We start from the raw sequence: 144,179 nt of genomic DNA, 5'->3' as shown, positions 1-144,179 counted from the left end.
AATCCACAATCCCAATGTGAATCCCCTCAGTCCTCAATCCCAATGTGAATCCCCTCTGTCCCCAATCCCAATGTGAATCCCCTCAATCACCAATCCCAATTGGAATCCTCCACATCCCCGATTCTCAATGTGAATCCCCTCAGTCGCCAATCCTAATGTGAATCCACTCAGTCCCCAATCCCAATGTGAATCCCCTCAGTCCCCAATCCCAATGTGAAACCCATCAGTCCGCAATCCCAATGTGAATACCCTCAGTCCCCAATCCCAATGTGACCCCTCCCAGTCCCCAACCCCAATGTGAATCCCCTCAGTCCCCAATCCCAATGTGATTCCCCTAATATCCAATCCATGTGAATCCCATGAATCCCCATTCGCAAAGTGAATCCCCTCAGTTCCCAATCCCAATGTGAATCCCCTCAGTCCCCAATCCCAATGTGAATCCCCTCAATCCAGAATCCCAATGTGAATCCCCTCAGTCCCCAATCCCAATGCGAATCCCCTCAGTCCCCAATCCCAATGTGAATCCCCTCAATCCACAATCCCAATGTCAATCCCCTCAGTCCCCAATCCCAATGTGAATCCCCTCAATCCCCAATCCCAATGTGAATCCCCTCAGTCCCCAATCCCAATGTGAATCCCCTCTGTCCCAATCCCAATGTGAATCCCCTCAGTCCCCAATCCCAATGTGAAACCCATCAGTCCGCAATCCCAATGTGAATACCCTCAGTCCCAAATCCCAATGTGACCCTTCCCAGTCCCCAATCCCAATGTGAATCCCCTCAGTCCCCAATCCCAATGCGAATCCCCTAATACCTAATCCATGTGAATCCCCTGAATCCCCATTCCCAATGTGAATCCCCTCAGTCCCCAATCCCAATGTGAATCCCCTCATTCCCCAATCCCAATGTGAATCCCCTCAAACCACAATCCCAATGTGAATCCCCTCAGCCCCCAATCCCAATGTGAATTCCCAAATCCCCAATCCATGTGAATCCCCTGAAACCCCATTCCCAATGTGAATCCCCTCAGTTCCCAATCCCAATGTGAATCCCCTCAGTCCCCAATCCCAATGTGAATCCCCTCAATCCAGAATCCCAATGTGAATCCCCTCAGTCCCCAATCCCAATGTGAATCCCCTCAGTCCCCAATCCCAATGTGACTCTCCTCAGTCCCCGATCCCAATGTGAATCCCCGCAATCCCCAATCCTAATATGAACCCCCTGAATCCACAATCCCAATGTGAATCCCCTGAATCCCCAATCCCAATGTGAATCCCCGCAATCCCCAATCCCAATGTGAATCCCCCGCCACAAGTCCCAAATCCCCATGTGAATCGCCTCAATATCCAATCCCAATATGAATTCCCTCAGTCCCCAATCCCAATGTGAATCGCCTCAATCCCCAATCACAATGTGAATCGCATCAATCCCCAATCACAATATGAATCCCCTCAGTCCCCATTCCCAATGTGAATCCCCTCAATCCCCAATCCCAATGTGAATCCCCCGCCTAAATCCCCAATCACAATGTGAATCCCCTCAGTCTTCAATCCCAATGTGAATACCCTCTGTCCCCAATCCCAATGTGAATCCCCTCAGTCCCCAATCCCAATGTGAATCCCCTAATTCCCAATCCCTGTGAATCCCCCGAATCCCCATTCTCAATGTGAATCCCCTCAGTCTTCAATCCCAATTTGAATCCCCTCAATCCGCAATCTCAATGTGAAGCCCCTCAATCCACAATCCCAATGTGAATCCCCTCAGTCCTCAATCCCAATGTGAATCCCCTCTGTCCCCAATCCCAATGTGAATCCCCTCAATCACCAATCCCAATTGGAATCCTCCACATCCCCGATTCTCAATGTGAATCCCCTCAGTCGCCAATCCTAATGTGAATCCACTCAGTCCCCAATCCCAATGTGAATCCCCTCAGTCCCCAATCCCAATGTGAAACCCATCAGTCCGCAATCCCAATGTGAATACCCTCAGTCCCCAATCCCAATGTGACCCCTCCCAGTCCCCAACCCCAATGTGAATCCCCTCAGTCCCCAATCCCAATGTGATTCCCCTAATACCCAATCCATGTGAATCCCATGAATCCCCATTCGCAAAGTGAATCCCCTCAGTTCCCAATCCCAATGTGAATCCCCTCAGTCCCCAATCCCAATGTGAATCCCCTCAATCCAGAATCCCAATGTGAATCCCCTCAGTCCCCAATCCCAATGCGAATCCCCTCAGTCCCCAATCCCAATGTGAATCTCCTCAGTCCCCGATCCCAATGTGAATCCCCGCAATCCCCAATCCTAATGTGAATCCCCTGAATCCACAATCCCAATGTGATTCCCCTGAATCCCCAATCCCAATGTGAATCCCCTCAATCCCCAATCCCAATGTGAATCCCCCGTCTGAAGTCCCAAATCCCCATGTGAATCGCCTCAATCCCTAATCCCAATATGAATCCCCTCACTCCCCAATCCCAATGTGAATCGCCTCAATCCCCAATCCCGATGTGAATCCCCTCAGTCCCCATTCCCAATGTGAATCCCCTCAATCCCCAATCCCAGTGTGAATTCCCCGCCTCAATCCCCAATCCCAATGTGAATCCCCTCAGTCCCCAATCCCAATGTGAATCCCCTCAATCCCCAATCCCAATGTGAATCCCCTCAGTCCCCAATCCCAATGTGAATCCCCTCTGTCCCAATCCCAATGTGAATCCCCTCAGTCCCCAATCCCAATGTGAAACCCATCAGTCCGCAATCCCAATGTGAATACCCTCAGTCCCAAATCCCAATGTGACCCTTCCCAGTCCCCAATCCCAATGTGAATCCCCTCAGTCCCCAATCCCAATGCGAATCCCCTAATACCCAATCCATGTGAATCCCCTGAATCCCCATTCCCAATGTGAATCCCCTCAGTCCCCAATCCCAATGTGAATCCCCTCATTCCCCAATCCCAATGTGAATCCCCTCAAACCACAATCCCAATGTGAATCCCCTCAGCCCCCAATCCCAATGTGAATTCCCAAATCCCCAATCCATGTGAATCCCCTGAAAACCCATTCCCAATGGGAATCCCCTCAGTTCCCAATCCCAATGTGAATCCCCTCAGTCCCCAATCCCAATGTGAATCCCCTCAATCCAGAATCCCAATGTGAATCCCCTCAGTCCCCAATCCCAATGTGAATCCCCTCAGTCCCCAATCCCAATGTGACTCTCCTCAGTCCCCGATCCCAATGTGAATCCCCGCAATCCCCAATCCTAATATGAACCCCCTGAATCCACAATCCCAATGTGAATCCCCTGACTCCCCAATCCCAATGTGAATCCCCGCAATCCCCAATCCCAATGTGAATCCCCCGCCACAAGTCCCAAATCCCCATGTGAATCGCCTCAATATCCAATCCCAATATGAATTTCTTCAGTCCCCAATCCCAATGTGAATCGCCTCAATCCCCAATCACAATGTGAATCGCATCAATCCCCAATCCCAATATGAATCCCCTCAGTCCCCATTCCCAATGTGAATCCCCTCAATCCCCAATCCCAATGTGAATCTCCCGCCTCAATCCCCAATCACAATGTGAATCCCCTCAGTCTTCAATCCCAATTTGAATCCCCTCAGTCCCCAATCTCAATGTGAATCCCCTCAATCCACAATCCCAATGTGAATCCCCTCAATCCACAATCCCAATGTCAATCCCCTCAGTCCCCAATCCCAATGTGAATCCCCTCAATCCTCAATCCCAATGTGAATCTCCTCAGTCCCCAATCCCAATGTGAATCCCCTCTGTCCCAATCCCAATGTGAATCCCCTCAGTCCCCAATCCCAATGTGAAACCCATCAGTCCGCAATCCCAATGTGAATACCCTCAGTCCCAAATCCCAATGTGACCCTTCCCAGTCCCCAATCCCAATGTGAATCCCCTCAGTCCCCAATCCCAATGTGAATCCCATAATACCCAATCCATGTGAATCCCCTGAATCCCCATTCCCAATGTGAATCCCCTCAGTCCCCAATCCCAATGTGAATCCCCTCATTCCCCAATCCCAATGTGAATCCCCTCAAACCACAATCCCAATGTGAATCCCCTCAGCCCCCAATCCCAATGTGAATCCCCTAATCCCCAATCCATGTGAATCCCCTGAAACCCCATTCCCAATGTGAATCCCCTCAGTTCCCAATCCCAATGTGAATCCCCTCAGTCCCCAATCCCAATGTGAATCCCCTCAATCCAGAATCCCAATGTGAATCCCCTCAGTCCCCAATCCCAATGTGAATCCCCTCAGTCCCCAATCCCAATGTGACTCTCCTCAGTCCCCGATCCCAATGTGAATCCCCGCAATCCCCAATCCTAATATGAACCCCCTGAATCCACAATCCCAATGTGAATCCCCTGAATCCCCAATCCCAATGTGAATCCCCTCAATCCCCAATCCCAATGTGAATCCCCCGCCACAAGTCCCAAATCCCCATGTGAATCGCCTCAATATCCAATCCCAATATGAATTCCCTCAGTCCCCAATCCCAATGTGAATCGCCTCAATCCCCAATCACAATGTGAATCGCATCAATCCCCAATCCCAATGTGAATCACCTGCCTCAATCCCCAATCACAATGTGAATCCCCTCAGTCTTCAATCCCAATGTGAATACCCTCTGTCCCCAATCCCAATGTGAATCCCCTCAGTCCCCAATCCCAATGTGAATCCCCTAATCCCCAATCCCTGTGAATCCCCTGAATCCCCATTCTCAATGTGAATCCCCTCAGTCTTCAATCCCAATTTGAATCCCCTCAGTCCCCAATCTCAATGTGAAGCCCCTCAATCCACAATCCCAATGTGAATCCCCTCAGTCCTCAATCCCAATGTGAATCCCCTCTGTCCCCAATCCCAATGTGAATCCCCTCAATCCCCAATCCCGATGTGAATCCCCTCAGTCCCCAATCCCAATGTGAATCCCCTCAATCCCCAATCCCAATGTGAATCCCCCACCTCAATCCCCAATCCCAATGTGAATCCCCTCAGTCCTCAATCCCAATGTGAATCCCCTAAATCCCCAATCCCAATGTGAAACTCATCAGTCCGCAATCCCAATGTGAATACCCTCAATCCCCAATCCCAATGTGAATCCCCCGCCTCAATCCCCAATCCCAATGTGAAACCCATCAGCCCGCCACCCCAATGTGAATACCCTCAGTCCCCAATCCCAATGTGAATCGCCTCAATCCCCAATCCCAATGTGAATCCCCTCAATCTCCAATCATAGAATCATAGAATCATAGAAGTTTACAGCATGGAAACAGGCCCTTCGGCCCAACCAGTCCATGCGGCCCAGTTTTTACCATTAAGCTAGTCCCAGTTGCCCGCACTTGGCCCATAACCCTCTATACCCATCTTACCCATGTAACCATCTAAATGCTTTTTAAAAGACACAATTGTACCCGCCTCTACTACTACCTCTGGCAGCCCATTCCAGACACTCACTACCCTCTGAGTGAAGAAATTGCCCCTCTGGGCCCTTCTGAATCTCTCCCCTCTCACCTTAAACCTATGCCCTCTAGTTTTAGACTCCCCTACCTTTGGGAAAAGATGTTGACTATCTACCTTATCTATGCCCCTCATTATTTTATAGACCTCTATAAGATCACCCCTAAGCCTCCTACGCTCCAGGGAAAAAAGTCCCAGTCTATCCAGCCTCTCCTTATAACTCAAACCATCAAGTCCCGGCAACATCCTAGTAAATCTTTTCTGCACTCTTTCTAGTTTAATAATATCCTTTCTATAATAGGGTGACCAGAACTGCACACAGTATTCCAAGTGTGGCCGTACCAATGTCTTGTACAACTTCAACAAGACGTCCCAACTCCTATATTCAATGTTCTGACCAATGAAACCAAGCATGCCGAATGTCTTCTTCACCACCCTGTCCACCTGCGACTCCACCTTCAAGGAGCTATGAACCTGTACTCCTAGATCTCTTTGTTCTATAACTCTCCCCAACGCCATACCATTAACTGAGTAGATCCTGGCCAGGTTCGATCTGCCAAAATGCATCACCTCACATTTATCTAAATTAAACTCCATCTGCCATTCGTCGGCCCACTGGCCTAATTGATCAAGATCCCGTTGCAATCCTAGATAACCTTCTTCACTATCCACTGTGCCACCAATCTTGGTGTCATCTGCAAACTTACTAACCATGCCTCCTAAATTCTCAGTCCCCAATCCCAAGGTGAATCCCCCTCAGTCCCCAATCTCAATGTGAGTCCCCCTCAGCCCCCAATCCCAATGTGAATCCGCTCAAAACCCAATCCCAATATGAATCTCCTCAAGCCCCATTCCCAATGTGAATTTCTCAGTCCCCAATCCCAATGTGAATCCCCTCAGTCCCCAATCCTAATGTGAATCTCCTCAGTCCCCAATTCCAATGTGAATCCCCCTCAATGACCAATCCCAATTGGAATCCCCACTGTCCCGATTCTCAATGTGAATCCCCTCAGTCCCCAATCCCAATGTGAATCCCCTCTGTCCCCAATTCCAATGTGAATCCCCTCAGTCCCCATTTCCATTGTGAATCCCCTCAATCCCCAATCCCAATGTGAATCCCCCGCCTCAATCCTCAATCCCAATGTGAAACCCATCAGCCCGCCACCCCAATTTGAATACCCTCAGTCCCCAATCCCAATGTGAATCCCCTCAGTCCCCAATCTCAATGTGAATCCCCTCAATCCCCAATCCCAATGTGAATCGCCTCAATCCCCAATCCCAATGTGAATCCCCTCAATCTCCAATCCCAAGGTGAATCCCCCTCAGTCCCCAATCTCAATGTGAGTCCCCCTCAGCCCCCAATCCCAATCTGAATCCGCTCAAACCCCAATCCCAATATGAATCTCCTCAAGCCCCATTCCCAATGTGAATTTCTCAGTCCCCAATCCCAATGTGAATCCCCTCAGTCCCCAATCCTAATGTGAATCTCCTCAGTCCCCAATTCCAATGTGAATCCCCCTCAATGACCAATCCCAATTGGAATCCCCACTGTCCCGATTCTCAATGTGAATCCCCTCAGTCCCCAATCCCAATGTGAATTTCCTCTGTCCCCAATCCCAATGTGAATCCCCTCAGTCCCCATTTCCATTGTGAATCCCCTCAATCCCCAATCCCAATGTGAATCCCCCGCCTCAATCCCCAATCCCAATGTGAAACCCATCAGCCCGCCACCCCAATGTGAATACCCTCAGTCCACAATCCCAATGTGAATCCGCTCAGTCCCCAATCCCAATGTGAATCCCCTAATCCCCAATCCCTGTGAATCCCCTGAATCCCCATTCCCAATGTGAATCCCCTCAGTCTCCAATCCCAATTTGAATCCCCTCAGTCCCCAATCTCAATGTGAAACCCCTCAATCCACAATCCCAATGTGAATCCCCTCAATCCACAATCCCAATGTCAATCCCCTCAGTCCCCAATCCCAATGTGAATCCCCTCAATCCCCAATCCCAATGTGAATCCCCTCAGTCCCCAATCCCAATGTGAATCCCCTCTGTCCCAATGCCAATGTGAATCCCCTCAGTCCCCAATCCCAATGTGAAACCCATCAGTCCGCAATCCCAATGTGAATACCCTCAGTCCCAAATCCCAATGTGACCCTTCCCAGTCCCCAATCCCAATGTGAATCCCCTCAGTCCCCAATCCCAATGCGAATCCCCTAATACCCAATCCATGTGAATCCCCTGAATCCCCATTCCCAATGTGAATCCCCTCAGTCCCCAATCCCAATGTGAATCCCCTCATTCCCCAATCCCAATGTGAATCCCCTCAAACCACAATCCCAATGTGAATCCCCTCAGCCCCCAATCCCAATGTGAATTCCCAAATCCCCAATCCATGTGAATCCCCTGAAAACCCATTCCCAATGGGTATCCCCTCAGTTCCCAATCCCAATGTGAATCCCCTCAGTCCCCAATCCCAATGTGAATCCCCTCAATCCAGAATCCCAATGTGAATCCCCTCAGTCCCCGATCCCAATGTGAATCCCCGCAATCCCCAATCCTAATATGAACCCCCTGAATCCACAATCCCAATGTGAATCCCCTGAATCCCCAATCCCAATGTGAATCCCCGCAATCCCCAATCCCAATGTGAATCCCCCGCCACAAGTCCCAAATCCCCATGTGAATCGCCTCAATATCCAATCCCAATATGAATTTCTTCAGTCCCCAATCCCAATGTGAATCGCCTCAATCCCCAATCACAATGTGAATCGCATCAATCCCCAATCCCAATATGAATCCCCTCAGTCCCCATTCCCAATGTGAATCCCCTCAATCCCCAATCCCAATGTGAATCCCCCGCCTCAATCCCCAATCACAATGTGAATCCCCTCAGTCTTCAATCCCAATGTGAATACCCTCTGTCCCCAATCCCAATGTGAATCCCCTCAGTCCCCAATCCCAATGTGAATCCCCAAATACCCAATCCCTGTGAATCCCCTGAATCCCTATTCTCAATGTGAATCCCCTCAGTCTTCAATCCCAATTTGAATCCCCTCAGTCCGCAATCTCAATGTGAAGCCCCTCAATCCACAATCCCAATGTGAATCCCCTCAGTCCTCAATCCCAATGTGAATCCCCTCTGTCCCCAATCCCAATGTGAATCCCCTCAATCACCAATCCCAATTGGAATCCTCCACATCCCCGATTCTCAATGTGAATCCCCTCAGTCGCCAATCCTAATGTGAATCCACTCAGTCCCCAATCCCAATGTGAATCCCCTCAGTCCCCAATCCCAATATGAAACCCATCAGTCCGCAATCCCAATGTGAATGCCCTCAGTCCCCAATCCCAATGTGACCCCTCCCAGTCCCCAACCCCAATGTGAATCCCCTCAGTCCCCAATCCCAATGTGATTCCCCTAATATCCAATCCATGTGAATCCCATGAATCCCCATTCGCAAAGTGAATCCCCTCAGTTCCCAATCCCAATGTGAATCCCCTCAGTCCCCAATCCCAATGTGAATCCCCTCAATCCAGAATCCCAATGTGAATCCCCTCAGTCCCCAATCCCAATGCGAATCCCCTCAGTCCCCAATCCCAATGTGAAACCCATCAGTCCGCAATCCCAATGTGAATACCCTCAGTCCCAAATCCCAATGTGACCCTTCCCAGTCCCCAATCCCAATGTGAATCCCCTCAGTCCCCAATCCCAATGCGAATCCCCTAATACCCAATCCATGTGAATCCCCTGAATCCCCATTCCCAATGTGAATCCCCTCAGTCCACAATCCCAATGTGAATCCCCTCATTCCCCAATCCCAATGTGAATCCCCTCAAACCACAATCCCAATGTGAATCCCCTCAGCCCCCAATCCCAATGTGAATTCCCAAATCCCCAATCCATGTGAATCCCCTGAAAACCCATTCCCAATGGGAATCCCCTCAGTTCCCAATCCCAATGTGAATCCCCTCAGTCCCCAATCCCAATGTGAATCCCCTCAATCCAGAATCCCAATGTGAATCCCCTCAGTCCCCAATCCCAATGTGAATCCCCTCAGTCCCCAATCCCAATGTGACTCTCCTCAGTCCCCGATCCCAATGTGAATCCCCGCAATCCCCAATCCTAATATGAACCCCCTGAATCCACAATCCCAATGTGAATCCCCTGAATCCCCAATCCCAATGTGAATCCCCGCAATCCCCAATCCCAATGTGAATCTCCCGCCACAAGTCCCAAATCCCCATGTGAATCGCCTCAATATCCAATCCCAATATGAATTTCTTCAGTCCCCGTTCCCAATGTGAATCGCCTCAATCCCCAATCACAATGTGAATCGCATCAATCCCCAATCCCAATATGAATCCCCTCAGTCCCCATTCCCAATGTGAATCCCCTCAATCCCCAATCCCAATGTGAATCCCCCGCCTCAATCCCCAATCACAATGTGAATCCCCTCAGTCTTCAATCCCAATGTGTATACCCTCTGTCCCCAATCCCAATGTGAATCCCCTCAGTCCCCAATCCCAATGTGAATCCCCAAATACCCAATCCCTGTGAATCCCCTGAATCCCTATTCTCAATGTGAATCCCCTCAGTCTTCAATCCCAATTTGAATCCCCTCAGTCCGCAATCTCAATGTGAAGCCCCTCAATCCACAATCCCAATGTGAATCCCCTCAGTCCTCAATCCCAATGTGAATCCCCTCTGTCCCCAATCCCAATGTGAATCCCCTCAATCACCAATCCCAATTGGAATCCTCCACATCCCCGATTCTCAATGTGAATCCCCTCAGTCGCCAATCCTAATGTGAATCCACTCAGTCCCCAATCCCAATGTGAATCCCCTCAGTCCCCAATCCCAATATGAAACCCATCAGTCCGCAATCCCAATGTGAATACCCTCAGTCCCCAATCCCAATGTGACCCCTCCCAGTCCCCAACCCCAATGTGAATCCCCTCAGTCCCCAATCCCAATGTGATTCCCCTAATATCCAATCCATGTGAATCCCATGAATCCCCATTCGCAAAGTGAATCCCCTCAGTTCCCAATCCCAATGTGAATCCCCTCAGTCCCCAATCCCAATGTGAATCCCCTCAATCCAGAATCCCAATGTGAATCCCCTCAGTCCCCAATCCCAATGCGAATCCCCTCAGTCCCCAATCCCAATGTGAATCCCCTCAATCCACAATCCCAATGTCAATCCCCTCAGTCCCCAATCCCAATGTGAATCCCCTCAATCCCCAATCCCAATGTGAATCCCCTCAGTCCCCAATCCCAATGTGAATCCCCTCTGTCCCAATCCCAATGTGAATCCCCTCAGTCCCCAATCCCAATGTGAAACCCATCAGTCCGCAATCCCAATGTGAATACCCTCAGTCCCAAATCCCAATGTGACCCTTCCCAGTCCCCAATCCCAATGTGAATCCCCTCAGTCCCCAATCCCAATGCGAATCCCCTAATACCTAATCCATGTGAATCCCCTGAATCCCCATTCCCAATGTGAATCCCCTCAGTCCCCAATCCCAATGTGAATCCCCTCATTCCCCAATCCCAATGTGAATCCCCTCAAACCACAATCCCAATGTGAATCCCCTCAGCCCCCAATCCCAATGTGAATTCCCAAATCCCCAATCCATGTGAATCCCCTGAAACCCCATTCCCAATGTGAATCCCCTCAGTTCCCAATCCCAATGTGAATCCCCTCAGTCCCCAATCCCAATGTGAATCCCCTCAATCCAGAATCCCAATGTGAATCCCCTCAGTCCCCAATCCCAATGTGAATCCCCTCAGTCCCCAATCCCAATGTGACTCTCCTCAGTCCCCGATCCCAATGTGAATCCCCGCAATCCCCAATCCTAATATGAACCCCCTGAATCCACAATCCCAATGTGAATCCCCTGAATCCCCAATCCCAATGTGAATCCCCGCAATCCCCAATCCCAATGTGAATCCCCCGCCACAAGTCCCAAATCCCCATGTGAATCGCCTCAATATCCAATCCCAATATGAATTCCCTCAGTCCCCAATCCCAATGTGAATCGCCTCAATCCCCAATCACAATGTGAATCGCATCAATCCCCAATCACAATATGAATCCCCTCAGTCCCCATTCCCAATGTGAATCCCCTCAATCCCCAATCCCAATGTGAATCCCCCGCCTAAATCCCCAATCACAATGTGAATCCCCTCAGTCTTCAATCCCAATGTGAATACCCTCTGTCCCCAATCCCAATGTGAATCCCCTCAGTCCCCAATCCCAATGTGAATCCCCTAATTCCCAATCCCTGTGAATCCCCTGAATCCCCATTCTCAATGTGAATCCCCTCAGTCTTCAATCCCAATTTGAATCCCCTCAGTCCGCAATCTCAATGTGAAGCCCCTCAATCCACAATCCCAATGTGAATCCCCTCAGTCCTCAATCCCAATGTGAATCCCCTCTGTCCCCAATCCCAATGTGAATCCCCTCAATCACCAATCCCAATTGGAATCCTCCACATCCCCGATTCTCAATGTGAATCCCCTCAGTCGCCAATCCTAATGTGAATCCACTCAGTCCCCAATCCCAATGTGAATCCCCTCAGTCCCCAATCCCAATATGAAACCCATCAGTACGCAATCCCAATGTGAATACCCTCAGTCCCCAATCCCAATGTGACCCCTCCCAGTCCCCAACCCCAATGTGAATCCCCTCAGTCCCCAATCCCAATGTGATTCCCCTAATATCCAATCCATGTGAATCCCATGAATCCCCATTCGCAAAGTGAATCCCCTCAGTTCCCAATCCCAATGTGAATCCCCTCAGTCCCCAATCCCAATGTGAATCCCCTCAATCCAGAATCCCAATGTGAATCCCCTCAGTCCCCAATCCCAATGCGAATCCCCTCAGTCCCCAATCCCAATGTGAAACCCATCAGTCCGCAATCCCAATGTGAATACCCTCAGTCCCAAATCCCAATGTGACCCTTCCCAGTCCCCAATCCCAATGTGAATCCCCTCAGTCCCCAATCCCAATGCGAATCCCCTAATACCCAATCCATGTGAATCCCCTGAATCCCCATTCCCAATGTGAATCCCCTCAGTCCACAATCCCAATGTGAATCCCCTCATTCCCCAATCCCAATGTGAATCCCCTCAAACCACAATCCCAATGTGAATCCCCTCAGCCCCCAATCCCAATGTGAATTCCCAAATCCCCAATCCATGTGAATCCCCTGAAAACCCATTCCCAATGGGAATCCCCTCAGTTCCCAATCCCAATGTGAATCCCCTCAGTCCCCAATCCCAATGTGAATCCCCTCAATCCAGAATCCCAATGTGAATCCCCTCAGTCCCCAATCCCAATGTGAATCCCCTCAGTCCCCAATCCCAATGTGACTCTCCTCAGTCCCCGATCCCAATGTGAATCCCCGCAATCCCCAATCCTAATATGAACCCCCTGAATCCACAATCCCAATGTGAATCCCCTGAATCCCCAATCCCAATGTGAATCCCCGCAATCCCCAATCCCAATGTGAATCCCCCGCCACAAGTCCCAAATCCCCATGTGAATCGCCTCAATATCCAATCCCAATATGAATTTCTTCAGTCCCCAATCCCAATGTGAATCGCCTCAATCCCCAATCACAATGTGAATCGCATCAATCCCCAATCCCAATATGAATCCCCTCAGTCCCCATTCCCAATGTGAATCCCCTCAATCCCCAATCCCAATGTGAATCCCCCGCCTCAATCCCCAATCACAATGTGAATCCCCTCAGTCTTCAATCCCAATGTGAATACCCTCTGTCCCCAATCCCAATGTGAATCCCCTCAGTCCCCAATCCCAATGTGAATCCCCAAATACCCAATCCCTGTGAATCCCCTGAATCCCTATTCTCAATGTGAATCCCCTCAGTCTTCAATCCCAATTTGAATCCCCTCAGTCCGCAATCTCAATGTGAAGCCCCTCAATCCACAATCCCAATGTGAATCCCCTCAGTCCTCAATCCCAATGTGAATCCCCTCTGTCCCCAATCCCAATGTGAATCCCCTCAATCACCAATCCCAATTGGAATCCTCCACATCCCCGATTCTCAATGTGAATCCCCTCAGTCGCCAATCCTAATGTGAATCCACTCAGTCCCCAATCCCAATGTGAATCCCCTCAGTCCCCAATCCCAATATGAAACCCATCAGTCCGCAATCCCAATGTGAATACCCTCAGTCCCCAATCCCAATGTGACCCCTCCCAGTCCCCAACCCCAATGTGAATCCCCTCAGTCCCCAATCCCAATGTGATTCCCCTAATATCCAATCCATGTGAATCCCATGAATCCCCATTCGCAAAGTGAATCCCCTCAGTTCCCAATCCCAATGTGAATCCCCTCAGTCCCCAATCCCAATGTGAATCCCCTCAATCCAGAATCCCAATCTGAATCCCCTCAGTCCCCAATCCCAATGCGAATCCCCTCAGTCCCCAATCCCAATGTGAATCCCCTCAATCCACAATCCCAATGTCAATCCCCTCAGTCCCCAATCCCAATGTGAATCCCCTCAATCCCCAATCCCAATGTGAATCCCCTCAGTCCCCAATCCCAATGTGAATCCCCTCTGTCCCAATCCCAATGTGAATCCCCTCAGTCCCCAATCCCAATGTGAAACCCATCAGTCCGCAATCCCAATGTGAATACCCTCAGTCCCAAATCCCAATGTGACCCTTCCCAGTCCCCAATCCCAATGTGAATCCCCTCAGTCCCCAATCCCAATGCGAATCCCCTAATACCTAATCCATGTGAATCCCCTGAATCCCCATTCCCAATGTGAATCCCCTCAGTCCCCAATCCCAATGTGAATCCCCTCATTCCCCAATCCCAATGTGAATCCCCTCAAACCACAATCCCAATGTGAATCCCCTCAGCCCCCAATCCCAATGTGAATTCCCAAATCCCCAATCCATGTGAATCCCCTGAAACCCCATTCCCAATGTGAATCCCCTCAGTTCCCAATCCCAATGTGAATCCCCTCAGTCCCCAATCCCAATGTGAATCCCCTCAATCCAGAATCCCAATGTGAATCCCCTCAGTCCCCAATCCCAATGTGAATCCCCTCAGTCCCCAATCCCAATGTGACTCTCCTCAGTCCCCGATCCCAATGTGAATCCCCGCAATCCCCAATCCTAATATGAACCCCCTGAATCCACAATCCCAATGTGAATCCCCTGAATCCCCAATCCCAATGTGAATCCCCGCAATCCCCAATCCCAATGTGAATCCCCCGCCACAAGTCCCAAATCCCCATGTGAATCGCCTCAATATCCAATCCCAATATGAATTCCCTCAGTCCCCAATCCCAATGTGAATCGCCTCAATCCCCAATCACAATGTGAATCGCATCAATCCCCAATCACAATATGAATCCCCTCAGTCCCCATTCCCAATGTGAATCCCCTCAATCCCCAATCCCAATGTGAATCCCCCGCCTAAATCCCCAATCACAATGTGAATCCCCTCAGTCTTCAATCCCAATGTGAATACCTTCTGTCCCCAATCCCAATGTGAATCCCCTCAGTCCCCAATCCCAATGTGAATCCCCTAATTCCCAATCCCTGTGAATCCCCTGAATCCCCATTCTCAATGTGAATCCCCTCAGTCTTCAATCCCAATTTGAATCCCCTCAGTCCGCAATCTCAATGTGAAGCCCCTCAATCCACAATCCCAATGTGAATCCCCTCAGTCCTCAATCCCAATGTGAATCCCCTCTGTCCCCAATCCCAATGTGAATCCCCTCAATCACCAATCCCAATTGGAATCCTCCACATCCCCGATTCTCAATGTGAATCCCCTCAGTCGCCAATCCTAATGTGAATCCACTCAGTCCCCAATCCCAATGTGAATCCCCTCAGTCCCCAATCCCAATGTGAAACCCATCAGTCCGCAATCCCAATGTGAATACCCTCAGTCCCCAATCCCAATGTGACCCCTCCCAGTCCCCAACCCCAATGTGAATCCCCTCAGTCCCCAATCCCAATGTGATTCCCCTAATACCCAATCCATGTGAATCCCATGAATCCCCATTCGCAAAGTGAATCCCCTCAGTTCCCAATCCCAATGTGAATCCCCTCAGTCCCCAATCCCAATGCGAATCCCCTCAGTCCCCAATCCCAATGTGAATCTCCTCAGTCCCCGATCCCAATGTGAATCCCCGCAATCCCCAATCCTAATGTGAATCCCCTGAATCCACAATCCCAATGTGATTCCCCTGAATCCCCAATCCCAATGTGAATCCCCTCAATCCCCAATCCCAATGTGAATCCCCCGTCTGAAGTCCCAAATCCCCATGTGAATCGCCTCAATCCCTAATCCCAATATGAATCCCCTCACTCCCCAATCCCAATGTGAATCGCCTCAATCCCCAATCCCGATGTGAATCCCCTCAGTCCCCATTCCCAATGTGAATCCCCTCAATCCCCAATCCCAGTGTGAATTCCCCGCCTCAATCCCCAATCCCAATGTGAATCCCCTCAGTCCTCAATCCCAATGTGAATCCCCTCAATCCCCAATCCCAATGTGAAACTCACCAGTCCGCAATCCCAATGTGAATACCCTCAGTCCCCAATCCCAATGTGAAACTCATCAGTCCGCAATCCCAATGTGAATACCCTCAGTCCGCAAGCCCAATGTGACCCTTCCCAGTCCCCAATCCCAATGTGAATCCCCTCAGTCCCCAAACCCAATGTGAATCCCCTAATCCCCAATCCCTGTGAATCCCCTGAATCCCCATTCCCAATGTGAATCCCCTCAGTCCCCAATCCCAATGTGAATCCCCTCAGTCCCCAATCTCAATGTGAATCCCCTCAATCCCCAATCCCAATGTGAATTGCCTCAATCCCCGATCCCAATGTGAATCCCCTCAATCTCCAATCCCAAGGTGAATCCCCCTCAGTCCCCAATCTCAATGTGAGTCCCCCTCAGCCCCCAATCCCAATGTGAATCCGCTCAAACCCCAATCCCAATATGAATCTCCTCAAGCCCCATTCCCAATGTGAATTCCTCAGTCCCCAACCCCAATGTGAATCCCCTCAGTCCCCAATCCTAATGTGAATCTCCTCAGTCCCCAATTCCAATGTGAATCCCCCTCAATGACCAATCCCAATTGGAATACCCACTGTCCCAATTCTCAATGTGAATCCCCTCAGTCCCCAATCCCAATGTGAATCCCCTCTGTCCCCAATTCCAATGTGAATCCCCTCAGTCCCCATTTCCATTGTGAATCCCCTCAATCCCCAATCCCAATGTGAATCCCCCGCCTCAATCCCCAATCCCAATGTGAAACCCATCAGCCCGCCACCCCAATGTGAATACCCTCAGTCCCCAATCCCAATGTGTATCCCCTCAGTCCCCAATCCCAATGTGAATCCCCTAATCCCCAATCCCTGTGAATCCCCTGAATCCCCAATCCCAATGTGAATCCCCTCAATCCCCAATCCCAATGTGAATCCCCTCAGTCCCCAATCCCAATGTGAATCCCCTCTGTCCCAATCCCAATGTGCATCCCCTCAGTCCCCAATCCCAATGTGAAACCCATCAGTCCGCAATCCCAATGTGAATACCCTCAGTCCCAAATCCCAATGTGACCCTTCCCAGTCCCCAATCCCAATGTGAATCCCCTCAGTCCCCAATCCCAATGTGATTCCCCTAATACCCAATCCATGTGAATCCCCTGAATCCCCATTCCCAATGTGAATCCCCTCAGTCCCCAATCCCAATATCAATCCCTTCATTCCCCAATCCCAATGTGAATCCCCTCAAACCACAATCCCAATGTGAATCCCCTCAGCCCCCAATCCCAATGTGAATCCCCTAATCCCCAATCCATGTGAATGCCCTGAAACCCCATTCCCAATGTGAATCCCCTCAGTTCCCAATCCCAATGTGAATCCCCTCAGTCCCCAATCCCAATGTGAATCCCCTCAATCCAGAATCCCAATGTGAATCCCCTCAGTCCCCAATCCCAATGTGAATCCCCTCAGTCCCCAATCCCAATGTGTCTCTCTTCAGTCCCCTATCCCAATGTGAATCCCCGCAACCCCCAATCCTTATATGAACCCCCTGAATCCCCAATCCTAATGTGAATCCCCTGAATCCCCAATCCCAATGTGAATCCCCTCAATCCCCAATCCCAATGTGAATCCCCCGCCACAAGTCCCAAATCCCCATGTGAATCGCCTCAATATCCAATCCCAATATGAATTCCCTCAGTCCCCAATCCCAATGTGAATCGCCTCAATCCCCAATCACAAAGTGAATCGCATCAATCCCCAATCCCAATATGAATCCCCTCAGCCCCCATTCCCAATGTGAATCCCCTCAATCCCCAATCCCAATGTGAATCCCCCGCCTCAATCCCCAATCACAATCTGAATCCCCTCAGTCTTCAATCCCAATGTGAATACCCTCAGTCCCCAATCCCAATGTGAATCCCCTAATCCCCAATCCCTGTGAATCCCCTGAATCCCCATTCCCAATCTGAATCCCCTCAGTCTCCAAACCCAATTTGAATCCCCTCAGTCCGCAATCTCAATGTGAAGCCCCTCAATCCACAATCCCAATGTGAATCCCCTCAGTCCTCAATCCCAATGTGAGTCCCCTCTGTCCCCAATCCCAATGTGAATCCCCTCAATCCCCAATCCCAATTGGAATCCTCCAAAGCCCCGATTCTCAATGTGAATCCGCTCAGTCGCCAATCCTAATGTGAATCCACTCAGTCCCCAATCCCAATGTGAATCCCCTCAGACCTCAATCCCAATGTGAATCCCCTCAGTCCCCAATCCCAATGTGAAACCCATCAGTCCGCAATCCCAATGTGAATACCCTCAGTCCCCAATCCCAATGTGACCCCTCCCAGTCCCCAACCCCAATGTGAATCCCCTCAGTCCCCAATCCCAATGTGAATCCCCTAATACCCAATCCATGTGAATCCCATGAATCCCCATTCCCAATGTGAATCCCCTCAGTCCCCAATCCGAATGTGAATCCCCTCAGTCCCCAATCCCAATGTGAATCCCCTAATCCCCAATCCCTGTAAATCCCCTGAATCCCCATTCCCAATGTGAATCCGCTAATCCCCAATACATGCGAATCCCCTGAACCCCCATTCCCAATGTGAATCCCCTCAGTTCCTAATCCCAATGTGAATCCCCTCAGTCCCCAATCCCAATGTGAATCCCCTCAATCCAGAATCCCAATGTGAATCCCCTCAGACCCCAATCCCAATGTGAATCTGCTCAGTCCCCAATCCCAATGTGAATCCCCTCAGTCCCCAATCCCAATGTGAATCCCCTCAATTCACAATCCCAATGTGAATCTACAAAATCCCCAATCCCAATGTGAATCCCCTCAGTCCCAAATCCCAATGTGAATCCCCTAATCCCCAATCCATGTGAATCCCTTGAATCCCCATTCCCAATGTGAATCCCCTCAGTTCCCAATCCCAATGTGAATCCCCTCAGTCCCCAATCCCAATGTGAATCCCCTCAGTCCAGAATCCCAATGTGAATCCCCTCTGTCCCCAATCCCAATGCGAATCCCCTCAGTCCCCAGTCCCAATGTGAATCTCCTCAGTCCCCGATCCCAATGTGAATCCACGCAATCCCCAATCCTAATATGAATCACCTGAATCCACAATCCCAATGTGAATCCCCTGAATCCCCAATCCCAATGTGAGTCCCCTCAATTCCCAATCCCAATGTGAATCCCCCGCCACAAGTCCCAAATCCCCATGTGAATCGCCTCAATCCCCAATCCCAATATGAATCCCCTCAGTCCCTAGTCCCAATGTGAATCGCCTCTATCCCCAATCCCAATGTGAATCGCATCAATCCCCAATCCCAATATGAATCCCCTCAGTCCCCATTCCCAAGGTGAATCCCCTCAATCCCCAATCCCAATGTGAATGCCCCGCCTCAATCCCCAATCACAATGTGAATCGCATCAATCCCCAATCCCAATATGAATCCCCTCAGTCCTCAATCCCAATGTGAATCCCCTCTGTCCCCAATCCCAATGTGAATCTCCTCAGTCCACGATCCCAATGTGAATCCCCGCAATCCTCAAACCCAATGTGAATCCCCCGCCTCAATCCTAAATCCCAATGTGAGTCTCCTCAATCCCCAATCCCAATTTGAATCCCCTCAATCCACAATCCCAATGTGAATCCCCTCAGTCCCCAATCCCAATGTGAACCCCTCAGTCGCCAATCCTAATGTGAATCCCCTCAGTCCCCAATCCCAATGTGAATCCCCTCAGTCCCCAATCCCAATGTGAAACCCATCAGTCCGCAATCCCAATGTGAATACCCTCAGTCCCCAATTCCAATGTGACCCCTTCCAGTCCCCAACCCCAATGTGAATCCCCTCAGTCCCCAATCCCAATGTGAATCCCCTCAGTCCCCAATCCCAATGTGAATCACCTCAATCCACAATCCCAATGTGAATCTACTAAATCCACAATCCTAATGTGAATCCCCTCAGACCCCAATCCCAATGTGAATCCACTAATCCCCAATCCATGTGAATCCCCTGAATCCCCATTCCCAATGTGAATCGCCTCAGTTCCTAATCCCAATGTGAATCCCCTCAGATCCCAATCCCAATGTGAATCCACTCAGTCCCCAATCCCAATGTGAATCCCCTAATCCCCAATCCATGTGAATCCCCTGAATCCCCATTCCCAATGTGAATCCCCTCAGTTCCCAATCCCAATGTGAATCCCCTCAGTCCACAATCCCAATGTGAATCCCCTCAATCCAGAATCCCAATGTGAATCCCCTCAGTCCCCAATCCCAATGTGAATCCCCTGAATCCACAATCCCAATGTGAATCCCCTGAATCCCCAATCCCAATGTGAATCCCCTCATTCCCCAATCCCAATGTGAATCCCCCGCCTCAAGTCCCAAATCCCCATGTGAATCGCCTCAATCCCCAATCCCAATATGAATCCCCTCAGTCCCCAATCCCAATGTGAATCGCCTCAATCCCCAATCCCAATGTGAATCCCCTCAGTCCCCATTCCCAATGTGAATCCCCTCAATCCCCAATCCCAATGTGAATCCCCCGCCTCAATCCCCAATCCCAATGTGAATCCCCTCAGTCCTCAATCCCAATGTGAATCCCCTCAATCCCCAATCCCAATGTGAAACTCATCAGTCCGCAATCCCAATGTGAATACCCTCAGTCCGCAAGCCCAATGTGACCCTTCCCAGTCCCCGATCCCAATGTGAATCGCCTCAGTCCCCAATCCCAATGTGAATCCCCTAATCCCCAATCCCTGTGAATCCCCTGAATCCCCATTCCCAATGTGAATCCCCTCAGTCCCCAATCCCAATGTGAATCCCCTCAGTCCCCAATCTCAATGTGAATCCCCTCAATCCCCAATCCCAATGTGAATCGCCTCAATCCCCAATCCCAATGTGAATCCCCTCAATCCCCAATCACAAGGTGAATCCCCCTCAGTCCCCAATCTCAATGTGAGTCCTCCTCAGCCCCCAATCCCAATGTGAATCCCCTCAAACCCCAATCCCAATATGAATCTCCTCAAGCCCCATTCCCAATGTGAATTTCTGAGTCCCCAATCCCAATGTGAATCCCCTCAGTCCCCAATCCTAATGTGAATCTCCTCAGTCCCCAATTCCAATGTGAATCCCCCTCAATGACCAATCCCAATTGGAATCCCAACAGTCCCGATTCTCAATGTGCATCCCCTCAGTCCCCAATCCCAATGTGAATCCCCTCAATCACCAATCTCAATGTGAATCTCCTCAATCCACAATCCCAATGTGAATCCCATCAGTCCAATCCCAATGTGAATCCCCTCAGTCCCCAATACCAATGTGAATCCCCTAATCCCCAATCCATGTGAATCCCCTGAATCCCAATTTGAATCCTCTCAGTCCCCAATGCCAATGTGAATCCCCTCAGTCCCCAATCCCAATGTGAATCCCCTCTGTCCCCAATCCCAATGTGAATCCCCTCAGTCCCCAACCCAATGGGAGTCCCCAATCCAAATGTGAATCCCCTCAGTCCCCACCCCCAATGTGAATCCTCTCCTTCGCAACCCATGTGAATCTCGTCAATCCCAATACCAATGTGCATCCTAATGTGAATCCCCTCAGTCCTCAATCCCTATGTGAATCCCATCAATCCCCAATCCCAATGTGAAACCCATCAGTCCCCAATCCCAATGTGAATCCCCTAATCCCCAATCCTTGTGAAGCCCTTGTATCCCCATTCCCAATGTGAATCCCCTTAGTCCCCAATCCCAATGAGAATCCCCTAATCCCCAATCCTTGTGAATCCCTTGAATCCCCATTCCCAATGTGAATCCCCTTAGTCCCCAATCCCAATTGGAAACCCCTCAGTCCCCAATCCCAATGTGAATCCCCTAATCCCCAATCCTTGTGAATCCCTTGAATCCCCATTCCCAATGTGAATCCCCTTAGTCCCCAACCCCAATGGGAATCCCCTCAGTCCCCAATCCCAATGTGAATCCCCGTAATCCCCAATCCCAATATAAATCCCCTGAAACCACAATCCCAATGTGAATCCCCTGAATCCCCAATTCCAATGTGAATCCCCTCAATCCCCCATCCCAATGTGAATCCCCCGCCTCAATCCCAAATCCCAATGTGAGTCTCCTCAATCCCCAATCCCAATGTGAATCGCCTCAATCCCCAATCCCAATGTGCATCCACTCAGTCCCCAATCCTAATGTGAATCCCATCAGTCCCCATTTCCAATGATAATCCCCTCAATCCCCAATCCCAGTGTGAATCCCCTCAATCCCCAGTCCCAAGGAGAAACCCCCTCAATCCCCAATCTCAATGTGAATCCCGCTCAGCCCCCAATCCCAATGTGAATCCCCTCAATCCCCAATCCCATTATGAATCTCCTCAATCCCCATTCCCAATGTGAATTCCTCCGTCCCTATCCCAATGTAAATCCCCTCAGTCCCCAAACCCAATGTGAATCCCCTCAGTCATCAATCCTCATGTGAATCACCTCAATCCCCAATCCCAATGTGAAACCCATCAGTCCGCAATCCCAATGTGAATCCCCTAATCCCCAATCCCTGAGAATCCCCTTAATCCCCATTCCCAATGTGAATCCCCTCAGTTCCCAATCCCAATGTGAATCCCCTAATCCCCAATCCATGTGAATCCCCTGAATCCCCAATCCATGTGAATCCCCTGAATCCCCATTCCCAATGTGAATCCCCTCAGTTCCCAATCCCAATGTGTATCCCCTCAGTCCACAATCCCAATGTGAATCCCCTCAATCCAGAATCCCAATGTGAATCCCCTCAGTCCCCAATCCCAATGTGAATCGCCTCAGTTCCTAATCCCAATGTGAATCCCCTCAGTCCCCAATCCCAATGTGAATCCACTCAGTCCCCAATCCCAATGTGAATCCCCTAATCCCCAATCCATGTGAATCCCCTGAATCCCCATTCCCAATGTGAATCCCCTCAGTTCCCAATCCCAATGTGTATCCCCTCAGTCCACAATCCCAATGTGAATCCCCTCAATCCAGAATCCCAATGTGAATCCCCTCAGTCCCCAATCCCAATGTGAATCCCCTGAATCCACAATCCCAATGTGAATCCCCTGAATCCCCAATCCCAATGTGAATCCCCTCAATCCCCAATCCCAATGTGAATCCCCCGCCTCAAGTCCCAAATCCCCATGTGAATCGCCTCAATCCCCAATCCCAATATGAATCCCCTCAGTCCCCAATCCCAATGAGAATCGCCTCAATCCCCAATCCCAATGTGAATCCCCTCAGTCCCCATTCCCAATGTGAATCCCCTCAATCCCCAATCCCAATGTGAATCCCCCGCCTCAATCCCCAATCCCAATGTGAATCCCCTCAGTCCTCAATCCCAATGTGACTCCCCTCAATCCCCAATCCCAATGTGAAACACATCAGTCCGCAATCCCAATGTGAATACCCTCAGTCCGCAAGCCCAATGTGACCCTTCCCAGTCCCCGATCCCAATGTGAATCCCCTCAGTCCCCAATCCCAATGTGAATCCCCTAATCCCCAATCCCTGTGAATCCCCTGAATCCCCATTCCCAATGTGAATCCCCTCAGTCCCCAATCCCAATGTGAAACCCCTCAGTCCCCAATCTCAATGTGAATCCCCTCAATCCCCAATCCCAATGTGAATCGCCTCAATCCCCAATCCCAATGTGAATCCCCTCAATCCCCAATCCCAAGGTGAATCCCCCTCAGTCCCCAATCTCAATGTGAGTCCACCTCAGCGCCCAATCCCAATGTGAATCCCCTCAAACCCCAATCCCAATATGAATCTCCTCAAGCCCCATTCCCAATGTGAATTTCTCAGTCCCCAATCCCAATGTGAATCCCCTCAGTCCCCAATCCTAATGTGAATCTCCTCAGTCCCCAATTCCAATGTGAATCCCCCTCAATGACCAATCCCAATGTGAATCTCCTCAGTCCCCAATACCAAAGTGAATCACCTAATCCCCAATCCATGTGAATCCACTGAATCCCAATTTGAATCCTCTCAGTCCCCAATGCCAATGTGAATCCCCTCAGTCCCCAATCCCAATGTGAATCCCCTCTGTCCCCAATCCCAATGTGAATCCCCTCAGTCCCCAACCCAATGTGAGTCCCCAATCCGAATGTGAATCCCCTCAGTCCCCACCCCCAATGTGAATCCTCTCCTTCGCAACCCATGTGAATCTCGTCAATCCCAATACCAATGTGCATCCTAATGTGAATTCCCTCAGTCCTCAATCCCTATGTGAATCCCATCAATCCCCAATCCCAATGTGAAACCCATCAGTCCCCAATCCCAATGTGAATCCCCTAATCCCCAATCCTTGTGAATCCCTTGAATCCCCATTCCCAATGTGAATCCCCTTAGTCCCCAATCACAATGGGAATCCCCTAATCCCCAATCCTTGTGAATCCCTTGAATCCCCATTCCCAATGTGAATCCCTTTAGTCCCCAATCTCAATGGGAATCCCCTCAGTCCCCAATCCCAATGTGAATCCCCTAATCCCCAATCCTTGTGAATCCCTTGAATCCCCATTCCCAATGTGAATCCCCATAGTCCCCAATCCCAATGGGAATCCCCTCAGTCCCCAATCCCAATGTGAATCCCCGTAATCCCCAATCCCAATATGAATCCCCTGAAACCACAATCCCAATGTGAATCCCCTGAATCCCCAATTCCAATGTGAATCCCCTCAATCCCCCATCCCAATGTGAATCCCCCGCCTCAATCCCAAATCCCAATGTCAGTCTCCTCAATCCCCAATCCCAATGTGAATCGCCTCAATCCCCAATCCCAATGTGCATCCACTCAGTCCCCAATCCTAATGTGAATCCCATCAGTCCCCATTTCCAATGATAATCCCCTCAATCCCCAATCCCAGTGTGAATCCCCTCAATCCCCAGTCCCAAGGAGAAACCCCCTCAATCCCCAATCTCAATGTGAATCCCGCTCAGCCCCCAATCCCAATGTGAATCCCCTCAATCCCCAATCCCATTATGAATCTCCTCAATCCCCATTCCCAATGTGAATTCCTCCGTCCCTATCCCAATGTGAATCCCCTCAGTCCCCAAACCCAATGTGAATCCCCTCAGTCCTCAATCCTAATGTGAATCACCTCAATCCCCAATCCCAATGTGAAACCCATCAGTCCGCAATCCCAATGTAAATCCCCTAATCCCCAATCCCTGAGAATCCCCTTAATCCCCATTCCCAATGTGAATCCCCTCAGTTCCCAATCCCAATGTGAATCCCCTCAGTCCCCAATCTCAATGTGTTTCCCCTCAATCCACAATCAAATGTGAATCCCCTCAGTCCCCAATCCCAATGTGAATCCCCTCTGTCCCCAATCCCAATGTGAATCTCCTCAGTCCCCGATCCCAATGTGAATCCCGGCAATCCCCAATCCCAATGTGAATCCCCTGAATCCACAATCCCAATGTGAATCCCCTGAATCCCCAATCCCAATGTGAAACCCTCAATCCCCAATCCCAATGTGAATCCCCCGCCTCAATCCCAAATCCCAATGTGAGTCTCCTCAATCCCCAATCCCAATGTGAATCTCCTCAATCCCCAAACCCAATGTGAATCCCCTCAGTCCCCAATCCTAATGTGGATCCCATCAGTCTCCTTTCCCAATGATAATCCCCTCAATCCCCAATCAAATGTGAATCCCCTCAATCCCCAATCCCAAGGTGAATCCCCCTCAGTCCCCAATCTCAATGTGAATCTCCCTCAGCCCCCAATCCCAATGTGAATCCCCTCAATCCCCAATCCCAATATGAATCGCCTCAATTCCCATTCCCAATGTGAATCCCCTCAATCCCCAATCCCAATGTGAATCCCCTCAATCCTCATTCCCAAAGTGAATCCCTCGGTCTCCAATCCTAATGTGGATCCCCTCAGTCCCCAATCCTAATGTGAATCCCCTCAGTCCCCAATCCCAATGTGCATCCCCTCAGTCCCCAATCCCAATGTGAATCCCCTCATTCCTCAATCCCAATTGGAATCCCCCACAGTCCCGATTCTCAATGTGAATACCCTCAGTCCCAATTCCGAATGTGAAACCCCTCAGTACCCAATCCCAATGTGAATCCCCTCAGTCCCCAATCCCAATGTCAATCCCCTCAATCTCCAATCCCAATGTGAAACCCATCAGTCCGCAATCCCAATGTGAATACCCTCAGTCCCCAATCCCAAAGTGACCCTTCCCAGTCCCCAATCCCAATGTGATTCCCCTCAGTCCCCAATCCCAATGTGAATCCCCTAATCCCCAATCCATGTGAATCCCCTGAATCCCCATTCCCAATGTGAATCCCCTCAGTTCCCAATCCGAATGTGAATCCCCTCAATTCACAATCCCAATGTGAATCCCCTCAGTCCCCAATCCCAATGTGAATCCCCTCAGTCCCGAATCCCAATGTGAATCTCCTCAGTCCCCGATCCCAATGTGAATCCCCGCAATCCCCAATCCTAATGTGAATCCCCTGAATCCACAATCCCAATGTGAATCCCCTGAATACTCAATCCCAATGTGAATCCCCTCAATCCCCAATCCCAATATGAATCCCCCGCCACAATCCCAAATCCCCATGAGAATCGCCTCAATCCCCAATCCCAATGTGAATCCCCTCAGTCCCCAATCCCAATGTGAATATCCTCAATCCCCAATCCCAATTTGAATCCCATCAGTCCCCATTACCAATGTGAATCCCCTCAATCCCCAATCCCAATGTGAATCCCCCGCCTCAATCCCCTGTTCCAATCTGAATCCCCTCAATCCCCAATCCCAATGTGAATCCCCCGCCACAATCCCAAATCCCCATGAGAATCGCCTCAATCCCCAATCCCAATGTGAATCCCCTCAGTCCCCATTACCAATGTGAATCCCCTCAATCCCCAATCCCAATGTGAATCCCCCGCCTCAATCCCCTGTCCCAATCTGAATCCCCTCAGTCCTCAATCCCAATGTGAATACCCTCAGTCCCCAATCCCAATGTGACCCTTCCCAGTCCCCAATCCCAATGTGAATCCCCTCAGTCCCCAATCCCAATGTGAATCCCCTCAATCCACAATCCCAATGTGAATCCCCTCAATCCACAATCCCAATGTGAATCCCCTTAATCCCCAATCCCAATATGAATCCCCTGAATCCACAATCCCAATGTGAATCCCCAGAATTCCCAATCCCAATGTGAATCCCCTCAATCCCCAATCCCAATGTGAAACACATCAGTCCGCAATCCCAATGTGAATACCCTCAGTCCGCAAGCCCAATGTGACCCTTCCCAGTCCCCGATCCCAATGTGAATCCCCTCAGTCCCCAATCCCAATGTGAATCCCCTAATCCCCAATCCCTGTGAATCCACTGAATCCCCATTCCCAATGTGAATCCCCTCAGTCCCCAATCCCAATGTGAATCCCCTCAGTCCCCAATCTCAATGTGAATCCCCTCAATCCCCAATCCCAATGTGAATCGCCTCAATCCCCAATCCCAATGTGAATCCCCTCAATCCCCAATCCCAAGGTGAATCCCCTCAGTCCCCAATCTCAATGTGAGTCCCCCTCAGCCCCCAATCCCAATGTGAATCCCCTCAAACCCCAATCCCAATATGAATCTCCGCAAGCCCCATTCCCAATGTGAATTTCTCAGTCCCCAATCCCAATGTGAATCCCCTCAGTCCCCAATCCTAATGTGAATCTCCTCAGTCCCCAATTCCAATATGAATCCCCCTCAATGACCAATCCCAATTGGAATCCCAACAGTCCCGATTCTCAATGTGAATCCCCTCAGTCCCCAATCCCAATGTGAATCCCCTCAATCACCAATCTCAATGTGAATCTCCTCAATCCACAATCCCAATGTGAATCCCATCAGTCCAATCCCAATGTGAATCCCCTCAGTCCCCAATACCAATGTGAATCCCCTAATCCCCAATCCATGTGAATCCCCTGAATCCCAATTTGAATCCTCTCAGTCCCCAATGCCAATGTGAATCCCCTCAGTCCCCAATCCCAATGTGAATCCCCTCTGTCCCCAATCCCAATGTGAATCCCCTCAGTCCCCAACCCAATGTGAGTCCCCAATCCGAATGTGAATCCCCTCAGTCCCCACCCCCAATGTGAATCCTCTCCTTCGCAACCCATGTGAATCTCGTCAATCCCAATACCAATGTGCATCCTAATGTGAATCCCCTCAGTCCTCAATCCCTATGTGAATCCCATCAATCCCCAATCCCAATGTGAAACCCATCAGTCCCCAATCCCAATGTGAATCCCCTAATCCCCAATCCTTGTGAATCCCTTGAATCCCCATTCCCAATGTGAATCCCCTTAGTCCCCAATCCCAATGGGAATCCCCTAATCCCCAATCCTTGTGAATCCCTTGAATCCCCATTCCCAATGTGAATCCCCTTAGTCCCCAATCCCAATGGGAATCCCCTCAGTCCCCAATCCCAATGTGAATCCCCTAATCCCCAATCCTTGTGAATCCCTTGAATCCCCATTCCCAATGTGAATCCCCTTAGTCCCCAATCCCAATGGGAATCCCCTCAGTCCCCAATCCCAATGTGAATCCCCGTAATCCCCAATCCCAATATGAATCCCCTGAAACCACAATCCCAATGTGAATCCCCTGAATCCCCAATTCCAATGTGAATCCCCTCAATCCCCCATCCCAATGTGAATCCCCCGCCTCAATCCCAAATCCCAATGTGAGTCTCCTCAATTCCCAATCCCAATGTGAATCGCCTCAATCCCCAATCCCAATGTGCATCCACTCAGTCCCCAATCCTAATGTGAATCCCATCAGTCCCCATTTCCAATGATAATCCCCTCAATCCCCAATCCCAGTGTGAATCCCCTCAATCCCCAGTCCCAAGGAGAAACCCCCTCAATCCCCAATCTCAATGTGAATCCCGCTCAGCCCCCAATCCCAATGTGAATCCCCTCAATCCCCAATCCCATTATGAATCTCCTCAATCCCCATTCCCAATGTGAATTCCTCCGTCCCTATCCCAATGTGAATCCCCTCAGTCCCCAAACCCAATGTGAATCCCCTCAGTCCTCAATCCTAATGTGAATCACCTCAATCCCCAATCCCAATGTGAAACTCATCAGTCCGCAATCCCAATGTAAATCCCCTAATCCCCAATCCCTGAGAATCCCCTTAATCCCCATTCCCAATGTGAATCCCCTCAGTTCCCAATCCCAATGTGAATCCCCTCAGTCCCCAATCTCAATGTGATTCCCCTCAATCCACAATCAAATGTGAATCCCCTCAGTCCCCAATCCCAATGTGAATCCCCTCTGTCCCCAATCCCAATGTGAATCTCCTCAGTCCCCGATCCCAATGTGAATCCCGGCAATCCCCAATCCCAATGTGAATCCCCTGAATCCACAATCCCAATGTGAATCCCCTGAATCCCCAATCCCAATGTGAAACCCTCAATCCCCAATCCCAATGTGAATCCCCCGCCTCAATCCCAAATCCCAATGTGAGTCTCCTCAATCCCCAATCCCAATGTGAATCTCCTCAATCCCCAAACCCAATGTGAATCCCCTCAGTCCCCAATCCTAATGTGTATCCCATCAGTCTCCTTTCCCAATGATAATCCCCTCAATCCCCAATCCCAATGTGAATCCCCTCAATCCCCAATCCCAAGGTGAATCCCCCTCAGTCCCCAATCTCAATGTGAATCTCCCTCAGCCCCCAATCCCAATGTGAATCCCCTCAATCCCCAATCCCAATATGAATCGCCTCAATTCCCATTCCCAATGTGAATCCCCTCAATCCCCAATCCCAATGTGAATCCCCTCAATCCTCATTCCCAAAGTGAATCCCTCAGTCTCCAATCCTAATGTGGATCCCCTCAGTCCCCAAACCTAATGTGAATCCCCTCAGTCCCCAATCCCAATGTGCATCCCCTCTGTCCCCAATCCCAATGTGAATCCCCTCATTCCTCAATCCCAATTGGAATCCCCCACAGTCCCGATTCTCAATGTGAATACCCTCAGTCCCAATTCCGAATGTGAATCCCCTCAGTACCCAATCCCAATGTGAATCCCCTCAGTCCCCAATCCCAATGTGAATCCCCTCAATCTCCAATCCCAATGTGAAACCCATCAGTCCGCAATCCCAATGTGAATACCCTCAGTCCCCAATCCCAATGTGACCCTTCCCAGTTCCCAATCCCAATTTGAATCCCCTCAGTCCCCAATCCCAATGTGAATCCCCTAATCCCCAATCCATGTGAATCCCCTGAATCCCCATTCCCAATGTGAATCCCCTCAGTTCCCAATCCGAATGTGAATCCCCTCAATTCACAATCCCAATGTGAATCCCCTCAGTCCCCAATCCCAATGTGAATCCCCTCAGTCCTGAATCCCAATGTGAATCTCCTCAGTCCCCGATCCCAATGTGAATCCCCGCAATCCCCAATCCTAATGTGAATCCCCTGAATCCACAATCCCAATGTGAATCCCCTGAATACTCAATCCCAATGTGAATCCCCTCAATCCCCAATCCCAATATGAATCCCCCGCCACAATCCCAAATCCCCATGAGAATCGCCTCAATCCCCAATCCCAATGTGAATCCCCTCAGTCCCCAATCCCAATGTGAATATCCTCAATCCCCAATCCCAATGGGAATCCCATCAGTCCCCATTACCAATGTGAATCCCCTCAATCCCCAATCCCAATGTGAATCCCCCGCCTCAATCCCCTGTTCCAATCTGAATCCCCTCAATCCCCAATCCCAATGTGAATCCCCCGCCACAATCCCAATGTGACCCTTCCCAGTCCCCAATCCCAATGTGAATCCCCTCAGTCCCCAATCCCAATGTGAATCCCCTCAATCCACAATCCCAATGTGAATCCCCTCAATCCACAATCCCAATGTGAATCCCCTTAATCCCCAATCCCAATATGAATCCCCTGAATCCACAATCCCAATGTGAATCCCCAGAATTCCCAATCCCAATGTGAATCCCCTCAATCCCCAATCCCAATGTGAATCCCCCGCATCAATCGCAAATCCCAATGTGAGTCTCCTCAATCCCCAATCCCAATGTGAATCCCCTCAATCCCCAATCCCAATGTGAATCCACTCAGTCCCCAATCCTAATGTGAATCCCATCAGTCCCCATTCCCAATGATAATCCCATCAATCCCCAATCCCAGTGTGAATCCCCTCAATCCCCAATCCCAATGTGAATCCCCTCAATCCCAATATGAATCTCCTCAATCCCCATTCCCAATGTGAATTCCTCCGTCCCCAATCCCGATGTGAATCCCCTCAGTCCCCAATCCTCATGTGAATCTCCTCGGTCCCCAATCCCAATGTGATTCCCCTCAATCACAAATCCCATTTGGAATCCCCACAGTCCCGATTCTCAATGTGAATCCCCTCAGTCCCAATCCCAATGTGAATCCCCTCAATCACCAATCCCAATTTGAATCCCCTCAGTCCCCAGTCCCAATGTGAATCCCCTCAGTCCCCAATCCCAATGTGAATCCCCTCAGTCCCCAATCCCAATATGAAACCCACAGCCCCCAATCCCAATGTGAATACCCTCAGTCCCCAATCCCAATGTGACCCCGCCCAGTCCCCAATCCCAATGTGAATCCACTCAGTCCCCAATCCCAATGTGAATCCCCTAATCCCCAATCCATGTGAATCCCCTTAATCCCCATTCCCAATGTGAACACCCTCAGTCCCCAATCCCAATGCTGATCCCGCCCTGTCCCCAATCCTAATGTGAACCCCCTCAGTCCCCAATCCCAATGTGAATTCCCCAATCACCAATCCATGTGAATCCTCTGAATCCCCATTCCCAATGTGAATCCCCTCAATCCCCAATCTCAATGTGAATCTCCTCAATCCACAATCCCAATGTGAATCCCCTCAGTCCCCAATCCCAATGTGAATCCCCTCAGTCGCCATTCCGAATGTGAATCTCCTCAGTCCCCGATCCCAAGGTGAATCCCCGCAATCCCCAATCCAAATGTGAATCCCGTGAATCCCCAATTCCAATGTGAATACCCTCAGTCCCCAATCACAATATGAATCCTCTCAGTCGCAAATCCCAATGTGAATCTCCTCAGTCCCCATTCCCAATGTGAATCGCCTCAATCCCCAATCCCAATGTGAATCCCCTCAGACCCCAATCCTAATGTGAATCCCATCAGTCCCCATTCCCAATGTTAATTCCCTCAATCCCCAATCCCAATTTGAATCCCCTAAATCCCCAATCCAAATGTGAATCCCCCTCAGTCCCCAAACCAATGTGAATCTCCTCAGTCCCTGATCCCAATGTGAATCCCCACAAACCCCAATCCCAATGTGAATCCCCTCAATCCCCAATCACATTGTGAATCCCCAGCCACAATCGCAAATCCCAATGTGAATCCCCACAATCACCAATCCCAATTGGAATCCCCACAGTCCCGATTCTCAATGTGAAACCCCTCAGTCCCAATCCCAATGTGAATCCCCTCAATCCCCAATCCCAATGTGAATCCCCTCAGTCCCCAATCCCAATGTGAATCTCCTCAGTCCCTGATCCCAATGTGAATCCCCGCAAACCCCAATCCCAATGTGAATCCCCTGAATCGACAATCCCAATGTGAATCCCTTGAATCCCCAATCCGAATGTGAATCCCCTCAATCCCCAATCACAATGTGAATCCCCCGCCTCAATCCCAAATCCCAATGTGAATCGCCTCAATACCCAATCCCAATGTGAATCCCCTCAGTCCCCAATCCCAATGTGAATCGCGTCAATCCCCAATCCCAATGTGAATCCCCTCAGTCCCCAATCCCAATGTGAATCCCCTCAATCCCCGTGTGAATCCCCTCAATCCCCAATCCCAATGTGAATCCCCCGCCTCAAACCCCAAACCCAATGTGAATCCCCTCAGTCCTCAATCCCAATTGAATCACCTCAATCCCCAATCCCAATGTGAAACCCATCAGTCCGCAATCCCAATGTGAATACCCTAAGTCCCCAATCCCAATGTGACCCTTCCCAGTCCCCAATCCCAATGTGAATCCCCTAATACCCCATTCCCTGAGAATCCACTGAATCCCTATTCCCAATGTGAATCCCCTCTATCCCCAATCCCAATGTGAATCCCCTCTGTCCCCAATCCCAATGTGAATCTCCTCAGTCCCCGTTACCAATGTGAATCCCCGCAGTCCCCAATCCCAATGTGAATCCCCTGAATCCACAATCCCAATGTGAATTCTCTCTGTCCCCAATCCCAATGTGAATCCCCTCAATCCACAATCCCAATGTGAATCCACTCAGTCCCGAATCCCAATGTGAATCCCCTCTGTCACCAATCCCAATGTGAATCTCCTCAGTCCCCGATCCCAATGTGAATCCCCGTAATCCCCAATCCCAATATGAATTCCCTGAAACCACAATCCCAATGTGAATCCACTGAATCCCCAATTCCAATGTGAATCCCCTCAATCCCCAATCCCAATGTGAATCCCCCGCCTAAATCCCAAATCCCAATGTGAGTCTCCTCAATCCCCAATCCCAATGTGAATCGCCTCAATCCCCAATCGCAATGTGAATCCCCTCAGTCCCCAATCCCAATGTGAAACCCATCAGTCCGCAAACCCAATGTGAATACCCTCAGTCCCCAATCCCAATGTGACCCTTCCCAGTCCCCAATCCCAATGTGAATCCCCTCAGTCCCCAATCACAATGTGAATCCCCTAATCACCAATCCATGTGAATCCCCTGAATCCCCATTCCCAATGTGAATCCCCTCAGTTCCCAATCCCACTGTGAATTCACGCAATCCACAATCCTAATGTGAATCCCCTGAATCCACAATCCCAATGTGAATCCCCAGAATTCCCAATCCCAATGTGAATCCCCTCAATCCCCAATCCCAATGTGAATCCCCCGCATCAATCCCAAATCCCAATGTGAGTCTCCTCAATCCCCAATCCCAATGTGAATCGCCTCAATCCCCAATCCCAATGTGAATCCACCCAGTCCCCAATCCTAATGATAATCCCCTCAATCCCCAATCCCAGTGTGAATCCCCTCAATCCCCAATCCCAATGTGAATCCCCTCAATCCCAATATGAATCTCCTCAATTCCCATTCTCAATGTGAATTCCTCCGTCCCCAATCCCGATGTGAATGCCCTCAGTCCCCAATCCTCATGTGAATCTCCTCGGTCCCCAATCCCAATGTGATTCCCCTCAATCACCAATCCCAATTGGAATCCCCACAGTCCCGATTCTCATTGTGAATCCCCTCAGTCCCAATCCCAATGTGAATCCCGTCAATCACCAATCCCAATTTGAATTCCCTCAGTCCCCAATCCCAATGTGAATCCCCTCAGTCCCCAATCCCAATGTGAATCCCCTCAGTCCCCAATCCCAATGTGAAACCCACAGCCCCCAATCCCAATGTGAATACCCTCAGTCCCCAATCCCAATGTGACCCCGCCCAGTCCCCAATCCCAATGTGAATCCACTCAGTCCCCAATCCCAATGTGAATCCCCTAATCCCAATCCATGTGAATCCCCTGAATCCCCATTCCCAATGTGAACACTCTCAGTCCCCAATTCCAATGCTGACCCCGCCCTGTCCCCAATTCTAATGTGAATCCCCTCAGTCCCCAATCCCAATGTGAATTCCCCAATCCCCAATCCATGTGAATCCTCTAAATCCCCATTCCCAATGTGAATCCCCTCAATCCCCAATCTCAATGTGAATCTCCTCAATCCACAATCCCAATGTGAATCCCCTCAGTCCCCAATCCCAATGTGAATCCCCTCAGTCCCCATTCCGAATGTGAATCTCCTCAGTCCCCGATCCCAAGGTGAATCCCCGCAATCCCCAATCCAAATGTGAATCCCGTGAATCCCCAATTCCAATGTGAATACCCTCAGTCCCCAATCACAATATGAATCCTCTCAGTCGCAAATCCCAATGTGAATCTCCTCAGTCCCCAATCCCAATGTGAATCGCCTCAATCCCCAATCCCAATGTGAATCCCCTCAGTCCCCAATCCTAATGTGAATCCCATCAGTCCCCATTCCCAATGTGAATTCCCTCAATCCCCAATCCCAATGTATAGAACATAGAACATAGAACAATACAGCGCAGTACAGGCCCTTCGGCCCACGATGTTGCACCGAAACAAAAGCCATCTAACCTACACTATGCCATTGTGAGTCCCCTAAATCCCCAATCCAAATGTGAATCGCCCTCAGTCCCCAATCCCAATGTGAATCTCCTCAGTCCCTGATCCCAATGTGAATCCCCGCAAACCCCAATCCCAATGTGAATCCCCTCACTCCCCAATCACATTGTGAATCCCCAGCCACAATCGCAAATCCCAATGTGAATCCCCACAATCACCAATCCCAATTGGAATCCCCACAGTCCCGATTCTCAATGTGAATCCCCTCAGTCCCAATCCCAATGTGAATCCCCTCAATCCCCGATCCCAATGTGAATCCCCTCAGTCCCCAATCCCAATGTGAATCCCCTCAGTCCCTGATCCCAATGTGAATCCCCGCAAACCCCAATCCCAATGTGAATCCCCTGAATCGACAATCCCAATGTGAATCCCTTGAATCCCCAATCCGAATGTGAATCCCCTCAATCACCAATCACAATGTGAATCCCCCGCCTCAATCCCAAATCCCAATGTGAGTCTCCTCAATCCCCAATCCCAATGTGAATCGCCTCAATCCCCAATCCCAATGTTAATCCACTCAGTCCCCAATCCTAATGTGAATCCCATCAGTCCCCATTCCCAATGATAATCCCCTCAATCCCCAATCCCAGTGTGAATGCCCTCAATCCCCAATCCCAATGTGATTCCCCTCAATCCCAATATGAATCTCCTCAATCCCCATTCCCAATGTGAATTCCTCCGTCCCCAATCCCGATGTGAATCCCCTCAGTCCCCAATCCTCATGTGAATCTCCTCAGTCCCCAATCCCAATGTGAATCCCCTCAATCACCAATCCCAATTGGAATCCCCACAGTCCCGATTCTCAATGTGAATCCCCTCAGTCCCAATCCCAATGTGAATCCCCTCAATCCCCAATCCCAATGTGAATCCCCTCAGTCCGCAATCCCAATGTGAATCCCCTCAGTCCCCAATCCCAATGTGAATCCCCTCAGTCCCCAGTCCCAATATGAATCCCCTCAGTCCCCAATCCCAATGTGAAACCCACAGCCCCCAATCCCAATGTGAATACCCTCAGTCCCTAATCCCAATGTGACACCGCCCAGTCCCCAATCCCAATATGAATCCCCTCAGTCCCCAATCCCAATGTGAATCCCCTAATCCCCAATCCATGTGAATCCCCTGAATCCCCATTCCCAATGTGAATACCCTCAGTCCCCAATCCCAATGCTGACCCCGCCCAGTCCCCAATCCTAATGTGAATCCCCTCAGTCCCCAATCCCAATGTGAATCCCCCAATCCCCAATCCATGTGAATCCTCTGAATCCCCATTCCCAATGTGAATCCCCTCAATCCCCAATCTCAATGTGAATCTCCTCAATCCACAATCCCAATGTGAATCCCCTCTGTCCCCAATCCCAATGTGAATCGCCTCAGTCCCCATTCGGAATGTGAATCTCCTCAGTCCCCGATCCCAAGGTGAATCCCCGCAATCCCCAATCCAAATGTGAATCCCCTGTATCCCCAATCCCAATGTGAATCCGCTGAATCTCCAATTCCAATGTGAATACCCTCAGTCCCCAATCACAATTTGAACCCTCTCAGTCGCAATCCCAATGTGAATCTCGTCAATCCCCAATCCCAATGTGAATCCCCTGAATCCCCAATCACATTGTGAATCCCCAGCCACAATCGCAAATCCCAATGTGAATCTCCTCAGTCCCCAATCCCAATGTGAATCGCCCCAATCCCCAATCCCAATGTGAATCCCCTCAGTCCCCAATCCTAATGTGAATCCCATCAGTCCCCATTCCCAATGTGATTTCCCTCAATCCCCAATCCCAATGTAAATCCCCTAAATCCCCAATCCAAATGTGAATCCCCCTCAGTCCCCAATCCCAATGTGAATCTCCTCAGTCCCTGATCCCAATGTGAATCCCCGCAAACCCCAATCCCAATGTGAATCCCCTCACTCCCCAATCACATTGTGAATCCCCAGCCACAATCGCAAATCCCAATGTGAATCCCCACAATCACCAATCCCAATTGGAATCCCCACAGTCCCGATTCTCAATGTGAATCCCCTCAGTCGCAATCCCAATGTGAATCCCCTCAATCCCCGCTCCCAATGTGAATCCCCTCAGTCCCCAATCCCAATGTGAATCTCCTCAGTCCCTGATCCCAATGTGAATCCCCGCAAACCCCAATCCCAATGTGAAGCCCTTGAATCGACAATCCCAAAGTGAATCCCTTGAATCCCCAATCCGAATGTGAATCCGCTCAATCCCCAATCCCAATGTGAATCACCCGCCTCATTCCCAAATCCCAATGTGAATCGCCTCAATCCCCAATCCCAATGTGAATCCCCTCAGTCCCCAATCCCAATGTGAATCGCGTCAATCCCCAATCCCAATGTGAATCCCCTCAGTCCCCAATCCCAATGTGAATCACCCGCCTCAATCCCCAAACCCAATGTGAATCCCCTCAGTCCTCAATCCCAATGTGAATCACCTCAATCCCCAATCCCAATGTGAAACCCATCAGTCCGCAATCCCAATGTGAATACCCTCAGTCCCCAATCGCAATGTGACCCTTCCCAGTCCCCAATCCCAATGTAAATCCCCTCAGTCCCCAACCCCAATGTGAATCCCCTAATTCTCAATCCCTGAGAATCCCCTGAATCCCCATTCCCAATGTGAATCCCCTCAGTCCCCAATCCCAATGTGAATCCCCTCTGTCCCCAATCCCAATGTGAATCTCCTCAGTCCCCGATACCAATGTGAATCCCCGCAGTCCCCAATCCCAATGTGAATCACCTGAATCCACAATCCCAATGTGAATCCCCTGAATCCCCAATCCTAATGTCAATCCCCTCAATCCCCAATCCCAATGTGAATCCCCCGCCTCAATCCCAAATCCCAATGTGAGTCTCCTCCATCCCAAATCCCAATGTGAATCTGCTCAATCGCCAATCCCAATGTGCATCCCCTCAGTCCCCAATCCTAATGTGTATCCCATCAGTCCCCATTCCCAATGATAATCCCCTCAATCCCCAATCCCAATGTGAATCCCCTCAATCCCCAATCCCAAGGTGAATCCCCCTCAGTCCCCAATCTCAATGTGAATCCCCTCAGCCCCCAATCCCAATGTGAATCCCCTCAATCCCCAATCCCAATATGAATCTCCTCAAATCCCAATCCCAATGTGAATCCCCTCAATCCCCAATCCCAATGTGAATCCCCTCAATCCCCATTCCCAAAGTGAATCCCTCGGTCCCCAATCCTAATGTGAATCCCCTCAGTCCCCAATACTAATGTGAATCCCCTCTGTCCCCAATCCCAATGTGAATCGCCTCAGTCCCCATTCGGAATGTGAATCTCCTCAGTCCCCGATCCCAAGGTGAATCCCCGCAATCCCCAATCCAAATGTGAATCCCCTGTATCCCCAATCCCAATGTGAATCCGCTGAAACTCCAATTCCAATTTGAATACCCTCAGTCCCCAATCACAATTTGAACCCTCTCAGTCGGAATCCCAATGTGAATCTCGTCAATCCCCAATCCCAATGTGAATCCCCTGAATCCCCAATCACATTGTGAATCCCCAGCCACAATCGCAAATCCCAATGTGAATCTCCTCAGTCCCCAATCCCAATGTGAATCGCCCCAATCCCCAATCCCAATGTGAATCCCCTCAGTCCCCAATCCTAATGTGAATCCCATCAGTCCCCATTCCCAATGTGATTTCCCTCAATCCCCAATCCCAATGTAAATCCCCTAAATCCCCAATCCAAATGTGAATCCCCCTCAGTCCCCAATCCCAATGTGAATCTCCTCAGTCCCTGATCCCAATGTGAATCCCCGCAAACCCCAATCCCAATGTGAATCCCCTCACTCCCCAATCACATTGTGAATCCCCAGCCACAATCGCAAATCCCAATGTGAATCCCCACAATCACCAATCCCAATTGGAATCCCCACAGTCCCGATTCTCAATGTGAATCCCCTCAGTCGCAATCCCAATGTGAATCCCCTCAATCCCCGCTCCCAATGTGAATCCCCTCAGTCCCCAATCCCAATGTGAATCTCCTCAGTCCCTGATCCCAATGTGAATCCCCGCAAACCCCAATCCCAATGTGAAGCCCTTGAATCGACAATCCCAAAGTGAATCCCTTGAATCCCCAATCCGAATGTGAATCCGCTCAATCCCCAATCCCAATGTGAATCACCCGCCTCATTCCATAATCCCAATGTGAATCGCCTCAATCCCCAATCCCAATGTGAATCCCCTCAGTCCCCAATCCCAATGTGAATCGCGTCAATCCCCAATCCCAATGTGAATCCCCTCAGTCCCCAATCCCAATGTGAATCACCCGCCTCAATCCCCAAACCCAATGTGAATCCCCTCAGTCCTCAATCCCAATGTGAATCACCTCAATCCCCAATCCCAATGTGAAACCCATCAGTCCGCAATCCCAATGTGAACACCCTCAGTCCCCAATCGCAATGTGACCCTTCCCAGTCCCCAATCCCAATGTAAATCCCCTCAGTCCCCAACCCCAATGTGAATCCCCTAATTCTCAATCCCTGAGAATCCCCTGAATCCCCATTCCCAATGTCAATCCCCTCAGTCCCCAATCCCAATGTGAATCTCCTCAGTCCCCGATACCAATGTGAATCCCCGCAGTCCCCAATCCCAATGTGAATCACCTGAATCCACAATCCCAATGTGAATCCCCTGAATCCCCAATCCTAATGTCAATCCCCTCAATCCCCAATCCCAATGTGAATCCCCCGCCTCAATCCCAAATCCCAATGTGAGTCTCCTCCATCCCAAATCCCAATGTGAATCTGCTCAATCGCCAATCCCAATGTGCATCCCCTCAGTCCCCAATCCTAATGTGTAACCCATCAGTCCCCATTCCCAATGATAATCCCCTCAATCCCCAATCCCAATGTGAATCCCCTCAATCCCCAATCCCAAGGTGAATCCCCCTCAGTCCCCAATCTCAATGTGAATCCCCTCAGCCCCCAATCCCAATGTGAATCCCCTCAATCCCCAATCCCAATATGAATCTCCTCAAATCCCAATCCCAATGTGAATCCCCTCAATCCCCAATCCCAATGTGAATCCCCTCAATCCCCATTCCCAAAGTGAATCCCTCAGTCCCCAATCCTAATGTGAATCCCCTCAGTCCCCAATACTAATGTGAATCCCCTCAGTCCCCAATCCCAATGAGAATCCCCTCAATCCCCAATCCCAATTGGAATCCCCCAGAGTCCCGATTCTCAATCTGAATCACCTCAATCCCAAATCCCAATGTGAATCCCGTAAATCCCCAATCCCAAATTGAATCCCCTCTGTCCCCAATCCCAGTGTGAATCCCCTCAGTACACAATCCCAATGTGAATCCCCTCAGTCCCCAATCCCAATGTGAATCCCCTCAATCCCCAATCCCAATGTGAAACCCATCAGTCCGCAATCCCAATGTGAGTACCCTCAGTCCCCAATCCCAATGTGACCCTTCCCAGTCCCCAATCCCAATGTGAATCCCCTCAGTCCCCAATCCCAATGTGAATCCCCTAATCCCCAATCCATGTGAATCCCCTGAATCCCCATTCCCAATGTGAATCCCCTCAGTTCCCAATCCCAATGTGAATCCCCTCAGTCCCCAATCCTAATGTGAATCACCTCAATCCCCAATCCCAATGTGAATCCCCTCTGTCCCCAATCCCAGTGTGAATCCCCTGAATCCCCAATTCCAATGTGAATACCCTCAGTCCCCAATCACAATTTGAACCCTCTCAGTCGCAATCCCAATGTGAATCTCGTCAATCCCCAATCCCAATGTGAATCCCCTGAATCCCCGATCACATTGTGAATCCCCAGCCACATTCGCAAATCCCAATGTGAATCTCCTCAGTCCCCAATCCCAATGTGAATCGCCTCAATCCCCAATACCAATGTGAATCGCCTCAGTCCCCAATCCTAATGTGAATCCCATCAGTCCCCATTCCCAATGTGAATTCCCTCAATCCCCAATCCCAATGTGAATCCCCTAAATCTCCAATCCAAATGTGAATCCCCCTCAGTCCCCAATACCAATGTGAATCTCCTAAGTCCCTGATCCCAATGTGAATCCCCGCAAACCCCAATCCCAATGTGAATCCCCTCAATCCCCAATCACATTGTGAATCCCCAGCCACAATCGCAAATCCCAATGTGAATCCCCACAATCACCAATCCCAATTGGAATCCCCACAGTCCCGATTCTCAATGTGAATCCCCTCAGTCCCAATCCCAATGTGAATCCCCTCAATCCCCGATCCCAATGTGAATCCCCTCAGTCCCCAATCCCAATGTGAATCTCCTCAGTCCCTGATCCCAATGTGAATCACCGCAAACACCAATCCCAATGTGAATCCCCTGAATCGACAATCCCAATGTGAATCCCTTGAATACCCAATCTGAATGTGAATCCGCTGAATCCCCAATCCCAATGTGAATCCTCCGCCTCAATCCCAAATCCCAATGTGAATCGCCTCAATCCCCAATCCCAATGTGAATCCCCTCAGTCCCCAATCACAATGTGAATCGCGTCAATCCCCAATCCCAATGTGAATCCCCTCAGTCCCCAATCCCAATGTGAATCCCCTCAATCCCCAATCCCAATGTGAATCCCCCGCCTCAATCCCCAAACCCAATGTGAATCCCCTCTGTTCTCAATCCCAATGTGAATCACCTCAATCCCCAATCCCAATGTTAAACTAATCAGTCCGCAATCCCAATGTGAATACCCTCAGTCCCCAATCGCAATGTGACCCTTCCCAGTCCCCAATCCCAATGTGAATCCCCTCAGTCCCCAACCCCAATGTGAATCCCCTAATTCCCAATCCCTGAGAATCCCCTGAATCCCCATTCCCAATGTGAATCCCCTCAGTCCCCAATCCCAATGTGAATCCCCTCTGCCCCCAATCCCAATGTGAATCTCCTCAGTCCCCGATACCAATGTGAATCCCCGCAGTCCCCAATCCCAATGTGAATCCCCTGAATCCACAATCCCAATGTGAATCCCCTGAATCCCCATTCCTAATGTCAATCCCCTCAATCCCCAATCCCAATTTGAATCCCCCGCCTCAATCCCAAATCCCAATGTGAGTCTCCTCAATCCCAAATCCCAATGTGAATCTGCTCAATCGCCAATCCCAATGTGCATCCCCTCAGTCCCCAATCCTAATGTGTATCCCATCAGTCCCCATTCCCAATGATAATCCCCTCAATCCCCAATCCAAATGTGAATCCCCTCAATCCCCAATCCCAAGGTGAATCCCCCTCAGTCGCCAATCTCAATGTGAATCCCCTCAGACCCCAATCCCAATGTGAATCCCCTCAATCCCCAATCCCAATATGAATCTCCTCAATTCCCATTCCCAATGTGAATCCCCTCAATCCCCAATCCCAATGTGAATCCCCTCAATCCCCATTCCCAAAGTGAATCCCTCTGTCCCCAATCCCAATGTGAATCCCCTCAATCCCCAATCCCAATTGGAATCCCCCAGAGTCCCGATTCTCAATCTGAATCCCCTCAGTCCCAAATCCCAATGTGAATCCCGTCAATCCCCAATCCCAATGTGAATCCCCTCTGTCCCCAATCCCAGTGTGAATCCCCTCAGCACCCAATCCCAATGTGAATCCCCTCAGTCCCCAATCCCAATGTGAATCCCCTCAATCCCCAATCCCAATGTGAAGCCCATCAGTCCGCAATCCCAATGTGAATACCCTCAGTCCCCAATCCCAATGTGACCCTTCCCAGTCCCCAATCCCAATGTGAATCCCCTCAGCCCCAATCCCAATGTGAATCCCCTAATCCCCAATCCATGTGAATCCCCTGAATCCCCATTCCCAATGTGAATCCCCTCAGTTCCCAATCCCAATGTGAATCCCCTCAGTCCCCAATCCTAATGTGAATCCCCTCAATCCACAATCCCAATGTGAATCCCCTCAGTCCCCAATCCCAATGTGAATCCCCTCAGTCCCCAATCCCAATATGAATCTCCTCAGTACCCAATCCCAATGTGAATCCCCGCAATCCCCAATCCTAATGTGAATCCCCTGAATCCACAATCCCAATGTGAATCCCCTGAATCCCCAATCTCAATGTGAATCCCCCGCCTCAATCCCAAATCCGCATGTGAATCGCCTCTATCGCAATCCCAATGTGAATCCCCTCAGTCCCCAATCCCAATGTGAATCACCTGAATCCCCAATCCCAATGTGAATCCCCTCAGTCCCCATTCCCAATGTGAATCCCCTCAATCCCCAATCCCAATGTGAATCCCCCGCCTCAAACCCCAGTCCCAATGTGAATCCCCTCAGTCCTCAATCCCAATGTGAATCCCCTAAATCCCCAATCCCAATGTGAAACCCACCAGTCCGCAATCCCAATGTGAATCCCCTCTGCCCCCAATCCCAATGTGAATCTCCTCAGTCGCCGATACCAATGTGAATCCCCGCAGTCCCCAATCCCAATGTGAATCCCCTGAATCCACAATCCCAATGTGAATCCCCTGAATCCCCATTCCTAATGTCAATCCCCTCAATCCCCAACCCCAATTTGAATCCCCCGCCTCAATCCCAAATCCCAATGTGAGTCTCCTCCATCCCAAATCCCAATGTGAATCTGCTCAATCGCCAATCTCAATGTGCATCCCCTCAGTCCCCAATCCTAATGTGTATCCCATCAGTCCCCATTCCCAATGATAATCCCCTCAATCCCCAATCCAAATGTGAATCCCCTCAATCCCCAATCCCAAGGTGAATCCCCCTCAGTCCCCAATCTCAATGTGAATCCCCTCAGACCCCAATCCCAATGTGAATCCCCTCAATCCCCAATCCCAATATGAATCTCCTCAATTCCCATTCCCAATGTGAATCCCCTCAATCCCCAATCCCAATGTGAATCCCCTCAATCCCCATTCCCAAAGTGTATCCCTCTGTCCCCAATCCCAATGTGAATCCCCTCAATCCCCAATCCCAATTGGAATCCCCCAGAGTCCCGATTCTCAATCTGAATCCCCTCAGTCCCAAATCCCAATGTGAATCCCGTCAATCCCCAATCCCAATGTGAATCCCCTCTGTCCCCAATCCCAGTGTGAATCCCCTCAGCACCCAATCCCAATGTGAATCCCCTCAGTCCCCAATCCCAATGTGAATCCCCTCAATCCCCAATCCCAATGTGAAGCCCATCAGTCCGCAATCCCAATGTGAATACCCTCAGTCCCCAATCCCAATGTGACCCTTCCCAGTCCCCAATCCCAATGTGAATCCCCTCAGTCCCAAATCCCAATGTGAATCCCCTAATCCCCAATCCATGTGAATCCCCTGAATCCCCATTCCCAATGTGAATCCCCTCAGTTCCCAATCCCAATGTGAATCCCCTCAGTCCCCAATCCAAATGTGAATCCCCTCAATCCACAATCCCAATGTGAATCCCCTCAGTCCCCAATCCCAATGTGAATCCCCTCAGTCCCCAATCCCAATATGAATCTCCTCAGTACCCAATCCCAATGTGAATCCCCGCAATCCCCAATCCTAATGTGAATCCCCTTAATCCACAATCCCAATGAGAATCCCCTGAATCCCCAATCTCAATGTGAATCCCCCGCCTCAATCCCAAATCCCCATGTGAATCGCCTCTATCGCAATCCCAATGTGAATCCCCTCAGTCCCCAATCCCAATGTGAATCACCTGAATCCCCAATCCCAATGTGAATCCCCTCAGTCCCCATTCCCAATGTGAATCCCCTCAATCCCCAATCCCAATGTGAATCCCCCGCCTCAAACCCCAGTCCCAATGTGAATCCCCTCAGTCCTCAATCCCAATGTGAATCCCCTAAATCCCCAATCCCAAAGTGAAACCCACCAGTCCGCAATCCCAATGTGAATACCCTCTGTCCCCAATCCCAATGTGACCCTTCCCAGCCCCCAATCCCAATGTGAATCCCCTCAGTCCCCAATCCCAATGTGAATCCCCTAATCCCCAATCCCTGTGAATCCCTTGAATCCCCGTTCCCAATGTGAATCCCCTTAGTCCCCAATCCCAATGTGAATCCCCTCAGTCCCCAATACCAATGGGAATCCCCTCAATCCAAAATCCCAATGTGAATCCCCTCAGTCCCCAATCCCAATGTGAATCCCTTCTGTCCCCAATCCCAATGTGAATCTCCTCAGTCCCCAATCCCAATGTGAATCCCCGTAATTCCCAATCCCAATATGAATCCCCTGAAAATACAATCCCAATGTGAACCCCCTGAATCCCCAATTCCAATGTGAATCCCCTCAATCCCCAATCCCAATGTGAATCCCCGCCTAAATCCCAAATCTCAATGTGAGTCTCCTCAATCCCCAATCCCAATGTGAATCGCCTCAATCCCCAATCCCAATGTGAATTCACTCAGTCCCCAATCCTAATGATAATCCCCTCAATCCCCAATTCCAGTGTGAATCCCCTCAATCCCCAGTCCCAAGGAGAAACCCCCTCAATCCGCAATCTCAATGTGAATCCCCCTCAGCCCCCAATCCCATTGTGAATCCCCTCAATCCCCAATCCCATTATGAATCTCCTCAATCCCCATTCCCAATGTGAATTCCTCCGTCCCTATCCCAATGTGAATCCCCTCAGTCCCGAATCCTCGTGTGAATCTCCTCAGTCCACAATCCCAATGTGAACCCCCACAATCACCAATCCCAATTGGAATCCCCACAGTTCCATTCTCAATGTGAATCCCCTCAGTCCCAATCCCAATGTGAATCCCCTCAATCCCCGATCCCAATGTGAATCCCCTCAGTCCACAATCTCAATGTGAATCCCTCTCAGCCCCCAATCCCAATGTGAATCCCCTCAATCTCCAATCCAAATATGAATCTCTTCAATTCCCATACCCAATGTGAATCCCCTCAATCCCCAATCCCAATGTGAATCCCATCAATCCCCATTGCCAAAGTGAATCCCTCAGTCCCCAATCCTAATGTGAATCCCCATAGTCCCCCATCCTAATGTGAATCCCCTCAATCCCCAATCCCAATTGGAATCCCCCAGAGTCCCGATTCTCAATCTGAATCCCCTCAGTCCCAAATCCCAATGTGAACCCCGTCAATCCCCAATCCCAATGTGAATCCCCTCTGTCCCCAATCCCAGTGTGAATCCCCTCAGTACCCAATCCCAATGTGAATCCCCTCAGTCCCCAATCCCAATGTGAATCCCCTCAATCCCCAATAACAATGTTAAACCCATCAGTCTGCAATCCCAATGTGAATACCCTCAGTCCCCAATTCCAATGTGACCCTTCCCAGTCCCCAATCCCAATGTGAATCCCCTCAGTCCCCAATCCCAATGTGAATCCCCTAATCCCCAATCCATGTGAATCCCCTGAATCCCCATTCCCAATGTGAATCCCCTCAGTCCCCAATCCTAATGTGAATCCCCTCAATCCACAATCCCAATGTGAATCCCCTCAGTCCCCAATCCCAATGTGAATCCCCTCAGTTCCCAATCCCAATGTGAATCTCCTCAGTACCCAATCCCAATGTGAATGCCCGCAATCCCCAATCCTAATGTGAATCCCCTGAATCCACAATCCCAATGTGAATCCCCTGAATCCTCAATCCCAATGTGAATCCCCTCAATCCCCAATCTCAATGTGAATCCCTCGTCTCAATTCCAAATCGCCATCTGAATCGCCTCTATCCCCAATCCCAATGTGAATCCCCTCAGTCCCCAATCCCAATGTGAATCGCCTGAATCCCCAATCCCAATGTGAATCCCCTCAGTCCCCATTCCCAATGTGAATCCCCTCAATCCCCAATCCCAATGTGAATCCCCCACCTCAATCCCCAGTCCCAATGTGAATCCCCTCAGTCCTCAATCCCAATGTGAATCCCATCAATCCCCAATCCCAATGTGAAACCCATCAGTCCGCAATCCCAATGTGAATACATTCAGTCCCCAATCCCAATGTGACCCTTCCCAGTCCCCAATCCCAATGTGAATCCCCTCAGTCCCCAATCCCAATGTGAATCCCCTAATCCCCAATCCCTGTGAATCCCTTGAATCCCCATTACCAATGTGAATCCCCTTAGTCCCCAATCCCAATGTGAATCCCCTCAGTCCCCAATCCCAATGTGAATCCCCTCAATCCACAATCCCAATGTGAATCCCCTCAGTCCCCAATCCCAATGTGAATCCCCTCTGTCCCCAATCCCAATGTGAATCTCCTCAGTCCCCGATCCCAATGTGAATCCCCGTAATCCCCAATCCCAATATGAATCCCCTGAAACTACAATCCCAATGTGAATCCCCTGAATCCCCAATTCCAATGTGAATCCCCTCAATCCCCAATCCCAATGTGAATCCCCGCCTAAATCCCAAATCCCAATGTGAGTCTCCTCAATCCCCAATCCCAATGTGAATATAAAATGATCAGGGGGTTAGATAGGGTGGACAGTGAGAGCCTTCTCCCGCGGATGGATATGGCTGGCACGAGGGGACATAACTTTAAACTGAGGGGTAATAGATATAGGACAGAGGTCAGAGGTATGTTCTTTACGCAAAGAGTAGTGAGGCCGTGGAATGCCCTACCTGCTACAGTAGTGAACTCGCCAACATTGAGGGCATTTAAAAGTTTATTGAATAAACATATGGATGATAATGGCATAGTGTAGGTTAGATGGCTTTTGTTTCGGTGCAACATCGTGGGCCGAAGGGCCTGACTCCCTGAATCGACAATCCCAATGTGAATCCCTTGAATCCCCAATCCGAATGTGAATCCGCTCAATCCCCAAACCCAATGTGAATCCCCCGCCTCAATCCCAAATCCCAATGTGAATCGCCTGAATCCCCAATCCCAATGTGAATCCCCTCAGTCCCCAATCCCAATGTGAATCGCCTCAATGGCCAATCCCAATGTGAATCCTCTCAATCCCCCATCCCAATGTGAATCCCCTCAATCCCCAATCCCAATGTGAATTCCCCCGCCTCAATCCCCAAACCCAATGTGAATCCCCTCAGTCCTCAATCCCAATGTGAATCACCTCAATCCCCAATCCCAATGTGAAACCCATCAGTCCACAATCCCAATGTGAATCCCCTCAGTCCCCAAGCCCAATGTGAATCCCCTAATTCCCAATCCCTGAGAATCCCCTGAATCCCCATTGCCAATGTGAATCCCCTCAGTCCCGAATCCCAATGTGAATCCCCTCTGTCCCCAATCCCAATGTGAATCCCCTCAGTCCCCAATCACAATGTGAATCCCCTCTGTCCCCAATCCCAATGTGAATCTCCTCAGTCCCCAATCCCAATGTGAATCCCCCTCAGTCCCCAATCCGATTGTGAATCCCCTCAATCCACAATCCCAAGGTGAATCCCCCTCAGTCCCCAATCTCAATGTGAATCCCCCTCAGCCCCCAATCCCAATGTGAATCCCCTCAATCCCCAATCCCAATTGGAATCCCCCAGAGTCCCGATTCTCAATCTGAATCCCCTCAGTCCCAAATCCCAATGTGAATCCCGTCAATCCCCAATCCCAATGTGAATCCCCTCTGTCCCCAATCCCAGTGTGAATCCCCTCAGTACCCAATCCCAATGTGAATCCCCTCAGTCCCCAATCCCAATGTGAATCCCCTCAATCCCCAATCCCAATGTGAAACCCATCAGTCCGCAATCCCAATGTGAATACCCTCAGTCCCCAATCCCAATGTGACCCTTCTCAGTTCCCAATCACAATGTGAATACCCTCAGTCCCCAATCCCTATGTGAATCCCCTAATCCCCAATCCATGTGAAGCCCCTGAATCCCCATTCCCAATGTGAATCCCCTCAGTTCCCAATCCCAATGTGAATCCCCTCAGTCCCCAATCCTAATGTGAATCCCCTCAATCCACAATCCCAATGTGAATCCCCTCAGTCCACAATCCCAATGTGAATCTCCTCAGTCCCCAATCCCAATGTGAATCTCCTCAGTCCCCAATCCCAATGTGAATCCCCGCAATCCCCAATCCTAATGTGAATCCCCTGAATCCACAATCCCAATGTGAATCCCCTGAATCCTCAATCCCAATGTGAATCCCCTCAATCCCCAAACTCAATGTGAATCCCCCGCCTCAATCCCAAATCCCCATGTGAATCGCCTCTATCCCCCATCCCAATGTGAATCCCCTCAGTCCCCAATCCCAATGTGAATCGCCTGAATCCCCAATCCCAATGTGAATCCCCTCAGTCCCCATTCCCAATGTGAATCCCCTCAATCCCCAATCCCAATGTGAATCCCCCACCTCAATCCCCAGTCCCAATGTGAATCCCCTCAGTCCTCAATCCCAATGTGAATCCCATCAATCCCCAATCCCAATGTGAAACCCATCAGTCCGCAATCCCAATGTGAATACATTCAGTCCCCAATCCCAATGTGACCCTTCCCAGTCCCCAATCCCAATGTGAATCCCCTCAGTCCCCAATCCCAATGTGAATCCCCTAATCCCCAATCCCTGTGAATCCCTTGAATCCCCATTACCAATGTGAATCCCCTTAGTCCCCAATCCCAATGTGAATCCCCTCAGTCCCCAATCCCAATGTGAATCCCCTCAATCCACAATCCCAATGTGAATCCCCTCAGTCCCCAATCCCAATGTGAATCCCCTCTGTCATTAATCCCAATGTGAATCTCCTCAGTCCCCGATCCCAATGTGAATCCCCGTAATCCCCAATCCCAATATGAATCCCCTGAAACTACAATCCCAATGTGAATCCCCTGAATCCCCAATTCCAATGTGAATCCCCTCAATCCCCAATCCCAATGTGAATCCCCGCCTAAATCCCAAATCCCAATGTGAGTCTCCTCAATCCCCAATCCCAATGTGAATATAAAATGATCAGGGGGTTAGATAGGGTGGACAGTGAGAGCCTTCTCCCGCGGATGGATATGGCTGGCACGAGGGGACATAACTTTAAACTGAGGGGTAATAGATATAGGACAGAGGTCAGAGGTAGGTTCTTTACGCAAAGAGTGGTGAGGCCGTGGAATGCCCTACCTGCTACAGTAGTGAACTCGCCAACATTGAGGGCATTTAAAAGTTTATTGAATAAACATATGGATGATAATGGCATAGTGTAGGTTAGATGGCTTTTGTTTCGGTGCAACATCGTGGGCCGAAGGGCCTGACTCCCTGAATCGACAATCCCAATGTGAATCCCTTGAATCCCCAATCCGAATGTGAATCCGCTCAATCCCCAAACCCAATGTGAATCCCCCGCCTCAATCCCAAATCCCAATGTGAATCGCCTGAATCCCCAATCCCAATGTGAATCCCCTCAGTCCCCAATCCCAATGTGAATCGCCTCAATGGCCAATCCCAATGTGAATCCTCTCAATCCCCCATCCCAATGTGAATCCCCTCAATCCCCAATCCCAATGTGAATTCCCCCGCCTCAATCCCCAAACCCAATGTGAATCCCCTCAGTCCTCAATCCCAATGTGAATCACCTCAATCCCCAATCCCAATGTGAAACCCATCAGTCCACAATCCCAATGTGAATACCCTCAGTCCCCAATCGCAATGTGACCCTTCCCAGTCCCCAATCCCAATGTGAATCCCCTCAGTCCCCAAGCCCAATGTGAATCCCCTAATTCCCAATCCCTGAGAATCCCCTGAATCCCCATTGCCAATGTGAATCCCCTCAGTCCCGAATCCCAATGTGAATCCCCTCTGTCCCCAATCCCAATGTGAATCCCCTCAGTCCCCAATCACAATGTGAATCCCCTCTGTCCCCAATCCCAATGTGAATCTCCTCAGTCCCCAATCCCAATGTGAATCCCCCTCAGTCCCCAATCCGATTGTGAATCCCCTCAATCCACAATCCCAAGGTGAATCCCCCTCAGTCCACAATCTCAATGTGAATCCCCCTCAGCCCCCAATCCCAATGTGAATCCCCTCAATCCCCAATCCCAATTGGAATCCCCCAGAGTCCCGATTCTCAATCTGAATCCCCTCAGTCCCAAATCCCAATGTGAATCCCGTCAATCCCCAATCCCAATGTGAATCCCCTCTGTCCCCAATCCCAGTGTGAATCCCCTCAGTACCCAATCCCAATGTGAATCCCCTCAGTCCCCAATCCCAATGTGAATCCCCTCAATCCCCAATCCCAATGTGAAACCCATCAGTCCGCAATCCCAATGTGAATACCCTCAGTCCCCAATCCCAATGTGACCCTTCTCAGTTCCCAATCACAATGTGAATACCCTCAGTCCCCAATCCCTATGTGAATCCCCTAATCCCCAATCCATGTGAAGCCCCTGAATCCCCATTCCCAATGTGAATCCCCTCAGTTCCCAATCCCAATGTGAATCCCCTCAGTCCCCAATCCTAATGTGAATCCCCTCAATCCACAATCCCAATGTGAATCCCCTCAGTCCACAATCCCAATGTGAATCTCCTCAGTCCCCAATCCCAATGTGAATCTCCTCAGTCCCCAATCCCAATGTGAATCCCCGCAATCCCCAATCCTAATGTGAATCCCCTGAATCCACAATCCCAATGTGAATCCCCTGAATCCTCAATCCCAATGTGAATCCCCTCAATCCCCAAACTCAATGTGAATCCCCCGCCTCAATCCCAAATCCCCATGTGAATCGCCTCTATCCCCCATCCCAATGTGAATCCCCTCAGTCCCCAATCCCAATGTGAATCGCCTGAATCCCCAATCCCAATGTGAATCCCCTCAGTCCCCATTCCCAATGTGAATCCCCTCAATCCCGAATCCCAATGTGAATCCCCCGCCACAATCCCCAGTCCCAATGTGAATCCCCTCAGTCCTCAATCCCAATGTGAATCCCATCAATCCCCAATCCCAATGTGAATACCCTCAGTCCCCAATCCCAATGTGACCCTTCCCAGTCCCCAATCCCAATGTGAATCCCCTCAATCCCCAATCCCAATGTGAATCCCCTCAATCCCCCATCCCAATGTGAATCCCCTCAATCCCCAATCCCAATGTGAATTCCCCCGCCTCAATCCCCAAACCCAATGTGAATCCCCTCAGTCCTCAATCCCAATGTGAATCACCTCAATCCCCAATCCCAATGTGAAATCCATCAGTCCCCAATCGCAATGTGACCCTTCCCAGTCCCCAATCCCAATGTGAATCCCCTCAGTCCCCAACCCCAATGTGAATCCCCTAATTCCCAATCCCTGAGAATCCCCTGAATCCCCATTCCCAATGTGAATCCGCTCAGTCCCCAATCCCAATGTGAATCCCCTCAGTCCCCAATCCTAATGTGAATCCCCTCAATCCCCAATCCCAATGTGAATCCCCTCTGTCCCCAATCCCAGTGTGAATCCCCTGAATCCCCAATTCCAATGTGAATACCCTCAGTCCCCAATCACAATTTGAACCCTCTCAGTCGCAATCCCAATGTGAATCTCGTCAATCCCCAATCCCAATGTGAATCCCCTGAATCCCCGATCACATTGTGAATCCCCAGCCACAATCGCAAATCCCAATGTGAATCTCCTCAGTCCCCAATCCCAATGTGAATCGCCTCAATCCCCAATACCAATGTGAATCGCCTCAGTCCCCAATCCTAATGTGAATCCCATCAGTCCCCATTCCCAATGTGAATTCCCTCAATCCCCAATCCCAATGTGAATCCCCTAAATCTCCAATCCAAATGTGAATCCCCCTCAGTCCCCAATACCAATGTGAATCTCCTAAGTCCCTGATCCCAATGTGAATCCCCGCAAACCCCAATCCCAATGTGAATCCCCTCAATCCCCAATCACATTGTGAATCCCCAGCCACAATCGCAAATCCCAATGTGAATCCCCACAATCACCAATCCCAATTGGAATCCCCACAGTCCCGATTCTCAATGTGAATCCCCTCAGTCCCAATCCCAATGTGAATCCCCTCAATCCCCGATCCCAATGTGAATCCCCTCAGTCCCCAATCCCAATGTGAATCTCCTCAGTCCCTGATCCCAATGTGAATCACCGCAAACACCAATCCCAATGTGAATCCCCTGAATCGAAAATCCCAATGTGAATCCCTTGAATACCCAATCCGAATGTGAATCCGCTCAATCCCCAATCCCAATGTGAATCCTCCGCCTCAATCCCAAATCCCAATGTGAATCGCCTCAATCCCCAATCCCAATGTGAATCCCCTCAGTCCCCAATCACAATGTGAATCGCGTCAATCCCCAATCCCAATGTGAATCCCCTCAGTCCCCAATCCCAATGTGAATCCCCTCAATCCCCAATCCTAATGTGAATCCCCCGCCTCAATCCCCAAACCCAATGTGAATCCCCTCTGTTCTCAATCCCAATGTGAATCACCTCAATCCCCAATCCCAATGTTAAACTCATCAGTCCGCAATCCCAATGTGAATACCCTCAGTCCCCAATCGCAATGTGACCCTTCCCAGTCCCCAATCCCAATGTGAATCCCCTCAGTCCCCAACCCCAATGTGAATCCCCTCAATCCCCGATCCCAATGTGAATCCCCTCAGTCCCCAATCCCAATGTGAATCTCCTCAGTCCCTGATCCCAATGTGAATCACCGCAAACACCAATCCCAATGTGAATCCCCTGAATCGACAATCCCAATGTGAATCCCTTGAATACCCAATCCGAATGTGAATCCGCTCAATCCCCAATCCCAATGTGAATCCTCCGCCTCAATCCCAAATCCCAATGTGAATCGCCTCAATCCCCATTCCCAATGTGAATCCCCTCAGTCCCCAATCCCAATGTGAATCCCCTCTGCCCCCAATCCCAATGTGAATCTCCTCAGTCCCCGATACCAATGTGAATCCCCGCAGTCCCCAATCCCAATGTGAATCCCCTGAATCCACAATCCCAATGTGAATCCCATGAATCCCCATTCCTAATGTCAATCCCCTCAATCCCCAATCCCAATTTGAATCCCCCGCCTCAATCCCAAATCCCAATGTGAGTCTCCTCAATCCCAAATCCCAATGTGAATCTGCTCAATCGCCAATCCCAATGTGCATCCCCTCAGTCCCCAATCCTAATGTGTATCCCATCAGTCCCCATTCCCAATGATAATCCCCTCAATCCCCAATCCAAATGTGAATCCCCTCAATCCCCAATCCCAAGGTGAATCCCCCTCAGTCGCCAATCTCAATGTGAATCCCCTCAGACCCCAATCCCAATGTGAATCCCCTCAATCCCCAATCCCAATGTGAATCTCCTCAATTCCCATTCCCAATGTGAATCCCCTTAATCCCCAATCCCAATGCGAATCCCCTCAATCCCCATTCCCAAAGTGAATCCCTCTGTCCCCAATCCCAATGTGAATCCCCTCAATCCCCAATCCCAATTGGAATCCCCCAGAGTCCCGATTCTCAATCTGAATCCCCTCAGTCCCAAATCCCAATGTGAATCCCGTCAATCCCCAATCCCAATGTGAATCCCCTCTGTCCCCAATCCCAGTGTGAATCCCCTGAATCCCCATTCCCAATGTGAATCCGCTCAGTCCCCAATCCCAATGTGAATCCCCTAATCCCCAATCCATGTGAATCCCCTGAATCCCCATTCCCAATGTGAATCCCCTCAGTTCCCAATCCCAATGTGAATCCCCTCAGTCCCCAATCCTAATGTGAATCCCCTCAATCCCCAATCCCAATGTGAATCCCCTCTGTCCCCAATCCCAGTGTGAATCCCCTGAATCCCCAATTCCAATGTGAATACCCTCAGTCCCCAATCACAATTTGAACCCTCTCAGTCGCAATCCCAATGTGAATTTCGTCAATCCCCAATCCCAATGTGAATCCCCTGAATCCCCGATCACATTGTGAATCCCCAGCCACAATCGCAAATCCCAATGTGAATCTCCTCAGTCCCCAATCCCAATGTGAATCGCCTCAATCCCCAATACCAATGTGAATCGCCTCAGTCCCCAATCCTAATGTGAATCCCATCAGTCCCCATTCCCAATGTGAATTCCCTCAATCCCCAATCCCAATGTGAATCCCCTAAATCTCCAATCCAAATGTGAATCCCCCTCAGTCCCCAATACCAATGTGAATCTCCTAAGTCCCTGATCCCAATGTGAATCCCCGCAAACCCCAATCCCAATGTGAATCCCCTCAATCCCCAATCACATTGTGAATCCCCAGCCACAATCGCAAATCCCAATGTGAATCCCCACAATCACCAATCCCAATTGGAATCCCCACAGTCCCGATTCTCAATGTGAATCCCCTCAGTCCCAATCCCAATGTGAATCCCCTCAATCCCCGATCCCAATGTGAATCCCCTCAGTCCCCAATCCCAATGTGAATCTCCTCAGTCCCTGATCCCAATGTGAATCACCGCAAACACCAATCCCAATGTGAATCCCCTGAATCGACAATCCCAATGTGAATCCCTTGAATACCCAATCCGAATGTGAATCCGCTCAATCCCCAATCCCAATGTGAATCCTCCGCCTCAATCCCAAATCCCAATGTGAATCGCCTCAATCCCCAATCCCAATGTGAATCCCCTCAGTCCCCAATCACAATGTGAATCGCGTCAATCCCCAATCCCAATGTGAATCCCCTCAGTCCCCAATCCCAATGTGAATCCCCTCAATCCCCAATCCCAATGTGAATCCCCCGCCTCAATCCCCAAACCCAATGTGAATCCCCTCTGTTCTCAATCCCAATGTGAATCACCTCAATCCCCAATCCCAATGTTAAACTCATCAGTCCGCAATCCCAATGTGAATACCCTCAGTCCCCAATCGCAATGTGACCCTTCCCAGTCCCCAATCCCAATGTGAATCCCCTCAGTCCCCAACCCCAATGTGAATCCCCTCAATCCCCGATCCCAATGTGAATCCCCTCAGTCCCCAATCCCAATGTGAATCTCCTCAGTCCCTGATCCCAATGTGAATCACCGCAAACACCAATCCCAATGTGAATCCCCTGAATCGACAATCCCAATGTGAATCCCTTGAATACCCAATCCGAATGTGAATCCGCTCAATCCCCAATCCCAATGTGAATCCTCCGCCTCAATCCCAAATCCCAATGTGAATCGCCTCAATCCCCATTCCCAATGTGAATCCCCTCAGTCCCCAATCCCAATGTGAATCCCCTCTGCCCCCAATCCCAATGTGAATCTCCTCAGTCCCCGATACCAATGTGAATCCCCGCAGTCCCCAATCCCAATGTGAATCCCCTGAATCCACAATCCCAATGTGAATCCCCTGAATCCCCATTCCTAATGTCAATCCCCTCAATCCCCAATCCCAATTTGAATCCCCCGCCTCAATCCCAAATCCCAATGTGAGTCTCCTCAATCCCAAATCCCAATGTGAATCTGCTCAATCGCCAATCCCAATGTGCATCCCCTCAGTCCCCAATCCTAATGTGTATCCCATCAGTCCCCATTCCCAATGATAATCCCCTCAATCCCCAATCCAAATGTGAATCCCCTCAATCCCCAATCCCAAGGTGAATCCCCCTCAGTCGCCAATCTCAATGTGAATCCCCTCAGACCCCAATCCCAATGTGAATCCCCTCAATCCCCAATCCCAATGTGAATCTCCTCAATTCCCATTCCCAATGTGAATCCCCTCAATCCCCAATCCCAATGCGAATCCCCTCAATCCCCATTCCCAAAGTGAATCCCTCTGTCCCCAATCCCAATGTGAATCCCCTCAATCCCCAATCCCAATTGGAATCCCCCAGAGTCCCGATTCTCAATCTGAATCCCCTCAGTCCCAAATCCCAATGTGAATCCCGTCAATCCCCAATCCCAATGTGAATCCCCTCTGTCCCCAATCCCAGTGTGAATCCCCTCAGCACCCAATCCCAATGTGAATCCCCTCAGTCCCCAATCCCAATGTGAATCCCCTCAATCCCCAATCCCAATGTGAAGCCCATCAGTCCGCAATCCCAATGTGAATACCCTCAATCCCCAATCCCAATGTCACCCTTCCCAGTCCCCAATCCCAATGTGAATCCCCTCAGCCCCAATCCCAATGTGAATCCCCTAATCCCCAATCCATGTGAATCCCCTGAATCCCCATTCCCAATGTGAATCCCCTCAGTTCCCAATCCCAATGTGAATCCCCTCAGTCCCCAATCCTAATGTGAATCCCCTCAATCCACAATCCCAATGTGAATCCCCTCAGTCCCCAATCCCAATGTGAATCCCCTCAGTCCCCAATCCCAATATGAATCTCCTCAGTACCCAATCCCAATGTGAATCCCCGCAATCCCCAATCCTAATGTGAATCCCCTGAATCCACAATCCCAATGTGAATCCCCTGAATCCCCAATCTCAATGTGAATCCCCCGCCTCAATCCCAAATCCCCATGTGAATCGCCTCTATCGCAATCCCAATGTGAATCCCCTCAGTCCCCAATCCCAATGTGAATCACCTGAATCCCCAATCCCAATGTGAATCCCCTCAGTCCCCATTCCCAATGTGAATCCCCTCAATCCCCAATCCCAATGTGAATCCCCCGCCTCAAACCCCAGTCCCAATGTGAATCCCCTCAGTCCTCAATCCCAATGTGAATCCCCTAAATCCCCAATCCCAATGTGAAACCCACCAGTCCGCAATCCCAATGTGAATCCCCTCTGCCCCCAATCCCAATGTGAATCTCCTCAGTCCCCGATACCAATGTGAATCCCCGCAGTCCCCAATCCCAATGTGAATCCCCTGAATCCACAATCCCAATGTGAATCCCCTGAATCCCCATTCCTAATGTCAATCCCCTCAATCCCCAATCCCAATTTGAATCCCCCGCCTCAATCCCAAATCCCAATGTGAGTCTCCTCCATCCCAAATCCCAATGTGAATCTGCTCAATCGCCAATCCCAATGTGCATCCCCTCAGTCCCCAATCCTAATGTGTATCCCATCAGTCCCCATTCCCAATGATAATCCCCTCAATCCCCAATCCAAATGTGAATCCCCTCAATCCCCAATCCCAAGGTGAATCCCCCTCAGTCCCCAATCTCAATGTGAATCCCCTCAGACCCCAATCCCAATGTGAATCCCCTCAATCCCCAATCCCAATATGAATCTCCTCAATTCCCATTCCCAATGTGAATCCCCTCAATCCCCAATCCCAATGTGAATCCCCTCAGTCCCCAATCCCAATGTGAATCCCCTCAGTCCCCAAACCCAATGTGAATCCCCTCAATCCCCAATCCCAATGTGAAACCCATCAGCCCCCAATCCCAATGTGAATACCCTCAGTCCCGAATCCCAATGTGACCCGCCCAGTCCCCAATCCTAATGTGAATCCCCTCAGTCCCCAATCCCAATGTGAATCCCCTAATCCCCAATCCATGTGAATCCCCTAAATCCCCATTCCCAATGTGAATACCCGCAGTCCCCAATCCCAATGTGACCCCGCCCAGTCCCCAATCCCAATGTGAATCCCCTCAGTCCCCAATCCCAATGTGAATCCCCCAATCCCCAATCCATGTGAATCCTCTGAATCCACAATCCCAATGTGAGTACCCTCAGTCCCCAATCCCAATGTGAATCCCCTCAATCCACAATCCGTATGTGAATCCCCTGAGTCCCCATTCCCAATGTGAATACCCTCAGTCCCCAATCCCAATGTGACCCCGCCCAGTCCCCAATCCCAATGTGAATCCCCTCAGTCCCCAATCCCAATGTGAACCCCCAATCCCCATTCCATGTGAATCCTCTGAATCCCCATTCCCAATGTGAATCCCCTAAATCCTCAGTCTCAATGTGAATCTCCTCAATCCACAATACCAATGTGAATCCCCTCAGTCCCCAATCCCAATGTGAATCCCCTCAGTACCCAATCCGAATGTGAATCTCCTCAGTCCACGATCCCAATGTGAATCCCCTCAATCCCCAATCCCAATTGGAATCCCCCACAGTCCCGATTCTCAATCTGAATCCGCTCAGTCCCAAATCCCAATGTGAATCCCCTCAATCCCCAATCCCAATGTGAATGCCCTCTGTCCCCAATCCCAATGTGCATCCCCTCAGTACCCAATCCCAATGTGAATCCCCTCAGTCCCCAATCCCAATCTGAAACCCATCAATCCGCAATCCCAATGTGAATACCCTCAATCCCCAATCCCAATGTGACCCTTCCCAGTCCCCAATCCCAATGTGAATCCCCTCAGTCCCCAATCCCAATGTGAATCCCCTAATCCCCAATCTGTGTGAATCCCCTGAATCCCCATTCCCAATGTTAATCCCCTCAGTTCCCAATCCCAATGTGAATCCCCTCATTCCCCAATCCCAATGTGAATCCCCTCAATCCACAATCCCAATGTGAATCCTCTCAGTCCCCAATCCCAATGTGAATCACCTCAGTCACCAATCCCAATGTGAATCTCCTCAGCCCCGATCCCAATGTGAATCCCCGCAATCCCCAATCCTAATGTGAATCCCCTGAAACCACAATCCCAATGTGAATCCCCTGAATCCTCAATCCCAATGTCAATCCCATCAATCCCCAATCCCAATGTGAATCCCCGCCTCAATCCCAAATCCCCATGTGAATCGCCTCTATCCCCAATCCCAATGTGAATCCCCTCAGTCCCCAATCCCAATGTGAATCGCCTCAATCCTCAATCCCAATGTGAATCCCCTCAGTCCCCATTCCCAATGTGAATCCCCCCAATCCCAATGTGAAAGACCCGCCTCAATCCCCATTCCCAATGTGAATCCCCTTAGTCCCCAATCCCAATGTGAATCCCCTCAGTCCCCAACCCCAATGTGAATCCCCTGAATCCCCATTCCCAATGTGAATACCCTCAGTCCCCAATCCCAATGTGACCCCGCCCAGTCCCCAATCCCAATGTGAATCACTCAGTCCCCAATCCCAATGTGAATCCCCCAATCCCCAATCCATGTGAATCCTCTGAATCCCCATTCCCAATGTGAATCCCCTCAATCCCCAATCTCAATGTGAATCTCCTCAATCCACAATCCCAATGTGAATCCCATCAGTCCCCAATCCCAATGTGAATCCCCTCAGTACCCAATCCGAATGTGAATCTCCTCAGTCCCCGATCCCAAAGTGAATCCCCTCAATCCCCAATCCCAATTGGAAGCCCCCACAGTCCCGATTCTCAATCTGAATCCGCTCCGTCCCAAATCCCAATGTGAATCCCCTCAATCACCAATCCCAATGTGAATGCCCTCTGTCCCCAATCCCAATGTGCATCCCCTCAGTACCCAATCCCAATGTGAATCCCCTCAGTCCCCAATCCCAATGTGAATCCCTTCAATCCCCAATCCCAATGTGAAACCCAGCAGTCCGCAATCCCAATGTGAATACCCTCAGTCCCCAATCCCAATGTGACCCTTCCCAGACCCCAATCCCAATGTGAATCCCCTCAGTCCCCAATCCCAATGTGAATCGCCTCAATCCTCAATCCCAATGTGAATCCCCTCAGTCCCCATTCCCAATGTGAATCCCTCCAATCCCAATGTGAATCCCGCGCCTCTATCCCCATTCCCAATGTGAATCCCCTTAGTCCCCAATCCCAATGTGAATCCCCTCAGTCCCCAATCCCAATGTGAATCCCCTCAATCCACAATCCCAATGTGAATCCCCTGAATCCCCATTCCCAATGTGAATACCCTCAGTCCCCAATCCCAATGTGACCCCGCCCAGTCCCCAATCCCAATGCGAATCCCCTCAGTCCCCAATCCCAATGTGAATCCCCAAACCCCAATCCATGTGAATCCTCTGAATCCCCATTCCCAATGTGAATCCCCTCAATCCCCAATCTCAATGTGAATCTCCTCAATCCACAATCCCAATGTGAATCCCATCAGTACCCAATCCGAATGTTAATCTCCTCAGTCCCCGATCCCAATGTGAATCCCCTCAATCCCCAATCCCAATTGGAATCCCCCACAGTCCCGATTCTCAATCTGAATCCGCTCAGTCCCAAATCCCAATGTGAATCCACTCAATCCCCAATCCTAATGTGAAATCCCTCTGTCCCCAATCCCAATGTGAATCCCCTCAGTCCCCAATCCAAATGTGAATCCCCTCAATCCCCAATCCCAATGTGAAACCCATCAGTCCGCAATCCCAATGTGAATACCCTCAGTCCCCAATCCCAATGTGACCCTTCCCAGTCCCCAATCCCAATGTGAATCCCCTCAGTCCCCAATCCCAATGTGAATCCCCTAATCCCCAATTCCAATGTGAATCCCCCGCCTCAATCCCAAATCCCCATGTGAATCGCCTCTATCCCCAATCCCAATGTGAATCCCCTCAGTCCCCAATCCCAATGTGAATCGCCTCAATCCTCAATCCCAATGTGAATCCCCTCAGTCCCCATTCCCAATGTGAATCCCCTCAATCCCCAATCCCAATGTGACTCACCCGCTTCAATCCCCAGTCCCAATGTGAATCCCCTCAGTCCTCAATCCCAATGTGAATCCCCTCAATCCCCAATCCCAATGCGAAACCCATCAGTCCGCAATCCCAATGTGAATACCCTCAGTCCCCAATCCCAATGTGACCCTTCCCAGTCCCCAATCACAATGTGAATCCCCTCAGTCCCCAATGCCAATGTGAATCCCCTCATCCCCAATCCGTGTGAATCCCTTGAATCCCCATTCCCAATGTGAATCCCCTTAGTCCCCAATCCCAATGTGAATCCGCTCAGTCCCCAATCCCAAAGTGAATCACCACAATCCACAATCCCAATGTGAATCCCCTGAATCCCCAATCCCAATGTGAATCCCCTCAATCCCCAATCCCAATGTGAATCCCCCGCCTCAATCCCAAATCCCAATGTGAGTCTCCTCAATCCCCAATCCCAATGTGAATCGCCTCAATCCCCAATCCCAATGCGAATCCACTCAGTCCCCAATCCTAATGTGAATCCCATCAGTCCCCATTCCCAATGATAATCCCCTCAATCCACAATCCCAGTGTGAATCCCCTCAATCCCCTATCCCAAGGTGAATCTCCCTCAATCCCCAATCTCAATATTAATATCCCACAGCCCCCAATCCTCATGTGAATCCCCTCAATCCCCAATCCCATTTTGAATCTCCTCAATCCCCATTCCCAATGTGAATTCCACCGTCCCCAATCCCAATGTGAACCCCCTCAGTCCCCAATCCTCATGTGAATCTCCTCAGTCCCCAACCCCAATGTGAATCCCCTCAATCACCAATCCCAATTGGAATCCCCACAGTCCCGATTCTCAATGTGAATCCCCTCAGTCACCAATCCCAATGTGAATCCCCTCAGTCCCCAATCCCAATGTGAATCCTCTAAATCCCCAATCCCAATCTGAATCCCCTCAGTCCCCAATCCCAATGTGAAACCCATCAGCCCCCAATCCCAATGTGAATACCCTCAGTCCCCAATCCCAATGTGACTCCACCCAGTCCCCAATCCCAATGTGAATCCCCTCAGTCCCCAATCCCAATGTGAATCCCCTAATCCCCAATCCATGTGAATCCCCTGAATCCCCATTCCCAATGTGAATACCCTCAGCCCACAATACCAATGTGAATCTCCTCAGTCCCCGATCCCAATGTGAATCCCCGTAATCCCCAATCCCAATATGAATCCCCTGAAACCACAATCCCAATGTGAATCCCCTGAATCCCCAATCCCAATGTGAATCCCCAATCCCAATGTGAATCCCCCGCCTCAATCCCAAATCCCAATGTGAGTCTCCTCAACCACCAATCCCAATGTGAATCGCCTCAATCCCCAATCCCAATTTGAATCCACTCAGTCCCAAATCCTAATGTGAATACCATCAGTCCCCATTCCCAATGATAATCCCCTCAATCCCCAATCCCAGTGTGAATCCCCTCAATCGCCAATCCCAAGGTGAATCCCCCTCAAACCCCAATCTCAATGTGAATCCCACTCAGCCCCCAATCCCAATGTGAATCCCCTCAATCCCCAATCCCATTATGAAGCTACTCAATCCCCATTCCCAATGTGAATTCCTCCGTCCCCAATCCCAATGTGAATCCCCTCAGTCCCCAATCCTCATGTGAATCTCCTCAGTCCACAATCCTAATGTGAATCCCCACAATCACCAATCCCAATTGGAATTCCCACAGTCCCGATTCTCAATGCGAATCCCCTCAGTCCCAATCCCAATGTGAATCCCCTCAGTCCCCAATCCCAATGTGAATCCCCTCAATCCCCAATCCCAATGTGAAACCCATCAGCCCCCAATCCCAATGTGAATACCCTCAGTCCCCAATCCCAATGTAACACGCCCAGTCCCCAATCCCAATGTGAATCCCCTCAGTCCCCAATCCCAATGTGAATCCCCTAATCCCCAATCCATGTGAATCCCCTAAATCCCCATTCCCAATGTGAATACCCGCAGTCCCCAATCCCAATGTGACCCCGCCCAGTCCCCAATCCCAATTTGAATCTCCTCAGTCCCCAATCCCAATGTGAATCCCCCAATCCCCAATCCATGTGAATCCTCTGAATCCCCATTCCCAATGTGAATCCCCTCAATCCCCAATCTCAATGTTAATCTCCTCAATCCACAATCCCAATGTGAGTCCCCTCAGTCCCCAATCCCAATGTGAATCCCCTCAATCCACAATCCCTATGTGAATCCCTTGAGTCCCCATTCCCAATGTGAATACCCTCAGTCCCCAATCCCAATGTGACCCCGCCCAGTCCCCAATCCCAATGTGAATCCCCTCAGTCCCCAATCCCAATGTGAATCCCCCAATCCCCATTCCATGTGAATCCTCTGAATCCCCATTCCCAATGTGAATCCCCTCAATCCCCAGTCTCAATGTGAATCTCCTCAATCCACAATCCCAATGTGAATCCCCTCAGTCCCCAATCCCAATGTGAATCCCCTCAGTACCCAATCCGAATGTGAATCTCCTCAGTCCACGATCCCAATGTGAATCCCCTCAATCCCCAATCCCAATTGGAATCCCCCACAATCCCGATTCTCAATCTGAATCCGCTCAGTCCCAAATCCCAATTTGAATCCCCTCAATCCCCAATCCAAATGTGAATGCCCTCTGTCCCCAATCCCAATGTGCATCCCCTCAGTACCCAATCCCAATGTGAATCCCCTCAGTCCCCTATCCCAGTGTGAATCCCCTCAATCCCCAATCCCAATGTGAAACCCATCAGTCCGCAATCCCAATGTGAATACCCTCAGTCCCCAATCCCAATGTGACCCTTCCCAGTCCCCAATCCCAATGTGAATCCCCTCAGTCCCCAATCCCAATGTGAATACCCTAATCCCCAATCCGTGTGAATCCCCTGAATCCCCATTCCCAATGTGAATCCCCTCAGTTCCCAATCCCAATGTGAATCCCCTCGTTCCCCAATCCCAATGTGAATCCCCTCAATCCACAATCCCAATGTGAATCCCCTCAGTCCCCAATCCCAATGTGAATCACCTCAGTCCCCAATCCCAAAGTGAATCTCCTCAGTCCCTGACCCCAATGTGAATCCCCGCAATCCCCAATCCTAATGTGAATCCCCTGAAACCACAATCCCAACGTGAATCCCCTGAATCCTCAATCCCAATGTGAATCCCATCAATCCCCAATCCCAATGTAAATCCCCGCCTCAATCCCAAATCCCCATGTGAATCGCCTCTATCCCCAATCCCAATATGAATCCGCTCAGTCCCCAATCCCAATGTGAATCGCCTCAATCCTCAATCCCAATGTGTATCCCCTCAGTCCCCATTCCCAAAGTGAATCCCCCCAATCCCAATGTGAATCACCCGCCTCAATCCCCATTCCCAATGTGAATCCCCTTAGTCCCCAATCCCAATGTGAATCCCCTCAGTCCCCAATCCCAATGTGAATCCCCTGAATCCCCATTCCCAATGTGAATACCCTCAGTCCCCAATCCCAATGTGACCCCGCCCAGTCCCCAATCCCAATGTGAATCACTCAGTCCCCAATCCCAATGTGAATCCCCCAATCCCCAATCCATGTGAATCCTCTGAATCCCCATTCCCAATGTGAATCCCCTCAATCCCCAATCTCAATGTGAATCTCCTCAATCCACAATCCCAATGTGAATCCCCTCAGTCCCCAATCCCAATGTGAATCCCCTCAGTACCCAATCCGAATGTGAATCTCCTCAGTCCCCGATCCGAATGTGAATCCCCTCAATCCCCAATCCCAATTGGAATCCCCCACAGTCCCGATTCTCAATCTGAATCCGCTCAGTCACAAATCCCAATGTGAATCCCCTCAATCACCAATCCCAATGTGAATGCCCTCTGTCCCCAATCCCAATGTGCATCCCCTCAGTACCCAATCCCAATGTGAATCCCCTCAGTCCCCAATCCCAATGTGAATCCCTTCAAACCCCAATCCCAATGTGAAACCCATCAGTCCGCAATCCCAATGTGAATACCCTCAGTCCCCAATCCCAATGTGACCCTTCCCAGTCCCCAATCCCAATGAGAATCCCCTCAGTCCCCAATCCCAATGTGAATCCCCTAATCCCCAATCCATGTGAATACCCTGAATCCCCATTCCCAATGTGAATCTCCTCAGTTCCCAATCCCAATGTGAATCCCCTCAGTCCCCAATCCCAATGTGAATCCCCGCAATCCCCAATCCTAATGTGAATCCCCTGAATCCACAATCCCAATGTGAATCCCCTGAATCCTCAATCCCAATGCGAATCCCGTCAATCCCCAATCCCAATGTGAATCCCCCGCCTCAATCCCAAATCCCCATGTGAATCGCCTCTATCCCCAATCCCAATGTGAATCCCCTCAGTCTCCAATCCCAATGTGAATCGCCTCAATCCTCAATCCCAATGTGAATCCCCTCAGTCCCCATTCCCAATGTGAATCCCCTCAATTCCCAATCCCAATGTGAATCCCCCGCCTCAATCCCCAGTCCCAATGTGAATCCCCTCAGTCCTCAATCCCAATGTGAATCCCCTCAATCCCCAATCCCAATGTGAAACCCATCAGTCCGCAATCCCAATGTGAATACCCTAGTCCCCAATCCCAATGTGACCCTTCCCAGTCCCCAATCACAATGTGAATCCCCTCAGTCCCCAATGCCAATGTGAATCCCCTAATCCCCAATCCCTGTGAATCCCTTGAATCCCCATTCCCAATGTGAAAACCCTTAGTCCCCAATCCCAATGTGAATCCGCTCAGTCCCCAATCCCAATGTGAATCACCACAATCCACAATCCCAATGTGAATCCCCTCAATCCCCAATCCCAATGTGAATCCCCTCAATCCCCAATCCCAATGTGAATCCCCCGCCTCAATACCAAATCCCAATGTGAGTCTCCTCAATCCCCAATCCCAATGTGAATTGCCTCAATCCCCAATCCCATTGTGAATCCACTCAGTCCCCAATCCTATTGTGAATCCCATCAGTCCCCATTCCCTATGATAATCCCCTCAATCCCCAATCCCAGTGTGAATCCCCTCAATCCCCTATCCCAATGTGAATCCCCTCAATCCCCAATCCCATTATGAATCTACTCAATCCCCATTCCCAATGTGAATTCCTCCGTCCCCAATCCCAATGTGAATCCCCTCAGTCCCCAATCCTCATGTGAATCTCCTCAGTCCACAATCCCAATGTGAATCCCCACAAACACCAATCCCCATTGGAATTCCCACAGTCCCGATTCTCAATGCGAATCCCCTCAGTCCCCAATCCCAATGTGAATCCCCCGCCTCAATCCCCATTCCCAATGTGAATCTCCTCAGTCCCCAATCCCAATGTGAATCCCCTCAGTCCCCAATCCCAATGTGAATCCCCCAATCCCCATTCCATGTGAATCCTCTGAATCCCCATTCCCAATGTGAATCCCCTCAATCCCCAGTCTCAATGTGAATCTCCTCAATCCACAATCCCAATGTGAATCCCCTCAGTCCCCAATCCCAATGTGAATCCCCTCAGTACCCAATCCGAATGTGAATCTCCTCAGTCCACGATCCCAATGTGAATCCCCTCAATCCCCAATCCCAATTGGAATCCCCCACAATCCCGATTCTCAATCTGAATCCGCTCAGTCCCAAATCCCAATTTGAATCCCCTCAATCCCCAATCCAAATGTGAATGCCCTCTGTCCCCAATCCCAATGTGCATCCCCTCAGTACCCAATCCCAATGTGAATCCCCTCAGTCCCCTATCCCAGTGTGAATCCCCTCAATCCCCAATCCCAATGTGAAACCCATCAGTCCGCAATCCCAATGTGAATACCCTCAGTCCCCAATCCCAATGTGACCCTTCCCAGTCCCCAATCCCAATGTGAATCCCCTCAGTCCCCAATCCCAATGTGAATACCCTAATCCCCAATCCGTGTGAATCCCCTGAATCCCCATTCCCAATGTGAATCCCCTCAGTTCCCAATCCCAATGTGAATCCCCTCGTTCCCCAATCCCAATGTGAATCCCCTCAATTCACAATCCCAATGTGAATCCCCTCAGTCCCCAATCCCAATGTGAATCACCTCAGTCCCCAATCCCAAAGTGAATCTCCTCAGTCCCTGATTCCAATGTGAATCCCCGCAATCCCCAATCCTAATGTGAATCCCCTGAAACCACAATCCCAACGTGAATCCCCTGAATCCTCAATCCCAATGTGAATCCCATCAATCCCCAATCCCAATGTAAATCCCCGCCTCAATCCCAAATCCCCATGTGAATCGCCTCTATCCCCAATCCCAATATGAATCCGCTCAGTCCCCAATCCCAATGTGAATCGCCTCAATCCTCAATCCCAATGTGAATCCCCTCAGTCCCCATTCCCAAAGTGAATCCCCCCAATCCCAATGTGAATCCCCCGCCTCAATCCCCATTCCCAATGTGAATCCCCTTAGTCCCCAATCCCAATGTGAATCCCCTCAGTCCCCAATCCCAATGTGAATCCCCTGAATCCCCATTCCCAATGTGAATACCCTCAGTCCCCAATCCCAATGTGACCCCGCCCAGTCCCCAATCCCAATGTGAATCACTCAGTCCCCAATCCCAATGTGAATCCCCCAATCCCCAATCCATGTGAATCCTCTGAATCCCCATTCCCAATGTGAATCCCCTCAATCCCCAATCTCAATGTGAATCTCCTCAATCCACAATCCCAATGTGAATCCCCTCAGTCCCCAATCCCAATGTGAATCCCCTCAGTACCCAATCCGAATGTGAATCTCCTCAGTCCCCGATCCGAATGTGAATCCCCTCAATCCCCAATCCCAATTGGAATCCCCCACAGTACCGATTCTCAATCTGAATCCGCTCAGTCACAAATCCCAATGTGAATCCCCTCAATCACCAATCCCAATGTGAATGCCCTCTGTCCCCAATCCCAATGTGCATCCCCTCAGTACCCAATCCCAATGTGAATCCCCTCAGTCCCCAATCCCAATGTGAATCCCTTCAATCCCCAATCCCAATGTGAAACCCATCAGTCCGCAATCCCAATGTGAATACCCTCAGTCCCCAATCCCAATGTGACCCTTCCCAGTCCCCAATCCCAATGAGAATCCCCTCAGTCCCCAATCCCAATGTGAATCCCCTAATCCCCAATCCATGTGAATACCCTGAATCCCCATTCCCAATGTGAATCTCCTCAGTTCCCAATCCCAATGTGAATCCCCTCAGTCCCCAATCCCAATGTGAATCCCCGCAATCCCCAATCCTAATGTGAATCCCCTGAATCCACAATCCCAATGTGAATCCCCTGAATCCTCAATCCCAATGCGAATCCCGTCAATCCCCAATCCCAATGTGAATCCCCCGCCTCAATCCCAAATCCCCATGTGAATCGCCTCTATCCCCAATCCCAATGTGAATCCCCTCAGTCTCCAATCCCAATGTGAATCGCCTCAATCCTCAATCCCAATGTGAATCCCCTCAGTCCCCATTCCCAATGTGAATCCCCTCAATTCCCAATCCCAATGTGAATCCCCCGCCTCAATCCCCAGTCCCAATGTGAATCCCCTCAGTCCTCAATCCCAATGTGAATCCCCTCAATCCCCAATCCCAATGTGAAACCCATCAGTCCGCAATCCCAATGTGAATACCCTAGTCCCCAATCCCAATGTGACCCTTCCCAGTCCCCAATCACAATGTGAATCCCCTCAGTCCCCAATGCCAATGTGAATCCCCTAATCCCCAATCCCTGTGAATCCCTTGAATCCCCATTCCCAATGTGAAAACCCTTAGTCCCCAATCCCAATGTGAATCCGCTCAGTCCCCAATCCCAATGTGAATCACCACAATCCACAATCCCAATGTGAATCCCCTCAATCCCCAATCCCAATGTGAATCCCCTCAATCCCCAATCCCAATGTGAATCCCCCGCCTCAATACCAAATCCCAATGTGAGTCTCCTCAATCCCCAATCCCAATGTGAATTGCCTCAATCCCCAATCCCATTGTGAATCCACTCAGTCCCCAATCCTATTGTGAATCCCATCAGTCCCCATTCCCTATGATAATCCCCTCAATCCCCAATCCCAGTGTGAATCCCCTCAATCCCCTATCCCAATGTGAATCCCCTCAATCCCCAATCCCATTATGAATCTACTCAATCCCCATTCCCAATGTGAATTCCTCCGTCCCCAATCCCAATGTGAATCCCCTCAGTCCCCAATCCTCATGTGAATCTCCTCAGTCCACAATCCCAATGTGAATCCCCACAAACACCAATCCCCATTGGAATTCCCACAGTCCCGATTCTCAATGCGAATCCCCTCAGTCCCCAATCCCAATGTGAATCCCCTGCCTCAATCCCCAATCCCAATGTGAATCTCCTCAGTCCCCAATCCCAATGTGAATCCCCTAATCCCCAATCCATGTGAATCCCCTAAATCCCCATTCCCAATGTGAAACCCGCAGTCCCCAATCCCAATGTGACCCCGCCCCGTCCCCAATCCCAATGTGAATCCCCTCAGTCCCCAATCCCAATGTGAATCCCCCAATCCCCAATCCATGTGAATCCTCTGAATCCCCATTCCCAATGTGACTCCCCTCAATCCCCAATCTCAATGTGAATCTCCTCAATCCACAATCCCAATGTGTATCCCCTCAGTCCCCAATCCCAATGTGAATCCCCTCAATCCACAATCCCAATGTGAATCCCCTGAGTCCCCATTCCCAATGTGAATCCCCTCAGTCCCCAATCCCAATGTGACCCCGCCCAGTCCCCAATCCCAATGTGAATCCCCTCAGTCCCCAATCCCAATGTGAATCCCCCAATCCCCAATCCATGTGAATCCTCTGAATCCCCATTCCCAATATGAATCCCCTCAATCCCCAGTCTCAATGTGAATCTCCTCAATCCACAATCCCAATGTGAATCCCCTCAGTCCCCAATCCCAATGTGAACCCCCTCAATCCCCAATCCCAATTGGAATCCCCCACAGTCCCGATTCTCAATCTGAATACGCTCAGTCCCAAATCCCAATGTGAATCCCCTCAATCCCCAATCCCAATGTGAATGCCCTCTGTCCCCAATCCCAATGTGCATCCCCTCAGTACCCAATCCCAATGTGAATCCCCTCAGTCCCCAATCCCAATGTGAATCCCCTCAAGCCCCAATCCCAATGTGAAACCCATCAGTCCGCAATCGCAATGTGAATACCCTCAGTCCCCAATCCCAATGTGACCCTTCCCAGTCCCCAATCCCAATGTGAATCCCCTCAGTCCCCAATCCCAATGTGAATCCCCTAATCCCCAATCCATGTGAATCCCGTGAATCCCCATTCCTAATGTGAATCCCCTCAGTTCCCAATCCCAATGTGAATCCCCTCAGTCCCCAATCCCAATGTGAATCCCCTCAATCCACAATCCCAATGTGAATCCCCTCAATCCACAATCCCAATGTGAATCCCCTCAGCCCCCAATCCCAATGTGAATCACCTCAGTCCCCAATCCCAATGTGAATCTCCTCAGTCCCCGATCCCAATGTGAATCCCCGCAATCCCCAATCCTAATGTGAATCCCCTGAAACCACAATCCCAATGTGAATCCCCTGAATCCTCAATCCCAATGTGAACCCCATCAATCGCCAATCCCAATGTGAATCCCCGCCTCAATCACAAATCCCCATGTGAATCGACTCTATTCCCAATCCCAATGTGAATCCCCTCAGTCCCCAATCCCAATGTGAATCGCCTCAATCCTCAATCCCAATATTAATCCCCTCAGTCCCCATTCCCAATGTGAATCCCCCCAATCCCAATGTGAATCCCCTGCCTCAATCCCCATTCCCAATGTGAATCCCATTAGTCCCCAATCTCAATGTGAATCCCCTCAATCCACAATCCCAATGTGAATCCCCTGAATCCCCAATCCCAATGTGAATCCCCTCAGTCCCCAATCCCAATGTGAATTCCCTAATTCCCAATCCATGTAAATCCCCTGAATCCCCATTCCCAATGTGAATCTCCTCAGTTCCCAATCCCAATGTGAATCCCCTCAGTCCCCAATCCCAATGTGAATCCCCGCAATCCCCAATCCTAATGTGAATCCCCTGAATCCACAATCCCAATGTGAATCCCCTGAATCCTCAATCCCAATGTGAATCCCCTCAATCCCCAATCCCAATGTGAATCCCCGCAATCCCCAATCCTAATGTGAATCCCCTGAATCCACAATCCCAATGTGAATCCCCTGAATCGTCAATCCCAATGTGAATCCCCTCAATCCCCAATCCCAATGTGAATCCCCACCTCAATCCAAAATCCCCATGTGAATCGCCTCTATCCCCAATCCCAATGTGAATCCCCTCAGTCCCCAATCCCAATGTGAATCGCCTCAATCCTCAATCCCAATGTGAACCCCCTCAGTCCCCAATCCCAATGTGAATCCCCTCAATCCCCAATCCCAATGTGAATCCCCTCAGTCACCAATCCCAATGTGAATCCCCTCAATCACCAATCCCAATTGGAATCCCCACAGTCCCGATTCTCAATGTGAATCCCCTCAGTCCCAATCCCAATGTGAATCCCCTCACTCCCCAATCCCAATGTGAAACCCATCAGCCCCCAATCCCAATGTGAAAACCCTCAGTCCCCAATCCCAATGTGACTCCGCCCAGTCCCAAATCCCAATGTGAATCCCCCGCCTCAATCCCAAATCCCAATGTGAGTCTCCTCAATCACCAATCCCAATGTGAATTGCCTCAATCCCCAATCCCAATTTGAATCCACTCAGTCCCCAATCCTAATGTGAATCCCATCAGTCCCCATTCCCAATGATAATCCCCTCAATCCCCAATCCCAGTGTGAATCCCCTCAATCGCCAATCCCAAGGTGAATCCCCCTCAAACCCCAATCTCAATGTGAATCGCACTCAGCCCCCAATCCCAATGTGAATCCCCTCAATCCCCAATCCCATTATGAAGCTACTCAATCCCCATTCCCAATGTGAATTCCTCCGTCCCCAATCCCAATGTGAATCCCCTCCGTCCCCAATCCTCATGTGAATCTCCTCAGTCCACAATCCCAATGTGAATCCCCACAATCACCAATCCCAATTGGAATACCCACAGTCCCGATTCTCAATGCGAATCCACTCAGTCCCAATCCCAATGTGAATCCCCTCAATCCCCAATCCCAATGTGAATCCCCTCAGTCCCCAATCCCAATGTGAATCCCCTCAGTCCCCAATCCCAATGTGAATCCCCTCAATCCCCAATCCCAATGTGAAACCCATCAGCCCCCAATCCCAATGTGAATACCCTCAGTCCCCAATCCCAATGTGACCCGCCCAGTCCCCAATCCCAATGTGAATCCCCTCAGTCCCCAATCCCAATGTGAATCCCCTAATCCCCAATCCATGTGAATCCCCTAAATCCCCATTCCCAATGTGAATACCCGCAGTCCCCAATCCCAATGTGACCCCGCCCAGTCCCCAATCCCAATGTGAATCCCCTCAGTCCCCAATCCCAATGTGAATCCCCCAATCCCCAATCCATGTGAATCCTCTGAATCCACATTCCCAATGTGAATCCCCTCAATCCCCAATCTCAATGTTAATCTCCTCAATCCAAAATCCCAATGTGAGTCCCCTCAGTCCCCAATCCCAATGTGAATCCCCTCAATCTACAATCCCTATATGAATCCCCTGAGTCCACATTCCCAATGTGAATACCCTCAGTCCCCAATCCCAATGTGACCCCGCCCAGTCCCCAATCCCAATGTGAATCACCTCAGTGCCCAATCCCAATGTGAATCCCCCAATCCCCATTCCATGTGAATCCTCTGAATCCCCATTCCCAATGTGAATCCCCTCAATCCCCAGTCTCAATGTGAATCTCCTCAATCCACAATCCCAATGTGAATCCCCTCAGTCCCCAATCCCAATGTCAATCCCCTCAGTACCCAATCCGAATGTGAATCTCCTCAGTCCACGATCCCAATGTGAATCCCCTCAATCCCCAATCCCAATTGGAATCCCCCACAGTCCCGATTCTCAATCTGAATCCGCTCAGTCCCAAATCCCAATGTGAATCCCCTCAATCCCCAATCCAAATGTAAATGCCCTCTGTCCCCAATCCCAATGTGCATCCCCTCAGTACCCAATCCCAATGTGAATCCCCTCAGTCCCCAATCCCGGTGTGAATCCCCTCAATCCCCAATCCCAATGTGAAACCCATCAGTCCGCAATCCCAATGTGACCCTTCCCATTCCCCAATCCCAATGTGAATCCCCTCAGTCCCCAATCCCAATGTGAATCCCCTAATCCCCAATCCGTGTGAATCCCCTGAATCCCCATTCCCAATGTGAATCCCCTCAGTTCCCAATCCCAATGTGAATCCCCTCAATCCACAATCCCAATGTGAATCCCCTCAGTCCCCAATCCCAATGTGAATCACCTCAGTTCCCAATCCCAAAGTGAATCTCCTCAGTCCCCGATCCCAATGTGAATCCCCGCAATCCCCAATCCTAATGTGAATCCCCTGAAACCACAATCCCAATGTGAATCCCCTGAATCCTCAATCCCAATGTGAATCCCATCAATCCCCAATCCCAACGTAAATCCCCGCCTCAATCCCAAATCACCATGTGAATCGCCTCTATCCCCAATCCCAATGTGAATCCCCTCAGTCCCCAATCCCAATGTGAATAGCCTCAATCCTCAATCCCAATGTGAATCCCCTCAGTCCCCATTCCCAAAGTGAATCCCCCCAATTCCAATGTGAATCCCCCGCCTCAATCCCCATTCCCAATGTGAATCCCCTTAGTCCCCAATCCCAATGTGAATCCCCTCAGTCCCCAATCCCAATGTGAATCCCCTGAATCCCCATTCCCAATAAAGAACAAAGAACAAAGAACAAAGAAATGTACAGCACAGGAACAGGCCCTTCGGCCCTCCAAGCCCGTGCCGACCATACTGCCCGACTAAACTACAATCTTCTACACTTCCTGGGTCCGTATCCTTCTATTCCCATCCTATTCATATATTTGTCAAGATGCCCCTTAAATGTCCCTATCGTCCCTGCCTCCACTACCACCTCCGGTAGTGAGTTCCAGGCACCCACTACCCTCTGTGTAAAAAACTTGCCTCGTACATCTACTCTAAACTTTGCCCCTCTCACCTTAAACCTATGCCCCCTAGTAATTGACCCCTCTACCCTGGGGAAAAGCCTCTGACTATCCACTCTGTCTATGCCCCTCATAATTTTGTATACCTCTATCAGGTCGCCCCTCAACCTCCTTCGTTCCAGTGAGAACAAACCGAGTTTATTCAATCGCTCCTCATAGCTTATGCCCTCCATACCAGGCAACATTCTGGTAAATCTCTTCTGCACCCTCTCTAAAGCCTCCACATCCTTCTGGTAGTGTGGCGACCAGAATTGAACACTATACTCCAAGTGTGGCCTAACTAAGGTTCTATACAGCTGCAACATGACTTGCCAATTCTTATACTCAATGCCCCGGCCAATGAAGGCAAGCATGCCGTATGCCTTCTTGACTACCTTCTCCACCTGTGTAGCCCCTTTCAGTGATCTGTGGACCTGTACTCCTAGATCTCTTTGACTTTCAATACTCTTGAGGGTTCTACCATTCACTGTATATTCCCTACCTGCATTAGCCCTTCCAAAATGCATTACCTCACATTTGTCCAGGTTAAACTCCATCTGCCATCTCTCCGCCCAAGTCTCCAGACAATCTAAATCCTGCTGTATCCTCAGACAGTCCTCATCGCTATCCGCAATTCCACCAACCTTTGTGTCGTCTGCAAACTTACTAATCAGACCAGTTACATTTTCCTCCAAATCATTTATATATACTACAAAGAGCAAAGGTCCCAGCACTGATCCCTGTGGAACACCACTGGTCACAGCCCTCCAATTAGAAAAGCATCCCTCCATTGCTACCCTCTGCCTTCTATGGCCTAGCCAGTTCTGTATCCACCTTGCCAGTTCACCCCTGATCCCGTGTGACTTCACCTTTTGTACTAGTCTACCATGAGGGACCTTGTCAAAGGCCTTACTGAAGTCCATATAGACAACATCTACTGCCCTACCTGCATCAATCATCTTAGTGACCTCCTCGAAAAACTCTATCAAGTTAGTGAGACACGACCTCCCCTTCACAAAACCGTGCTGCCTCTCACTAATACGTCCATTTGCTTCCAAATGGGAGTAGATCCTGTCTCGAAGAATTCTCTCCAGTAATTTCCCTACCACTGAAGTAAGGCTCACCGGCCTGTAGTTCCCGGGATTATCCCTGCCACCCTTCTTAAACAGAGGAACAACATTGGCTATTCTCCAGTCCTCCGGGACATCCCCTGAAGACAGCGAGGATCCAAAGATTTCTGTCAAGGCCTCAGCAATTTCCTCTCCAGCCTCCTTCAGTATTCTGGGGTAGATCCCATCCGGCCCTGGGGACTTATCTACCTTAATATTTTTTAAGACACCCAACACCTCGTCTTTTTGGATCACAATGTGACCCAGGCTATCTACACCCCCTTCTCCAGACTCAACATCTACCAATTCCTTCTCTTTGGTGAATACTGATGCAAAGTATTCATTTAGTACCTCGCCCATTTCCTCTGGCTCCACACATAGATTCCCTTGCCTATCCTTCAGTGGGCCAACCCTTTCCCTGGCTACCCTCTTACTTTTTATGTAAGTGTAAAAAGCCTTGGGATTTTCCTTAACCCTATTTGCCAATGCCTTTTCATGACCCCTTCTAGCCCTCCTGACTCCTTGCTTAAGTTCCTTCCTACTTTCCTTATATGCCACACAGGCTTCGTCTGTTCCCAGCCTTTTAGCCCTGACAAATGCCTCCTTTTTCTTTTTGACGAGGCCTACAATATCACTCGTCATCCAAGGTTCCCGAAAATTGCCGTATTTATCTTTCTTCCTCACAGGAACATGCCTGTCCTGTATTCCTTTCAACTGACACTTGAAAGCCTCCCACATGTCAGATGTTGATTTGCCCTCAAACATCCGCCCCCAATCTATGTTCTTCAGTTCCCGCCTAATATTGTTATAATTAGCCTTCCCCCAATTTAGCACATTCATCCTCGGACCACTCTTATCCTTGTCCACCAGTACTTTAAAACTTACTGAATTGTGGTCACTGTTACCGAAATGCTCCCCTACTGAAACATCTACCACCTGGCCGGGCTCATTCCCCAATACCAGGTCCAGTACCGCCCCTTCCCTAGTTGGACTGTTTACATATTGTTTTAAGAAGCCCTCCTGGATGCTCCTTACAAACTCAAACAACAAAGAACAAAGAACAAAGAAATGTACAGCACAGGAACAGGCCCTTCGGCCCTCCAAGCCCGTGCCGACCATACTGCCCGACTAAGCTACAATCTTCTACACTTCCTGGGTCCGTATCCTTCTATTCCCATCCTATTCATATATTTGTCAAGATGCCCCTTAAATGTCCCTATCGTCCCTGCCTCCACTACCTCCTCCGGTAGTGAGTTCCAGGCACCCACTACCCTCTGCGTAAAAAACTTGCCTCGTACATCTACTCTAAACTTTGCCCCTCTCACCTTAAACCTATGCCCCCTAGTAATTGACCCCTCTACCCTGGGGAAAAGCCTCTGACTATCCACTCTGTCTATGCCCCTCATAATTTTGTATACCTCTATCAGGTCGCCCCTCAACCTCCTTCGTTCCAGTGAGAACAAACCGAGTTTATTCAATCGCTCCTCATAGCTTATGCCCTCCATACCAGGCAACATTCTGGTAAATCTCTTCTGCACCCTCTCTAAAGCCTCCACATCCTTCTGGTAGTGTGGCGACCAGAATTGAACACTATACTCCAAGTGTGGCCTAACTAAGGTTCTATACAGCTGCAACATGACTTGCCAATTCTTATACTCAATGCCCCGGCCAATGAAGGCAAGCATGCCGTATGCCTTCTTGACTACCTTCTCCACCTGTGTAGCCCCTTTCAGTGATCTGTGGACCTGTACTCCTAGATGTCTTTGACTTTCAATACTCTTGAGGGTTCTACCATTCACTGTATATTCCCTACCTGCATTAGCCCTTCCAAAATGCATTACCTCACATTTGTCCAGGTTAAACTCCATCTGCCATCTCTCCGCCCAAGTCTCCAGACAATCTAAATCCTGCTGTATCCTCAGACAGTCCTCATCGCTATCCGCAATTCCACCAACCTTTGTGTCGTCTGCAAACTTACTAATCAGACAACAACATTGGCCCCGTCTAAGCCCCTGGCACTAAGTGAGTCCCAGTCAATATTGGGGAAGTTGAAGTCTCCCATCACCACAACCCTGTTGTTTTTACTCTTTTCCAAAATCTGTCTACCTATCTGCTCCTCTATCTCCCGCTGGCTGTTGGGAGGCCTGTAGTATACCCCCAACATTGTGACTGCACCCTTCTTATTCCTGATCTCTACCCATATAGCCTCACTGCCCTCTGAGGTGTCCTCTCGCTGTATAGCTGTGATACTCTCCTGAACAAGTAGCGCAACTCCGCCTCCCCTTTTACATCCCCCTCTATCCCGCCTGAAACATCTAAATCCTGGAACGTTTAGCTGCCAATCCTGCCCTTCCCTCAACCAGGTCTCTGTAATGGCAACAACATCATAGTTCCAAGTAGTAATCCAAAAAAATTGTTCGGCTTGGATGGTTATATCAGCAGCGACCAAGTCGATACTTAAGTAGGTTTTCGCAATGCGTGGGTCTCTTTATACAGCTGTTTAGAATAATATAATCTTTATTGTCACAAGTAAGCTTACATTAACATTGCAATGAAGTTATGATGAATCCCCTCAGTCCCCAATCCCAATGTGAATCACTCAGTCCCCAATCCCAATGTGAATACCCTCAGTCCCCAATCCCAATGTGAATCACTCAGTCCCCAATCCCAATGTGAATCCCCCAATCCCCAATCCATGTGAATCCTCTGAATCCCCATTCCCAATGTGAATCCCCTCAATCCCCAATCTCAATGTGAATCTCCTCAATCCACAATCCCAATGTGAATCCCCTCATTCCCCAATCCCAATGTGAATCCCCTCAGTACCCAATCCGAATGTGAATCTCCTCAGTCCCCGATCCCAATGTGAATCCCCTCAATCCCCAATCCCAATTGGAATCCCCCACAGTCCCGATTCTCAATCTGAATCCGCTCAGTCCCAAATCCCACTGTGAATCCCCTCAATCACCAATCCCAATGTGAATGCCCTCTGTCCCCAATCCCAATGTGCATCCCCTCAGTACCCAATCCCAATGTGAATACCCTCAGTCCCCAATCTCAATGTGAATCCCTTCAATCCCCAATCCCAATGTGAAACCCATCAGTCCGCAATCCTAATGTGAATACCCTCAGTCCCCAATCCCAATGTGACCCTTCCCAGTCCCCAATCCCAATGTGAATCCCCTCAGTCCCCAATCGCAATGTGAATCCCCTAATCCCCAATCCATGTGAATACCCTGAATCCCCATTCCCAATGTGAATCTCCTCAGTCCCCAATCCCAATGTGAATCCCCGCAATCCCCAATCCTAATGTGAATACCCTGAATCCACAATCCCAATGTGAATCCCCTGAATCCTCAATCCCAATGTGAATCCCCTCAATCCTCAATCCCAATGTGAATCCACGCCTCAATCCCAAATCCCCATGTGAATCGCCTCTATCCCCAATCCCAATGTGAACCCCCTCAGTCCCCAATCCCAATGTGAATCCCCGCCTCAATCACAAATCCCCATGTGAATCGACTCTATTCCCAATCCCAATGTGAATCCCCTCAGTCCCCAATCCCAATGTGAATCGCCTCAATCCTCAATCCCAATATTAATCCCCTCAGTTCCCATTCCCAATGTGAATCCCCCCAATCCCAATGTGAATCCCCTGCCTCAATCCCCATTCCCAATGTGAATCCCATTAGTCCCCAATCTCAATGTGAATCCCCTCAATCCACAATCCCAATGTGAATCCCCTGAATCCCCAATCCCAATGTGAATCCCCTCAGTCCCCAATCCCAATGTGAATTCCCTAATTCCCAATCCATGTAAATCCCCTGAATCCCCATTCCCAATGTGAATCTCCTCAGTTCCCAATCCCAATGTGAATCCCCTCAGTCCCCAATCCCAATGTGAATCCCCGCAATCCCCAATCCTAATGTGAATCCCATGAATCCACAATCCCAATGTGAATCCCCTGAATCCTCAATCCCAATGAGAATCCCCTCAATCCCCAATCCCAATGTGAATCCCCGCAATCCCCAATCCTAATGTGAATCCCCTGAATCCACAATCCCAATGTGAATCCCCTGAATCCTCAATCCCAATGTGAATCCCCTCAATCCCCAATCCCAATGTGAATCCCCGCCTCAATCCAAAATCCCCATGTGAATCGCCTCTATCCCCAATCCCAATGTGAATCCCCTCAGTCCCCAATCCCAATGTGAATCGCCTCAATCCTCAATCCCAATGTGAACCCCCTCAGTCCCCAATCCTCATGTGAATCTCCTCAGTCCCCAATCCCAATTTGAATCCCCTCAATCACCAATCCCAATTAGAATCCCCACAGTCCCGATTCTCAATGTGAATCCCCACAGTCCCGATTCTCAATGTGAATCCCCTCAGTCACCAATCCCAATGTGAATCCCCTCAGTCCCCAATCCCAATGTGAATCCCCTCACTCCCCAATCCCAATGTGAAACCCATCAGCCCCCAATCCCAATGTGAATACCCTCAGTCCCCAATCCCAATGTGACTCCGCCCAGTCCCCAATCCCAATGTGAATCCCCTCAGCCCCCAATCCCAATGTGAATTCCCTAATCCCCAATCCATGTGAATCCCCTGAATCCCCATTCCCATTGTGAATACCCTCAGTCCCCAATACCAATGTGAATCTCCTCAGTCCCCGATCCCAATGTGAATCCCCGTAATCCCCAATCCCAATATGAATCCCCTGAAACCACAATCCCAAAGTGATTCCCCTGAATCCCCAATCCCAATGTGAATCCCCTCAATCCCCAATCCCAATGTGAATCCCCCGCCTCAATCCCAAATCCCAATGTGAGTCTCCTCAATCACCAATCCCAATGTGAATTGCCTCAATCCCCAATCCCAATTTGAATCCACTCAGTCCCCAATCCTAATGTGAATCTCATCAGTCCCCATTCCCAATGATAATCCCCTCAATCCCCAATCCCAGTGTGAATCCCCTCAATCGCCAATCCCAAGGTGAATCCCCCTCAAACCCCAATCTCAATGTGAATCCCACTCAGCCCCCAATCCCAATGTGAATCCCCTCAATCCCCAATCCCATTATGAAGCTACTCAATCCCCATTCCCAATGTGAATTCCTCCGTCCCCAATCCCAATGTGAATCCCCTCCGTCCCCAATCCTCATGTGAATCTCCTCAGTCCACAATCCCAATGTGAATCCCCACAATCACCAATCCCAATTGGAATACCCACAGTCCCGATTCTCAATGCGAATCCACTCAGTCCCAATCCCAATGTGAATCCCCTCAATCCCCAATCCCAATGTGAATCCCCTCAGTCCCCAATCCCAATGTGAATCCCCTCAGTCCCCAATCCCAATGTGAATCCCCTCAATCCCCAATCCCAATGTGAAACCCATCAGCCCCCAATCCCAATGTGAATACCCTCAGTCCCCAATCCCAATGTGACCCGCCCAGTCCCCAATCCCAATGTGAATCCCCTCAGTCCCCAATCCCAATGTGAATCCCCTAATCCCCAATCCATGTGAATCCCCTAAATCCCCATTCCCAATGTGAATACCCGCAGTCCCCAATCGCAATGTGACCCCGCCCAGTCCCCAATCCCAATGTGAATCCCCTCAGTCCCCAATCCCAATGTGAATCCCCCAATCCCCAATCCATGTGAATCCTCTGAATCCACATTCCCAATGTGAATCCCCTCAATCCCCAATCTCAATGTTAATCTCCTCAATCCACAATCCCAATGTGAGTCCCCTCAGTCCCCAATCCCAATGTGAATCCCCTCAATCCACAATCCCTATATGAATCCCCTGAGTCCACATTCCCAATGTGAATACCCTCAGTCCCCAATCCCAATGTGACCCCGCCCAGTCCCCAATCCCAATGTGAATCACCTCAGTGCCCAATCCCAATGTGAATCCCCCAATCCCCATTCCATGTGAATCCTCTGAATCCCCATTCCCAATGTGAATCCCCTCAATCCCCAGTCTCAATGTGAATCTCCTCAATCCACAATCCCAATGTGAATCCCCTCAGTCCCCAATCCCAATGTCAATCCCCTCAGTACCCAATCCGAATGTGAATCTCCTCAGTCCACGATCCCAATGTGAATCCCCTCAATCCCCAATCCCAATTGGAATCCCCCACAGTCCCGATTCTCAATCTGAATCCGCTCAGTCCCAAATCCCAATGTGAATCCCCTCAATCCCCAATCCAAATGTGAATGCCCTCTGTCCCCAATCCCAATGTGCATCCCCTCAGTACCCAATCCCAATGTGAATCCCCTCAGTCCCCAATCCCAGTGTGAATCCCCTCAATCCCCAATCCCAATGTGAAACCCATCAGTCCGCAATCCCAATGTGAATACCCTCAGTCCCCAATCCCAATGTGACCCTTCCCAGTCCCCAATCCCAATGTGAATCCCCTCAGTCCCCAATCCCAATGTGAATCCCCTAATCCCCAATCCGTGTGAATCCCCTGAATCCCCATTCCCAATGTGAATCCCCTCAGTTCCCAATCCCAATGTGAATCCCCTCAATCCACAATCCCAATGTGAATCCCCGCAATCCCCAATCCTAATGTGAATCCCCTGAAACCACAATCCCAATGTGAATCCCCTGAATCCTCAATCCCAATGTGAATCCCATCAATCCCCAATCCCAACGTAAATCCCCGCCTCAATCCCAAATCACCATGTGAATCGCCTCTATCCCCAATCCCAATGTGAATCCCCTCAGTCCCCAATCCCAATGTGAATAGCCTCAATCCTCAATCCCAATGTGAATCCCCTCAGTCCCCATTCCCAAAGTGAATCCCCCCAATCCCAATGTGAATCCCCCGCCTCAATCCCCATTCCCAATGTGAATCCCCTTAGTCCCCAATCCCAATGTGAATCCCCTCAGTCCCCAATCCCAATGTGAATCCCCTGAATCCCCATTCCCAATGTGAATACCCTCAGTCCCCAATCTCAATGTGAATCCCCCAATCCCCATTCCATGTGAATCCTCTGAATCCCCATTCCCAATGTGAATCCCCTCAATCCCCAGTCTCAATGTGAATCTCCTCAATCCACAATCCCAATGTGAATCCCCTCAGTCCCCAATCCCAATGTCAATCCCCTCAGTACCCAATCCGAATGTGAATCTCCTCAGTCCACGATCCCAATGTGAATCCCCTCAATCCCCAATCCCAATTGGAATCCCCCACAGTCCCGATTCTCAATCTGAATCCGCTCAGTCCCAAATCCCAATGTGAATCCCCTCAATCCCCAATCCAAATGTGAATGCCCTCTGTCCCCAATCCCAATGTGCATCCCCTCAGTACCCAATCCCAATGTGAATCCCCTCAGTCCCCAATCCCAGTGTGAATCCCCTCAATCCCCAATCCCAATGTGAAACCCATCAGTCCGCAATCCCAATGTGAATACCCTCAGTCCCCAATCCCAATGTGACCCTTCCCAGTCCCCAATCCCAATGTGAATCCCCTCAGTCCCCAATCCCAATGTGAATCCCCTAATCCCCAATCCGTGTGAATCCCCTGAATCCCCATTCCCAATGTGAATCCCCTCAGTTCCCAATCCCAATGTGAATCCCCTCAATCCACAATCCCAATGTGAATCCCCGCAATCCCCAATCCTAATGTGAATCCCCTGAAACCACAATCCCAATGTGAATCCCCTGAATCCTCAATCCCAATGTGAATCCCATCAATCCCCAATCCCAACGTAAATCCCCGCCTCAATCCCAAATCACCATGTGAATCGCCTCTATCCCCAATCCCAATGTGAATCCCCTCAGTCCCCAATCCCAATGTGAATAGCCTCAATCCTCAATCCCAATGTGAATCCCCTCAGTCCCCATTCCCAAAGTGAATCCCCCCAATCCCAATGTGAATCCCCCGCCTCAATCCCCATTCCCAATGTGAATCCCCTTAGTCCCCAATCCCAATGTGAATCCCCTCAGTCCCCAATCCCAATGTGAATCCCCTGAATCCCCATTCCCAATGTGAATACCCTCAGTCCCCAATCTCAATGTGACCCCGCCCAGTCCCCAATCCCAATGTGAATCACTCAGTCCCCAATCCCAATGTGAATCCCCCAATCCCCAATCCATGTGAATCCTCTGAATCCCCATTCCCAATGTGAATCCACTCAATCCCCAATCTCAATGTGAATCTCCTCAATCCCCAATCCCAATGTGAATCCCCTCAGTACCCAATCCGAATGTGAATCTCCTCAGTCCCCGATCCCAATGTGAATCCCCTCAATCCCCAATCCCAATTGGAATCCCCCACAGTCCCGATTCTCAATCTGAATCCGCTCAGTCCCAAATCCCACTGTGAATCCCCTCAATCACCAATCCCAATGTGAATGCCCTCTGTCCCCAATCCCAATGTGCATCCCCTCAGTACCCAATCCCAATGTGAATCCCCTCAGTCCCCAATCTCAATGTGAATCCCTTCAATCCCCAATCCCAATGTGAAACCCATCAGTCCGCAATCCCAATGTGAATACCCTCAGTCCCCAATCCCAATGTGACCCTTCCCAGTCCCCAATCCCAATGTGAATCCCCTCAGTCCCCAATCGCAATGTGAATCCCCTAATCCCCAATCCATGTGAATACCCTGAATCCCCATTCCCAATGTGAATCTCCTCAGTTCCCAATCCCAATGTGAATCCACTCAGTCCCCAATCCCAATGTGAATCCCCGCAATCCCCAATCCTAATGTGAATACCCTGAATCCACAATCCCAATGTGAATCCCCTGAATCCTCAATCCCAATGTGAATCCCCTCAATCCTCAATCCCAATGTGAATCCACGCCTCAATCCCAAATCCCCATGTGAATCGCCTCTATCCCCAATCCCAATGTGAACCCCCTCAGTCCCCAATCCCAATGTGAATCGCCTCAATCCTCAATCCCAATGTGAATCCCCTCAGTCCCCATTCCCAATGTGAATCCCCTCAATCCCGAATCCCAATGTGAATCCCCCGCCTCAATCCCCAGTCCCAATGTGAATCCCCTCAGTCCTCAATCCCAATGTGATTCCCCTCAATCCCCAATCCCAATGTGAAACCCATCAGTCCGCAATCCCAATGTGAATACCCTCAGTCCCCAATCCCAATGTGACCCTTCCCAGTCCCCAATCACAATGTGAATCCCCTCAGTCCCCAATGCCAATGTGAATTCCCTAATCCCCAATCCCTGTGAATCCCTTGAATCCCCATTCCCAATGTGAACCCCCTTAGTACCCAATCCCAATGTGAATCCGCTCAGTCCCCAATCCCAATGTGAATCACCACAATCCACAATCCCAATGTGAATCCCCTGAATCCCCAATCCCAATGTGAATCCCCTCAATCCCCAATCCCAATGTGAATCCCCCGCCTCAATACCAAATCCCAATGTGAGTCTCCTCAATCCCCAATCCCAATGTGAATCGCCTCAATCCCCAATCCCAATGTGAATCCACTCAGTCCCCTATCCTAATGTGAATCCCTTCAGTCCCCATTCCCAATGATAATCCCCTCAATCCCCAATCCCAGCGTGAATCCCCTCATTCCCCTATCCCAAGGTGAATCTCCCTCAATCCCCAATCTCAATATTAATATCCCACAGCCCCCAATCCCAATGTGAATCCCCTCAATCCCCAATCCCATTTTTATTCTCCTCAATCCCCATTCCCAATGTGAATTCCACCGTCCCCAATCCCAATGTGAATCCCCTCAGTCCCCAATCCTCATGTGAATCTCCTCAGTCCCCAATCCCAATGTGAATCCCCTCAGTCCCCAATCCCAATGTGAATCCCCTCAATCACCAATCCCAATTGGAATCCCCACAGTCCCGATTCTCAATGTGAATCCCCTCAGTCCCAATCCCAATGTGAATCCCCTCAGTCCCCAATCCCAATGTGAATCCCGTCAGTCCACAATCCCAATGTGAATCCTCTAAGTCCCCAATCCCAATGTGAATACCCTCAGTCCCCATTCCCAATGTGAAACCCATCAGCCCCCAATCCCAATGTGAATACCCTCAGTCCCCAATCCCAATGTGACTCCGCCCAGTCCCCAATCCCAATGTGAATCCCCTCAATCCCCAATCCCAATGTGAATCCCCTAATCCCCAATCCATGTGAATCCCCTGAATCCCCATTCCCAATGTGAATACCCTCAGTCCCCAATACCAATGTGAATCTCCTCAGTCCCCGATCCCAATGTGAATCCCCGTAATCCCCAATCCCAATATGAATCCCCTGAAACAACAATCCCAATGTGAATCCCCTGAATCCCCAATCCCAATGTGAATCCCCTCAATTCCCAATCCCAATGTGAATCCCCCGCATCAATCCCAAATCCCAATGTGAGTCTCCTCAATCACCAATCCCAATGTGAATCGCCTCAATCCCCAATCCCAATGTGAATCCACTCACTCCCCAATCCTAATATGAATCCCATCAGTCCCCATTCCCAATGATAATCCCCTCAATGCCCAATCCCAGTGTGAATCCCCTCAATGGCCAATCCCAAGGTGAATCCCCCTCACTCCCGAATCGCAATGTGAATCCCACTCAGCCCCCAATCCCAATGTGAATCCGCTCAATCCCCAATCCCATTATGAATCTACTCAATCCCCATTCCCAATGTGAATTCCTCCCTCCCCAATCCCAATGTGAATCCCCTCAGTCCCCAATCCTCATGTGAATCTCCTCAGCCCACAATCCCAATGTGAATCGCCTCAGTCCCCAATCCCAATGTGAATCCCCTAATCCCCAATCCATGTAAATCCCCTGAATCCCCATTCCCAATGTGAATCTCCTCAGTTCCCAATCCCAATGTGAATCCCCTCAGTCACCAATCCCAATGTGAATCCCCGCAATCCCCAATCCTAATGTGAATCCCCTGAATCCACAATCCCAATGTGAATCCCCTGAATCCTCAATCCCAATGTGAATCCCCTCAATCCCCAATCCCAATGTGAATCCCCGCCTCAATCCCAAATCCCCATGTGAATCGCCTCTATCCCCAATCCCAATGTGAATCCCCTCAGTCCCCAATCCCAATGTGAATCGCCTCAATCCTCAATCCCAATGTGAATCCCCTCAGTCCCCATTCCCAATGTGAATCACCTCAATCCCCAATCCCAATGTGAATCCCCCCGCCTCAATCCCCAGTCCCAATGTGAATCCCCTCAGTCCTCAATCCCAATGTGAATCCCCTCAATCCCCAATCCCAATGTGAAACCCATCAGTCCGCAATCCCAATGTGAATACCCTCAGTCCCCAATCCCATTGTGACCCTTCCCAGTCTCCAATCACAATGTGAATCCCCTCAGTCCCCAATGCCAATGTGAATTCCCTAATCCCCAATCCCTGTGAATCCCTTGAATCCCCATTCCCAATGTGAACCCCCTTAGTCCCCAATCCCAATGTGAATCCGCTCAGTCCCCAATCCCAATGTGAATCACCACAATCCACAATCCCAATGTGAATCCCCTGAATCCCCAATCCCAATGTGAATCCCCCCAATCCCCAATCCCAATGTGAATCCCCCGCCTCAATACCAAATCCCAATGTGAGTCTCCTCAATCCCCAATCCCAATGTGAATCAACTCAATCCCCAATCCCAATGTGAATCCACTCAGTCCCCAATCCTAATGTGAATCCCATCAGTCCCCATTCCCAATGATAATCCCCTCAATCCCCAATCCCAGTGTGAATCCCCTCAATCCCCTATCCCAAGGTGAATCTCCCTCAATCCCCAATCTCAATATTAATATCCCACAGCCCCCAATCCCAATGTGAATCCCCTCAATCCCCAATTCCATTTTGAATCTCCTCAATCCCAATTCCCAATGTGAATTCCACCGTCCCCAATCCCAATGTGAATCCCCTCAGTCCCCAATCCTCATGTGAATCTCCTCAGTCCCCAATCCCAATGTGAATTCCCTCAATCACCAATCCCAATTGGTATCCCCACAGCCCCGATTCTCAATGTGAATCCCCTCAGTCCCAATCCCAATGTGAATCCCCTCAGTCCCCAATCCCAATGTGAATCCCCTCAGTCCCCAATCCCAATGTGAATCCTCTAAGTCCCCAATCCCAATGTGAATCCCCTCAGTCCCCATTCCCAATGTGAAACTCATCAGCCCCCAATCCCAATGTGAATACAATCAGTCCCCAATACCAATGTGTATCTCTTCAGTCCCCGATCCCAATGTGAATCCCCATAATCCCCAATCCCAATATGAATCCCCGGAAACCACAATCCCAATGTGAATCCCCTGAATCCCCAATCCCAATGTGAATCCCCTCAATTCCCAATCCCAATGTGAATCCCCCGCCTCAATCCCAAATCCCAATGTGAGTCTCCTCAATCACCAATCCTAATGTGAATCGCCTCAATCCCCTATCCCAATGTGAAACCACTCGCTCGCCAATCCTAATGTGAATCCCATCAGTCCCCATTCCCAATGATAAACCCTCAATCCCCAATCCCAGTGTGAATCCCCACAATCGCCAATCCCAATGTGAATCCCCCTCAATCCCCAATCTCAATGTGAATCCCACTCAGCCCCCAATCCCAATGTGAATCCCCTCAATCCACAATCCCATTATGAATCTACTCAATCCCCATTCCCAATGTGAATTCCTCCGTCCCCAATCCCAATGTGAATCCCCTCAGTCCCCAATCCTCATGTGAATCTCCTCAGCCCACAATCCCAATGTGAATCCCCACAATCACCAATCCCAATTGGAATTCCCACAGTCCCGATTCTCAATGCGAATCCCCTCAGTCCCAATCCCAATGTGAATCCCCTCAATCCCCAATCCCAATGTGAATCCCCTCAGTCCCCAATCCCAATGTAAATCCCCTCAGTCCCCAATCCCAATGTGAATCCCCTCAGTCCCCAATCCCAATGTGAAACCCATCAGCCCCCAATCCCAATGTGAATACCCTCAGTCCCCAATCCCAATGTGACCCCGCCCAGTCCCCAATCCCAATGTGAATCCCCTCAGTCCCCAATCCCAATGTGAATCTCCTAATCCCCAATCCATGTGAATCCCCTAAATCCCCATTCCCAATGTGAATACCCGCAGTCCCCAATCCCAATGTGACCCCGCCCAGTCCCCAATCCCAATGTGAATCCCCTCAGTCCCCAATCCCAATGTGAATCCCCCAATCCCCAATCCATGTGAATCCTCTGAATCCCCATTCCCAATGTGAATCCCCTCAATCCCCAATCTCAATGTGAATCTCCTCAATCCACAATCCCAATGTGAATCCCCTCAGTCCCCAATCACATTGTGAATCCCCTCAATCCACAATCCCAATGTGAATCCCCTGAGTCCCCATTCCCAATGTGAATACCCTCAGTCCCCAATCCCAATGTGACCCCGCCCAGTGCCCAATCCCAATGTGAATCCCCCAATCCCCAATCCATGTGAATCCTCTGAATCCCCATTCCCAATGTGAATCCCCTCAATCCCCAATCTCAATGTGAATCTCCTCAATCCACAATCCCAATGTGAATCACCTCAGTCCCCAATCCCAATGTGAATCCCCTCAGAACCCAATCCGAATGTGAATCTCCTCAGTCGCCGATCCCAATGTGAATCCCCTCAATCCCCAATCCCATTTGGAATCCCGCACAGTCCCGATTCTCAATCTGAATCCGCTCAGTCCCAAATCCCAATGTGAATCCCCTCAATCCCCAATCCCAATGTGAATGCCCTCAGTCCCCAATCCCAATCTGACCCTTCCCAGTCCCCAATCCCAATGTGAATCCCCTCAGTCCCCAATCCCAATGTGAATCCCCTCAATCCACAATCCCAATGTGAATCCCCTGAATCCACAATCCCAATGTGAATCCCCTGAATCCTCAATCCCAATGTGAATCCCCTCAATCCCCAATCCCAATGTGAATCCCCGCCTCAATCCCAAATCCCCATGTGAATCGCCTCTATCCCCAATCCCAATGTGAATCCCCTCAGTCCCCAATCCCAATGTGAATCGCCTCAATCCTCAATCCCAATGTGAATCCCCTCAGTCCCCATTCCCAATGTGAATCACCTCAATCCCCAATCCCAATGTGAATCCCCCCGCCTCAATCCCCAGTCCCAATGTGAATCCCCTCAGTCCTCAATCCCAATGTGAATCCCCTCAATCCCCAATCCCAATGTGAAACCCATCAGTCCGCAATCCCAATGTGAATACCCTCAGTCCCCAATCCCATTGTGACCCTTCCCAGTCTCCAATCACAATGTGAATCCCCTCAGTCCCCAATGCCAATGTGAATTCCCTAATCCCCAATCCCTGTGAATCCCTTGAATCCCCATTCCCAATGTGAACCCCCTTAGTCCCCAATCCCAATGTGAATCCGCTCAGTCCCCAATCCCAATGTGAATCACCACAATCCACAATCCCAATGTGAATCCCCTGAATCCCCAATCCCAATGTGAATCCCCCCAATCCCCAATCCCAATGTGAATCCCCCGCCTCAATACCAAATCCCAATGTGAGTCTCCTCAATCCCCAATCCCAATGTGAATCAACTCAATCCCCAATCCCAATGTGAATCCACTCAGTCCCCAATCCTAATGTGAATCCCATCAGTCCCCATTCCCAATGATAATCCCCTCAATCCCCAATCCCAGTGTGAATCCCCTCAATCCCCTATCCCAAGGTGAATCTCCCTCAATCCCCAATCTCAATATTAATATCCCACAGCCCCCAATCCCAATGTGAATCCCCTCAATCCCCAATTCCATTTTGAATCTCCTCAATCCCAATTCCCAATGTGAATTCCACCGTCCCCAATCCCAATGTGAATCCCCTCAGTCCCCAATCCTCATGTGAATCTCCTCAGTCCCCAATCCCAATGTGAATTCCCTCAATCACCAATCCCAATTGGTATCCCCACAGCCCCGATTCTCAATGTGAATCCCCTCAGTCCCAATCCCAATGTGAATCCCCTCAGTCCCCAATCCCAATGTGAATCCCCTCAGTCCCCAATCCCAATGTGAATCCTCTAAGTCCCCAATCCCAATGTGAATCCCCTCAGTCCCCATTCCCAATGTGAAACCCATCAGCCCCCAATCCCAATGTGAATACCATCAGTCCCCAATACCAATGTGTATCTCTTCAGTCCCCGATCCCAATGTGAATCCCCATAATCCCCAATCCCAATATGAATCCCCGGAAACCACAATCCCAATGTGAATCCCCTGAATCCCCAATCCCAATGTGAATCCCCTCAATTCCCAATCCCAATGTGAATCCCCCGCCTCAATCCCAAATCCCAATGTGAGTCTCCTCAATCACCAATCCCAATGTGAATCGCCTCAATCCCCAATCCCAATGTGAAACCACTCGCTCGCCAATCCTAATGTGAATCCCATCAGTCCCCATTCCCAATGATAAACCCTCAATCCCCAATCCCAGTGTGAATCCCCACAATCGCCAATCCCAATGTGAATCCCCCTCAATCCCCAATCTCAATGTGAATCCCACTCAGCCCCCAATCCCAATGTGAATCCCCTCAATCCACAATCCCATTATGAATCTACTCAATCCCCATTCCCAATGTGAATTCCTCCGTCCCCAATCCCAATGTGAATCCCCTCAGTCCCCAATCCTCATGTGAATCTCCTCAGCCCACAATCCCAATGTGAATCCCCACAATCACCAATCCCAATTGGAATTCCCACAGTCCCGATTCTCAATGCGAATCCCCTCAGTCCCAATCCCAATGTGAATCCCCTCAATCCCCAATCCCAATGTGAATCCCCTCAGTCCCCAATCCCAATGTGAATCCCCTCAGTCCCCAATCCCAATGTGAATCCCCTCAGTCCCCAATCCCAATGTGAAACCCATCAGCCCCCAATCCCAATGTGAATACCCTCAGTCCCCAATCCCAATGTGACCCCGCCCAGTCCCCAATCCCAATGTGAATCCCCTCAGTCCCCAATCCCAATGTGAATCCCCTAATCCCCAATCCATGTGAATCCCCTAAATCCCCATTCCCAATGTGAATACCCGCAGTCCCCAATCCCAATGTGACCCCGCCCAGTCCCCAATCCCAATGTGAATCCCCTCAGTCCCCAATCCCAATGTGAATCCCCCAATCCCCAATCCATGTGAATCCTCTGAATCCCCATTCCCAATGTGAATCCCCTCAATCCCCAATCTCAATGTGAATCTCCTCAATCCACAATCCCAATGTGAATCCCGTCAGTCCCCAATCACATTGTGAATCCCCTCAATCCACAATCCCAATGTGAATCCCCTGAGTCCCCATTCCCAATGTGAATACCCTCAGTCCCCAATCCCAATGTGACCCCGCCCAGTGCCCAATCCCAATGTGAATCCCCCAATCCCCAATCCATGTGAATCCTCTGAATCCCCATTCCCAATGTGAATCCCCTCAATCCCCAATCTCAATGTGAATCTCCTCAATCCACAATCCCAATGTGAATCACCTCAGTCCCCAATCCCAATGTGAATCCCCTCAGAACCCAATCCGAATGTGAATCTCCTCAGTCCCCGATCCCAATGTGAATCCCCTCAATCCCCAATCCCATTTGGAATCCCGCACAGTCCCGATTCTCAATCTGAATCCGCTCAGTCCCAAATCCCAATGTGAATCCCCTCAATCCCCAATCCCAATGTGAATGCCCTCAGTCCCCAATCCCAATCTGACCCTTCCCAGTCCCCAATCCCAATGTGAATCCCCTCAGTCCCCAATCCCAATGTGAATCCCCTCAATCCACAATCCCAATGTGAATCCCCTGAATCCTCAATCCCAATGTGAATCCCCCGCCTCAATCCCCAGTCCCAATGTGAATCCCCTCAGTCCTCAATCCCAATGTGAATCCACTCAATGCCCAATCCCAATGTGAAACCCATCAGTCCGCAATCCCAATGTGAATACCCTCAGTCCCCAATCCCAATGTGACCCTTCCCAGTCCCCAATCCCAATTTGAATCCCCTCAGACCCCAATCCCAATGTGAATCCCCTAATCCCCAATCCCTGTGAATCCCTTGAATCCCCATTCCCAATGTGAATCCCCTTAGTCCCCAATCCCAATGTGAATCCCCTCAGTCCCCAATCCCAATGTGAATCCCCTCAATGCACAATCCCAATGTGAATCCCCTGAATCCCCAATCCCAATGTGAATCCCCTCAATCCCCAATCCCAATGTGAATCCCCCGCCTCAATCCCAAATCCCAATGTTAGTCTCCTCAATCCCCAATCCCAATGTGAATCGCCTCAATCCCCAATCCCAATGTGAATCCACTCAATCCCCAATCCTAATGTGAAACCCATCAGCCCCCAACCCCAATCCCATCATTCCCCATTCCCAATGATATTCCCCTCAATCCCCAATCCCAGTGTCAATCCCCTCAATCCCCTATTCCAAGGTGAATCCCCCTCAATCCCCAATCTCAATGTGAATCCCCCTCAGCCCCCAATCCCAATGTGAATCCCCTCAATCCCCAATCCCATTATGAAACTCCTCAATCCCCATTCCCAATGTGAATCACTCATTCCCCAATCCCAATGTGAATCTCCTCAGTCCCCAATCCTCATATGAATCTCCTCATTCCCCAATCCCAATGTGAATCCCCTCAATCACCAATCCCAATTGGAATCCCCACAGTCCCGATTCCCAATGTGAATCACCTCAGTCCCAATCCCAATGTGACTCCCCTCAGTCCCCAATCCCAATGTGAATCACCTCAGTCCCCAATCCCAATGTGAATCCCATAAATCCACAATCCAAATGTGAATCCCCTCAGTCCCCAATCCCAATGTGAAACCCATCAGCCCCCAATCCCAATGTGAATACCGTCAGTCGCCAATCCCAATGTGACACCGCCCAGTCCCCAATCCCAATGTGAATCCCCTCAGTCCCCAATCCCAATGTGATTCCCCCAATCCCCAATTCATGTGAATCCGCTTAATCCCCATACTCAATATGAATACCCTCAGTCCCCAATCCCAATGTGACCCCGCCCAGTCCCCAATCCCAATGTGAATCCCCTCAGTCCCCAATCCCAATGTGAATCCCCTCTGTCCCCAATCCCAGTATGAATCTCCTCAGTCCCCGATCCCAATGTGAATCCCCGTAATCCCCAATCCCAATATGAATCCCCTGAAACCACAATCCCATTGTGAATCCCCTGAATCCCCAATCCCAATGTGAGTCCCCTCAATCCCCAATCCCAATGTGAATCCCCCGCCTCAATCCCAAATCCCAATGTGAGTCTCCTTTATCCCCAATCCCAATGTGAATCGCATCAATCCCCAATCCCAATGTGAATCCACTCAGTCCCCAATCCTAATGTGAATCCCATCAGTCCCCATTCCCAATGATAATCCCCTCAATCCCCAATCCCAGTGTCAATCCCCTCAATCCCCTATTCCAAGGTGAATCCCCCTCAATCCCCAATCTCAATGTGAATCCCCCTCAGCCCCCAATCCCAATGTGAATCCCCTCAATCCCCAATCCCATTATGAAACTCCTCAATCCCCATTCCCAATGTGAATCCCTCATTCCCCAATCCCAATGTGAATCTCCTCAGTCCCCAATTCTCATATGAATCTCCTCATTCCCCAATCCCAATGTGAATCCCCTCAATCACCAATCCCAATTGGAATCCCCACAGTCCCGATTCCCAATGTGAATCACCTCAGCCCCAATCCCAATGTGACTCCCCTCAGTCCCCAATCCCAATGTGAATCACCTCAGTCCCCAATCCCAATGTGAATCCCATAAATCCACAATCCAAATGTGAATCCCCTCAGTCCCCAATCCCAATGTGAAACCCATCAGCCCCCAATCCCAATGTGAATACCGTCAGTCGCCAATCCCAATGTGACACCGCCCAGTCCCCAATCCCAATGTGAATCCCCTCAGTCCCCAATCCCAATGTGATTCCCCCAATCCCCAATTCATGTGAATCCGCTTAATCCCCATACTCAATATGAATACCCTCAGTCCCCAATCCCAATGTGACCCCGCCCAGTCCCCAATCCCAATGTGAATCCCCTCAGTCCCCAATCCCAATGTGAATCCCCTCTGTCCCCAATCCCAGTATGAATCTCCTCAGTCCCTGATCCCAATGTGAATCCCCGTAATCCCCAATCCCAATATGAATCCCCTGAAACCACAATCCCATTGTGAATCCCCTGAATCCCCAATCCCAATGTGAGTCCCCTCAATCCCCAATCCCAATGTGAATCCCCCGCCTCAATCCCAAATCCCAATGTGAGTCTCCTTTATCCCCAATCCCAATGTGAATCGCCTCAATCCCCAATCCCAATGTGAATCCACTCAGTCCCCAATCCTAATGTGAATCACATCAGTCCCCATTCCCAATGATAATCCCCTCAATCCCCAATCCCAGTCTGAATCCCCTCAATCCCCAATCCCAAGGTGAATCCCCCTCAATCCCCAATCTCAATGTGAATCCCCCTCAGCCCCCAATCCCAATGTGAATCCCCTCAATCCCCAATCCCATTATGAATCTCCTCAATCCCCATTCCCAATGTGAATTCCTCTGTCCCCAATCCCAATGTGTATCCCCTCAGTCCCCAATCCTCATGTGAATCTCCTCAGTCCACAATCCCAATGTGAATCCCCACAATCACCAATCCCAATTGGAATCCCCACAGTCCCGATTCTCAATGCGTATCCCCTCAGTCCCAATCCCAATGTGAATCCCCTCAATCCCCAATCCCAATGTGAATCCCCTCAGTCCCCAATCCCAATGTGAATCCCCTCAGTCCCCAATCCCAATGTGAATCCCCTCAGTCCCGAATCCCAATGTGAAACCCATGAGCCCGCCAATCCCAATGTGAATACCCTCAGTCCCCAATCCCAATGTGACCCTGCCCAGTCCCCAATCCCAATGTGAATCCCCTCAGTCACCAATCCCAATGTGAATCCCCTAATCCCCAATCCATGTGAATCCGCTGAATCCTCATTCCCAATGTGAATACCCTCAGTCCCCAATCCCAATGTGACCCCGTCCAGTCCCCAATCCCAATGTGAATCCCCTCATTCCCCAATCCCAATGTGAATCCCCCAATCCGCAATCCATGTGAATCCTCTGAATCCCCATTCCCAATGTGAATCCCCTCAATCCCCAATCTCAATGTGAATCTGGTTAATCCACAATCCCAATTTGAATCCCCTCAGTCCCCAATCCCAATGTGAATCCCCTCAATCCCAAATCCCAATGTGAATGCCCTCTGTCCCCAATCCCAAAGTGCATCCCCTCAGTACCCAATCCCAATGTGAATTCCCTCAGTCCCCAATCCCAATGTGAATCCCCTCAATCCCCAATCCCAATGTGAAACCCATCAGTCCGCAATCCCAATGTGAATACCCTCAGTCCCCAATCCCAATGTGACCCTTCCCAGTCCCCAATCCCAATGTGAATCCCCTAATCCCCAATCCATGTGAATCCCCTTAATCCCCATTCCCAATGTGAATCCCCTCAGTTCCCAATCCCAATATGAATCCCCTCAGTCCCCAATCCCAATGTGAATCCCCTCAATCCACAATCCCAATGTGAATCCCCTCAGTCCCCAATCCCAATGTGAATCCCCTCAGTCCCCAATCCCAATGTGAATCTCCTCAGTCCCCGATCCCAATGTGAATCCCCGCAATCCCCAATCCTAATGTGAATCCCCTGAATCCACAATCCCAATGTGAATCCCCTGAATCCTCAATCCCAATGTGAATCCCCTCAATCCCCAATCCCAATGTGAATCCCCCGCCTCAATCCCAAATCCCCATGTGAATCGCCTCTATCCCGAATCCGAATGTGAATCCCCTCATTCCCCAATGCCAATGTGAATCGCCTCAATCCCAATGTGATTCCCCTCAGTTCCCATTCCCAATGTGAATCCCATCAATCCCCATTCCCAATGTGAATCCCCCGCCTCAATCCCCAGTCCCAATGTGAATCCCCTCAGTCCTCAATCCCAATGTGAATCCCCTCAATCCCCAATCCCAATGCGAAACCCATCAGTCCGCAATCCCAATGTGAATACCATAGTCCCCAATCCCAATGTGACCCTTCCCAGTCCCCAATCCCAATGTGAATCCCCTCAGTCCCCAATCCCAATGTGAATCCCCTATGCCCCAATCCCTGTGAACCCCTTGAATCCCCATTCCCAATGTGAATCCCCTTAGTCCCCAATCCCAATGTGAATCCCCACAGTCCCAATCCCAATGTGAATCCCCTCAATCCCCAATCCCAATGTGAATCCCCCGACTCAATCCCAAATTCCAATGAGAGTCTCCTCAATCCCCATTCCCAATGTGAATCGCCTCAATCCCCAATCCCAATGTGAATCCACTCAGTCCCTAATCCTATTGTGAATCCCATCAGTCCCCAATCCCAATGTGAATCCCCTAATCCCCAATCCATGTGAATCCCCTTAATCCCCATTCCCAATGTGAATCCCCTCAGTTCCCAATCCCAATATGAATCCCCTCAGTCCCCAATCCCAATGTGAATCCCCTCAATCCACAATCCCAATGTGAATCCCCTCAGTCCCCAATCCCAATGTGAATCCCCTCAGTCCCCAATCCCAATGTGAATCTCCTCAGTCCCCGATCCCAATGTGAATCCCCGCAATCCCCAATCCTAATGTGAATCCCCTGAATCCACAATCCCAATGTGAATCCCCTGAATCCTCAATCCCAATGTGAATCCCCTCAATCCCCAATCCCAATGTGAATCCCCCGCCTCAATCCCAAACCCCCATGTGAATCGCCTCTATCCCCAATCCGAATGTGAATCCCCTCATTCCCCAATGCCAATGTGAATCGCCTCAATCTCAATGTGATTCCCCTCAGTTCCCATTCCCAATGTGAATCCCATCAATCCCCAATCCCAATGTGAATCCCCCGCCTCAATCCCCAGTCCCAATGTGAATCCCCTCAGTCCTCAATCCCAATGTGAATCCCCTCAATCCCCAATCCCAATGTGAAACCCATCAGTCCGCAATCCCAATGTGAATACCATAGTCCCCAATCCCAATGTGACCCTTCCCAGTCCCCAATCCCAATGTGAATCCCCTATGCCCCAATCCCTGTGAATCCCTTGAATCCCCATTCCCAATGTGAATCCCCTTAGTCCCCAATCCCAATGTGAATCCCCACAGTCCCAATCCCAATGTGAATCCCGTCAATCCCCAATCCCAATGTGAATCCCCCGACTCAATCCCAAATTCCAATGTGAGTCTCCTCAATCCCCAATCCCAATGTGAATCGCCTCAATCCCCAATCCCAATGTGAATCCACTCAGTCCCTAATCCTATTGTGAATCCCATCAGTCCCCATTTCCAATGATAATCCCCTCAATCCCCAATCTCAGTGTGAATCCCCTCAATCCCCTATCCCAAAGTGAATCCCCCTCAATATCCAATCTCAATGTGAATCCCCCTCAGCCCCCATTCCCATTGTGAATCCCCTCAATCCCCAATCCCATTATGAATCTCCTGAAACCCCATTCCCAATGTGAATTCCTCCATCCCCAATCACAATGTGAATCCCCTCAGTCCCCAATCATCATGTGAATCTCCTCAGTCCCCAATCCCAATGTGAATCCCCTCAATCACCAATCCCAATTGGAATCCCCACAGTCCCCAATCCCAATGTGAATCCCCTCAATCTCCAATCCCAATGTGAAACCCATCAGTCCGCAATCCCAATGTGGATACCCTCAGTCCCCAATCCCAATGTGACCCTTCCCAGTCCCCAATCCCTATGTGAATCCCCTCAGTCCCCAATCCCAATGTGAATCCCCTAATCCCCAATCCATGTGAATCCCCTGAATCCCCATTCCCAATGTGAATCCCCTCAGTTCCCAATCCCAATGTGAATCCCCTCAGTCCCCAATCCCAATGTGAATACCCTCAATCCACAATCCCAATGTGAATCCCCTCTGTCCCCAATCCCAATGTGAATCCCCTCAGTCCCCAATCCCAATGTGAATCTCCTCCGTCCCCGATCCCAATGTGAATCCCCGCAATCCCCAATCCTAATGTGAATCCCCTGAATCCAAAATCCCAATGTGAATCCCCTGAATCCTCAATCCCAATGTGAATCCCCTCAATCCCCAATCCCAATGTGAATCCCCCGCCTCAGTCCCCAATCCCAATGTGAATCGCCTCAATCCTCAATCCCAATGTGAATCCCCTCAGTTCCCATTCCCAATGTGAATCCCCTCAATCCCCAATCCCAATGTGAATGCCCCGCCTCAATCCTCAGTCCCAATGTGAATCCCCTCAGTCCTCAATCCCAATTTGAATCCCCTCAAGCCCCAATCCCAATGTGAAACCCATCAGTCCGCAATTCCAATGTGAATACCCTCAGTCCCCAATCCCAATGTGACCCTTCCCAGTCCCCAATCCCAATGTGAATCCCCACAGTCCCCAATCCCAGTGTGAATCCCCTAATCCCCAATCCCTGTGAATCCCTTTAATCCCCATTCCCAATGTGAATCCCCTTAGTCCCCAATCCCAATGTGAATCCCCTCAGTCCACAATCCCAAAGTGAATCCTCTCAATCCACAAACCCAATGTGAATCCACTGAATCCCCAATCCCAATGTGAATCCCCTCAATCACCAATCCCAATGTGAATCCCCCGCCTCAATCCCAAATCCCAATGTGAGTCTCCTCCATCCCCAATCCCAATGTGAATCGCCTCAATCCCCAATCCCAATGTGAATCCACTCAGTCCCCAATCCTAATGTGAATCCCATCAGTCCCCATTCCCAATGATAATCCCCTCAATCCCCAATCCCAGTGTGAATCCCCTCAATCCCCTATCCCAAGGTGAATCCCCCTCAATCCCCAATCTCAATGTGAATCCCCCTCAGCCCCCAATCCCAATGTGAATCCTCTCAATCCCCAATCCCATTATGAATCTCCTCAATCCCCATTCCCAATGTGAATCCCTCCGTCCCCAATCTCAATGTGAATCCCCTCAGTCCCCAATCCTCATGTGAATCTCCTCAGTCCCCAATTCCAATGTGAATCCCCTCAATCACCAATCCCAATTGGAATACCCACAGTCCTGATTCTCAATGTGAATCCCCTCAGTCCCAATCCCAATGTGAATCCCCTCAATCCCCAATCCCAATGTGAATCCCCTCAGTCCCCAATGACAATGTAAATCCCCTAAGTCCCCAATCCCAATGTGAATCCCCACAGTCCCCCATCCCAATGTGAAACCCATCAGCCCCCAATCCCAATGTGAATACCCTCAGTCGCCAATCCCAATGTGACTCCGCCCAGTCCCCAATCCCAATGTGAATCCCCTCAGTCCCCAATCCCAATGTGAATCCCCTAATCCCCAATCCATGTGAATCCCCTGAATCTCCATTCCCAATGTGAATACCCTCAGTCCCCAATCCCAATGTGAACCCGCCCAGTCCACAATCCCAATGTGAATCCCCTCAGTCCCCAATCCCAATGTGAATCCCCTCAATCCACAATCCCAATGTGAATCCCCTCAGTCCCCAATCCCAATGTGAATCCCCTCTGTCCCCAATCCCAGTATGAATCTCCTCAGTCCCCGATCCCAATGTGAATCCCCGTAATCCGCAATCCCAATATGAATCCCCTGAAACCACAATCCCAACGTGAATCCCTTGATTCCCCAATCCCAATGTGAATCGCCTCAATCCCCAATCCCAATGTGAATCCACTCAGTCCCCAATCCTAATGTTAATCCCATCAGTCCCCATTCCCAATGATAATCACCTCAATCCCAAATCCCAGTGTGAATCCCCTCAATCCCTAATCCCAAAGTGAATCCCCCTCAATCCCCAATCTCAATGTGAATCCCCCTTAGCCCCCAATCCCAATGTGAATCCCCCAAATCCCCAATCCCATTATGAATCTCCTCAATCCCCATTCCCAATGTGAATCCCTCCGTCCCCAATCTCAATGTGAATCCCCTCAGTCCCCAATCCACATGTGAATCTCCTCAGTCCCCAATTCCAATGTGAATCCCCTGAATCCCCATTCCCAATGTGAATCCCCTCAGTTCCCAATCCCAATGTGAATCCCCTCAGTCCCCAATCCCAATGTGAATACCCTCAATCCACAATCCCAATGTGAATCCCCTCTGTCCCCAATCCCAATGTGAATCCCCTCAGTCCCCAATCCCAATGTGAATCTCCTCCGTCCCCGATCCCAATGTGAATCCCCGCAATCCCCAATCCTAATGTGAATCCCCTGAATCCAAAATCCCAATGTGAATCCCCTGAATCCTCAATCCCAATGTGAATCCCCTCAATCCCCAATCCCAATGTGAATCCCCCGCCTCAGTCCCCAATCCCAATGTGAATCGCCTCAATCCTCAATCCCAATGTGAATCCCCTCAGTTCCCTTTCCCAATGTGAATCCCCTCAATCCCCAATCCCAATGTGAATGCCCCGCCTCAATCCTCAGTCCCAATGTGAATCCCCTCAGTCCTCAATCCCAATGTGAATCCCCTCAAGCCCCAATCCCAATGTGAAACCCATCAGTCCGCAATTCCAATGTGACCCTTCCCAGTCCCCAATCCCAATGTGACCCTTCCCAGTCCCCAATCCCAATGTGAATCCCCACAGTCCCCAATCCCAGTGTGAATCCCCTAATCCCCAATCCCTGTGAATCCCTTTAATCCCCATTCCCAATGTGAATCCCCTTAGTCCCCAATCCCAATGTGAATCCCCTCAGTCCACAATCCCAAAGTGAATCCCCTCAATCCACAAACCCAATGTGAATCCACTGAATCCCCAATCCCAATGTGAATCCCCTCAATCACCAATCCCAATGTGAATCCCCCGCCTCAATCCCAAATCCCAATGTGAGTCTCCTCCATCCCCAATCCCAATGTGAATCACCTCAATCCCCAATCCCAATGTGAATCCACTCAGTCCCCAATCCTAATGTGAATCCCATCAGTCCCCATTCCCAATGATAATCCCCTCAATCCCCGATCCCAGTGTGAATCCCCTCAATCCCCTATCCCAAGGTGAATCCCCCTCAATCCCCAATCTCAATGTGAATCCCCCTCAGCCCCCAATCCCAATGTGAATCCTTTCAATCCCCAATCCCATTATGAATCTCCTCAATCCCCATTCCCAATGTGAATCCCTCCGTCCCCAATCTCAATGTGAATCCCCTCAGTCCCCAATCCTCATGTGAATCTCCTCAGTCCCCAATTCCAATGTGAATCCCCTCAATCACCAATCCCAATTGGAATACCCACAGTCCCGATTCTCAATGTTAATCCCCTCAGTCCCAATCCCAATGTGAATCCCCTCAATCCCCAATCCCAATGTGAATCCCCTCAGTCCCCAATGACAATGTAAATCCCCTAAGTCCCCAATCCCAATGTGAATCCCCACAGTCCCCAATCCCAATGTGAAACCCATCAGCCCCCAATCCCAATGTGAATACCCTCAGTCGCCAATCCCAATGTGACTCCGCCCAGTTCCCAATCCCAATGTGAATCCCCTCAGTCCCCAATCCCAATGTGAATCCCCTAATCCCCAATCCATGTGAATCCCCTGAATCTCCATTCCCAATGTGAATACCCTCAGTCCCCAATCCCAATGTGAACCCGCCCAGTCCACAATCCCAATGTGAATCCCTTCAGTCCCCAATCCCAATGTGAATCCCCTCAATCCACAATCCCAATGTGAATCCCCTCAGTCCCCAATCCCAATGTGAATCCCCTCTGTCCCCAATCCCAGTATGAATCTCCTCAGTCCCCGATCCCAATGTGAATCCCCTTAATCCGCAATCCCAATATGAATCCCCTGAAACCACAATCCCAACGTGAATCCCTTGATTCCCAAATCCCAATGTGAATCTCCTCAATCCCCATTCCCAATGTGAATCCCTCCGTCCCCAATCTCAATGTGAATCCCCTCAGTCCCCAATCCACATGTGAATCTCCTCAGTCCCCAATTCCAATGTGAATCCCCTCAATCACCAATCCCAATTGGAATACCCACAGTTCCGATTCTCAATGTGAATCCCCTCAGTCCCAATCCCAATGTGAATCCCCACAATCCCCAATCCCAATGTGAATCCCCTCAGTCCCCAATCCCAATGTGAATCTGCTAAGTCCCCAATCCCAATGTGAATCCCCTCAGTCCCCAATCCCAATGTGAAACCCATCAGCCCCCAATGTGAATACCCTCAGTCGCCAATCCCAATGTGACTCCGCCCAGTCCCCAATCCCAATGTGTATCCCCTCAGTCCCCAATCCCAATGTGAATCCCCTAATCCCCAATCCATGTGAATCCCCTGAATCCCCATTCCCAATGTGAATACCCTCAGTCCCCAATCCCAATGTGAACCCGCCCAGTCCACAATCCCAATGTGAATCCCCTCAGTCCCCAATCCCAATGTGAATCCCCTCAATCCACAATCCCAATGTGAATCCCCTCAGTCCCCAATCCCAATGTGAATCCCCTCTGTCCCCAATCCCAGAATGAATCTCCTCAGTCACCGATCCCAATGTGAATCCCCGTAATCCGCAATCCCAATATGAATCCCCTGAAACCACAATCCCAATGTGAATCCCTTGAATCCCCAATCCCAATGTGAAACCCCTCAATCCCCAATCCTAATGTGAATATCCCGCCTCAATCCCAAATCCCAATGTGAGTCTCCTCAATCCCCAATCCCAATGTGAATCGCCTCAATCCCCAACCCCAATGTGAATCCACTCAGTCCCCAATCCTAATGTTATTCCATTCAGTCCCCATTCCCAATGATAATCACCTCAATCCCCAATCCCAGTGTGAATCCCCTCAATCCCTAATCCCAAAGTGAATCCCCCTCAATCCCCAATCTCAATGTGAATCCCCCTCAGCCCCCAATCCCAATGTGAATCCCCTCAATCCCCAATCCCATTATGAATCTCCTCAATCCCCATTCCCAATGTGAATTCCTCCGTCCCCAATCCCAATGTGAATCCCCTCAGTCCCCAATCCTAATGTGAATCCCCCCAATCCCCAATCCCAATGTGAATCCCCTCAGTCCCGAATCCCAATGTGAATCCCCTCAGTCCCCAATCCCAATGTGAATCCCCTCAGTCCACAATCCCAATGTGAAACCTATCAGCCCCCAATCCCAATGTGAATACCCTCAGTCCCCAATTCCAATGTGACCCGCCCAGTCCCCAATCCCAATGTGAATCCCCTCAGTCCCCAATCCCAATGTGAATCCCCTAATCCCCAATCCATGTGAATCCCCTGAATCCCCATTCTCAATGTGAATACCCTCAGTCCCCAATCCCAATGTGACCCCGTCCAGTCCCCAATCCCAATGTGAATCCCCTCAGTCCCCAATCCCAATGTGAATCCTCCAATCCCCAATCCATGTGAATCCTCTGAATCCCCATTCCCAATGTGAATCCCCTCAATCCCCAATCTCAATGTGAATCTCCTCAATCCACAATCCCAATGTGAATCCCCTCAGTCCCCAATCCCAATGTGCATCCCCTCAATCCCCAATCCCAATGTGAATGCCCTCAGTCCGCAATCCCAATGTGAATACCCTCAGTCCCCAATCCCAATGTGACCATTCCCAGTCCCCAATCCCAATGTGAATCCGCTCAGTCCCCAATCCCAATGTGAATCCCCTAATCCCCAATCCATTGAATCCCCTGAATCCCCATTCCCAATGTGAATCCCCTCAGTTCCCAATCCCAATGTGAATCCCCTCAGTCCCCAATCCCAATGTGAATCCCCTCAATCCACAATCCCAATGTGAATCCCCTCAGTCCCCAATCCCAATGTGAATCCCCTCAGTCCCCAATCCCAATGTGAATCTCCTCAGTCCCCTATCCCAATGTGAATCCCCGCATTCCCCAATCCTAATGTGAATCCCCTGAATCCACAATCCCAATGTGAATCCACTGAATCCCCAATCCCAATGTGAATCCCCCGCCTCAATCCCCAATCCCAATGTGAATCCCCTCAGACCTCAATCCCAATGTGAATCCCCTCAATCCCCAATCCCAATGTGAAACCCATCAGTCCGCAATCCCAATGTGAATACCCTCAGTCCCCAATCCCAATGTGACCCTTCCCAGTCCCCAATCCCAATGTGACCCTTCCCAGTCCCCAATCCCAATGTGAATCCCCTCAGTCCCCAATCCCAATGTGAATCCCCTAATCCCCAATCTCTGTGAATCCGTTGAATCCCCATTCCCAATGTGAATCCCCTCAGTCCCCAATCCCAATGTGAATCTCCTCAATCCACAATCCCAATGTGAATCCCCTCAGTCCCCAATCCCAATGTGAATCCCCTCAATCCACAATCCCAATGTGATTCCCCTGAGTCCCCATTCCCAATGTGAATACCCTCAGTCCCCAATCCCAATGTGAATCCCCCGCCTCAATCCCAAATCCCAATGTGAGTCTCCTCAATCCCCAATCCCAATTGAATCGCCTCAATCCCCAATCCCAATGTGAATCCACTCAGTCCCCAATCCTAATGTGAATCCCATCATTCCCCATTCCCATTGATATTCCCCTCAATCCCCAATCCCAGTGTCAATCCCCTCAATCCCCTATTCCAAGGTGAATCCCACTCTATCCCCAATCTCAATGTGAATCCCCCTCAGCCCCCAATCCCAATCTGAATCCCCTCAATCCCCAATCCCATTATGAAACTCCTCAATCCCCATTCCCAATGTGAATCCCTCATTCCCCAATCCCAATGTGAATCCCCTCAATCACCAATCCCAATTGGAATCCCCACAGTCCCGATTCCCAATGTGAATCACCTCAGTCCCAATCCCAATGTGACTCCCGTCAGTCCCCAATCCCAATGTGAATCCCCTCAGTCCCCAATCCCAATGTGAATCCCATAAATCCACAATCCAAATGTGAATCCCCTCAGTCCCCAATCCCAATGTGAAATCCATCAGTCCCCAATCCCAATGTGAATACCGTCAGTCGCCAATCCCAATGTGACTCCGCCCAGTCCCCAATCCCAATGTGAATCCCCTCAGTCCCCAATCCCAATGTGAATCCCCTAATCCCCAATTCATGTGAATCCGCTTAATCCCCATACCCAATATGAATACCCTCAGTCCCCAATCCCAATGTGACCCCGCCCAGTCCCCAATCCCAATGTGAATCCCCTCAGTCCCCAATCCCAATGTGAATCCCCTCTGTCCCCAATCCCAGTATGAATCTCCTCAGTCCCCGATCCCAATGTGAATCCCCGTAATCCCCAATCCCAATATGAATCCCCTGAAACCACAATTCCATTGTGAATCCCCTGAATCCCCAATCCCAATGTGAGTCCCCTCAATCCCCAATCCCAATGTGAATCCCCCGCCTCAATCCCAAATCCCAATGTGAGTCTCCTCTATCCCCAATCCCAATGTGAATCGCCTCAATCCCCAATCCCAATGTGAATCCACTCAGTCCCCAATCCTAATGTGAATCCCATCAGTCCCCATTCCCAATGATAATCCCCTCAATCCCCAATCCCAGTGTGAATCCCCTCAATCCCCAATCCCAATGTGAATACCCTCAGTCCCCAATCCCAATGTGACCCTTCCCAGTCCCCAATCCCAATGTGAATCCCCTAATCCCCAATCCATGTGAATCCCCTTAATCCCCATTCACAATGTGAATCCCCTCAGTTCCCAATCCCAATGTGAATCCCCTCAGTCCCCAATCCCATTATGAACCTCCTCAATCCCCATTCCCAATGTGAATTCCTCCGTCCCCAATCCCAATGTGTATCCACTCAGTCCCCAATCCTCATGTGAATCTCCTCAGTCCACAATCCCAATGTGAATCCCCACATTCACCAATCCCAATTGGAATCCCCACAGTCCCGATTCTCAATGCGTATCCCCTCAGTCCCAATCCCAATGTGAATCCCCTCAATCCCCAATCCCAATGTGAATCCCCTCAGTCCCCAATCCCAATGTGAATCACCTCAGTCCCCAATCCCAATGTGAATCCCCTCAGTCCCGAATCCCAATGTGAAACCCATCAGCCCCCAATCCCAATGTGAATACCCTCAGTCCCCAATCCCAATGTGACCCTTCCCAGTCCCCAATCCCAATGTGAATCCCCTCAGTCCCCAATCCCAATGTGAATCCCCTAATCCCCAATCCATGTGAATCCGCTGAATCCCCATTCCCAATGTGAATACCCTCAGTCCCCAATCCCAATGTGACCCCGTCCAGTCCCCAATCCCAATGTGAATCCCCTCAGTCCCCAATCCCAATGTGAATCCCCCAATCCCCAATCCATGTGAATCCTCTGAATCCCCATTCCCAATGTGAATCCCCTCAATCCCCAATCTCAATGTGAATCTGGTCATACACAATCCCAATTTGAATCCCCTCAGTCCCCAATCCCAATGTGAATCCCCTCAATCCCAAATCCCAATGTGAATGCCCTCTGTCCCCAATCCCAAAGTGCATCCCCTCTGTACCCAATCCCAATGTGAATTCCCTCAGTCCCCAATGCCAATGTGAATCCCCTCAATCCCCAATCCCAATGTGAAACCCATCAGTCCGCAATCCCAATGTGATACCCTCAGTCCCCAATCCCAATCTGACCCTTCCCAGTCCCCAATCCCAATGTGAATCCCCTAATCCCCAATCCATGTGAATCCTTTTAATCCCCATTCCCAATGTGAATCCCCTCAGTTCCCAATCCCAATGTGAATCCCCTCAGTCCCCAATCACAATGTGAATCCCCTCAATCCACAATCCCAATGTGAATCTCCTCAGTCCCCAATTCCAATGTGAATCCCCTCAATCACCAATCCCAATTGGAATACCCACAGTCCCGATTCTCAATGTGAATCCCCTCAGTCCCAATCCTAATGTGAATCCCCTCAATCCCCAATCCCAATGTGAATCCCCTCAGTCCCCAATGCCAATGTAAATCCCCTAAGTCCCCAATCCCAATGTGAATCCCCTCAGTCCCCAATCCCAATGTGAAACCCATCAGCCCCCAATCCCAATGTGAATACCCTCAGTCGCCAATCCCAATGTGACTCCGCCCAGTCCCCAATCCCAATGTGAATCCCCTCAGTCCCCAATCCCAATGTGAATCCCCTAATCCGCAATCCATGTGAATCCCCTGAATCTCCATTCCCAATGTGAATACCCTCAGTCCCCAATCCCAATGTGAACCCGCCCAGTCCACAATCCCAATGTGAATCCCCTCAGTCCCCAATCCCAATGTGAATCCCCTCAATCCACAATCCCAATGTGAAGCCCCTCAGTCCCCAATCCCAATGTGAATCCCCTCTGTCCCCAATCCCATTATGAATCTCCTCAGTCCCCGATCCCAATGTGAATCCCCGTAATCCGCAATCCCAATATGAATCCCCTGAAACCACAATCCCAACGTGAATCCCTTGAATCCCCAATCCCAATGTGAATCGCCTCAATCCCCAATCCCAATGTGAATCCACTCAGTCCCCAATCCTAATGTTAATCCCATCAGTCCCCATTCCCAATGATAATCACCTCAATCCCCAATCCCAGTGTGAATCCCCTCAATCCCTAATCCCAAAGTGAATCCCCCTCAATCCCCAATCTCAATGTGAATCCCCCTCAGCCCCCAATCCCAATGTGAATCCCCTCAATCCCCAATCCCATTATGAATCTCCTCAATCCCCATTCCCAATGTGAATCCCTCCGTCCCCAATCTCAATGTGAATCCCCTCAGTCCCCAATCCACATGTGAATCTCCTCAGTCCCCAATTCCAATGTGAATCCCCTCAATCACCAATCCCAATTGGAATACCCACAGTCCCGATTCTCAATGTGAATCCCCTCAGTCCCAATCCCAATGTGAATCCCCTCAATCCCCAATCCCAATGTGAATCCCCTCAGTCCCCAATCCCAATGTGAATCCGCTAAGTCCCCAATCCCAATGTGAATCCCCTCAGTCCCCAATCCCAATGTGAAACCCATCAGGCCCCAATCCCAATGTGAATACCCTCAGTCGCCAATCCCAATGTGACTCCGTCCAGTCCCCAATCCCAATGTGTATCCCCTCAGTCCCCAATCCGAATGTGAATCCCCTAATCCCCAATCCATGTGAATCCCCTGAATCCCCATTCCCAATGTGAATACCCTCAGTCCCCAATCCCAATGTGAACCCGCCCAGTCCACAATCCCAATGTGAATCCCCTCAGTCCCCAATCCCAATGTGAATCCCCTCAATCCACAATCCCAATGTGAATCCCCTCAGTCCCCAATCCCAATGTGAATCCCCTCTGTCCCCAATCCCAGAATGAATCTCCTCAGTCACCAATCCCAATATGAATCCCCTGAAACCACAATCCCAATGTGAATCCCTTGAATCCCCAATCCCAATGTGAAACCCCTCAATCCCCAATCCTAATGTGAATCGCCTCAATCCCCAATCCCAATGTGAATCCACTCAGTCCCCAATCCTAATGTTAATCCCATCAGTCCCCATTCCCAATGATAATCACCTCAATCCCCAATCCCAGTGTGAATCCCCTCAATCCCTAATCCCAAAGTGAATCCCCCTCAAACCCCAATCTCAATGTGAATCCCCCTCAGCCCCCAATCCCAATGTGATTCCCCTCAATCCCCAATCCCATTATGAATCTCCTCAATCCCCATTCCCAATGTGAATTCCTCCGTCCCCATTCCCAATGTGAATCCCTCATTCCCCAATCCCAATGTGAATCTCCTCAGTCCCCAATCCTCATGTGAATCTCCTCATTCCCCAATCCCAATGGGAATCCCCTCAATCACCAATCCCAATTGGAATCCCCACAGTCCCGATTCCCAATGTGAATCACCTCAGTCCCAATCCCAATGTGACTCCCCTCAGTCCCCAATCCCAATGTGAATCACCTCAGTCCCCAATCCCAATGTGAATCCAATAAATCCACAATCCAAATGTGAATCCTCTCAGTCCCCAATCCCAATGTGAAACCTATCAGCCCCCAATCCCAATGTGAATACCGTCAGTCGCTAATCCCAATGTGACTCCGCCCAGTCCCCAATCCCAATGTGAATCCCCTCAGTCCCCAATCCCAATGTGAATCCCCTAATCCCCAATTCATGTGAATCCGCTTAATCCCCATACCCAATATGAATACCCTCAGTCCCCAATCCCAATGTGACCCCGCCCAGTCCCCAATCCCAATGTGAATCCCCTCAGTCCCCAATCCCAATGTGAATCCCCTCTGTCCCCAATCCCAGTATGAATCTCCTCAGTCCCCGATCCCAATGTGAATCCCCGTAATCCCCAATCCCAATATGAATCCCCTGAAACCACAATCCCATTGTGAATCCCCTGAATCCCCAATCCCAATGTGAGTCCCCTCAATCCCCAATCCCAATGTGAATCCCCCGCCTCAATCCCAAATCCCAATGTGAGTCTCCTCTATCCCCAATCCCAATGTGAATCGCCTCAATCCCCAATCCCAATGTGAATCCACTCAGTCACCAATCCTAATGTGAATCCCATCAGTCCCCATTCCCAATGATAATCCCCTCAATCCCCAATCCCAGTGTGAATCCACTCAATCCCCAATCCCAAGGTGAATCCCCCTCAATCCCCAATCTCAATGTGAATCCCCCTCAGCCCCCAATCCCAATGTGAATCCCCTCAATCCCCAATCCCATTATGAATCTCCTCAATCCCCATTCCCAATGTGAATTCCTCCGTCCCCAATCCCAATGTGTATCCCCTCAGTCCCCAATCCTCATGTGAATCTCCTCAGTCCACAATCCCAATGTGAATCCCCACAATCACCAATCCCAATTGGAATCCCCACAGTCCCGATTCTCAATGCGTATCCCCTCAGTCCCAATCCCAATGTGAATCCCCTCAATCCCCAATCCCAATGTGAATCCCCTCAGTCCCCAATCCCAATGTGAATCCCCTCAGTCCCCAATCCCAATGTGAATCCCCTCAGTCCCGAATCCCAATGTGAAACCCATCAGCCCCCAATCCCAATGTGAATCCCCTCAGTCCCCAATCCCAATGTGAATCCCCTAATCCCCAATCCATGTGAATCCGCTGAATCCCCATTCCCAATGTGAATACCCTCAGTCCCCAATCCCAATGTGACCCCGTCCAGTCCCCAATGCCAATGTGAATCCCCTCAGTCCCCAATCCCAATGTGAATCCCCCAATCCCCAATCCATGTGAATCCTCTAATCCCCATTCCCAATGTGAATCCCCTCAATCCCCAATCTCAATGTGAATCTGGTCAATCCACAATCTCAATTTGAATCCCCTCAGTCCCCAATCCCAATGTGAATCGCCTCAATCCCAAATCCCAATGTGAATGCCCTCTGTCCCCAATCCCAAAGTGCATCCCCTCAGTACCCAATCCCAATGTGAATTCCCTCAGTCCCCAATCCCAATGTGAATCCCCTCAATCCCCAATCCCAATGTGAAACCCATCAGTCCGCAATCCCAATGTGAATACCCTCAGTCCCCAATCCCAATGTGACCCTTCCCAGTCCCCAATCCCAATGTGAATCCCCAAATCCCCAATCCATGTGAATCCCCTTAATCCCCATTCCCAATGTGAATCCCCTCAGTTCCCAATCCCAATGTGAATCCCCTCAGTCCCCAATCCCAATGTGAATCCCCTCAATCCACAATCCCAATGTGAATCCCCTCAGTCCCCAATCCCAATGTGAATCCCCTCAGTCCCCAATCCCAATGTGAATCTCCTCAGTCCCCGATCCCAATGTGAATCCCCGCAATCCACAATCCTAATGTGAATCCCCTGAATCCACAATCCCAATGTGAATCCCCTGAATCCTCAATCCCAATGTGAATCCCCTCAATCCCCAATCCCAATGTGAATCCCCCGCCTCAATCCCAAATCCCCATGTGAATCGCCTCTATCCCCAATCCGAATGTGAATCCCCTCATTCCCCAATGCCAATGTGAATCGCCTCAATCCCAATGTGATTACCCTCAGTTCCCATTCCCAATGTGAATCCCATCAATCCCAAATCCCAATGTGAATCCCCCGCCTCAATCCCCAGTCCCAATGTGAATCCCCTCAGTCCTCAATCCCAATGTGAATCCCATCAATCCCCAATCCCAATGTGAAACCCATCAGTCCGCAATCCCAATGTGAATACCATAGTCCCCAATCCCAATGTGACCCTTCCCAGTCCCCAATCCCTATGTGAATCCCCTCAGTCCCCAATCCCAATGTGATTCCCCTATGCCCCAATCCCTGTGAATCCCATGAATCCCCATTCCGAATGTGAATCCCCTTAGTCCCCAATCCCAATGTGAATCCCCACAGTCCCAATCCCAATGTGAATCCCCTCAATCCCAAATCCCAATGTGAATCCCCCGACTCAATCCCAAATTCCAATGTGAGTCTCCTTAATCCCCAATCCCAATGTGAATCGCCTCAATCCCCAATCCCAATGTGAATCCACTCAGTCCCTAATCCTATTGTGAATCCCATCAGTCCCCATTGCCAATGATAATCCCCTCAATTCCCAATCTCAGTGTGAATCCCCTCAATCCCCTATCCCAAAGTGAATCCCCCTCAATATCCAATCTCAATGTGAATCCCCCTCAGCCCCCATTCCCATTGTGAATCCCCTCAATCCCCAATCCCATTATGAATCTCCTCAAACCCCATTCCCAATGTGAATTCCTCCATCCCCAATCACAATGTGAATCCCCTCAGTCCCCAATCATCATGTGAATCTCCTCAGTCCCCAATCCCAATGTGAATCCCCTCAATCACCAATCCCAATTGGAATCCCCACAGTCCCCAATCCCAACGTGAATCCCCTCAATCTCCAATCCCAATGTGAAACCCATCAGTCCGCAATCCCAATGTGGATACCCTCAGTCCCCAATCCCAATGTGACCCTTCCCAGTCCCCAATCCCAATGTGAATCCCCTCAGTCCCCAATCCCAATGTGAATCCCCTAATCCCCAATCCATGTGAATCCCCTGAATCCCCATTCCCAATGTGAATCCCCTCAATTCCCAATCCCAATGTGAATCCCCTCAGTCCCCAATCCCAATGTGAATCCCCTCAATCCACAATCCCAATGTGAATCCCCTCAGTCCCCAATCCCAATGTGAATCCCCTCAGTCCCCAATCCCAATGTGAATCTCCTCCGTTCCCCGATCCCAATGTGAATCCCCGCAATCCCCAATCCTAATGTGAATCCCCTGAATCCAAAATCCCAATGTGAATCCCCTGAATCCTCAATCCCAATGTGAATCCCCTCAATCCCCAATCCCAATGTGAATCCCCCGCCTCAGTCCCCAATCCCAATGTGAATCGCCTCAATCCTCAATCCCAATGTGAATCCCCTCAGTTCCCATTCCCAATGTGAATCCCCTCAATCCCCAATCCCAATGTGAATGCCCCGCCTCAATCCTCAGTCCCAATGTGAATCCCTCAGTCCTCAATCCCAATGTGAATCCCCTCAAGCCGCAATCCCAATGTGAAACCCATCAGTCCCCAATCCCAATGTGACCCTTCCCAGTGCCCAATCCCAATGTGAATCCCCACAGTCCCCAATCCCAGTGTGAATCCCCTAATCCCCAATCCCTGTGAATCCCTTTAATCCCCATTCTCATTATGAATCCCCTTAGTCCCCAATCCCAATGTGAATCCCCTCAGTCCACAATCCCAATGTGAATCCCCTCAATCCACAATCCCAATGTGAATCCCCTGAATCCCCAATCCCAATGTGAATCCCCTCAATCACCAATCCCAATGTGAATCCCCCGCCTCAATCCCAAATCCCAATGTGAGTCTCCTCCATCCCCAATCCCAATGATAATCCCCTCAATCCCCAATCCCAGTGTGAATCCCCTCAATTCCCTATCCCAAGGTGAATCCCCCTCAATCCCCAATCTCAATGTGAATCCCCCTCATCCCCCAATCCCAATGTGAATCCTCTCAATCCCCAATCCCATTATGAATCTCCTCAATCCCCATTCCCAATGTGAATCCCTCTGTCCCCAATCTCAATGTGAATCCCCTCAGTCCCCAATCCTCATGTGAATCTCCTCAGTCCCCAATTCCCATGTGAATCCCCTCAATCACCACTCCCAATTGGAATACCCACAGTCCCGATTCTCAATGTGAATCCCCTCAGTCCCAATCCCAACGTGAATCCCCTCAATCCCCAATCCCAATGTGAATCCCCTCAGTCCCCAATGCCAATGTGAATCCCCTCAGTCCCCAATCCCAATGTGAAACCCATCAGCCCCCAATACCAATGTGAATACCCTCAGTCGCCAATCCCAATGTGACTCCGACCAGTCCCCAATCCCAATGTGAATCCCCTCAGTCCCCAATCCCAATGTGAATTCCCTAATCCCCAATCCATGTGAATCCCCTGAATCTCCATTCCCAATGTGAATACCCTCAGTCCCCAATCCCAATGTGAACCCGCCCTGTCCACAATCCCAATGTGAATCCCCTCAGTCCCCAATCCCAATGTGAATCCCCTCAATCCACAATCCCAATGTGAATCCCCTCAGTCCCCAATCCCAATGTGAATCCCCTCTGTCCCCAATCCCAGTATGAATCTCCTCAGTCCCCGATCCCAATGTGAATCCCCGTAATCCGCAATCCCAATATGAATCCCCTGAAACCACAATCCCAACGTGAATCCCTTGAATCCCCAATCCCAATGCGAATCGCCTCAATCCCCAATCCCAATGTGAATCCACTCAGTCCCCAATCCTAATGTTAATCCCATCAGTCCCCATTCCCAATGATAATCACCTCAATCCCCAATCCCAGTGTGAATCCCCTCAATCCCTAATCCCAAAGTGAATCCCCCTCAATCCCCAATCTCAATGTGAATCCCCCTCAGCCCCCAATCCCAATGTGAATCCCCTCAATCCCCAATCCCATTATGAATCTCCTCAATCCCCATTCCCAATGTGAATCCCTCCGTCCCCAATCTCAATGTGAATCCCCTCAGACCCCAATCCACATGTGAATCTCCTCAGTCCCCAATTCCAATGTGAATCCCCTCAATCACCAATCCCAATTGGAATACCCACAGTCCCGATTCTCAATGTGAATCCCCTCAGTCCCAATCCCAATGTGAATCCCCTCAATCCCCAATCCCAATGTGAATCCCCTCAGTCCCCAATCCCAATGTGAATCCCCTAAATCCCCAATCCCAATGTGAATCCCCTCAGTCCCCAATCCCAATGTGAAACCCATCAGCCCCCAATCCCAATGTGAATACCCTCAGTCGCCAATCCCAATGTGACTCCGCCCAGTCCCCAATCCCAATGTGTATCCCCTCAGTCCCCAATCCCAATGTGAATCCCCTAATCCCCAATCAATGTGAATCCCCTGAATCCCCATTCCCAATGTGAATACCCTCAGTCCCCAATCCCAATGTGAACCCGCCCAGTCCACAATCCCAATGTGAATCCCCTCAGTCCCCAATCCCAATGTGAATCCCTTCAGTCCCCAATCCCAATGTGAATCCCCTCAGTCCCCAATCCCAATGTGAATCTCCTCAGTCCCCTATCCCAATGTGAATCCCCGCATTCCCCAATCCTAATGTGAATCCCCTGAATCCACAATCCCAATGTGAAACCCATCAGTCCGCAATCCCAATGTGAATCCCCTCAATCCCCAATCCCAATGTAAATGCCCCGCCTCAATACCAAATCCACATGTGAATCGCCTCTATCCCCAATCCCAATGTGAATCCCCTCTGTCCCCAATCCCAATGTGAATCGCCTCAATCCTCAATCCCAATGTGAATCCCCTCAGTCCCCATTCCCAATGTGAATCCCCTCAATCCCCAATCCCAATGTGAATCCCCCGCCTCAATCCCCAGTCCCAATGTGAATCCCCTCAGACCTCAATCCCAATGTGAATCCCCTCAATCCCCAATCCCAATGTGAAACCCATCAGTCCGCAATCCCAATGTGAATACCCTCAGTCCCCAATCCCAATGTGACCCTTCCCAGTCCCCAATCCCAATGTGACCCTTCCCAGTCCCCAATCCCAATGTGAATCCCCTCAGTCCCCAATCCCAATGTGAATCCCCTAATCCCCAATCCCTGTGAATCCGTTGAATCCCCATTCCCAATGTGAATCCCCTCAGTCCCCAATCCCAATGTGAATCGCCTCAATCCCCAATCTCAATGTGAATCTCCTCAATCCACAATCCCAATGTGAATCCCCTCAGTCCCCAATCCCAATGTGAATCCCCTCAATCCACAATCCCAATGTGAATCCCCTGAGTCCCCATTCCCAATGTGAATACCCTCAGTCCCCAATCCCAATGTGAATCCCCCGCCTCAATCCCAAATCCCAATGTGAGTCTCCTCAATCCCCAATCCCAATGTGAATCGCCTCAATCCCCAATCCCAATGTGAATCCACTCAGTCCCCAATCCTAATGTGAATCCCATCATTCCCCATTCCCAATGATATTCTCCTCGATCCCCAATCCCAGTGTCAATCCCCTCAATCCCCTATTCCAAGGTGAATCCCACTCAATCCCCAATCTCAATGTGAATCCCCCTCAGCCCCCAATCCCAATGTGGATCCCGTCAATCCCCAATCCCATTATGAAACTCCTCAATCCCCATTCCCAATGTGAATCTCCTCATTCCCCAATCCCAATGTGAATCCCCTCAATCATCAATCCCAATTGGAATCCCCACAGTCCCGATTCCCAATGTGAATCACCTCAGTCCCAATCCCAATGTGACTCCCCTCAGTCCCCAATCCCAATGTGAATCCCCTCAGTCCCCAATCCCAATGTGAATCCCATAAATCCACAATCCATATGTGAATCCTCTCAGTCCCCAATCCCAATGTGAAACCCATCAGCCCCCAATCCCAATGTGAATACCGTCAGTCGCTAATCCCAATGTGACTCCGCCCAGTCCCCAATCCCAATGTGAATCCCCTCAGTCCCCAATCCCAATGTGAATCCCCTAATCCCCAATTCATGTGAATCCGCTAAATCCCCATACCCAATATGAATACCCTCAGTCCCCAATCCCAATGTGACCCCGCCCAGTCCCCAATCCCAATGTGAATCCCCTCAGTCCCCAATCCCAATGTGAATCCCCTCTGTCCCCAATCCCAGTATGAATCTCCTCAGTCCCCGATCCCAATGTGAATCCCCGTAATCCCCAATCCCAATATGAATCCCCTGAAACCACAATCCCATTGTGAATCCCCTGAATCCCCAATCCCAATGTGAGTCCCCTCAATCCCCAATCCCAATGTGAATCCCCCGCCTCAATCCCAAATCCCAATGTGAGTCTCCTCTATCCCCAATCCCAATGTGAATCGCCTCAATCCCCAATCCCAATGTGAATGCACTCAGTCCCCAATCCTAATGTGAATCCCATCAGTCCCCATTCCCAATGATAATCCCCTCAATCCCCAATCCCAGTGTGAATCCCCTCAATCCCCAATCCCAAGGTGAATCCCCCTCAATCCCCAATCTCAATGTGAATCCCCCTCAGCCCCCAATCCCAATGTGAATCCCCTCAATCCCCAATCCCATTATGAATCTCCTCAATCCCCATTCCCAATGTGAATTCCTCCGTCCCCAATCCCAATGTGTATCCCCTCAGTCCCCAATCCTCATGTGAATCTCCTCAGTCCACAATCCCAATGTGAATCCCCACAATCACCAATCCCAATTGGAATCCCCACAGTCCAAATTCTCAATGCGTATCCCCTCTGTCCCAATCCCAATGTGAATCCCCTCAATCCCCAATCCCAATGTGAATCCCCTCAGTCCCCAATCCCAATGTGAATCCCCTCAGTCCCCAATCCCAATGTGAATCCCCTCAGTCCCGAATCCCAATGTGAAACCCATCAGCCCCCAATCCCAATGTGAATACCCTCAGTCCCCAATCCCAATGTGACCCTTCCCAGTCCCCAATCCCAATGTGAATCCCCTCAGTCCCCAATCCCAATGTGAATCCCCTAATCCCCAATCCATGTGAATCCGCTGAATCCCCATTCCCAATGTGAATACCCTCAGTCCCCAATCCCAATGTGACCCCGTCCAGTCCCCATTTCCAATGTGAATCCCCTCAGTCCCCAATCCCAATGTGAATCCCCCAATCCCCAATCCATGTGAATCCTCTGAATCCCCATTCCCAATGTGAATCCCCTCAATCCCCAATCTCAATGTGAATCTGGTCAATCCACAATCCCAATTTGAATCCCCTCAGTCCCCAATCCCAATGTGAATCCCCTCAATCCCCAATCCCAATGTGAAACCCATCAGTCCGCAATCCCAATGTGAATACCCTCAGTCCCCAATCCCAATGTGACCCTTCCCAGTCCCCAATCCCAATATGAATCCCCAAATCCCCAATCCATGTGAATCCCCTTAATCCCCATTCCCAATGTGAATCCCCTCAGTTCCCAATCCCAATGTCAATCCCCTCAGTCCCCAATCCCAATGTGAATCCCCTCAATCCACAATCCCAATGTGAATCCCCTCAGTCCCCAGTCCCAATGTGAATCCCCTCAGTCCCCAATCCCAATGTGAATCTCCTCAGTCCCCGATCCCAATGTGAATCCCCGCAATCCACAATCCTAATGTGAGTCCCCTGAATCCACAATCCCAATGTGAATCCCCTGAATCCTCAATCCCAATGTGAATCCCCTCAATCCCCAATCCCAATGTGAATCCCCCGCCTCAATCCCAAATCCCCATGTGAATCGCCTCTATCCCCAATCCGAATGTGAATCCCCTCATTCCCCAATGCCAATGTGAATCGCCTCATTCCCAATGAGATTCCCCTCAGTTCCCATTCCCAATGTGAATCCCATCAATCCCAAATCCCAATGTGAATCCCCCGCCTCAATCCCCTGTCCCAATGTGAATCCCCTCAGTCCTCAATCCCAATGTGAATCCCCTCAATCCCCAATCCCAATGTGAAACCCATCAGTCCGCAATCCCAATGTGAATACCATAGTCCCCAATCCCAATGTGACCCTTCCCAGTCCCCAATCCCAATGTGAATCCCCTCAGTCCCCAATCCAAATGTGAATCCCCACAGTCCCAATCCCAATGTGAATCCCCTCAATCCCAAATCCCAATGTGAATCCCCCGACTCAATCCCAAATTCCAATGTGAGTCTCCTCAATCCCCAATCCCAATGTGAAGCGCCTCAATCCCCAATCCCAATGTGAATCCACTCAGTCCCTAATCCTATTGTGAATCCCATCAGTCCCCATTTCCAATGATAATCCCCTCAATCCCCAATCTCAGTGTGAATCCCCTCAATCCCCTATCCCAATGTGAATCCCCCTCAATATCCAATCTCAATGTGAATCCCCCTCAGTTCCCAATCCCAATGTGAATCCCCTCAGTCCCCAATCCCAATGTGAATCCCCTCAGTCCCCAATCCCAATGTGAATCCCTTCAGTCCCCAATCCCAATGTGAATCCCCTCAGTCCCCAATCCCAATGTGAATCTCCTCAGTCCCCTATCCCAATGTGAATCCCCGCATTCCCCAATCCTAATGTGAATCCCCTGAATCCACAATCCCAATGTGAATCCCCTGAATCCTCAATCCCAATGTGAATCCCCTCAATCCCCAATCCCAATGTGAATGCCCCGCCTCAATACCAAATCCACATGTGAATCGCCTCTATCCCCAATCCCAATGTGAATCCCCTCTGTCCCCAATCCCAATGTGAATCGCCTCAATCCTCAATCCCAATGTGAATCCCCTCAGACCCATTCCCAATGTGAATCCCCTCAATCCCCAATCCCAATGTGAATCCCCCGCCTCAATCCCCAGTCCCAATGTGAATCCCGTCAGACCTCAATCCCAATGTGAATCCCCTCAATCCCCAATCCCAATGTGAAACCCATCAGTCCGCAATCCCAATGTGAATACCCTCAGTCCCCAATCCCAATGTGAATCCCCTAATCCCCAATCCCTGTGAATCCGTTGAATCCCCATTCCCAATGTGAATCCCCTCAATCCTCAATCCCAATGTGAATCCCCTCAGTCCCCATTCCCAATGTGAATCCCCTCAATCCCCAATCCCAATGTGAATCCCCCGCCTCAATCCCCAGTCCCAATGTGAATCCCGTCAGACCTCAATCCCAATGTGAATCGCCTCAATCCCCAATCTCAATGTGAATCTCCTCAATCCACAATCCCAATGTGAATCCCCTCAGTCCCCAATCCCAATGTGAATCCCCTCAATCCACAATCCCAATGTGAATCCCCTGAGTCCCCATTCCCAATGTGAATACCCTCAGTCCCCAATCCCAATGTGAATCCCCCGCCTCAATCCCAAATCCCAATGTGAGTCTCCTCAATCCCCAATCCCAATGTGAATCGCCTCAATCCCCAATCCCAATGTGAATCCACTCAGTCCCCAATCCTAATGTGAATCCCATCATTCCCCATTCCCAATGATATTCCCCTCGATCCCCAATCCCAGTGTCAATCCCCTCAATCCCCTATTCCAAGGTGAATCCCACTCAATCCCCAATCTCAATGTGAATCCCCCTCAGCCCCCAATCCCAATGTGAATCCCCTCAATCCCCAATCCCATTATGAAACTCCTCAATCCCCATTCCCAATGTGAATCCCTCATTCCCCAATCCCAATGTGAATCTCCTCAGTCCCCAATCCTCATGTGAATCTCCTCATTCCCCAATCCCAATGTGAATCCCCTCAATCACCAATCCCAATTGGAATCCCCACAGTCCCGATTCCCAATGTGAATCACCTCAGTCCCAATCCCAATGTGACTCCCCTCAGTCCCCAATCCCAATGTGAATCCCCTCAGTCCCCAATCCCAATGTGAATCCCATAAATCCACAATCCATATGTGAATCCTCTCAGTCCCCAATCCCAATGTGAAACCCATCAGCCCCCAATCCCAATGTGAATACCGTCAGTCGCTAATCCCAATGTGACTCCGCCCAGTCCCCAATCCCAATGTGAATCCCCTCAGTCCCCAATCCCAATGTGAATCCCCCTGAGCCCCCAATCCCAATGTGAATCCCCTCAATCCCCAATCCCATTATGAAACTCCTCAATCCCCATTCCCAATGTGAATCCCTGTGAATTTGGGGATCCCCTAATCCCCAATTCATGTGAATCCGCTTAATCCCCATACCCAATATGAATACCCTCAGTCCCCAATCCCAATGTGACCCCGCCCAGTCCCCAATCCCAATGTGAATCCCCTCAGTCCCCAATCCCAATGTGAATCCCCTCTGTCCCCAATCCCAGTATGAATCTCCTCAGTCCCCGATCCCAATGTGAATCCCCGTAATCCCCAATCCCAATATGAATCCCCTGAAACCACAATCCCATTGTGAATCCCCTGAATCCCCAATCCCAATGTGAGTCCCCTCAATCCCCAATCCCAATGTGAATCCCCCGCCTCAATCCCAAATCCCAATGTGAGTCTCCTCTATCCCCAATCCCAATGTGAATCGCCTCAATCCCCAATCCCAATGTGAATCCACTCAGTCCCCAATCCTAATGTGAATCCCATCAGTCCCCATTCCCAATGATAATCCCCTCAATCCCCAATCCCAGTGTGAATCCCCTCAATCCCCAATCCCAAGGTGAATCCCCCTCAATCCCCAATCTCAATGTGAATCCCCCTCAGCCCCCAATCCCAATGTGAATCCCCTCAGTCCCCAATCCCAATGTGAATCCCATAAATCCACAATCCATATGTGAATCCTCTCAGTCCCCAATCCCAATGTGAAACCCATCAGCCCCCAATCCCAATGTGAATACCGTCAGTCGCTAATCCCATTGTGACTCCGCCCAGTCCCCAATCCCAATGTGAATCCCCTCAGTCCCCAATCCCAATGTGAATCCCCCTCAGCCCCCAATCCCAATGTGAATCCCCTCAATCCCCAATCCCATTATGAAACTCCTCAATCCCCATTCCCAATGTGAATCCCTGTGAATTTGGGGATCCCCTAATCCCCAATTCATGTGAATCCGCTTAATCCCCATACCCAATATGAATACCCTCAGTCCCCAATCCCAATGTGACCCCGCCCAGTCCCCAATCCCAATGTGAATCCCCTCAGTCCCCAATCCCAATGTGAATCCCCTCTGTCCCCAATCCCAGTATGAATCTCCTCAGTCCCCGATCCCAATGTGAATCCCCGTAATCCCCAATCCCAATATGAATCCCCTGAAACCACAATCCCATTGTGAATCCCCTGAATCCCCAATCCCAATGTGAGTCCCCTCAATCCCCAATCCCAATGTGAATCCCCCGCCTCAATCCCAAATCCCAATGTGAGTCTCCTCTATCCCCAATCCCAATGTGAATCGCCTCAATCCCCAATCCCAATGTGAATGCACTCAGTCCCCAATCCTAATGTGAATCCCATCAGTCCCCATTCCCAATGATAATCCCCTCAATCCCCAATCCCAGTGTGAATCCCCTCAATCCCCAATCCCAAGGTGAATCCCCCTCAATCCCCAATCTCAATGTGAATCGCCCTCAGCCCCCAATCCCAATGTGAATCCCCTCAATCCCCAATCCCATTATGAATCTCCTCAATCCCCATTCCCAATGTGAATTCCTCCGTCCCCAATCCCAATGTGTATCCCCTCAGTCCCCAATCCTCATGTGAATCTCCTCAGTCCACAATCCCAATGTGAATCCCCACAATCACCAATCCCAATTGGAATCCCCACAGTCCAAATTCTCAATGCGTATCCCCTCAGTCCCAATCCCAATGTGAATCCCCTCAATCCCCAATCCCAATGTGAATCCCCTCAGTCCCCAATCCCAATGTGAATCCCCTCAGTTCCCAATCCCAATGTGAATCCCCTCAGTCCCGAATCCCAATGTGAAACCCATCAGCCCCCAATCCCAATGTGAATACCCTCAGTCCCCAATCCCAATGTGACCCTTCCCAGTCCCCAATCCCAATGTGAATCCCCTCAGTCCCCAATCCCAATGTGAATCCCCTAATCCCCAATCCATGTGAATCCGCTGAATCCCCATTCCCAATGTGAATACCCTCAGTCCCCAATCCCAATGTGACCCCGTCCAGTCCCCAATCCCAATGTGAATCCCCTCAGTCCCCAATCCCAATGTGAATCCCCCAATCCCCAATCCATGTGAATCCTCTGAATCCCCATTCCCAATGTGAATCCCCTCAATCCCCAATCTCAATGTGAATCTGGTCAATCCACAATCCCAATTTGAATCCCCTCAGTCCCCAATCCCAATGTGAATCCCCTCAATCCCCAATCCCAATGTGAAACCCATCAGTCCGCAATCCCAATGTGAATACCCTCAGTCCCCAATCCCAATGTGACCCTTCCCAGTCCCCAATCCCAATGTGAATCCCCAAATCCCCAATCCATGTGAATCCCCTTAATCCCCATTCCCAATGTGAATCCCCTCAGTTCTCAATCCCAATGTGAATCCCCTCAGTCCCCAATCCCAATGTGAATCCCCTCAATCCACAATCCCAATGTGAATCCCCTCAGTCCCCAATCCCAATGTGAATCCCCTCAGTCCCCAATCCCAATGTGAATCTCCTCAGTCCCCGATCCCAATGTGAATCCCCGCAATCCACAATCCTAATGTGAATCCCCTGAATCCACAATCCCAATGTGAATCCCCTGAATCCTCAATCCCAATGTGAATCCCCTCAATCCCCAATCCCAATGTGAATCCCCCGCCTCAATCCCAAATCCCCATGTGAATCGCCTCTATCCCCAATCCGAATGTGAATCCCTTCATTCCCCAATCCCAATGTGAATCGCCTCAATCCCAATGAGATTCCCCTCAGTTCCCATTCCCAATGTGAATCCCATCATTCCAAATCCCAATGTGAATCCCCCGCCTCAATCCCCAGTCCCAATGTGAATCCCCTCAGTCCTCAATCCCAATGTGAATCCCCTCAATCCCCAATCCCAATGTGAAACCCATCAGTCCGCAATCCCAATGTGAATACCATAGTCCCCAATCCCAATGTGACCCTTCCCAGTCCCCAATCCCAATGTGAATCCCCTCAGTCCCCAATCCCAATGTGAATCCCCACAGTCCCAATCCCAATGTGAATCCCCTCAATCCCAAATCCCAATGTGAATCCCCCGACTCAATCCCAAATTCCAATGTGAGTCTCCTCAATCCCCAATCCCAATGTGAAGCGCCTCAATCCCCAATCCCAATGTGAATCCACTCAGTCCCTAATCCTATTGTGAATCCCATCAGCCCCCAATCCCAATGTGAATCCCCTCAATCCCCAATCCCATTATGAATCTCCTCAATCCCCATTCCCAATGTGAATTCCTCAGTCCCCAATCCCAATGTGTATCCCCTCAGTCCCCAATCCTCATGTGAATCTCCTCAGTCCACAATCCCAATGTGAATCCCCACAATCACCAATCCCAATTGGAATCCCCACAGTCCAAATTCTCAATGCGTATCCCCTCAGTCCCAATCCCAATGTGAATCCCCTCAATCCCCAATCCCAATGTGAATCCCCTCAGTCCCCAATCGCAATGTGAATCCCCTCAGTTCCCAATCCCAATGTGAATCCCCTCAGTCCCGAATCCCAATGTGAAACCCATCAGCCCCCAATCTCAATGTGAATACCCTCAGTCCCCAATCCCAATGTGACCCTTCCCAGTCCCCAATCCCAATGTGAATCCCCTCAGTCCCCAATCCCAATGTGAATCCCCTAATCCCCAATCCATGTGAATCCGCTGAATCCCCATTCCCAATGTGAATACCCTCAGTCCCCAATCCCAATGTGACCCCGTCCAGTCCCCAATCCCAATGTGAATCCCCTCAGTCCCCAATCCCAATGTGAATCCCCCAATCCCCAATCCATGTGAATCCTCTGAATCCCCATTCCCAATGTGAATCCCCTCAATCCCCAATCTCAATGTGAATCTGGTCAATCCACAATCCCAATTTGAATCCCCTCAGTGCCCAATCCCAATGTGAATCCCCTCAATCCCCAATCCCAATGTGAAACCCATCAGTCCGCAATCCCAATGTGAATACCCTCAGTCCCCAATCCCAATGTGACCCTTCCCAGTCCCCAATCCCAATGTGAATCCCCAAATCCCCAATCCATGTGAATCCCCTTAATCCCCATTCCCAATGTGAATCCCCTCAGTTCCCAATCCCAATGTGAATCCCCTCAGTCCCCAATCCCAATGTGAATCCCCTCAATCCACAATCCCAATGTGAATCCCCTCAGTCCCCAATCCCAATGTGAATCCCCTCAGTCCCCAATCCCAATGTGAATCTCCTCAGTCCCCGATCCCAATGTGAATCCCCGCAATCCACAATCCTAATGTGAATCCCCTGAATCCACAATCCCAATGTGAATCCCCTGAATCCTCAATCCCAATGTGAATCCCCTCAATCCCCAATCCCAATGTGAATCCCCCGCCTCAATCCCAAATCCCCATGTGAATCGCCTCTATCCCCAATCCGAATGTGAATCCCTTCATTCCCCAATGCCAATGTGAATCGCCTCAATCCCAATGAGATTCCCCTCAGTTCCCATTCCCAATGTGAATCCCATCATTCCAAATCCCAATGTGAATCCCCCGCCTCAATCCCCAGTCCCAATGTGAATCCCCTCAGTCCTCAATCCCAATGTGAATCCCCTCAATCCCCAATCCCAATGTGAAACCCATCAGTCCGCAATCCCAATGTGAATACCATAGTCCCCAATCCCAATGTGACCCTTCCCAGTCCCCAATCCCAATGTGAATCCCCTCAGTCCCCAATCCCAATGTGAATCCCCACAGTCCCAATCCCAATGTGAATCCCCTCAATCCCAAATCCCAATGTGAATCCCCCGACTCAATCCCAAATTCCAATGTGAGTCTCCTCAATCCCCAATCCCAATGTGAAGCGCCTCAATCCCCAATCCCAATGTGAATCCACTCAGTCCCTAATCCTATTGTGAATCCCATCAGTCCCCATTTCCAATGATAATCCCCTCAATCCCCAATCTCAGTGTGAATCCCCTCAATCCCCTATCCCAAAGTGAATCCCCCTCAATATCCAATCGCAATGTGAATCCCCCTCAGTTCCCAATCCCAATGTGAATCCCCTCAGTCCCCAATCCCAATGTGAATCCCCTCAGTCCCCAATCCCAATGTGAATCCCTTCAGTCCCCAATCCCAATGTGAATCCCCTCAGTCCCCAATCCCAATGTGAATCTCCTCAGTCCCCTATCCCAATGTGAATCCCCGCATTCCCCAATCCTAATGTGAATCCCCTGAATCCACAATCCCAATGTGAATCCCCTGAATCCTCAATCCCAATGTGAATCCCCTCAATCCCCAATCCCAATGTGAATGCCCCGCCTCAATACCAAATCCACATGTGAATCGCCTCTATCCCCAATCCCAATGTGAATCCCCTCTGTCCCCAATCCCAATGTGAATCGCCTCAATCCTCAATCCCAATGTGAATCCCCTCAGTCCCCATTCCCAATGTGAATCCCCTCAATCCCCAATCCCAATGTGAATCCCCCGCCTCAATCCCCAGTCCCAATGTGAATCCCCTCAGACCTCAATCCCAATGTGAATCCCCTCAATCCCCAATCCCAATGTGAAACCCATCAGTCCGTAATCCCAATGTGAATACCATAGTCCCCAATCCCAATGTGACCCTTCCCAGTCCCCAATCCCAATGTGAATCCCCTCAGTCCCCAATCCCAATGTGAATCCCCACAGTCCCAATCCCAATGTGAATCCCCTCAATCCCAAATCCCAATGTGAATCCCCCGACTCAATCCCAAATTTCAATGTGAGTCTCCTCAATCCCCAATCCCAATGTGAAGCGCCTCAATCCCCAATCCCAATGTGAATCCACTCAGTCCCTAATCCTATTGTGAATCCCATCAGTCCCCATTTCCAATGATAATCCCCTCAATCCCCAATCTCAGTGTGAATCCCCTCAATCCCCTATCCCAAAGTGAATCCCCCTCAATATCCAATCTCAATGTGAATCCCCCTCAGTTCCCAATCCCAATGTGAATCCCCTCAGTCCCCAATCCCAATGTGAATCCCCTCAGTCCCCAATCCCAATGTGAATCCCTTCAGTCCCCAATCCCAATGTGAATCCCCTCAGTCCCCAATCCCAATGTGAATCTCCTCAGTCCCCTATCCCAATGTGAATCCCCGCATTCCCCAATCCTAATGTGAATCCCCTGAATCCACAATCCCAATGTGAATCCCCTGAATCCTCAATCCCAATGTGAATCCCCTCAATCCCCAATCCCAATGTGAATGCCCCGCCTCAATACCAAATCCACATGTGAATCGCCTCTATCCCCAATCCCAATGTGAATCCCCTCTGTCCCCAATCCCAATGTGAATCGCCTCAATCCTCAATCCCAATGTGAATCCCCTCGTCCCCATTCCCAATGTGAATCCCCTCAATCCCCAATCCCAATGTGAATCCCCCGCCTCAATCCCCAGTCCCAATGTGAATCCCCTCAGACCTCAATCCCAATGTGAATCCCCTCAATCCCCAATCCCAATGTGAAACCCATCAGTCCGCAATCCCAATGTGAATACCCTCAGTCCCCAATCCCAATGTGACCCTTCCCAGTCCCCAATCCCAATGTGAATCCCCTCAGTCCCCAATCCCAATGTGAATCCCCTAATCCCCAATCCCTGTGAATCCGTTGAATCCCCATTCCCAATGTGAATCCCCTCAGTCCCCAATCCCAATGTGAATCGCCTCAATCCCCAATCTCAATGTGAATCTCCTCAATCCACAATCCCAATGTGAATCCCCTCAGTCCCCAATCCCAATGTGAATCCCCTCAATCCACAATCCCAATGTGAATCCCCTGAGTCCCCATTCCCAATGTGAATACCCTCAGTCCCCAATCCCAATGTGAATCCCCCGCCTCAATCCCAAATCCCAATGTGAGTCTCCTCAATCCCCAATCCCAATGTGAATCGCCTCAATCCCCAATCCCAATGTGAATCCACTCAGTCCCCAATCCTAATGTGAATCCCATCATTCCCCATTCCCAATGATATTCCCCTCGATCCCCAATCCCAGTGTCAATCCCCTCAATCCCCTATTCCAAGGTGAATCCCACTCAATCCCCAATCTCAATGTGAATCCCCCTCAGCCCCCAATCCCAATGTGAATCCCCTCAATCCCCAATCCCATTATGAAACTCCTCAATCCCCATTCCCAATGTGAATCCCTCATTCCCCAATCCCAATGTGAATCTCCTCAGTCCCCAATCCTCATGTGAATCTCCTCATTCCCCAATCCCAATGTGAATCCCCTCAATCACCAATCCCAATTGGAATCCCCACAGTCCCGATTCCCAATGTGAATCACCTCAGTCCCAATCCCAATGTGACTCCCCTCAGTCCCCAATCCCAATGTGAATCCCCTCAGTCCCCAATCCCAATGTGAATCCCATAAATCCACAATCCATATGTGAATCCTCTCAGTCCCCAATCCCAATGTGAAACCCATCAGCCCCCAATCCCAATGTGAATACCGTCAGTCGCTAATCCCAATGTGACTCCGCCCAGTCCCCAATCCCAATGTGAATCCCCTCAGTCCCCAATCCCAATGTGAATCCCCCTGAGCCCCCAATCCCAATGTGAATCCCCTCAATCCCCAATCTCATTATGAAACTCCTCAATCCCCATTCCCAATGTGAATCCCTGTGAATTTGGGGATCCCCTAATCCCCAATTCATGTGAATCCGCTTAATCCCCATACCCAATATGAATACCCTCAGTCCCCAATCCCAATGTGACCCCGCCCAGTCCCCAATCCCAATGTGAATCCCCTCAGTCCCCAATCCCAATGTGAATCCCCTCTGTCCCCAATCCCAGTATGAATCTCCTCAGTCCCCGATCCCAATGTGAATCCCCGTAATCCCCAATCCCAATATGAATCCCCTGAAACCACAATCCCATTGTGAATCCCCTGAATCCCCAATCCCAATGTGAGTCCCCTCAATCCCCAATCCCAATGTGAATCCCCCGCCTCAATCCCAAATCCCAATGTGAGTCTCCTCTATCCCCAATCCCAATGTGAATCGCCTCAATCCACAATCCCAATGTGAATCCACTCAGTCCCCAATCCTAATGTGAATCCCATCAGTCCCCATTCCCAATGATAATCCCCTCAATCCCCAATCCCAGTGTGAATCCCCTCAATCCCCAATCCCAAGGTGAATCCCCCTCAATCCCCAATCTCAATGTGAATCCCCCTCAGCCCCCAATCCCAATGTGAATCCCCTCAATCCCCAATCCCATTATGAATCTCCTCAATCCCCATTCCCAATGTGAATTCCTCCGTCCCCAATCCCAATGTGTATCCCCTCAGTCCCCAATCCTCATGTGAATCTCCTCAGTCCACAATCCCAATGTGAATCCCCACAATCACCAATCCCAATTGGAATCCCCACAGTCCAAATTCTCAATGCGTATCCCCTCAGTCCCAATCCCAATGTGAATCCCCTCAATCCCCAATCCCAATGTGAATCCCCTCAGTCCCCAATCCCAATGTGAATCCCCTCAGTCCCCAATCCCAATGTGAATCCCCTCAGTCCCGAATCCCAATGTGAAACCCATCAGCCCCCAATCCCAATGTGAATACCCTCAGTCCCCAATCCCAATGTGACCCTTCCCAGTCCCCAATCCCAATGTGAATCCCCTCAGTACCCAATCCCAATGTGAATCCCCTAATCCCCAATCCATGTGAATCCGCTGAATCCCCATTCCCAATGTGAATGCCCTCAGTCCCCAATCCCAATGTGACCCCGTCCAGTCCCCAATCCCAATGTGAATCCCCTCAGTCCCCAATCCCAATGTGAATCCCCCAATCCCCAATCCATGTGAATCCTCTGAATCCACATTCCCAATGTGAATCCCCTCAATCCCCAATCTCAATGTGAATCTGGTCGATCCACAATCCCAATTTGAATCCCCTCAGTCCCCAACCCCAATGTGAATCCCCTCAATCCCCAATCCCAATGTGAAACCCATCAGTCCGCAATCCCAATGTGAATACCCTCAGTCCCCAATCCCAATGTGACCCTTCCCAGTCCCCAATCCCAATGTGAATCCCCAAATCCCCAATTCATGTGAATCCCCTTAATCCCCATTCCCAATGTGAATCCCCTCAGTTCCCAATCCCAATGTGAGTCCCCTCAGTCCCTAATCCCAATGTGAATCCCCTCAATCCACAATCCCAATGTGAATCCCCTCAGTCCCCAATCCCAATGTGAATCCCCTCAGTCCCCAATCCCAATGTGAATCTCCTCAGTCCCCGATCCCAATGTGAATCCCCGCAATCCACAATCCTAATGTGAATCCCCTGAATCCACAATCCCAATGTGAATCCCCTGAATCCTCAATCCCAATGTGAATCCCCTCAATCCCCAATCCCAATGTGAATCCCCCGCCTCAATCCCAAATCCCTATGTGAATCGCCTCTATCCCCAATCCGAATGTGAATCCCCTCATTCCCCAATGCCAATGTGAATCGCCTCAATCCCAATGAGATTCCCCTCAGTTCCCATTCCCAATGTGAATCCCATCAATCCCAAATCCCAATGTGAATCCCCCGCCTCAATACCCAGTCCCAATGTGAATCCCCTCAGTCCTCAATCCCAATGTGAATCCCCTCAATCCCCAATCCCAATGTGAAACCCATCAGTCCGCAATCCCAATGTGAATACCATAGTCCCCAATCCCAATGTGACCCTTCCCAGTCCCCAATCCCAATGTGAATCCCCTCAGTCCCCAATCCCAATGTGAATCCCCACAGTCCCAATCCCAATGTGAATCCCCTCAATCACAAATCCCAATGTGAATCCCCCGACTCAATCCCAAATTCCAATGTGAGTCTCCTCAATCCCCAATCCCAATGTGAATCGCCTCAATCCCCAATCCCAATGTGAATCCACTCAGTCCCTAATCCTATTGTGAATCCCATCAGTCCCCATTTCCAATGATAATCCCCTCAATCCCCAATCTCAGTGTGAATCCCCTCAATCCCCTATCCCAAAGTGAATCCCCCTCAATATCCAATCTCAATGTGAATCCCCCTCAGCCCCCATTCCCATTGTGAATCCCCTCAATCCCCAATCCCATTATGAATCTCCTCAAACCCCATTCCCAATGTGAATTCCTCCATCCCCAATCACAATGTGAATCCCCTCAGTCCCCAATCATCATGTGAATCTCCTCAGTCCCCAATCCCAATGTGAATCCCCTCAATCACCAATCCCAATTGGAATCCCCACAGTCCCCAATCCCAATGTGAATCCCCTCAATCTCCAATCCCAATGTGAAACCCATCAGTCCGCAATCCCAATGTGGATACCCTCAGTCCCCAATCCCAATGTGACCCTTCCCAGTCCCCAATCCCAATGTGAATCCCCTCAGTCCCCAATCCCAATGTGAATCCCCTAATCCCCAATCCATGTGAATCCCCTGAATCCCCATTCCCAATGTGAATCCCCTCAATTCCCAATCCCAATGTGAATCCCCTCAGTCCCCAATCCCAATGTGAATCCCCTCAATCCACAATCCCAATGTGAATCCCCTCAGTCCCCAATCCCAATGTGAAACCCCTCAGTCCCCAATCCCAATGTGAATCTCCTCCGTCCCCGATCCCAATGTGAATCCCCGCAATCCCCAATCCTAATGTGAATCCCCTGAATCCAAAATCCCAATGTGAATCCCCTGAATCCTCAATCCCAATGTGAATCGCCTCAATCCCCAATCCCAATGTGAATCCCCCGCCTCAGTCCCCAATCCCAATGTGAATCGCCTCAATCCTCAATCCCAATGTGAATCCCCTCAGTTCCCATTCCCAATGTGAATCCCCTCAATCCCCAATCCCAATGTGAATGCCCCGACTCAATCCTCAGTCCCAATGTGAATCCCCTCAGTCCTCAATCCCAATGTGAATCCCCTCAAGCCGCAATCCCAATGTGAAACCCATCAGTCCGCAATTCCAATGTGAATACCCTCAGTCCCCAATCCCAATGTGACCCTTCCCAGTCCCCAATCCCAATGTGAATCCCCACAGTCCCCAATCCCAGTGTGAATCCCCTAATCCCCAATCCCTGTGAGTCCCTTTAATCCCCATTCTCTATGTGAATCCCCTTAGTCCCCAATCCCAATGTGAATCCCCTCAGTCCACAATCCCAATGTGAATCCCCTCAATCCACAATCCCAATGTGAATCCCCTGAATCCCCAATCCCAATGTGAATCCCCTCAATCACCAATCCCAATGTGAATCCCCCGCCTCAATCCCAAATCCCAATGTGAATCCCCTCAATCACCACTCCCAATTGGAATACCCACAGTCCCGATTCTCAATGTGAATCCCCTCAGTCCCAATCCCAATGTGAATCCCCTCAATCCCCAATCCCAATGTGAATCCCCTCAGTCCCCAATGCCAATGTAAATCCCCTAAGACCCCAATCCCAATGTGAATCCCCTCAGTCCCCAATCCCAATGTGAAACCCATCAGCCCCCAATCCCAATGTGAATACCCTCAGTCGCCAATCCCAATGTGACTCCGACCAGTCCCCAATCCCAATGTGAATCCCCTCAGTCCCCAATCCCAATGTGAATCCCCTAATCCCCAATCCATGTGAATCCCCTGAATCTCCATTCCCAATGTGAATACCCTCAGTCCCCAATCCCAATGTGAACCCGCCCTGTCCACAATCCCAATGTGAATCCCCTCAGTCCCCAATCCCAATGTGAATCCCCTCAATCCACAATCCCAATGTGAATCCCCTCAGTCCCCAATCCCAATGTGAATCCCCTCTGTCCCCAATCCCAGTATGAATCTCCTCAGTCCCCGATCCCAATGTGAATCCCCGTCATCCGCAATCCCAATATGAATCCCCTGAAACCACAATCCCAACGTGAATCCCTTGAATCCCCAATCCCAATGTGAATCGCCTCAATCCCCAATCCCAATGTGAATCCACTCAGTCCCCAATCCCAATGTTAATCATATCAGTCCCCATTCCCAATGATAATCACCTCAATCCCCAATCCCAGTGTGAATTCCCTCAATCCCTAATCCCAAAGTGAATCCCCCTCAATCCCCAATCTCAATGTGAATCCCCCTCAGCCCCCAATCCCAATGTGAATCCCCTCAATCCCCAATCCCATTATGAATCTCCTCAATCCCCATTCCCAATGTGAATCCCTCCGTCCCCAATCTCAATGTGAATCCCCTCAGTCCCCAATCCACATGTGAATCTCCTCAGTCCCCAATTCCAATGTGAATCCCCTCAATCACCAATCCCAATTGGAATACCCACAGTCCCGATTCTCAATGTGAATCCCCTCAGTCCCAATCCCAATGTGAATCCCCTCAATCCCCAATCCCAATGTGAATCCCCTCAGTCCCCAATCCCAATGTGAATCCCCTAAGTCCCCAATCCCAATGTGAATCCCCTCAGTCCCCAATCCCAATGTGAAACCCATCAGCCCCCAATCCCAATGTGAATCCCCTCAGTCCCCAATCCCAATGTGAAACCCATCAGCCCCCAATCCCAATGTGAATACCCTCAGTCGCCAATCCCAATGTGACTCCGCCCAGTCCACAATCCCAATGTGTATCCCCTCAGTCCCCAATCCCAATGTGAATCCCCTAATCCCCAATCCATGTGAATCCCCTGAATCCCCATTCCCAATGTGAATACCCTCAGTCCCCAATCCCAATGTGAACCCGCCCAGTCCACAATCCCAATGTGAATCCCCTCAGTCCCCAATCCCAATGTGAATCCCCTCAATCCACAATCCCAATGTGAATCCCCTCAGTCCCCAATCCCAATGTGAATCCCCTCTGTCCCCAATCCCAGAATGAATTTCCTCAGTCACCGACCGATCCCAATGTGAATCCCCGTAATCCGCAATCCCAATATGAATCCCCTGAAACCACAATCCCAATGTGAATCCCTTGAATCCCCAATCCCAATGTGAAACCCCTCAATCCCCAATCCTAATGTGAATATCCCGCCTCAATCCCCAATCCCAATGGGAATCGCCTCAATCCCCAATCCCAATGTGAATCCACTCAGTCCCCAATCCTAATGTTAATCCCATCAGTCCCCATTCCCAATGATAATCACCTCAATCCCCAATCCCAGTGTGAATCCCCTCAATCCCTAATCCCCTCAATCCCCAATCTCAATGTGAATCTCCTCAATCCACAATCCCAATGTGAATCCCCTCAGTCCCCAATCGCAATGTGAATCCCCTCAGTCCCCAATCCCAATGTGAATCCCCTCAATCCCCAATCCAAATGTGAAACCCATCAGTCCGCAATCCCAATGTGAATACCCTCAGTCCCCAATCCCAATGTGACCCTTCCCAGTCCCCAATCCCAATGTGAATCCCCTCAGTCCCCAATCCCAATGTGAATCCCCTAATCCCCAATCCATGTGAATCCCCTGAATCCCCATTCCCAATGTGAATCCCCTCAGTTCCCAATCCCAATGTGAATCCCCTCAGTCCCCAATCCCAATGTGAATCCCCTCAATCCACAATCCCAATGTGAATCCCCTCAGTCCCCAATCCCAATGTGAATCCCCTCAGTCCCCAATCCCCATGTGAATCGCCTCTATCCCCAATCCCAATGTGAATCCCCTCTGTCCCCAATCCCAATGTGAAACGCCTCAATCCTCAATCCCAATGTGAATCCCCTCAGTCCCCATTCCCAATGTGAATCCCCTCAATCCCCAATCCCAATGTGAATCCCCCGCCTCAATCCCCAGTCCCAATGTGAATCCCCTCAGACCTAAATCCCAATGTGAATCCCCTCAATCCCCAATCCCAATGTGAAACCCATCAGTCCGCAATCCCAATGTGAATACCCTCAGTCCCCAATCCCAATGTGACCCTTCCCAGTCCCCAATCCCAATGTGACCCTTCCCAGTCCCCAATCCCAATGTGAATCCCCTCAGTCCCCAATCCCAATGTGAATCCCCTAATCCCCAATCCCTGTGAATCCGTTGAATCCCTATTCCCAATGTGAATCCCCTCAGTCCCCAATCCCAATGTGAATCGCCTCAATCCCCAATCTCAATGTGAATCTCCTCAATCCACAATCCCAATGTGAATCCCCTCAGTCCCCAATCCCAATGTGAATCCCCTCAATCCACAATCCCAATGTGAATCCCCTGAGTCCCCATTCCCAATGTGAATACCCTCAGTCCCCAATCCCAATGTGACCCCGCCCAGTCCCCAATCCCAATGTGAATCCCCTCAATCCCCAATCTCAATGTGAATCTCCTCAATCCACAATCCCAATGTGAATCCCCTTAGTACCCAATCTGAATGTGAATCTCCTCAGTCCCCGATCCCAATGTGAATCCCCTCAATCCCCAATCCCAATTTGAATCCCCCACAGTCCCGATTCTCAATCTGAATCCGCTCAGTCCCAAATCCCAATGTGAATCCCCTCAATCCCCAATCCCAATGTGAATGCCCTCAATCCCCAATCCCAATGTGACCCTTCCCAGTCCCCAATCCCAATGTGAATCCCTTCAGTCCGCAATTCCAATGTGAATCCCCTAATCCCCAATCCATATGAATCACCTGAATCCCCATGCCCAATGTGAATCCCCTCAGTTCCCAATCCCAATGCGAATCCCCTCAGTCCCCAATCCCAATGTGAATCCCCTCAATCCACAATCCCAATGTGAATCCCCTGAATCCTCAATCCCAATGTGAATCCCCTCAATCCCCAATCCCAATGTGAACCCCCGCCGCAATCCCAAATCCCCATGTGAATCGCCTCTATCCCCAATCCCAATGTGAATCCCCTCAGTCCCCAATCCCAATGTGAACCGCCTCAATCCTCAATTCCAATGTGAATCCCCTCAGTCCCCATTCCCAATGTGAATCCCCTCAATCCCCAATACCAATGTGAATCCCCCGCCTCAATCCCCAGTCCCAGTGTGAATCCCCTCAGTCGTCAATCCCAATGTGAATCCACTCAATGCCCAATCGCAATGTGAAACCCATCAGTCCGCAATCCCAATGTGAATACCCTCAGTCCCCAATCCCAATGTGACCCTTCCCAGTCCCCAATCCCAATGTGAATCCCCTCAGTCCCCAATCCCAATGTGAATCCCCTAGTCCCCAATCCCTGTGAATCCCTTGAATCCCCATTCCCAATGTGAATCCCCTTAGTCCCCAATCCCAATGTGAATCCCCTCAGCCCCAATCCCAATGTGAATCCCCTCAATCCACAATCGCAATGTGAATCCCCTCAATCCCCAATCCCAATGTGAATCCTCTCAATCCCCAATCCCAATGTGAATCCCCTCAATCGCCAATCCCAATGTGAATCCCCCGCCTCAATCCCAAATCCCAATGTGAATCTCCTCAATCCCCATTCCCAATGTGAATCGCCTCAATCCCCAATCCCAATGTGAATCCACTCAGTCCCCAATCCTAATGTGAATCCCATCATTCCCCATTCCCAATGATAATCCCCTCAATCCCCAATCCCAGTGTGAATCCCCTCAATCCCCTATCCCAAGGGGAACCCCCCTCAATCCCCAATCTCAATGTGAATCCCCCTCAGCCCCCAATCCGATTGTGAATCCCCTCAATCCGCAATGCCATTATGAATCTCCTCAATCCCCATTCCGAATGTGAATCCCTCCGTCCCCAATCCCAATGTGAATCCCCTCAGTCCCCAATCCTCACGTGAATCTCCTCAGTCCCAAATCCCAATGTGAATCCCCTCAATCACCAATCCCAATTGGAATCCCCACAGTCCCGATTCCCAATGTGAATCCCCGCAATCCCCAATCCTAAAGTGGATCCCCTGAATCCACAATCCCAATGTGAATCCCCTGAATCCTCAATCCCAATGTGAATCCCCTCAATCCCCAATCCCAATGTGAATCCCCCGCCTCAATCCCAAATCCCCATGTGAATCGCCTCTATCCCCAATCCGAATGTCAATGTGAATCCCCTCAGTCCCCAATCCCAATATGAATCCCCTAATCCCCAATCCATGTGAATCCCCTGAATGCCCATTCCCAATGTGAATCCCCTCAGTTCCCAATCCCAATGTGAATCCCCTCAGTCCCCAATCCCAATGTGAATCCCCTCAATCCACAATCCCAATCTGAATCCCCGCAGTCCCCAATCGCAATGTGAATCCCCTCAGTCCCCAATCCCAATGTGAATCTACACAGTCCCCGATTCCGATGTGAATCCCCGCAATCCCCAATCCTAATGTGAATCCCCTGAATCCACAATCCCAATGTGAATCCCCTGAATCCTCAATCCCAATGTGAATCCCCTCAATCCCCAATCCCAATGTGAATCCCCTGCCTCAATCCCAAATCCCCATGTGATTCGCCCCTACCCCAATCCCAATGTGAATCCCCTCAGTCCCCAATCCCAATGTGAATCGCCTTAATCCTCAATCCCAATGTGAATCCCCTCAGTCCCCAATCCCAATGTGAATCCCCCGCCTCAATCCCCAATCCCAATGTGAATCCCCCGCCTCAATCCCCAGTCCCAATGTGAATCCCCTCAGTCCTCAATTCCAATGTGAATCCCCTCAATCCCCAATCCCAATGTGAAACCCATCAGTCCGCAATCCCAATGTGAATACCCTCAGTCCCCAATCCCAATGTGACCCTTCCCAGGCCCCAATCCCAATGTGAATCCCCTCAGTCCCCAATCCCAATGTAAATCCCTTAATCCCCAATCCATGTGAATCCCTTGAATCCCCATTCGCAATGTGAATCCCCTTAGTCCCCAATCCCAATGTGAATCCCCTCAGTCCCCAATCCCAATGTGAATCCCCTCAAAACACAATCCCAATGTGAATCCCCTGAATCCCCAATCCCAATGTGAATCCCATCAATCCCCAATCCCAATGTGAATCCTCCGCCTCAATCCCAAATCCCAATGTGAGTCTCCTCAATCACCAATCCCAATGTGAATCCCCTCAGTCCCCAATCCCAATGTGAATCACCTCAGTCCCCAATCCCAATGTCAATCCCCTCAGTCCCCAATCCCAATGTGAATTCCCTCAGTCCCCAATCCCAATGTGAAACCCATCAGCCCCCAATCCCAATGTGAATACCCTCAGTCCCCAATCCCAATGTGACCCCGCCCAGTCCACAATCCCAATGTGAATCCCCTCAGTCCCCAGTCCCAATGTGAATCCCCTAATCCCCAATCCATGTGAATCCCCTGAATGCCCATTCCCAATGTGAATACCCTCAGTCCCCAATCCCAATGTGACACCGCCCAGTCCCCAATCCCAATGTGAATCCCCTCAGTCCCCAATCCCAATGTGAATCCCCCAATCCCCAATCCATGTGAATCCTCTGAATCCCCATTCCCAATGTGAATCCCCTCAGTCCCCAATCCGAATGTGAATCTCCTCAGTCCCCGATGCCAATGTGAATCCCCTCAATCCCCAATCACTATTGGAATCCCCCACAGTCCCGATTCTCAATCTGAATCCGCACAGTCCCAAATCAAAGAACAAACAAGAACAAAGAAATGTACAGCACAGGAACAGGCCCTTCGGCCCTCCAAGCCCGTGCCGACCATACTGCCCGACTAAACTACAATCTTCTACACTTCCTGGGTCCGTATCCTTCTATTCCCATCCTATTCATATATTTGTCAAGATGCCCCTTAAATGTCCCTATCGTCCCTGCTTCCACTACCTCCTCCGGTCGTGAGTTCCAGGCACCCACTAACCTCTGCGTAAAAAACTTGCCTCGTACATCTATTCTAAACTTTGCCCCTCTCACCTTAAACCTATGCCCCCTAGTAATTGACCCCTCTACCCTGGGGAAAAGCCTCTGACTATCCACTCTGTCTATGCCCCTCATAATTTTGTATACCTCTATCAGGTCGCCCCTCAACCTCCTTCGTTCCAGTGAGAACAAACCGAGTTTATTCAATCGCTCCTCATAGCTTATGCCCTCCATACCAGGCAACATTCTGGTAAATCTCTTCTGCACCCTCTCTAAATCCCAATATGAATCCCCTCAATCCCCAATCCCAATGTGAATGCCCTCTGTCCCCAATCCAAATGTGCATCCCCTCAGTACCCAATCCCAATGTGAATCCCCTCAATCCCCAATCCCAATGTGAATCCCCTCAATCCCCAATCCCATTGTGAAGCCCATCAGTCCCCAATCCCAATGTGACCCTTCCCAGTCCCCAATCCCAATGTGAATCCCCTGAATCCCCAATCCATGTGAATCCCTTGAATCCCCATTCCCAATGTGAATCCCCTCAGTTCCCAATCCCAATGTGAATCCCCTCAGTCCCCAATCCCAATGTGAATCCCCTCAATCCACAATCCCAATGTCAATCCCCTCAGTCCCGAATCCCAATGTGAATCACCTCAGTCCCCAATCCCAATGTGAATCTCCTCAGTCCCCGATCCCAATGTGAATCCCCGCAATCCCCAATCCTAATGTGAATCCCCTGAATCCACAATCCCAATGTGAACCCCCTGAATCCTCAATCCCAATGTGAATACCCTCAATCCCCAATCCCAATATGAACCCCCCGCCTCAATCCCAAATCCCCATGTGAATCGCCTCTATCCCCAATCCCAATGTGACCCCGCCCAGTCCCCAATCCCAATGTGAATCCCCTCAGTCCCCAATCCCAATGTGAATCCCCTAAGTCCCCAATCCCAATGTGAATCCCCTCAGTCCCCAATCCCAATGTGAAACCCATCAGCCCCCAATCCCAATGTGAATACCCTCAGTCGCCAATCCCAATGTGACTCCGCCCAGTCCACAATCCCAATGTGTATCCCCTCAGTCCCCAATCCCAATGTGAATCCCCTAATCCCCAATCCATGTGAATCCCCTGAATCCCCATTCCCAATGTGAATACCCTCAGTCCCCAATCCCAATGTGAACCCGCCCAGTCCACAATCCCAATGTGAATCCCCTCAGTCCCCAATCCCAATGTGAATCCCCTCAATCCACAATCCCAATGTGAATCCCCTCAGTCCCCAATCCCAATGTGAATCCCCTCTGTCCCCAATCCCAGAATGAATTTCCTCAGTCACCGACCGATCCCAATGTGAATCCCCGTAATCCGCAATCCCAATATGAATCCCCTGAAACCACAATCCCAATGTGAATCCCTTGAATCCCCAATCCCAATGTGAAACCCCTCAATCCCCAATCCTAATGTGAATATCCCGCCTCAATCCCCAATCCCAATGTGAATCGCCTCAATCCCCAATCCCAATGTGAATCCACTCAGTCCCCAATCCTAATGTTAATCCCATCAGTCCCCATTCCCAATGATAATCACCTCAATCCCCAATCCCAGTGTGAATCCCCTCAATCCCTAATCCCCTCAATCCCCAATCTCAATGTGAATCTCCTCAATCCACAATCCCAATGTGAATCCCCTCAGTCCCCAATCGCAATGTGAATCCCCTCAGTCCCCAATCCCAATGTGAATCCCCTCAATCCCCAATCCAAATGTGAAACCCATCAGTCCGCAATCCCAATGTGAATACCCTCAGTCCCCAATCCCAATGTGACCCTTCCCAGTCCCCAATCCCAATGTGAATCCCCTCAGTCCCCAATCCCAATGTGAATCCCCTAATCCCCAATCCATGTGAATCCCCTGAATCCCCATTCCCAATGTGAATCCCCTCAGTTCCCAATCCCAATGTGAATCCCCTCAGTCCCCAATCCCAATGTGAATCCCCTCAATCCACAATCCCAATGTGAATCCCCTCAGTCCCCAATCCCAATGTGAATCCCCTCAGTCCCCAATCCCCATGTGAATCGCCTCTATCCCCAATCCCAATGTGAATCCCCTCTGTCCCCAATCCCAATGTGAAACGCCTCAATCCTCAATCCCAATGTGAATCCCCTCAGTCCCCATTCCCAATGTGAATCCCCTCAATCCCCAATCCCAATGTGAATCCCCCGCCTCAATCCCCAGTCCCAATGTGAATCCCCTCAGACCTAAATCCCAATGTGAATCCCCTCAATCCCCAATCCCAATGTGAAACCCATCAGTCCGCAATCCCAATGTGAATACCCTCAGTCCCCAATCCCAATGTGACCCTTCCCAGTCCCCAATCCCAATGTGACCCTTCCCAGTCCCCAATCCCAATGTGAATCCCCTCAGTCCCCAATCCCAATGTGAATCCCCTAATCCCCAATCCCTGTGAATCCGTTGAATCCCTATTCCCAATGTGAATCCCCTCAGTCCCCAATCCCAATGTGAATCGCCTCAATCCCCAATCTCAATGTGAATCTCCTCAATCCACAATCCCAATGTGAATCCCCTCAGTCCCCAATCCCAATGTGAATCCCCTCAATCCACAATCCCAATGTGAATCCCCTGAGTCCCCATTCCCAATGTGAATACCCTCAGTCCCCAATCCCAATGTGACCCCGCCCAGTCCCCAATCCCAATGTGAATCCCCTCAATCCCCAATCTCAATGTGAATCTCCTCAATCCACAATCCCAATGTGAATCCCCTCAGTTCCCAATCCCAATGTGAATCCCCTTAGTACCCAATCTGAATGTGAATCTCCTCAGTCCCCGATCCCAATGTGAATCCCCTCAATCCCCAATCCCAATTTGAATCCCCCACAGTCCCGATTCTCAATCTGAATCCGCTCAGTCCCAAATCCCAATGTGAATCCCCTCAATCCCCAATCCCAATGTGAATGCCCTCAATCCCCAATCCCAATGTGACCCTTCCCAGTCCCCAATCCCAATGTGAATCCCTTCAGTCCGCAATTCCAATGTGAATCCCCTAATCCCCAATCCATATGAATCACCTGAATCCCCATGCCCAATGTGAATCCCCTCAGTTCCCAATCCCAATGCGAATCCCCTCAGTCCCCAATCCCAATGTGAATCCCCTCAATCCACAATCCCAATGTGAATCCCCTGAATCCTCAATCCCAATGTGAATCCCCTCAATCCCCAATCCCAATGTGAACCCCCGCCGCAATCCCAAATCCCCATGTGAATCGCCTCTATCCCCAATCCCAATGTGAATCCCCTCAGTCCCCAATCCCAATGTGAACCGCCTCAATCCTCAATTCCAATGTGAATCCCCTCAGTCCCCATTCCCAATGTGAATCCCCTCAATCCCCAATACCAATGTGAATCCCCCGCCTCAATCCCCAGTCCCAGTGTGAATCCCCTCAGTCGTCAATCCCAATGTGAATCCACTCAATGCCCAATCGCAATGTGAAACCCATCAGTCCGCAATCCCAATGTGAATCCCCTCAGTCCCCAATCCCAATGTGAAACCCATCAGTCCGCAATCCCAATGTGAATACCCTCAGTCCCCAATCCCAATGTGACCCTTCCCAGTCCCCAATCCCAATGTGAATCCCCTCAGTCCCCAATCCCAATGTGAATCCCCTAGTCCCCAATCCCTGTGAATCCCTTGAATCCCCATTCCCAATGTGAATCCCCTTAGTCCCCAATCCCAATGTGAATCCCCTCAGCCCCAATCCCAATGTGAATCCCCTCAATCCACAATCGCAATGTGAATCCTCTCAATCCCCAATCCCAATGTGAATCCCCTCAATCGCCAATCCCAATGTGAATCCCCCGCCTCAATCCCAAATCCCAATGTGAATCTCCTCAATCCCCATTCCCAATGTGAATCGCCTCAATCCCCAATCCCAATGTGAATCCACTCAGTCCCCAATCCTAATGTGAATCCCATCATTCCCCATTCCCAATGATAATCCCCTCAATCCCCAATCCCAGTGTGAATCCCCTCAATCCCCTATCCCAAGGGGAATCCCCCTCAATCCCCAATCTCAAAGTGAATCCCCCTCAGCCCCCAATCCGATTGTGAATCCCCTCAATCCGCAATGCCATTATGAATCTCCTCAATCCCCATTCCGAATGTAAATCCCTCCGTCCCCAATCCCAATGTGAATCCCCTCAGTCCCCAATCCTCACGTGAATCTCCTCAGTCCCAAATCCCAATGTGAATCCCCTCAATCACCAATCCCAATTGGAATCCCCACAGTCCCGATTCCCAATGTGAATCCCCGCAATCCCCAATCCTAAAGTGGATCCCCTGAATCCACAATCCCAATGTGAATCCCCTGAATCCTCAATCCCAATGTGAATCCCCTCAATCCCCAATCCCAATGTGAATCCCCCGCCTCAATCCCAAATCCCCATGTGAATCGCCTCTATCCCCAATCCGAATGTCAATGTGAATCCCCTCAGTCCCCAATCCCAATATGAATCCCCTAATCCCCAATCCATGTGAATCCCCTGAATGCCCATTCCCAATGTGAATCCCCTCAGTTCCCAATCCCAATGTGAATCCCCTCAGTCCCCAATCCCAATGTGAATCCCCTCAATCCACAATCCCAATCTGAATCCCCGCAGTCCCCAATCGCAATGTGAATCCCCTCAGTCCCCAATCCCAATGTGAATCTACACAGTCCCCGATTCCGATGTGAATCCCCGCAATCCCCAATCCTAATGTGAATCCCCTGAATCCACAATCCCAATGTGAATCCCCTGAATCCTCAATCCCAATGTGAATCCCCTCAATCCCCAATCCCAATGTGAATCCCCTGCCTCAATCCCAAATCCCCATGTGATTCGCCCCTACCCCAATCCCAATGTGAATCCCCTCAGTCCCCAATCCCAATGTGAATCGCCTTAATCCTCAATCCCAATGTGAATCCCCTCAGTCCCCAATCCCAATGTGAATCCCCCGCCTCAATCCCCAATCCCAATGTGAATCCCCCGCCTCAATCCCCAGTCCCAATGTGAATCCCCTCAGTCCTCAATTCCAATGTGAATCCCCTCAATCCCCAATCCCAATGTGAAACCCATCAGTCCGCAATCCCAATGTGAATACCCTCAGTCCCCAATCCCAATGTGACCCTTCCCAGGCCCCAATCCCAATGTGAATCCCCTCAGTCCCCAATCCCAATGTAAATCCCTTAATCCCCAATCCATGTGAATCCCTTGAATCCCCATTCGCAATGTGAATCCCCTTAGTCCCCAATCCCAATGTGAATCCCCTCAGTCCCCAATCCCAATGTGAATCCCCTCAAAACACAATCCCAATGTGAATCCCCTGAATCCCCAATCCCAATGTGAATCCCATCAATCCCCAATCCCAATGTGAATCCTCCGCCTCAATCCCAAATCCCAATGTGAGTCTCCTCAATCACCA

This window comes from Scyliorhinus torazame, chromosome 14, assembly GCF_047496885.1.
Source record: "Scyliorhinus torazame isolate Kashiwa2021f chromosome 14, sScyTor2.1, whole genome shotgun sequence".
Lineage (NCBI taxonomy): Eukaryota > Metazoa > Chordata > Chondrichthyes > Carcharhiniformes > Scyliorhinidae > Scyliorhinus > Scyliorhinus torazame.
Note: the sequence above shows the minus strand (reverse complement) of the source record.